The 143,024-nt window shown below is 43.6% G+C and overlaps 3 protein-coding genes across 8 annotated transcripts; 1 reads left to right on the top strand and 2 right to left on the bottom strand.

Annotated features, from left to right (window-relative positions):
- Positions 1-233: 233 nt before the first annotated feature.
- On the bottom strand, positions 234-3,292 carry SAT1 (spermidine/spermine N1-acetyltransferase 1). Its single transcript, XM_068424520.1, has 6 exons — positions 3,044-3,292; positions 2,655-2,706; positions 2,487-2,570; positions 1,182-1,283; positions 1,052-1,092; positions 234-747 (listed from the first exon to the last, which is right to left on the bottom strand). Exons 1-6 carry the CDS (start codon positions 3,107-3,109, stop codon positions 577-579), a joined length of 516 nt encoding a protein of 171 aa, XP_068280621.1. The 5' UTR covers positions 3,110-3,292; the 3' UTR covers positions 234-576.
- A 13,496-nt stretch (positions 3,293-16,788) lies between these two features.
- ACOT9 (acyl-CoA thioesterase 9) lies at positions 16,789-50,940 on the top strand. 4 transcript variants are annotated; one of them, XM_068425195.1, is made up of 16 exons: positions 16,789-17,102; positions 18,567-18,658; positions 20,273-20,299; positions 23,323-23,368; positions 33,718-33,888; positions 33,985-34,022; positions 35,151-35,234; positions 35,823-35,926; positions 37,055-37,128; positions 39,135-39,202; positions 40,166-40,277; positions 41,422-41,512; positions 42,003-42,088; positions 42,843-42,930; positions 48,257-48,334; positions 48,442-50,940. In XM_068425195.1, exons 1-16 carry the CDS (start codon positions 17,089-17,091, stop codon positions 48,538-48,540), a joined length of 1,272 nt encoding a protein of 423 aa, XP_068281296.1. In that variant the 5' UTR covers positions 16,789-17,088; the 3' UTR covers positions 48,541-50,940. The 4 variants fall into 4 exon arrangements, with proteins under 4 accessions (XP_068281296.1, XP_068281297.1, XP_068281294.1 ...); XM_068425193.1 differs by lacking the exons at positions 48,257-48,334; positions 48,442-50,940 and adding exons at positions 43,120-43,270; positions 43,522-46,155 and having other exon boundaries at positions 16,792-17,102; XM_068425196.1 differs by lacking the exons at positions 48,257-48,334; positions 48,442-50,940 and adding an exon at positions 43,522-46,155 and having other exon boundaries at positions 16,791-17,102.
- Positions 50,941-51,515: 575 nt separating this feature from the next.
- Positions 51,516-60,938, bottom strand: PRDX4 (peroxiredoxin 4). Of its 3 annotated transcripts, XM_068425076.1 has the most exons (8): positions 60,686-60,938; positions 57,962-58,079; positions 56,832-56,948; positions 56,126-56,248; positions 55,358-55,488; positions 53,238-53,272; positions 51,985-52,031; positions 51,516-51,639 (listed from the first exon to the last, which is right to left on the bottom strand). In XM_068425076.1, exons 1-8 carry the CDS (start codon positions 60,921-60,923, stop codon positions 51,636-51,638), a joined length of 813 nt encoding a protein of 270 aa, XP_068281177.1. In that variant the 5' UTR covers positions 60,924-60,938; the 3' UTR covers positions 51,516-51,635. The 3 variants fall into 3 exon arrangements, with proteins under 3 accessions (XP_068281177.1, XP_068281176.1, XP_068281178.1); XM_068425075.1 differs by lacking the exon at positions 51,985-52,031; XM_068425077.1 differs by lacking the exons at positions 51,985-52,031; positions 60,686-60,938 and adding an exon at positions 60,543-60,657.
- Between the last annotated feature and the right edge of the window lie 82,086 nt (positions 60,939-143,024).

A 143,024-nucleotide genomic window follows, 5' to 3' on the forward strand; every position in this document is an offset into this window, starting at 1 on the left:
CCACACAGCAAGCAGAGACTGATCTCAAACCCCTCCACTCAGCTTCAGCATAGGGGCTCAGACCCTCATCCCTGGGTCCTGCAGGCACACAAGTGCACACCTTTTATCTCTCAGACTGGGATAAATTTTGGTTCACTCAGGAAAACATTTGGGTGAATTAGACAGTCTTTTATTAATTTGCATGTTACCTAACTGAAAACTGTGTGTGAGAATTAAAGTCAAAACTACTGCCATGAAGTGAAAACACTGTTTATTTTTATAAAAGGCAATAATTAAAACAAACCCTACCAGTGTGTACATTGTACACATTTGAATGACACTTACAAGAATGAAGTTTTCATATACAAAGATTACAAGCCCACACTGGTAAAGGATGCACACAAGCACATACTCAACTTCACAGATGCCTCTACTCCAGATCACAGTACCAATTACTCTATGACCACCCCTGCATAGCATTTTCATTATTAGCATCCACACTACTTTATTCCACTACAAACTGTACACAGAAAGCAAGGAGGAGTTTATTCAGAGAGCACATATATGCGCAGAAAATTTGTTTGCTGGAATAGTCTCTCACTCTTCTGTTGCCATCTTCAAGAGATATTCTTTGTCAATTTTGAAGAGCCTCCACCCCTCCTCGGTGGACAGATCAGAGGCACCCCTTCTCTTATAGAACCTGATGGACGGTTCATTCCACTCTGCAACGAGGAAGTGCATACTGCTGCAGCGGCACTTCACAGCAACCTGCAAAAGTGTGCGATACATGTTTCAAACAGCCCCAGATGATAAGCCTGCTAAGAACCAGTGAGACTACTCAGCAACTGTGTATCACCAGAAGTCATCAAGTTCATTCTGTCAGTCATTTCAGCACTTGTCACCATTTAACAGACTCTAGATAATGTTTTAAGCCATCTAGTGTCTTGTCACCTTTAATTTAATTCTCAGTAGTGCTGAAGGAGAAGCTCTCATGCAGTTAGCAGAAGAGCAAGAATACTGCCTTGCCATGTGTCCTCAGTTCTGCTTGTTTAGACTTCTCACTTAGACATACCTGACTCAAGTTCTTCAAAATTTCTGACCCAATGCCAAGTCCTAAAAAAAAAAAACCAACAACAAGAAACTAAGTTTTAATTTTGAAGAAGCCCTATAGAAAGCGACTTGTCTAATTCTGTAATACATACCTCTATACTCAGCCATCACATAAAAATCTTCAAGATACAGCAGTTTTCCGATCCATGGATCATAAGTGAAGTAATACATGGCAAAGCCCACGATGCAGTGTTCTGAAACAAAGGCTGTAACTTTAGCTAGTCTGAATTTAAAAGGCAAAAATATCAAGTCTTACATGCATGTTTAAACATACAGATTCTGTGACATGCAGACATTTGCTATCAAGTTAGAATTAAAAATTGAGTTTGCAGGTAGCACACAACTGAAAAGGAGAGTTCTGACAAACTTGTATCAACTTAACAGAATGAAGTTTGCCCTTGCCATACCCTGAAATCCTCAAGAGCACTGTTATAGTAAGTGCTGAACACAGGGCTTTTTTTCTACCAACAAACGCATACCCTACTGATTTATCAGTCTTTCCATTCTGGACTACAGGTAAACACTTTACGCAGCAGTTCACAGTCTAGATGATTGCCCCAACTCTGCTTGCTTAGCAACCAAAACAGTCTATCAAACTCTAAAAACCACTGATTGTTCAATGTATATTCCTCAGTAACTACGCTGTGTGAGAAGGCACGCTCACAGGCCACCTTTACAGCAGCATTTCCAGCACCTCAACTTATGCTTCCACGGAGAGCTTCACGCTGTTTTCTTTACCTTCAGCACCATAAAGTCAAGGTAAGTAAAGCTGCAGCTTCAGTCCGAATTCTGTGGCTCAACAGGGAAGAGAAACCAAGTCTTCCAACAGCAGCCCACTCAAACCTAAACCTTGAGTATTTTAACTACATCTGCCACAACACTCTGCACTCCGATACTGTAAGAGAATTGTGCAAACAGATTTCTGATCTACTGTGTCTTTTGTAAAGGTTTGGGAATAGCACTTGTCCCTGTAGACCTTACCTCATATTATGATCATCTACTTTATTGTGTAACGGATCTTTTAGTTACCTCCCCGCCCATCCATGTACACGGAAGGGCCATGTACATGGCGAAGCTAGAGACTGTAACCTGAAGATTGGGGACAAATTAAAGAAAAAAATGTGATTCAACAGGATTACATAAAGGTAAGTCAGGGTCAAACAAGAAAAGCCATTTAATTAATTGGAGTCAAGTACATTACGTTACACCTGATCTTCCCACGCCTCCAGGATTAGCAACTACTTCAGCAGAGTATCACTATATGTTACTGCATTTAACAGTTAACCTATTCCTCTTACCCCAGTTCATTGGCGGAACCTTATGTATAATCGATAACATTAAGTATACGATGCCTCTTGTGTATTTAGCGTTTAAAAACAAGCATCAGGAAGTCTCACCTTCAGACGACCACTGTTCTTTCGGCACTTCTGCAACCAGACAGTGGTAGAAAGGGTGCTCGCCAAAACCATCCTCAAGCAGTTCTAGAAAAGCAGAACAAATCGGCACCTGAGCTACAGACACTGTCACCAGGCTACCAACCCGGCGAGCAGATGCCGCTTGTGTACCTTTCTCAGTTAGCACCACTTGATCCTCCATGTCCTCGTACTTGGCTAGTTCCTGGAAGAGAAGGTCATGTCAGCGGGCTCTCCCCGCAGGTCCCCGCAGCCGCTCCCCCATTGGCCGCTCCCCGCCCCCCCGCAGCCTTGCGCAACAGCTTGTTTTTCCTTACGCAGAAGGGCAAAGGTGCCCCCCCCGTCCCTGAAGCCTACGGATCTGCCGCAAACCCGGCCGCCCGCCACGGGGAGACCGGCGCCTGACGAGACCCCCGGCCCCAACGCGCCCCCCACCCCAGCAGGGCGCATCGAGGGGGCCACGCCACGTCCGGCCTCACCTGCCGCCGGAGCGACTCTGCACCCCCTCCTCCCGCCCGCCCTCCCTCCCTCCCGCCCCGCACCTTGATCAGTCGCAGCAGGTCGGGGCAGTCCTCAGGACGCGCGGCGCGGATGCTGAACGAGGCCATTTTCGACGGCGCTTCCCCCTGCGGCCCCCTCGGCTGACGAGTCCCCGATGTGTGAACAGGAGGAGCAACTGTTTCTTCATTCGTGTCCCGGGCGCGGCGGCCACCTGCGGTCAGTCAGGCTGCGAGCATGTCCCGGCGGCGTCGATCAGACAGGCGACCCTTCTCCCGCTGCCTCTGCGTCCCCGACTCCAACTATGCCGGCTGCCGGCCCTGCGATCCTCATTTATAGACGACCACGCTCCGCCTCTCCCCGCACGCAAGCCAATGGGAGCGCCTGTGGTGCTCGCCCTCAGCCAATGATAGCGCCCCTCCCCGGAATCTTGTCTCAGCCTGCCAGCAACAGCTGGTGCGGGCTGTCTCGTGACTCCCCCCCCAACCCCACCCCGCGCGCGCGGTGGCGCCCCCTACCAGAGCCGGGCGGCGCTGCAGGGCGCCCGCGGGAGGCCCCGCCCCTTCTCCCTCAGCGGCGCGGGAGGAGGGTGGTGGGCCCGGCGCTGAGGGGTCCCCCCCCAGCCCCGCGGGGACCCCCCGCCCCGGCCGGGCAGCCCGCCCTGCCGCCGGCAGCGGCTTCCCCTCCAGGGGCGCCAAGGGTTGTTCCCCGAAAAGTGACCCCCTCGGTGCTCCAGCGAGTGCGACGGCGCCGGACCGGGGGCTCTGCCTGCGGGGGAGCTGGGCGCCGCGGCACCACATTGGGGGCCGTGGCGCCGCCGTGGCAGCGGGCTTTGCGCTCAGGGAGCGCGGCCGCCTTCGCCGCGGGGTTTTTTAGCCGGTGTGTGTGGAAAAAAAAAAAAAAAGCCTCTGAGCTTTCTTGAAATGCTGCGTGGTGATCCGTACCAAACCCTGCGGGGGGCAGGGGGGGTCTAGTCCCAAGGTACACCCCTGGGCCCGAGCGGCCTGATGGAAAAGCGTTCAAAACGTTGGCATTTCACTTCGGGCTTGGGGCATTTTCCAGCCTGGCACCCTCGCCGTTACTCACCCAGTTTACCAGCCTGACTGGTAGCGCTGGGAGAAGCACAAAGGACAGGAGTGTTTTCAAATCAGGAGGGGCCTGCCATAAGGGAGGCTGAGACTCCTTCCTGATGGAGGCATGGATGTCCCTGAGGAGAGAGGTGGGTGTGATGGAGAAATTCAGTCTGAATAAACTCCCCAAAATGTCTTTGGAGTATGAAAGGATGGAGGAATTATTCGCAGCCCAGCTCTTCCTCTGAACGTTACCTACAGCTGTAGATCTGTGCCACAGAACGAGAGCAGGATCTTGATCTAGATGACCCTGCATGTCTACAGACCTGCCACTTAGGCCAACCAGAGAAGTATAATTCTTTGGCATACGCATGGTTTTCTTTTCGCCCTCTTCTATAAACTTTGCAACTATCATGCCCATTCTTAAATACTGAAAATGAGCTCTTTATTTTACATTTTGTTTAATCTGACTTGTTTTAAGAGTGATTTGGGATATGGGAAAACACTAAGTCATGCTACTGCTGCAGAGTAACAATCCCAAAAACCTAGATTCCCAAACACTGTCACAACACTTGCACCCTGTTTTTCAGTGTATCCAACAACCTACAAGGTTCACCTTCATTTAGACAGAGGGGCCAGCATGGAACATGATACTGTAAAAGAACTGTATAAAGAAGTGTGTATTTTGTTGGCCAGTGTTAGCTGAGAAAAATCGTTTGGCACGCAGTGGAAAGTGCCTGGAATCCTGGAAGAGTAATTTAGGATTTATGCAAACACCCTAACTGGATCAGTTTATCCTCTATTGGAGCAAAAATGGAGATGCCCAAAGAACAGAAGCATTTCCAAAACACAAAGCAACAGCCAATGGCTAGCAGTAGAAAAGTTAAGATTTGTTTCAGGAGTTACGGATCTGGAAATCCTTCAGGACAGGGCTTTTGGTGGGGAGACTGAATCTGAATGAACTAGCAAAGACTAGACTCAGCCTAACAACATACATTTGATGAATATACATTTTTTTCAATCCCTAGAAATTATCTGACTGGGATGAGAAATGACTTAACAGTGTCTGTGTTGTGTCAAAGACTTAACAGTGTTTGTGTTGTGTCAACTCTTTTTGTTTTGCATTTCACAATGAGGAAGTCATGCTGTCAGGAAACCTACTGTTGTGTAAGTGCAGAAAGTGCCTGGTTTCTTTCATTTTCAAGTCAGAAAAGTCATATGATTTTAGAAGTTGAAGTTTCAGCAAAAAAAGAGCATTTTCCACCTTGTCTGTTTTTGAAGGTCCTGCTTCAACTTGCTCAGAAATATGCTGATATTGTGTTACCCCAGAGAATACAGTTCATTTGAGTTAGCTTTCAAATTCACAGAGCAGAAGAAAAAAACTATTAAAAAAATTCCCGAAGTATCAAAAATAGTTTCATGAAACAATAGGAAATGCAGAGAATAAAAAAAAAGAAAATGAAAAATATATAATTAAGATACCTAGATCTCAGAGACTATGGTGTGATTATTTACTTATGTATTACTAGAAGTATTTTTTCAGAATAAGTAATAAGAATGGTAAGAATATTTTAAAAAGAGATTCTAAAAGACCTGAGTTTTGGGAATGAATCAGACTGATGGGCCTTGTACTTCACAGCCTCTTCCTTTTGTCCCTCAGGTCTGTTCATCGTTGAGCAGGTTTCATGTCACCTTGACGTAGCTGAGGTCAGTGGCGAAATCTCTGATGACTTGCACAGGGCGTGGATTTTATCCTTGAATGGTCAAGTGTGTTTATTTGCACATCTCCCCAAGGGAATTAGTAGTGGTAAGTCTCCTGAAAAGTATCAAGTTCTTCTCAAATTATGCAAATATGTATGCTGGAAAGTGGTTAGCAAATGTGTTTAAGGTAAACCAATGTTGACATAACCTTTTATAACGAAACGTGCACCGAAGTCTGGATTAGCTTGCTCTTCTTCTGTTACCAGCCAGCAGCTTCTTCCATGCAGAACCTGCTGACTGTGAATCCATCTGCATTTCCACCAGGAGGGCTGGTACTTTGGTATTTGAGGGTAGAATAGTTAGAATTATCTAAAAAGTTCATGCGTATTGTTCCTCTTCTTCTCAATTTATCTCCTCCCTAAATCTTACATGTAAGTGGGGAGACAGAAAATTTTGTGCAGAATAGCTAGCAGCACTTTCTTTTTTAGCGTGCAACAGGAACTGGTATTAATAAAAGCACACATAGTGCTATGTATCAGACTGAGGCAAGCTTTCCCCACATCCTCTCTGGAGATAGAGATCTTGTCTAGTCTCAAGCTACAGGAAATAGCCATGCGAGTTCCTGTCACAGAGGCACCCACAAAATAGACAGGGCAGGCACTCAAAAAGAGATTTATTTCAACCAAAATTACTTAGCACCCCGACGAACAATAGTAAACCACAAGTTCGGATGCCAGGTGGGAATAATGCTACAGAGCCGACTTAAGAATTCCTAAGTTTTCGCGAACAATCCTTTCGAATGATGACCCAAAATGTGCAGTCACTCACCCATAAGATGAGGGCTCTCAGTCCCAGGGAAGTTACCTTGGGCGGCGTCCCGACCCAAGGGGAGAGTCCCTGACTGCAGACCCACTGCTCTGAGAAGGACCGACTCAATTTCGCCCTCCGGTGGGACCCCACTTATACCTGAGTCAGGTCTGACCTGTGGTCAGTTCTTACTGGCTGGGGGCCCATTTTCCAGCGGCTGTGGGCCTGGCAACAGTCACTGTAAAGGCATGAAAAAGCAAGGAAAGCCATGAAAAAGCAAGGAAAGTGTGTGAAAGAATCAGGTTTCAATGGTCGGAAAGCCCCCAGCTCAGGTCAGGGCGGGTGCTCCTGCCACACAGTCCACCCCGTGACCACAGTCATGGTTCGACTGGTTTCATTGGAGTGGTGGTGCAGTCACCTCTTGCCTCAAAAGTTAAAAGGGAGCACAGACTCAGTGAGCTTTAATGCTCATTGTGGGTCATCATTTCTCAATTGCTTAAGGTTGTACTGGAACATCAATTACATGAACAGCGTCTAAGGGAACATTAACTACATGAACAGACTTTGTTATTGCATGCTTAACACAGCTTATAACAATACAAATCTCAACAATAAAGAAAATCAAAACATATGGAAAATTTTCCCCAACCAATTAGTCTCCAGCGCAGCAACAATTGCCTCTGAGTCTTTTGCTTCTTTCTTCATTTTGTTGGTCTGGTCTTGAAAGGGTAGTAACATGTTCGGGATGTGGACACAGCACTCATCTATTGACAGGTTCAGGACTCCACATACACCTTTCTCCTTTAGTAATGTCAAATCCAATACAGTATCAGTGTTCCACTGAGCACCACATTCAGCAGTTCCCCATGGAACATTAGAGCATAGTGTAGTGCCATTCCAATCCCCACCCTGTCATCAGTGAGTAGGAAAGTAGAAGTTCAATATTCAGGCGAGTCCTACTATCACTTTTGCCACCACATTGTCATCCTGGGTGTCACCATTGCCAGTAAGAGCACCAAGGTGGTCCACTTCTCCATTGTCCTGTAAGAAAACACAGAGCTGGGTTCAGCTCTAAAACCAGGCTTCAGGGTTAGAAGTCAGGGATTATCCACCGAGCACTAATGCGGTGGGGTTTTCCGTTCCTGTCCAGGGCTTCCCAGGCATATAGGCCTCTGGGTTTTGCCAGGGTCATGGGTACAATACCAGCGGGGGGTAACTTCACCATTACAGGTTGGCCTACGTATGTCTGTAGTGGGGACTGATCCCTTTTATCATCTGTTATAGGGTCAACGCCAGCTAATGGTCCTGTAGGACAAAACACTCAAATCTGGGGATTTCCATAACTTCCCTAGCGGTTGTTAACAATAAAGACCGCCTGTGGTAACTGTATGTCCCAGCTGTGGTGTGAGACATCAGCATGTCTTTTAATCAGACCATTGGTTCATTCGACTATTCCATTAGCCTGAGGATAATATGGTGTATGGAACACCCATTTAATGCCTTCCTCTCCAGCCCAGTCTTGCACCAGTGTGGCTGTAAAATGTGACCCATTATCACTTTGAAGGCACTCAGGAGTGGGTAAAATACTAAACCACTTTCTCAGCACTTGAACTATCTGATCTCTGGTAGCGGTGCTAACAGCTCTAGCCATGGTCAGTCCTGACACCACCTCTGCTCCTACCAAAATATATCTCTTTCTGTGGGTTGGCTTTAAAGGACCAACATAATCAATTTACCAGGTGCTCCAAAGAGCCTTGTCTTGTTTGATGTGCTGGGCTGGGGCTTGATTTGAGTGGCTGGCCTTAAGCCTTAACTGACATTGTGGACAAGCCGTAAGAACTGCTTCACGTCTTTTCACAGACTCCGTCTGTCCCCGAGACTGACACTCGTAATAGAGGTCTGTTTTCCCTGAGACGTCTCGCTTAATGTGCAGCCACTCAGCCAATTGTTCCCAATCTTCCTCTTCACTATCAACTACCTTAATTTGGGCCAGGTGATCTACCTGTTGGTTCCATTTAGTGGCGGGGGTTCCATTTCTGGCATGGCCTTTTACCCATCCCACCTTTAGGAGTTGTGATCTGCCTATTTCTAACAATCGCTGCCAGTCTCCAGCTCTCCAGGCTTTTGTACGGCCTGTTTCCCATTGATGGGATTCCCATTGACATATCCACTCAGTGGCACCCTTATAGGTTGCATAGGAATCAGTGTAAATTATGGTGGCACCATTCACTGGTGCCAGCAGGAGGGCACGCAACTCCCCCACCTCTCCCTCCTCTGTAACTGTTTTCCCAGTACCGATTTCCAGTGCTGCCGCTTTATATTGCGACCTGGATCCCACATGGCGGGCAGCTGCATCTGTGAACAACACTCCTTGTGTATCTATGGTCAGTTTGAGTGCCTCCTTGATCGGGGAAGGTCTATAGGGTTGGCCTAACAAAACCAGATCTGGATTCACAAGTTGTTGGAACTTAGAAACCTTAACCAGGCCCTCTTTCAATTGCAGTAACTGACTAACTCCTTCTAGGCAGGCATACCACTTCTGTATTGTGGCCTTTTGGGCTACTCCCTCAGGAGAGGTGATCCCTTGAGAATTAAATTCAGCAGAGGGAAAGGACCTTGCACTATAGTATCTTGCAAAGTACGCAACCTTTCTGCTTCTTTGACTGCCCTGGTAAGTGAGAGTCCCTTCTCCCACTCTCAGTACTATTGTTCAGCTTCCTTAAATGAGGTAGACAAGAATAATAAAGGTCTAACTGGCCCCCTTGGTCCCTTTTGGAATACACCGCAATAGGAGGCGTGTTCTGCAAACCCCCATTCTACCTTCAATGGGTCCTGTGGGTGTAGCAGGCCCAGCCTCTGATAAGTCTTAAGTTCACCCTTTAAGACATAAGGGGCCTCTGTACATTGTGGAGTCCAATCCCATGCCCTACTTTTCCAGAGCAGGTCATACAAAGGGCGGGCAATCACTGAGAACCCGGGCATTTGCTTCCTCCAAGAGCCCATTTTACTTCCATTTTCGGGTGATGACATGGGATGGAATAGTAGGATTCTCTCTATTAATGCCTGGCTACGAGACTGGTGCTACAGGCAGGGCTTTGGGTTCTTTGATAATGGCTGGTTTTATAAGACACCAGGCGTGACCGTAATACATGGGAAAGGTTTATGTCGTAGGGGCAAAAGGGTTCTGGGACAGGAATTAGCAGGGATCATTCGGAGAGCTTTAAACTAGATTCGAAGGGGGATGGGGAAGTATCTGGGCTTGCACCACTGGGGCAACGCTCTAGTGTTGAGGCAGACCAGGAGGCCTCCCATCCCCCTGGGGTGAAATCGGTGTGCTCAGCTCGCTCCCTGAAATGCCTGTACACCAATGCAGGCAGCATGGGGAATAAACAGGAGGAGCTAGAAATCCGTGTTCGGTCGGGGGGCTATGATTTAGTGGCAATCACAGAGACTTGGTGGGACGCCTCGTATGACTGGAATGTGGTCATGGATGGCTATGTCCTGTTCAGGAAAGACAGGCCACTAAGGAGAGGTGGTGGAGTTGCTCTTTATGTGAGTGAGCAGCTAGAATGTATTGAGTTCTGTCCAGGGGCGGATCAGGAGCGAGTTCAGAGTTTGTGGGTGCGAATTAAGGGGCAGGCTGGCAGGGGTGATACTGTTGTGGGTGTCTATTACAGGCCACCGGATCAGGATGAGGAGGGTGATGAGGCCTTCTACAGGCAGCTGAGAGCAGTCTCTCAATTCCAGGGCCTGGTTGTCATGGGGGATTTCAACTACCCTGATATTTGCTGGGAGGCCTACTCAGCCAGCCATCCTCAGTCCAGGAGGTTCCTCCAGTGCATTGATGATAACTTTCTGATGCAAATGGTGGATGAGCCAACTAGGAGAGGAGCGCTGCTGGATCTTACCCTCACTAACAAGGAGGGTCTGGTTGAAGAGGTGAAGGTTGAGGGCAGCCTTGGTTGTAGTGACCATGAGATGGTAGAGCTCAGGATCTCATGTGGCAGGAACAGAACAGCTAGCAGAATTACAACCCTGGGCTTCAGTAGGGCCAACTTTGGCCTTTTCAAGCAATTGCTAGGGGAAATCCCATGGGACAGGGTACTAGAAGGTAAGGGGGCCCAAGATAGTTGGTTAGCATTCAAGGACTGCTTCTTCCGAGCTCAAGATCAGAGCATCCCAGCAGGTAGGAAGTCAAGGAAGGGTACCAGGAGACCTGCATGGTTGAACAGGGAACTGCTGGGCAAACTCAAGTGGAAGAAAAGGGTGTACAGATCATGGAAGGAGGGGCTGGCCACTTGGGAGGAATATAAGTCTGTTGTCAGAGGATGTAGGGAGGCAACTAGGAAAGCTAAGGCCTCCTTGGAATTAAACCTTGCAAGAGAGGTCAAGGACAACAGAAAGGGCTTCTTCAAATACATTGCAGGTAAAACCAACACTAGAGGCAATGTAGGCCCACTGATGAATGAGGTGGGGGCCCTGGAGACAGAGGATAAAAAAGAAGGCAGAGTTACTGAATGCCTTCTTTGCCTCTGTCTATACTGCTGGAGGCTGTCCTGAGAAGCCCCGGACCCCTGAGGCCCCAGAAGAAGTCAGGATAGAGGAGGAATCTGTCTTGGTAGATGAGGGCTGGGTCAGGGACCAATTAAGCAACCTGGACGTCCATAAATCCATGGGCCCTGATGGGATGCACCCGCGGGTGCTGAGGGAGCTGGCGGAAGTCATTGCTAGGCCACTCTCCATCATCTTTGCTAAGTCGTGGGCAACGGGAGAGGTGCCTGAGGACTGGAGGAAAGCGAATGTCACTCCAGTCTTCAAAAAGGGCAGGAAGGAGGACCCGGGTAACTATAGACCAGTCAGCCTCACCTCCATCCCTGGAAAGGTGATGGAACAACTTGTTCTTGGTGCTGTCTCTAGGCACATCAAGGATAGGGGGATCATTAGGGGCACTCAGCATGGCTTCACCAAGGGGAAGTCATGCTTAACCAACTTGATAGCCTTTTATGAGGACATAACCCGGTGGACAGATGATGGTAAAGCTGTGGATGTGGTCTATCTCGATTTCAGTAAAGCGTTTGACACTGTCTCCCACAGCATCCTCGCAGCTAAACTGAGGAAGTGTGGTCTGGATGATTGGGTAGTGAGGTGGATTGTGAACTGGCTGAAGGAAAGAAGCCAGAGAGTGGTGGTCAATGGGACAGAGTCCAGTTGGAGGCCTGTGTCTAGCGGAGTCCTTCAAGGGTCGGTACTGGGACCAGTTCTATTCAATATATTCATTAACGACTTGGATGAGGGATTAGAGTGCGCTGTCAGCAAGTTCGCTGATGACACAAAACTGGGAGGAGTGGCTGACACACCGGAAGGCTGCGCAGCCATTCAGAGAGACCTGGACAGGCTGGAGAGTTGGGCGGGGAGAAACTTAATGAAATATAACAAGGGCAAGTGTAGAGTCCTGCATCTGGGCAAGAATAACCCCATGTACCAGTACAAGTTGGGGACAGACCTGTTGGAGACCAGCGTAGGGGAAAGGGACCTGGGGGTCCTAGTGGACAACAGGATGACCATGAGCCAGCAGTGTGCCCTTGTGGCCAAGAAGGCCAATGGCATCCTGGGGTGTATTAGAAGGGGTGTGGTCAGCAGGTCAAGAGAGGTTCTCCTCCCCCTCTACTCTGCCCTGGTGAGGCCGCATCTGGAATATTGTGTCCAGTTCTGGGCCCCTCAGTTCAAAAAGGCCAGGGAACTGCTAGAGAGAGTCCAGCGCAGAGCCACGAAGATGATTAAGGGGGTGGAACATCTCCCTTATGAGGAGAGGCTGAGGGAGCTGGGTCTCTTTAGCTTAGAGAAGAGGAGACTGAGGGGTGACCTCATTAATGTTTATAAATATGTAAAGGGCAAGTGTCATGAGGATGGAGCCAAGCTCTTCTCAGTGACATCCCTTGACAGGACAAGGGGCAATGGGTGCAAGCTGGAACACAGGAGGTTCCACTTAAATATGAGGAAAAACTTCTTTACGGTGAGGGTGAGCGAACACTGGAACAGGCTGCCCAGAGAGGTTGTGGAGTCTCCTTCTCTGGAGACATTCAAAACCCACCTGGACGCGTTCCTGTGTGATATGGTCTAGGTAATCTTGCTCCGGCAGGGGGATTGGACTAGATGATCTTTCGAGGTCCCCTCCAATCCCTAACATTCTGTGATTCTGTGATTCTGTGTACCTAGCAGCTGCTGTAACTCTGTCTTATTGCCCGGAGCTTGCCCCTTCTCAATAGCTGACAGTGTATCATCAGGTGCTGCAACTGCTCCAGCTATCCACCAGGCTCATAGGAATTTAATGTCTTGTCCAGGACCTTGACATTTGGAAGGCGGAATCTCTAGCCCATTTTTAGTTAGCAGATTCCAGATGGCCTCAGCCACTTGACTTACCTGTTCTTTGTTATCTCCACCAACTAGAATATCATCTATATATTGATATATGTGGATGCCTGATGGCACCTCTACGGTATTACGAAGTTTAGCTAAGGCATTGTGGGCAGTGGTAGGGGAGTGTTTGTATCCCTGAGGCAGTCGGTTAAAGGTGTATTGCACTCCTTCCCAAGTGAAGGCAAACTGGGGTTTATCCTCATCTCTTAGGGGAATCATAAAAAACATGTCCTTAACATCTCAAGCGGCCATCCACGGGTGGGTGGCTGCCTGGGTTGCCATCACCACTGACGTTATGCTCAGGACAGTGGCAGTTAAGGGTGGAGTTTTGCTATTCAATATTCTATAATTGTTAAACACCATCGCCCGTTGGGCTTGCAAACCAGCCAGACTGGGGAGTTACAGGGAGAATGGGTGTGGCTTATTATCTGGACTTTTTCAAGATTGTTAATGACTTTGGTCATGCCCCGTTTTGCTGCGCTTGGCAAGGGATATTGAGAAACACAGGTTATGCTGGATGGTGGCAGTGCGGGAGCGAGCTGTCAGGTCTTGATATGAGCGACTTCTACCCTGTGGCTTCTGAAACTCCACACGCTGCCATTGGGCAGGCACCACTGCTTACTTGCTAAAATGTCAACCCCTGGTATTTTCACCTTGTAAGGGCTCAGGGCAACTTCCACTGCCACCATCTGCTTTTCCCCAGACAGCCAAAACTGGGTTCGAGCTGACGGACACCTCCCTGCTGCACCCATTACCCCTGTTATGTTGTTGACTTTTCTCGATGGTTTGATTCTGTGCTCGTCTGCCAGCTGCTTGTTTAACACACCAGTTTGGGCTCCTGTGTCAATTAAGAACTCAAAACTTACTCGGTTTGTACCCAGGGGCATATGTACGTAAGGTTCCCTGTCAGCAGACCCTTGGCGAGAATTCACCATGCAGAGTGGGCCGCCTGAACTCCAGCCTTCAACTTCTGCTTTTTAACCGTCTCTTTTCCTCTCGTGGGGGTGTAAAAGGGTTAACTGTGCTACCCTGCTGGGGGGTGATTCCCCGTGTTTCTCCCTGGCCCCTGGTCTTCCCCTCTAGCAACTCCACCAGCCTCCGGGTAGGTGGGCAGCCTGTGCAGAACCGCCTGGGGCACCCCCAACCTAGCGCCTTTCACCGAAGGTCGCTCCTTCCCAGATCACGGGATCGATCCAGTTTACTAGGCTGTGTGACGTCTCCACCTAAGTCAGCACGTGCGTGGGTGGATTCTGAGGGTTTTTCCGATTGCATCCTATGGCCGTCTGAATCCTTTCTCTCAGAGACTGGTCGTGTATTTTTAAAGCGTCTGGCAGCCCTCTAATGAGTGGTCTAAGGTGGCGGAGGTCCCCCGGCATGGCGATGGGCACCCCGTGCTGCCCCCTCTCATACGCCGCCTGAATGCACGCAGCCTTCTGTACCCCTTCTGCTAGCTCTGACAGTCCCTTCACCCGGACAGTAACAGGCCCCCCTCACTCTTTGGGGTCCACACCCCCAGCCCAATAAGCCACTCAGGATGTGATCAACTGGTTGCCTGCCGGCTCATCGCTCAGAAACACTCGGGGCACCAAAACCCCCTGCCTCCTCATCGCTCAGCAGTACCCGACCCTGCCTGCTAAAGAGACTCTCTACCGGTATTCAGTTTCGGTTTCACCCGGCCTGCGTGACAACCTGGCTTGGAGTTCACTGAGTTCAGGTCCTGCCCATGGGGTTGCTAGCATAATTCAGATTTTTCATTCTAACAGATGTGCCTGCTCTCTTTCTCTTTCCAGTTCTTCCTTTAAACAATCTAATTGCTGCTTTTAGTTATCCTTTTTTAACATTCGGGAACAGTCTTGCGCCTGAATTAAACAGGCACCTGGGATGGCACACGTAGTCCCTTTACCACTGCCATCCCCAAAACTTTCGCAGCTTTGTTCCAGCCTTTCCACAACTGCCTCCATGTTGGACCACTTCTCCTTCACCCATTGTATGTCTGGGGGGAACGGGCACAGCTGTGCTTCTGTAATAATTCCTCTATCGACATCCTGCTGACTATGAAAAGTAATGTCGCACAGGCACCCACAAAATAGACAGGGCAGGCACTCAAAGTGAGATTTATTCCAACCAAAATTACTTAGCACTCTGATGGACAATAGTAAACCAGCACCAGTCTGGTGCTCTGTCCAGAGCTGATTCTTTTCATGGCATCTTGGTTTTTGAACCTTCAGCACACACCCATACCAGGTTTCCCCATTTTTTCCCATGACCAGATGAACAAGCAGCTTTGCAATAGCGCTCTCGACTATTTTCTCTGTAGATACGCAGAGCTGGTCTATGCATGGTCACGTAGCAAGAGGCATGTGACTGTATGGGCTGGCATATACAAGGGCTGTAGCTTGGGATGGGACTTGTGAGTTAGATGTTCAGGGGTGTGGGCCAGCTGAGAGGAGCCTTTCCTCTCTGGTGCTGTGCCTGCCACTCTGCCCGTGCTCTGCCTCCTCCATGAACGAGTCTCACCTGCCAGGTCTATTGCTTGTGCCTGGTTATGCGGTCATGGAACAGGAGGGAAGTGATGTCCATGACAGAAAAACTGTGCTAATAGCAAGGTTTGGTTCTGGGCGGGTTTTGCTCGGCGTGCAAGGCACGCAACTTCAGTCTCTCTGTCTTTCAAAAGGGAAACTGCAATCTATCACAAGTCTCATATTAAAGAGACACAAATCCTATTTTTCAATTCACATGGCCTTAGCTTAGTTTGTTTGGAAGCAATTCATCAAAAAGAAGGTGGCAGAGAAAAAAGACCAATCAGATGTAACTCTCGCAAATAATGAATAATCTGGTTAACGTGCTTCCACTGTTTGCTAGAACATCTGTTTTCTCATACCCTCACACAATCTCAGTGGCGTCTTTGGTAAGTCTTTAGCAAGGTATGTTTAACATCTTCATTGCTAACTTATACCTCCGGTAAGAGCCATTTTGCTGGTAAGTTGAAATGACCAGTGAGAACCACATACATCCTGGTCGGTGTGAAAGCCACGGGCTGCACCCGACCGCCTATATACAGTCACTCGGAGGTGCTGAGACGGTTAGAGGCCAGTTCTCTGAAAATCATATCCTTAACCTGCTCTACGGTGTCTGTGCAGAGCAGGAGCTGCCTCGCTGCCCTCAGACCCCGGCGCAGGCTGATTGTCCTCCCTGCTCTAGGGTTCTTTAGTTCCCAGTAATAAAAGTAATGCTAATGAATTAAATTTGTTGATTATTCGCGTGTGGAAAACGCACAGCTTTAACTCGGCAGTGTGTTCTTAAACCTCTTCCCAGAAAATACCAAGGCTCGTCATTACGTTCCCTAACAGTGCCACCAAGTGACCGGCCAGGGAGGAGGCCGTGTCCCCCCGTGCCCCGGTTGCACACAGCCGTGTGGGGCCTGAGCGGGCCGCGGCGGACCCGCAGAGCGCCTCCCAGGCCTGCTGACCGCCCGCCTTCGCCGCCCGGGCTGCGGGGAGGTCGGCGGGATATGGGCCGTGTGCCACGGCAGGGCCCAGCTGTGCGCCCGCTCCTTCTCAAGCCACAGTGAAAAAAAGGAGTATTAAAAAAATAATAATATCACAGTATTTATTAAAGGCAAGTCCCACGCAGAGCCCGGTGGGCAGGGCCTGCCCACCCCACTGGGGCCCGCCCGACGCCTAACGGCCGCCGGCGGCCCCAACCTCCGCCACTGGGCGCGGCCGGGGAGAGCGGCACGGAGGGCCCGGCGGCCCGCTCCTGTGCGGAAGGCGCGGTGGCTGGCAGGCGGCCGGCCCGGAGCCGCCCGGGGGCGGGAGGGGCGAGGGTGGCCGGCTCCGAGCGGCCCTGCGCGGGGGGCGCACAGAGCGCCGCGGTGGAGGGGCCGCGCACGCAGCAGCACGTTCCGTGCCAGGCGAGCTGCGAGTCTATAGTGCCGGAGGACCGCATGCCTGGGGCGGGCGTGGCCCCGCAGGCGCTGGGCGAGAGGCGGCGCCGCTGACGGTCCTGGTCCCGGCCTCGGTCTCAGCCCCGGCTCCGGTCCCGGTCCCGGTCCCGGTCCCGGTCCCCGTCCCAGTGACGGCGCGGCGAGCACCATGCTGGCCACCCGGTAAGGCTGCCCGCGGCGGCGGGGCCGGGCGGAGAAGACGCCAGTCGCTGAAGGGAAGAGGTGGCGGTTCCCCGCGTCGGGCCCCGTGGCGCGGCGGTGCCGGGGAGGTGGGGCAGGGCCCCGGGCCGCCGCCCCGCCCGGGGGGTGCCGTGCCCGACCCTCGCCCCGCGGCTGCCCTGCCCTCTGCCTTGAGGGGGGCCCGGCGCGCTGGTGGGCGCGGCGCTGGCAGGCCGTGGCACCCTAAAGCTTCCAGCGCGGCTTCGATGGCGTGTGGCCCTGTCAGTGCTGGCCCGTCTTCGTGGGCAGCGTCGGTCACCTCGCCCCGCGCCTCTGAATAGCGCCAAGCTGTGAGATCCTGCGGGGTGCAGGCGTCCCGAGGGGGGGGAGCGGGAAGTCATTTGCTGACTGTGCCGTGAGACACGAGTCCAGCAGCTGCACCGGTTACAGGGAGTTTTCACCATTGCCATTCCTGTCGTCTCCAGTGCGTACCAGACTGCTGGCTTCTGAGGGCTTTTGTTTTGTGTGTTCCCTTTTAATCTCTTAAGTACTCCTGGTAGACCTGCAGACAGAGGAAGCTTGTGCATACATGATATATATGTGTAGATATGTACATGAGGTGTATATATATAGAGATGTGTACATGGCCCTACTTTTCCAGTGGTGCCCGGGGACTTGCCTCTTTATCTTTTTTGAGGTGAAACCCCAGCCTCAGCTGAAGAAAATGAAAGGCAACCCGTGTTCCTTGTCAGGATAACGCCATGAACTATCATGAGAGGTTTTACTCCTGCTGACCCTCTGTGTATCTTTGTGTTACCACAGTTTTGCTTACCTGGAGGAGTTGTACTGGCTACTACCTGGTTGAACACTTACCGAATTGCTGGGAGGATTACATTGTCTGAAGGGTTTCCTGGTTGTCCCTTCTTGCTGAACAGCTAAGAGGATTATATTGTGCACTTTGGGCTTGTTCTGAGTTGCAGCAGTACTAAGCCATGGAGGAGAAGGACCAGGCTTAGCTGAGTGGGACTGTATGGGAGGCCTTGTGGTATTCTTCTTGGGATATTCCACCTTCCACTGCTATGCACACCAGCCAAGTGCAGGAGGAGTGTATGGTTATGATCATGGATGATTTGCTAGATGCACATGGACCCCGTCTGTGTTAGGATGTCTGCAAGGTAGAAGCTGGTGTTCGGTCTAAGCTGGTTGTCCCAGGGCATCTGAATAGTCAGTGAAGGGAACAGTTACTGCCAGTGAACCATTCTTCCTTCCTGATTTCAGATAAGGACAGGTATCAGTTGGAATTTCAGCTGGCTTGAACTGTTGTACTGATTGTATTTGGTTCTAAAGATCAGGCTAAAAATAAGGAGTGGGGTTTCTGAAGTAGTCAGAACAATTCCAAAAGTAAATCCTAAATTATTTTCATGGCATTAGTTTTAATGACACTAAATTCTTCCACTCTGCCTATAGGTTGTGCACCATGAGGAAACTTCCTTCTCTTCTGGCTAGGATACTCACTTCTGGGACCAGTGGCTCCCCAGTCCTTCCTGACATGTCTGAAGGTAAAGTAACTGGCTGTACTTTGGAAGATTTAGCAATGTTTCTAAGGAGTTTATTCTTTCAGGTGGTGGTCCTTCATGTGTTAATATGGTCTGGGTAATGGACATGCCCTCGACTGTTAGCTTATAGTATAAGTGTTTAGGATGTAGCAGAAAATCACTGTGTGTGTTTGGAGATTAATGGCAACAAATATGCATAACCATTGAAGTTGCAGATTTCGGGGCTTGTCTGGTTATTTAGTGTTGGAAGAGTGTGTGATTCTTTTCTGGAGGGACAACTGCTTCTCAAGTTGGCTCTAGATAGAAAGTCAATGTAGTACAGACAGGTACTATGGCAACTGGAGAGAATAGCCAAGAAATGGAGGAACTGAGTGGAAATAATGTCTCGCAGAACTTTTAATGTGTCAATACCGTTAATTTTGTAAATTTAGAGAAATCTTTTAATCAGATCAGCAGCATTGCCTTGTGAAAATGCTCTTGTCAATAGAGCTTTGTGTTGAAAGATTGTTTTAGCGCTCTAATAGCAATAAACTGTAATGTTCCTGTTTCAGAAGCTTTTAAAAAAGTTTTCTTGCATTCTAATCCCATGTACTGAGAAAAGGGGAGGAGGAAAAGGGCTGGAGCCAGGTACAAATAATTCCTTCATGAAGTTCTGCTTGTTTCTGAGATCTTCTATGCCCCTTTGTTCTCTGAATAGAAACCACAAGTTATCCTGTAAAAGAGAAAATGAGGGTTATTCGTTGTTAGAGAACTTTTTTTCATTGTTTTTAATAAAAAGTAATTTGGGAAGTTAAAGGAGAGAAGCAAGGTTATGGAATATTGCATACTTGCAAATATTACCTTGCTCTTTTATTTGGATATTCAATAATGATACCATCTAGAAGGCCAGTAAAAATAGTGAAGCAGTGAGGCCATCCTAACCTTGCATCTGATTTGTTTCCAAGGGATACTAATATTTTATTGGATTATAATAACTGTAAATATTTGAGATTCTGCTCCAAAATTTTAACATTTAAATAATGTTATACAAACTTTTGCTGATATGTAAACTAGTTTCCTTTAATTTGGTATCCATGCTTTCACAAAACACCAAATACTCACTCTTACTAGCTTTTCATACGCTTCCTCCCAGCTTTGGGTCCCAGTTGTGAATGCCCTCACTTCTTCCACGCTTCTCCCAAAGGCTACACCAAGCAGGACTTTGGAAGTTTCCTCTGAGATAACTCTCATCCTGCTTCCTGAAAAATGCTCCAGATATTCTTTCCAAAACTAATAGTGTGTGTCAAAAACACATGGTAGCACCAAGTTTGAAAAACTGATTGGAATTACACTGCAAGCAGATACTACACAGAGCCAGTGGACAAAGGAACTGGAAAGCTGGCTTTGAAGGAGAGGACAAATTCAGTTGAAAACACAAAGATACTGACTGTAATTCAGGCAAGGACAGGTTGCAGACAGTTGCTTACTAAAATTAAGGAACATCTGCATAAATGGAACTCAAGCAGGTAGAATAATCAGGTAACTCCTTCCTAGATGTAATTTGCATTGTTTCTTTTAATTGATTATTATAATTGATTATTTTAATTAATTATCTAACGTGTGTTTTCCACTCCACAGGACACTTACCCATTCATGTGAATAATGGTGTGTTGTGGTAACCTGTACATATTTTAATATTTGCTGTAACACTAAACTTACTCAGCTACTGTTTTTCCTTACTTTAGCATTCATGAAAAGCTAAATGCTGTTATTCTTCTCTGTCAACTGGCTTAAAACCTCTTTGCCTTCAGTGAATGGCTCTGATGTTATTTGTGGCAATATTGTCCTAGATCTCTGTCAGTATCTGTGTTTCTGGTGGCGTACTGGATAACGTGTTTCTAAGAGGCTTGTGGGATACAAAATCTCTTAGGCAGCAACTCCTGCAGTGTTTAGCTTTATTTTAGACATTTGACTGTGCATCTTTCACTGAAGTCCAAACCAAGCCCTATACCGAAACTGGTGGTAAAATACATTGTAGCGGTCTACCTGAACCTGGATACAGCCTGGGGAGGCACCAGCACAAGGGGGCATGGATCTCACCGGCAGAGATGAATGCAGTGATCTTGTCCAGCTGCCCTCGTGTCCTTTGTCACAGCACAGTGCAAATAAACTCAGACCCTGCTGCTCTGGCATTAACGGTCCGCTGATCACAGTTGAGGAGATACTGTGAAATAGGCAACATGGTAATGATGTATAAACCCCAGTTGCTGTAATTCTTTTGCATATTTAAGACATTTGCCAAATAAGAAAAGAGTTTATGGATTTTTATGCTTAATTACTTACTTAAATTTCTGTTGTAAGATAACTAATATCTAGAAGAGCAATACAGTTTTCCCAGGGGGCAAAAAAGAGAAAAACTATGTACTTAAGAGCCTGTAAAATGGACTAGATTTAGCTTGGCAGCATTTTAGAAACACTTCTATGCTTTGTCCCTTTTATTGTTAAAATAAAAATTATGTGGTCTCAACCTGGCAAATGTTTACTTGTATGCCTGAAATTGAAATCAGAAGTATTAAATGGGACTAACAGCGTATACACATGTTTACAAGTTTGGACCTGAGAATTTTTTCGGAGCTTTTTGTCTCTCTAGCATTGAAAAGGAAGATGAACTTGGTTTAAACAAAGAGAAAGTGCTGTTTATTCCCCCTCCATCCCAGTGCAGTCTGCACACTGTTGGAAAATTGAGGTTTTGTGTTCTAGAAGCTGTAACAGTGTTTTTGCTGACACTGTATTGACCAAATGCATGCTATGGCAGCTTCACAGGTGGAGTATGAGTAACAGGAAAGTAGTACCTATTCTGTAACAAGCCTGCTGCTTCTTAAGAAAAAAAAGAACCAGACCTGCCCCCTTCCAAAAAAAATCAACTCTAAGATTTTCAATCAGTTTCTTTCAATGAATTTTTTTTTGTTCTTAGAATTAGTAGTGGAACTCTTCTCATTTCAAAACATGTTTTTAGCACAATTTCCTAAAGAAATGAGGCCTAAGCAATCTATTTTGTCTTTCTCTGCCTATCTTCTTGTCCCTCTCTTCTTCCAGAACCTTTTGTTGCCTGATGTCAGCCAAAACAGATGAGCACAAATCTCGAAGAGCAATGTGTTTCCACAAGCTTTGTGAAAATTGGCTTCCGAATCAGAGGTTCGTTAGGGTGCCAGAGCTAGTGTTGGGGTCAGCCACGGACCATGGTGTTTGCTGGCAGTTGGTGAGTGACTGGGATCTATGTGCTGGCTGTCTGGCAGCCAGCCCCATGCCCGCCTCTGGGCTAACCACAGCTCATACTGGTGCTTGTCTAGAGGGCAGGCAGAACAGGAGCAGGCTGGGAGTGTAGGGACAGGAGCTGCCGGTGTTGCGGGGGAAGGAAGAAGAAAGGGGAGGTTAGGGGTATTGCAGTGGTGGAGGTGTGGGGGACTTGGGCAGGAAAGCAGCAGAAACTGAAGTGACTGTATGGGAAGGAGGGGGCCAGAGCCGAGTGGATCTGGCTGAGAGAGGGGTATGTAATTTGAGTACATAGGAAATCAGGCTCTGCTTGCTCCAGGGTTCACAGGACAGCTTGCTTGTCACTGTGAATACTCTGACTGGGCATTTAGTTTGGAATATGCCAAGCCTGATGATGTCTAATAACCTAAAAGTATAAAGGATCAGCTTGTGAGTCACCAGCAGCTCTCTTGCTGTTTCACTGTAAAATCTGGGGTTTTTTTTGGTAGTCCTTCCTTGGTCTGTCCCTAGCTATTTTGTCCTAATATTTGAACCCCCTTGTATAAAAATCTTCGTAAATAAGCAAGGAATCACTACTGTCCAGTTCTCAGCTTTCTCCTGTTCTGAGCCTGGGAATTGGTGCTGCTTGTTTTCCGGTGTTTCCAAATAGCATATGTTCACCTGCCTAATAGTGATGGAGTAGTTTGATAGATTTGATGGGACCTTAGCACACTTAACAGCCTCATCTGAGGAAAGAGTAGAAAAACTGCGTATGCGATTATTCTTGAAATTAAGGAAAAACTTGTGTGGAGCTAGCATTAACTCTGATAGTACAAACAGTGTCAAGCAATTTTATAGGCCTGTCTTCAGTGTCTTAACACTGTGTTCTTTGAGGCTGCTAAAAATTTAGTCTGTGAGACCCTTCTGGCAACAGGCAATTGGCTGATGTTACCTGCCCTTCATGGGTGGGATTATTTAAAAAGTACTCTCCTCATTCCCTGTCTCCCAGCTACGCTATTCCTTTCTATGTTCTTTTATGACTTTCTGATTTTTGTTATTTCCACAGTTTGTTTGCGTTGAGGCTGAAATATTTTCAGATCAAACCTTCTCAATCTGATCTTGATCTGCTGTCTCTTTCAGTTGTTAATTAGCATTGCAGGTGTTCGATTACATTAACAAACACTTGAGATATATTCTTTTTTGGCTGTACACAGTAAGCTACGGAATCATGTTACTCAACCCATTATTGTGATATGCCTACTAACAGCATCAGTGAATTTGGCCAAACTTTTGTTTCTGAGCTGCTATGTGCATGAATTTGCTTAATTTTCCTGTTCTGGGATGAGGATTATGCCTTTTAGCACCAGGCAACCTCACGTTCATCGCCTGCAGAACTAAGCTTGATTTGCTTTGATTTCTTTTTTTTTTTTTTTTAGTGCGGAGCAGATTGAGGGATATAGTGGGAGCATCTACCAACTGGAGGTACAGTGTACATTAAATGTATTTTACTTTTTTTGGGAAACCCAGGGAAAGCTCAGGGTTGTGGTAGTGGAAGATAGCAATGTTAGCTTGCTGACTGGGGGAGAAAAAAGATACAAACTAAAAAGTAATGCAAACAAGGTTTCTGAATTATTACTTTGTGGATCAGAGACTTCTGAGATTTCTCTTACAGAAAGGAACCAAAGGAACAAAATACATGATCTTACTGCTTACAAGATTCTGCCATTAGCTTTGAGTCTGATGGAAGTTTAGGAGCTGTAGAGTCTGACTGAAAATATTATGTTGCTGTTACCTCTTAACTTACCGGTTGGTGGATTACCCGCATGGTGGATTTGTCCTGCACTGGATTCAGAGGCAACTGAGCTGGTTCAGCATGAAGCAGGCTGCATTATGAATGGCCTGGCAGCACCCATGTCACTTTGGAAAATTGTCAGCTTGAGGTCTGTGTCTCCTTAGTCAGGAGCATCTCGGGCATTTCTTTTCTCTGCTGTAACTTAATTTTAGAGTAATTTACATACAATTGAAGTCATTGATGTTTTGTCTTTATGCAGGTTACCTTCTTCCCTCTCCATTACGTTGAATAAGCCAGAGTTGACTGTAATCCTCTACTTTTAACAGTTCTGAATAAGTCAGTATAGCAGTCTGGGGAAATTACTTATTGCAGTTTGGTTGGTCCCATATTTATTGTATTGATTGTTGATTTTCTTATGGCTGTGTTTGCTGAGCTCTTGTTTCACACTTTGTGCACTGATGGGGAAATGGAGAGGCCTGCCTGGATGGAGTGTCTGATGTGTCCAGGCCTTCTGACTAGGTTTGTCTAAACAGGATTATAGGCACGCTAAAGAAAATATCTGAATCTGAGAAGCTGATTTTTGCTTAGTAATACTAGTATCTAAGCATGAGAGGGCTTGAAATTTTTGGCAGGTCAGCTGAAAAGGGCTGTAGAAGTTGATTTTTAAAAAAGCCTTTCCTGCAGCCCAGAATGGCTGGGGAGGAACCACGCCATATCGAAATACCATCCAAGGATCAATATTTGAGAGGGCTCTGGTCAAATCTGATCTTCCATCCATTTCTTTTCCCTCACTGCCCCCACCCTGGAAGGAGAGCGGATTGAAGCCAGGATCACCACAGCAGTTTTTTCTTAGATAAGTACGTCTCTTGTGCTGTGTAAAATACAGCATAAATGGTTTGCAGAGTACTATATGCTTCAGCTACCATGAATAAGTGAAAATGGGGAGTCCGTAGCTGGGAGTGCGTGAGAATGATGGATTTAATATGGGGGGGGGGGGTTTGGAGGACATGGATCATGTAGCCTTTGAGATCCCACTTTTAGAATGGAGTGACAAAGAGTTGATACCTGTGGAGACTGAACAGGCAGTGCTTTGATCGAGTTAGACCACAGAATGACTAAAGAGGGCAAACCTAAGAGAATAGCTTGATAGGAGTCACAAAATGGAAACTAGGGAAGGACTGATGTGCATACATCTGGATTGCTGGGAGAGAGGAGAGATGCATGTTGGGGGAATGCCTTTGGCCGTTAATTTTACTAAAAGGAAACTTTGGTTCATGATTTCTCTTGTAAAGGCCAGTGGAATTTTGTATTAGAAAGAAATATCTTGCTTATATAATTATTCTGGTTTTGTACTTAATTGTAATTAAATCCATTAATCTGCTGAGCCAGGATGGGACTGGTGAAAACAAAATATAGTTGAAGTTTTATTGTTTGGTTTCTGTGTGTTTGCAGATAAATTTCTGATTTACATCCTGATTAATTTCTCTTAATCCTTTCGCTGAAAGACCTCGGAAACAGATCTTTTAAAAAGCATAAAGGTGCATCATATTGGACATTGCATCTTTCCTGAGTCATCTAGTATATTCCATTTCTGTGCAGTGGCATAGCTTCAAACATTAACCCTCTGGAGGAGGTTGTAATTTTTCTTTTTTCTCTGAATTCTGCATTAGTCATGTTGCCCAGATGAGGTAAACCATATTTCATATTTAAAACAAATAAACAAAAACTAACTGAAATTTTCTGCTAGACTTTTACTCTCTTTGATCGTGGATTATTCATATTTCCCCAAAAATTATTAAACAGAGAAGAGGGAATATAAATAGTTGAAGCGTGACTGCTTTGTGCCTCTCCTGTCCCAAAAATAAAACTCAAATGAGAAAAGTCTTACTTTTAAATGGTTAATACCCGGAATTCATCCAAAGTCAAAACTTGAAACAATTTTTTTTTTTTTTGTGAAAAGGTTCTTTCTGTTATTTTATTTCAGTTATTTTTTTTTTAAATTGGTTTTGTTAAGCACAATGGCACTCAGGTCTCAGCAATGCAGCATGCACTATGGGATGAGTGGCATGTATCCCCAAGTTTAAAATTAAGTTTGGTTACTTAGTGTTTTATGCCTTCTCTTGCTCTATGAAATGGATTCATAGTTTTGCATACTCCTTGGCTTTTTACTGGAACTGTTGCATGTTTAACCCTTAGGTTTTTGATGCTTTGTTATTGATTCTAGGGATGTTATGAAATACTTGCTTTGTTCAGTCAGCTTGCACTTTTTAAGGGCAGGGATCTTTGGAGGAACAGGTAAGAGAATGTTGGGCAAGGTTGTTCTGTCTTGGAGATACTTGTGCAAGGAACCAACATGGTAGATCAGAATAAAAAAAGTGACGGTAAGTTGGCCTTTACTCCCTTGTGTGAGTTGCCACCCCTCTGACTTGATGGTGTTAGAAAAGCAGCTCTGAAGGGGTAGTGCTCCCTTTTCTGTATTCTTTCTTTCCATAACTTTCCTGTATAGTTGTAAGACAACTGGGTAGGAAGAGAGAGGGAAATAGATTAATTTTCCCTTTCTTTTAGTTTGCTGATCTAGTGTATGCTGTGTGAACTGACGCTGTAAAGGGAGGAATCACCTGTGGATGACAGCAAGTCTTAGCAGATTAGTTCTCTCTGTTGTCATTACTAACCAGCACTATACATTCTTGGGAGAGATTTTACGTTGACAGTCAGTCCTTTAAAATTGGCACTGTAAGAAGAGTTGTGATACAGTAGCTATGGAAGACACGAATATGCACAAAACCTCATACGTTAAATTATGTCTGATTTGTTCTTTTCAAGGGTAGCCATTTTGGTAGCATTCAAAATTAGATAAATTTTGTTCATCTCTTTAGTGTGAAGTATCTGCTTGCCACACGTACACAAAACTCTTTAAAACTTCTCTGCAGTAGTCTTGCTTAGTGTCACGGTTTAAAGCTGGGCTGGCGATTAAACCTGCGGCAGATGCCCTCTGTTATCCCCCCCCCTCCCCCCAGAGGGAAAGGGAAAGGGAAAAGGGAGAGAGACTTCTGGGTTGGAAAATTAAAACAGTTTTAATAAACTATAATAATGAAAAAAAAGTATAATAATAATAATAGAAATAATCAAATATATACAAATATATATACAAAACCAAGATTGAGCTCCCCTGAAGTCAGCCACGTCACCACCGGCACTGCAGGGCAGGCTCCGGGAAGGCCCAGCCTGGGCCTAGCGACGGTCGAGAGCTGGATTCAGGAACGCACGGATCGGGATCGGGGGCAGCAGGAAAACAGACGGAGTCCTCCCTGGACACCGGCCATAGCAGAAAGAGTGAGACCCTCATGATCCCCCCCCTTTATACCGAGAATGACGTGTATGGGATGGAATACCCTCGTTGGTCAATTTTGGGTCACCTGCCCTGTCCGCTCCCCTCTGCAGCTGCGACCCCCCTTCGGCTCTTCACTCGTAAGCAATGAGGAATTCAGCAGTGACCTTGGTTTCTCTCAAGAATAAGTACAGCAAGAGCCTTTCTGCACAACATCCCTACCGGTGCCTCAGTGATAACTACAAACTTCGAGCGTTATCAGTCCTGGAAGCAGACACTGTCTGCAAAAACATGCAGTTAGTTAGAGGAGACTTAGCTGAAAGTAAAAATCACTGAAAGGAAAATCGGCCTGGTTTAGGCCAAACCAGGACATTCCACCCCTTATTCCATACCATTCACGTCATACTCAGATCACCACTAACTTTTCATTTTAAAATATATACAGATAACATTAGTTTATGATTCATCTCTATACAAAAAAAAAAGTTCATCAAGTTCATTTAGTTCAGGATTGTGGGTTTCCATCTGGCTAGGAGTCTCCCAGGGTAGGAGAGATGATATGAGCTTTGTCACAGTTCGTGCCCACGGGTTGCAGGTTAAAGATGTCAGTCTCGAGGAGGTTACTGGACGCCACTTGCAGCTAGCTCCGGTCTCATCACCACTGCTTCAACCTGAAAGACACTTATGAACACTGTTAGTATTATGCAGCAATTAACATCATGCAGTTCAGAATTAAGTATTCTCACCCAAGATCAGATCACCTTCAGGGACACATCGGACTCCACCATCCTGCAGCATCACCCACCAAGTACATCCAGGTCCTTGAGCAAAAGCAATCCCATGAATGGGTTTACCTTTGCCCGTAGCAGGAAGAACCCAGACAGTTTTTCCCAACAGATTCCTTTCATGCACCACAGGGACTTTATCCCCTTCTATTGTATGTAAAAGGTCTGACTGAGCAGGGCCAGCTCGGTTGATAGATCCTCTGGTGTTAACTAGCCAGGTAGCTTGTGCCAAATGCTTATCCCAGTTTTTAAAGGTTCCACCCCCCATTGCTTTTAGGGTAGTTTTTAACAGCCCATTATACCATTCAACTTTCCCAGAGGCTGGTGCATGATAGGGGATGTGATATACCCATTCGATGCCATGCTCTTTGGCCCAGTTATCTATGAGACTGTTTTTGAAATGAGTACCGTTATCCGACTCAATTCTCTCTGGTGTGCCATGTCGCCACAAGATTTGCTTTTCGAGGCCCAGGATAGTGTTCCGGGCAGTGGCATGGGGCACAGAGTATGTTTCCAGCCATCCGGTGGTCGCCTCCACCATGGTAAGTACATAACGTTTACCCTGGCGGGTCTGAGGGAGTGTGATGTAGTCAATTTGCCAGGCCTCCCCATATTTATATTTCAACCACCGCCCCCCATACCACAAAGGTTTTAACCGTTTGGCTTGCTTAATTGCGGCGCATGTTTCACAATCATGGATAACCTGTGCAATAGAGTCCATAGTTAAGTCCACCCCTCGGTCACGAGCCCATCTGTATGTTGCATCTCTTCCTTGATGACCTGAAGTGTCATGAGCCCACCGAGCTAAAAATAGTTCACCTTTATGTTCCCAGTCCAAATCTATTTGGAACACTTTAGCAGCCTGATCTGCTTGTTGGTTGTTTCGATGTTCCTCAGTTGCCCGACTTTTAGGTACGTGAGCATCTACATGACGTACCTTCACGACTAGTTTCTCTAGCCGAGCAGCAATATCTTGCCACAGTTCAACAGCCCAAATAGGTTTACCTTTACGCTGCCAGTTGCTTCGCTTCCACTGCTTTAACCACCCCCACAAGGCATTTGCCACCATCCATGAGTCAGTATAAACATACAGCCTTGGCCACTTTTCTCGTTCAGCAATGTCTAAAGCCAGCTGGATGGCTTTTACCTCTGCAAATTGACTTGATTCACCTTGTCCTTCTGTGGCTTCTGTGACTCGTCGTATAGGACTCCATACAGCAGCTTTCCACTTCCGATGCTTTCCTACAAGACGGCAGGATCCATCGGTGAACAGGGCATACTGCTTCTCATCCTCTGGTAGTTCATTATACGGTGGGGCTTCTTCAGCACGTGTCACCTCCTTTTCTGGTGGCATTCCGAAGTCTTTGCCTTCTGGCCAGTCCATGATCACTTCTAAGATTCCTGGGCGATTAGGGTTTCCTATTCGAGCCCTCTGTGTAATTAATGCAATCCATTTACTCCATGTAGCATCAGTTGCATGATGAGTAGTAGGAACCTTACCCTTGAACATCCAGCCTAGTACTGGTAATCGGGGTGCCAGGAGAAGCTGTGCTTCAGTACCGATTACCTCTGAGGCAGCTCTAACTCCTTCATATGCTGCCAGTATCTCTTTTTCAGTTGGGGTGTAATTGGCCTCAGAGCCCTTGTATCCTCGACTCCAAAATCCTAGGGGTCGACCTCGAGTCTCCCCTGGCACTTTCTGCCAGAGGCTCCAGGTAGGACCATTGTCCCCAGCTGCGGTGTAGAGCACATTTTTAACATCTTGTCCCATACGGACTGGTCCAAGGGCTACTGCATGCACAATTTCTTGTTTAATCTGTTCAAAAGCCTGTTGTTGTTCAGGGCCCCACTGAAAATCATTTTTCTTTCTGGTCACCTGATAAAGAGGGCGTACAATCTGGCTGTAATCTGGAATATGCATTCTCCAGAAACCCACAACGCCTAAGAAGGCTTGTGTTTCCTTTTTGTTAGTTGGTGGGGACATAGCTGTTATTTTGTTGATCACCTCTATCGGGATCTGGCGACGCCCATCTTGCCATTTAATCCCTAAAAACTGGATCTCCCGGGCAGGCCCCTTGACCTTGCCTCTTTTTATGGCAAAACCAGCTTGCAGAAGAATTTGAATTATTTTCTCCCCTTTGTCAAAAACTTCTGCTGCTGTATCACCCCATACAATGATGTCATCAATATATTGCAAATGTTCTGGAGCTCCACCCTCTTCTAGTGCAGTCTGGATCAGTCCGTGGCAAATAGTAGGACTGTGTTTCCACCCCTGGGGCAGTCGATTCCAGGTGTACTGGATACCTCTCCAGGTAAAAGCAAACTGTGGCCTGCACTTTGGTGCCAAGGGAATAGAGAAAAATGCATTAGCAATGTCTATAGTGGCGTATCACTTGGCTGCCTTTGATTCCAGTTCGTATTGAAGTTCTAGCTTGTCTGGCACAGCAGCACTCAGAGGTGGTGTAACTTCATTTAGGCCACGATAGTCCACAGTTAATCTCCATTCTCCATCAGACTTTCGCACTGGCCATATAGGACTATTAAAGGGTGAGCGAGTCTTGCTAATCACTCCTTGATTTTCTAATTGTCTAATCAGTTTATGAATGGGGATCAGGGAGTCTCGATTGGTGCGATATTGTCGTCGGTGCACCGTGGCAGTAGCAATTGGCACCTGTTGTTCTTCAACTTTCAGCAACCCCACAACAGAAGGATCCTCTGAGAGGCCAGGCAAGGTAGACAGCTGTTTAATGTCCTCAGTCTCTACAGCTGCTACACCAAAGGCCCATCTATACCCTTTTGGGTCCTTAAAATACCCTTTCTTAAGGTAGTCTATGCCAAGGATGCACGGAGCATCTGGACCAGTCACAATGGGGTGCTTTTTCCATTCATTTTCAGTTAGGCTCACTTCGGCCTCCAATACAGATAACTCTTGAGATCCCCCTGTTATTCCCGAGATACTGACAGATTCTGTCCCTTTATGATTCGATGGCATGAGGGTGCACTGTGCACCAGTGTCTACCAGGGCTCGATACTTTTGTGGTACTAATGTGCCAGGCCATCGAATCCACACAGTCCAATAAATCCGGTTATCCCTCTCCTCCTCCTGGCTAGAGGCAGGGCCCCTCTAATTAAAGATTGGATTCATGCTGCTCACCGGGATTGGACCTTCATTTCCCCTATTCACTCTTGGAAAAAAAGGATTTGAGGCCCATCTACCCTGACTGGGGTCCTGCTCATTGGTAACTGGAGCAGCCATCCTCCTAGAAAAATTCTCTCTGGTATTTCTGTTAGCTTGCAACTCACGTACTCGTGCCTGTAGGGTACTGGTAGGTTGTCCATGCCATCTGTTCATGTCCTCCCCATAATCACGCAGGGTAAACCACAGGATACCTCGTGACGTGTTCCGTTTCCTTTGAGCCGGTCCAGTAGGAGGGCGTTGCCTCCTAAAGGCTGCAACGTGGGCCTGTGTAGGTAGAGAGTCAAGTTTATTCTCGATCCTGGACAGTTTGTCTGACAGTTGTTTCAATGAGTCCTTGTTCTCCTTAGTCAGTTTTTCCACAGCCGAGACACGGGCCTGCAGTGGGGAAGAAATACTATCTTCATACTGTCGCATATAGTTAGCCATTTCGCCCACACTAGGTCGTGCCATAGCATCTTCTCCCCAGACTAATATTGACAATGTATGGGCATGTGCTGGTGGAGCACTCTTCACAACCTTCCGGAACATGGATCGGTTGCATTCCACTTCATCAGGATTTACAGGATCTACAATGTCCTGAGGGTGTTTATAAATGATCTCTTGCACAGCTAGTTCTCTAAGATAGTTAATACCTTTTTCTATAGTGGTCCATTTGCTTAGGTGGCTCATAACATCATCTTTATAGGGATACCTGCTCTTTACAGCTGACAAGAGTCGCCTCCAGAGACTGATACTGTTCGACCTTCTTGGAAGCATCTTATCAATACCACCATCTCTGGACAGGGATCCCAACTGTCTGGCTTCTCTGCCATCTAATTGCATGCTATCTGCCCCATTATCCCAGCATCGGAGCAACCAGGTAATTATTGGCTCACCGTCATAACGACTAAAATCTTTTCTTATATTTCGCAGTTCTTTCAGGGATAAGGAGTGGTAGGTTATCTCTACTTCCGAGTCCGAGTCCTCCTGTGATTGTTCTGCTTTAGAAGGACCTTTCTTGTCCTTCTTGTGTAATGGGCCTTCTTTAAAAAGACGATCAAGGAAACCCCCCTCTGTGTCAGGCCCTGACTCTGACTGAGAAGGGCCCTCACCTGGGTCCCGTGCTGTCTCTGCCTTAGAAGCCTCTGAGTCATCATCCTTCACTTTACTAGTTGATTTCTTTCGGTGTTTTCTCCTGGTTACAGGGGCAGCATGATACCTCCCGCTGTTGCTGCACTGACATCTAATCACATAGCACACCAGTAACACATACAGGACACCCAAAAATAACAACATGCCCTGTTCGAATTTTGCAGGAATCAGCTTGGCAAAAAAGGAGCAGATACTATCAAAATCAGTTAAAAGACGCCCGGTGTGCGCAGCTACGGATTCGCGATTAAAGCTGCCCATCATTGTATCATAGAGATAAGAGATCGGAATAATAACTGCCCGGTTTATCATGACATAAATCAGTATCAAAACCCATACCAAAAAGACACATTTCGACCAGCACGCCCTGTTAAACCACATGAAAGCACTAACACACAGCGCATACGGCAAGTAAGGTATCATTACACATAACTCTAAAACAAGCTTTATAAAGAAAAGAGGTAACACAAGGCTCACAAATAACATTATCATCTTAGCTATCTGTTTTAATTTCCAACCCCTCGTAAATCTCAAAGGAAGAAATCTGATACTCTCTTGGCTGAGCTCTCCGGGTCTCCTCCCACTGGAGCTGGGATTCGACTTATCAGAGCAACCTGTCGGAGCTTCTCTCGAGCCCCACGTTGGGCGCCAATAAATCTGTCACGGTTTAAAGCTGGGCTGGCGATTAAACCTGCGGCAGATGCCCTCTGTTATCCCCCCCCCTCCCCCCAGAGGGAAAGGGAAAGGGAAAAGGGAGAGAGACTTCTGGGTTGGAAAATTAAAACAGTTTTAATAAACTATAATAATGAAAAAAAAGTATAATAATAATAATAGAAATAATCAAATATATACAAATATATATACAAAACCAAGATTGAGCTCCCCTGAAGTCAGCCACGTCACCACCGGCACTGCAGGGCAGGCTCCGGGAAGGCCCAGCCTGGGCCTAGCGACGGTCGAGAGCTGGATTCAGGAGCGCACGGATCGGGATCGGGGGCAGCAGGAAAACAGACGGAGTCCTCCCTGGACACCGGCCATAGCAGAAAGAGAGCGAGACCCTCGTGATCCCCCCCCTTTATACCGAGAATGACATGTGTGGGATGGAATACCCTCGTTGGTCAATTTTGGGTCACCTGCCCTGTCCGCTCCCCTCTGCAGCTGCGACCCCCCTTCGGCTCTTCACTCGTAAGCAATGAGGAATTCAGCAGTGACCTTGGTTTCTCTCAAGAATAAGTACAGCAAGAGCCTTTCTGCACAACATCCCTACCGGTGCCTCAGTGATAACTACAAACTTCGAGCGTTATCAGTCCTGGAAGCAGACACTGTCTGCAAAAACATGCAGTTAGTTAGAGGAGACTTAGCTGAAAGTAAAAATCGCTGAAAGTAAAAATCTCTGAAAGGAAAATCGGCCTGGTTTAGGCCAAACCAGGACACTTAGCATATCTGATCATGTGCATTTCACTTTCTTTTCAAGGCACGCTTACTGTGTCCTGCTATTTTTACGATTATTTTGTTTACATTTTGATAATCTTCAGTGTGACATCTTTTAGCTAGGGTTGCAGTTCATGCTCCAGACGGAGTGGTTTTTTTTCTTACCAGGGATCATGTGCAAGCAATGCAAGAAAGAAAAGCTCTTCATACTTTACTGGCAAAACGGCAGGAAGATCTCCCTCCTAGGAGAATGAAAGATAGCTACTTGGAAGTTATTCTGCCTCTAGGAAGTCAACCAGAAATCAGAGAGAAGTATCTGAATGTACACAACAGCGTAAGGTAACAAAGCAGCCACGTTACACATACAGGAAAGTGTTAACTTTCATTTACTATGTATGTAGGTAGTTAATTGTCAAAACCCCCCATATCTTGCAGGTTTGGAAGGATACTTGAAGATCTTGACAGTTTGGGAGGTATGTATCTACGCTCTTGTAAAGAATGCACAGGTAATGCAGACAAAGTGAGTTTGAGTGCTGTTGAGTGCTGTTTGCTTTGATACAGTATGACCTCAGAGAGGGAATCACATTAATGCACTATCTCGAACGGGAAGGAAAAAAAGAAAATATGCTGATGCTGAAAGAGAAAGAAGGATGATAAAGAACAGATAGAAGCAAAATTGCTCAGCTTCAGCTTCTTGCCTCTGCTAGTTTTGTAAAGGACCAGCTACAAGAATAATTTACTGAGAAATGATCCTAGGTTATGAATCTGCATTGAGTGTTAAATCAGAGAAAATTGCAGAGTGCTGTTTCAAATTAAAACCTACAATTTTTCTCTTAAAAAAACCCACAAAACAACACACAAACCAAACAGATAGTGAGGGGCAAATGTTTTAATCTTCCCTTTGGGGAGAAGAGAGTATGAGCTGGAAAGAACAGAATATATCCATTGAGAACAAATGAAAAACACTCAATATAGATTTTTGGGTTCTATCTCCGAATTGATGTTAAGGGTAGGAACAACTCAGTTGTTTCATGATCTAGCTTTCTTAATTTTTTTCTCCTTTATATTTATTCACAGTCTTTAAAAGTTCAAGATCTTTGACTTTTGTTTTGCAGCTAAAATAATTGCTAGGTTGTTAATATAACTTGGAGATACTTGTCTCTTAAAATGTCACCAGGTGACTTCCTCCTTCATCAAAGCAGTATTTCAAACTAAGTCCCCAGATAGCATGTACCTGCATGAAATCAAATTAGGAGGTAGGAAGGATCTGAGACAGTGGGCTACAGGGGTAAAGGGAACAGATTAAGTGGGATTGGAAGTAGAGGAGTGATGGGTTGATTTAAAGTGCTCAGCTAAATTTCTATTTGTAATAAGTAAATATGCATATAGCTGAGAGCTGCTGAATCACTGGTTTTATTTATAGCAATCCTGTGAGTTACATATATGAAAATGTGGAAGATATGTGCACTCCTGTAATATGATACTGTAGTTTTGCAGGTACTTCTCATGCTTCACAAAGACAGCTTTGAGCTGCCTCACTAGAATTTTTGTTGAAGTATAGGAGAACTGAGAGCTGACTCCCATTTTTGTTCTCTCCGCAGTTCTTATTTGCTACACTCACACCAAGCAGGAAATGCAGCCAAGGTCTCCCTTATCAATAGTTACAGCTCTGGTGGATAAAATCAGTAAGTGGCATGGTTTCATCAGTAGAAATGGTTTCATCTGTTTGTCTTTCAGCAGGTAATGCCTTCCCATGGTTGTTCCTGAGGATACCTTCTTCCCTCTCCTGTTCAGTTTGCTTCATCTTATTTTGGCTTTGAACTCTGATTACTGTGGCTTTTGTTGAAGGGAGAAGGGAAGAGAGTTTTGTAGATGTTTTTCAGCATTTCATATTTCCCTTCCTTTCAAAATAGGACTTCCAGGCTTTCTGTGCTTCTGTGTTTGGTTTTATTTTTGCACGTGAGTTCCCTAGCTTTGTTATTGAATAGTGTTTGCTCTGGTGGAGCTGGACCTTGCTGGTGTCGCACGTTCTGCTGAACACCTCTGTGGGTCTGCCATCCGTCTGCCACTTGTGTGTCTACTTCCTTCTCCTGTTCTGGCTTTAGAACTCTGATAAAGCAGAAACTGCAGGCTGGCAGCGTAGTGCCTTGCAACAGCTGTCTTTTCTGGGTTGTCTTTGTGTGTGTTGCCACTTACAGAACTGAAAAAGGTCTTAGAGAATCCAGTCTTTCTAATATTAGATGTCTCCAGTAACCTCAATTTTTGTCTTGTAGATTTGTGCAAGAAGATTATACATCCAGACTGTGACATCAAATTCACAGGCAATGTTTCTTGGGTTGGAAGGACCTCAATGGAAGTGAAGATGCACATGCTGCAGGTTAGTTCCTGTGACTTCTCTCCATCCCACAACAGTCGTGAGGTGCTTCAGGGTGAATTCTGGATGATGACGTTAGCAGTCTAGATTATATTTTCTAGAATAACTGTTTTTGAAGGGCTTCAAACAGCCCTAGTGTTTCGAGACCAAGCTGACTTCCAGTAGTCTAGGTGCAGCAAGATACTCTGTTGCTAGTGTTTTTGTCAAGACATGCATTTTTCTTAACCAGCATGTTGTAATTAAACTGGAACACTACTCCTACAGAAAAAATAGGGGGCTGTGCTCTGCATTTTCTTAAAGAAGTTTCTACTTGCTTTTGAAAAACTTTATTTTCCTTATATTGATGCATTTTATAGATTTAAAAATTGTACTGTTGGTAGGCAGATTCAGTATTAAATCATATGTCTTGTGTTCATCTTATCTACTGTGTAGCACAATTATTGTAATAAGTTATTAAATAGTAAATAATAGAAAATAAATCAAATGAAGGGTGTAACCAGGTTACACTGTGCAGGAAGCAGAAGGAATGTTAATAATTCAATTAAAAAATTATTAATGTTTCTATTGAATATTTACTGTCAGTTGATTTGTTAACTGAAACATTAATTCAGTAATTTAATTATTTAGAGTAACAAAGATATACTATAAACACCTAAGTGGTATTAGTGGCTATAATTTAGATAGGTAAATATTTTTTAATTCACTTTGTCTCCTTAAGTAAAATCTGATGTAGAAGGTAATTTTACACCTTTATTGTCTGAACTCCTCCTGGTGCTGGTATTAGCAGCAATTTGATTTTGACAACTAATTGTTGTTTTGGCATTTCTCAGAATAAACGGTAAGTGGGTCCTTTCACAATGCCTGTGTTGATTTCCTCCTACCCCCAGCTGAAACCAGTAGTTAATAAGCATTCCCTGCTTATTGTTTACATTGCAGAATTCCTGAAACTAGAGTTTTAATCTGTGTTATCTTCTTCTTTGACCAGTTGTGAGAGATCTTGGAAGGGGTGACAGAAAGTGAAAGTAAACAACAGTAACAGTGTGATCACATAGTGGATGTCAATTGAATAGCTTGCTGAGCACATTTACAGTTTTAGAATTTAAAAATGTAATTGTTTCCCGTTTCTCTTAGCTACATGACGGTGATTACAGCCCTGTGTTGGATGCAACCTTTGTCATGGTGGCCCGGGATCCAGAAAATAAACGGTAATTTGTAGGACAGGAAAGTGGTCTTCAAACTCCTGCTATGGTAAAAATAGCGAATATGGCAGCTTGCTATGAATGTGTAGAAGCCATATAGTGTAGGTGATAAATAAATCGCATAGTCAATGTTGTCTGCTGGCAAGTGTTACTTTCCTGGGGCAAGCTTCAGAGCATTGATTTCAGCAGTCATATGATACCGAGAATTGCTCTTATTCTTGGGATCTGACCCTTTAACAGATTTTCCCTGTGTTTGAATGACTGGCCTGATGAACGTAGAAGTGAATGAGTTGGCTAGAAACCCACCTGCATTCTACAGTAGAATTAATTGCTTTCATGCCCTAAAAAAAATGAAAATGTTGAGTCTCAATGGTTAAATAGCCTTTGAGTGAATAATGTCATTAGTTCCCTAATAGACACGATAGGTATCATCAGAATAACTCAGCCTAAAACTTGGTTAAGTAAGTAACATGGGACTGATAAATATTCTCACAGAACTAAAACAAAATTTTCTTATTTTTCTGATTTCACTGTCTCTTAATCATGAAACTAACAGGTTGCTCAGTTTCAGTTTTGGTTGATATGACTCCAGCACTAGAAAAAAAAACAGTTGTATTTCTTACCTCTTTCTTGTAGAGCCTGATAAAGTAATAAACAATTTTCTGTTTCTAACTAGGTTAAATAATTGCCTGTATTTAATGAAGAGGGATATGTTTAATGAAGGGGTTTTGCTTGACATAATTATTTAGTCCTGATAATATTATAAGTAGTTATTAGGTTTCCTTCAGATTTATGAGATATTTTTAAACCTATTAACATACTATACATTTAAATATATATACACTTATATTTATGGTTCCCATTTTAAGGACTTATTTTGCAGAAGAATTACATCAAATCTGATGTAATTATATACTAGCAGATTGACTAAGGACAAGCCTACATGGACTTGTGCAGACAGATAAAAACTTCAGTGGCTGTTCTTCAAGCCAGCTGTGTTTTGGAAGCACTCTGTCCATATAAGCAGGGTATTTATTCTGTGTGAGGTAAAAGGCTTTCAGACAGGTAGAGGGTATGTTAGGTTGGTTATAGTGCCACAGAAACATGGTTGTGTGGCTTTTGGACCATAGGCTTTTGGACCATAGCAAACTTTCATCTCAGCAGCTTGGGGCTTGGGCAGGAGAGCTGATGTAGATGTGTCCTGAGTTGAGAAAAGAGAGAATGAAATCTGCGATGGAGCTGGTGTGTCTCCAAAATCCAGAGCTTTAGCAAACCAGGAAAGAGCAGTTTGTTTCAAGTGAAAAGGTCCTCTCTGCATGCCTCTTGTCACCAGCCCAAGTGAAGGCTTGGGGTAGAGGTGAACTGTTCAGCAAAGTTAATAATTGGAAAAATAATAATTGGAAATTATGGGGAAGAATGGCTTTTGTAAATAAGCATTTGCCTTGCCTTGCGAAAAGAAATAATTAAATGTTATACAATTAGGTTAGAGTAAACTTATTTGTGCAGTAAAATAAACATACAAATTTGTACTCAAGGCAGCCTCATATCATCTTTTCAGATAAGTAGTACACGTGGTAAACAACTTTTGGCTGTTGATAAGAACACTTGCTAGCTACAGCACTGTGCTCTTTCTGTTCCAGGAGGAATGATACAGTTCGAGTTTTATGTATCTCTTTTAGACTGTCCTATCACATCTTCATTTGCTGAGTTTCTAAGCAGCTTTCTGCTTGAATAATCTTAATTATAATATATGGGTACAGTTTTAGCTCTTTAAGAAGCATAGAGACATGGCTTACTCTTTCTCAATTATACTAGATAGTGGTTGGATCACTTAATTGCCTCTTCAGAGTTAAAGCTTATACGATATTCTTTTGGCAGCTGCCACATAACCTGAAGTGTATGTCTTTTCATCTTGTAACATGTATGTAAGCAAACATGGAAGGCTGTTATAGTGTATTCACAGGACCAATTCTTATAATGTTTGTAACTTAAAAAAAAATCCCTGTCTGTAGGCCAGCATTTGTTAATCCACTTGTTCCTGAGACTCCTGAGGAAGAAGAAATCTTCAAGCAAGGGGAATGTACGTCATACTTACTGGTAGTATGCACATCTGTCTCAGGTTCAACTTAGTAGCTGGAAAGAAGTAGACTTCCGAAGTTTTCCTGCTTAGAAATGCTCCTAATTTGTTTAAAATCAGATTTTCGTTCTGCCTCGTGTGTGTCAGTAGTGTAAGAGAGTTTAAAAGCCTGCAACCACATTCTTTGGCTAAACTGACAGACAAGGGCACTCCTGATGTGCTCTGCACCACCCCCCAGACTTCTCTGTTTCCAGCATGCTCGCTCCACTTAAGATGTGAGTGCAGCACAGGCTTTCCTCGTGCTCTGGATGATTGATTGCCCCCATGGTGGATCTGCTGGGTGCATTGCAGCTCCTTACCTGTCTGGGTGCCTGTGTTCGTTTTGGAAAGAAACTCAGAAAAAGAAAAGGGGAGAGCAGGGGAAGGAGTGTGTAGCTCCAACTTCTTTTTTTTTCAAGCTGGAATTTTAAAGCAGAGAATTAGAGAAACATTAAAGACTGAATAAACTGAAAAGAAGATCCTGTAAGCTAAAATTTCAATCATTGTGGCTTATGGTAGTGAGTTCTATCATGAATTTGCATTCTTGCACCATTGGCAAAATCTGAAGAAGATTGATTGTTCTGTAGGGTTTCTTTTTTGATATGTTTTTCTGTACTTTGAGGGGCGTACTTAATTTTTCTGTAGGAGGAGTGGGTAGGTGGGCATCATAGTATATATATAAAAGGTCTTCATCACATTGGTGAGGTAACAGTGAACTTCTGTCTTGTTTTTTCTTCGATGCAGTCAATTCTAAAAGCCAAATTTCTGTTTAAATCTGTGGGTCTATGAAGTTACAGCTTTTAACTTACAGAGGGAAAAAGAAAAAAGGAAAGAGACAGCCGATTCAAGATTAAAATCTCCAGAGGCAAGCCAAATGTATTTTTTTTTCTTTGAGCTCTAATATGATTTTTTTTTTTTAATGTTTAGTGAACAAGTTGAAGAGGATTGATTTCAGCACTGCCTCCTTACTGAAAATGGCTCCCACTGCGGAAGAAAGAAACATCGTTCATGACATATTCCTTAATACATTGGACACGAGGCAAGAAGGGGAGGGGTGGAGGAGAACTGAAATCTTATGAGAGGGAAAAGTAATGTGCCTTTTGAGTGGTTGCTCATAAGAGGGCAGTCTAGAATAAATGCACACATTCTCTTTTCCCATTGTGTGATTTAAACTCTGTGGCATTTTATTTGAAACATGGGTACAAAATTTAATATGACATCTATGCGTCTTAGAAGAGTCTTCTGTCATTCAAGAGTGTTAGCTGTGGTGAAAGTGACAGTGTTAGTACAAAGAGCTTCTGAGCAAGCTGTTTATGAATAATCTTGAGGAAAAAGGTTGATGTTGTTTAACCAAATAAGGGAATGGAATGGTTTTGCAGCCATGTGACTTGCACAATCTAAGAGTTTTCTGCCATGATATCTAGAAAAAAAACCTGTGAGGGCAGGAATTGGCCATATTTTGACCGTGTAACCTTGCAATGTGTGTTAAATATAATATCTGACAACATTATTTGAGGGAGACTAGTGTTGGCATACTTCTCAGACTTTAGATTTGTGTGAAATTGTCCAGTGCCAATGGTGATAGAACAATGCCTAATGACACTAGTGCAGTGTTGTATGTGTGGATAATTTATAATTTCTTTAACTTACTAACATTATACAGTTGTTACTTTCAAAGCTGTTTACCTAAGTGAGACACGCCTTCCCTTAAAATTAGCGGATGTATTTTGTACACCTTCTGTCTGGATTTGAAAACCTCAAACCGTCTGCATGTTTGATGTTGAATTACTCTGTTAGCTCATCGTGTGCTTTTAATTTGTATTAAGACTTAAAAAACAGAGTAACGCTTTTCTGGCAAAGTGTGTGCTTTGTGGCTGAGATTTATCTTTTCTTTCATGTACCTTTCTCAAGTTTGCTCATTCACATAAGCTTGAACAGTAGCAGAAGTTTTTGAAAGATCAGGAGTGTAGGCTTATTGCAGTAACAAATCAAATGTATCACTTTAGATAAGGCTTCAAGGTCAGTTGCAACAGCTTTTAGTGATAGCATTTCTGGTTTTGTTTTTTTTTTTCTGTTTTTTGTTTGTTTGTTTGTTTAGTGAGTGTCTGCATTTGCTATTTATGCATTTCTGACTTGCTGAATCCTGCTAATGTGGGCTATAAAGTTTATTGTCTCTTCCAAAGGACAGTAAGTTTCCGGAGTCGTAAATTACCACCCAATTCAGTGTGGATGGAAGATGCAAAGCTAAAAGGCCTACAAATTTGCCATCCTCAGGTATTTTGAAAAATATTAGTGAATTACAGAAACAGTTACTTAGGAATTGTCTTGTAAGACTAGTCAATCCATTATTTTGTTTTGATTCTGCAGTCCTTGCAATGTATTTAGATCTTAGTTTCTTTTGCCGTTTTTCTATTATCTGTATGGATTGCCACTGCACAATAGAAGATTTTTAATCGCCTTGTTTTCTTACCAGACTAATCATTTTGTGTAAAGAAATCCCTTTGTAAAGCGTCTAAGTTGGGCTTCTGGTTGCTGACACAATTTTGAGTTTTTGTCTTATGTTGTCAATGAGTCAGATGAGCTCCTATTAAGTAAAGTTGCCTCAACCATTTGGACTTTAGCATATCTATTTCGGTAGTGCTTTTTATACATTCATATGTTGGGAGTTCTATTAAATACTGTGAACTGAAGTGCAGACTTCAACACAATGCTTTGAAAAGAATATACGTAATATAGCAGTTTGATTTTTTGTTTCTACATACAGGAACGGAACATCTTCAATAGGATTTTTGGGGGTTTTCTCATGAGAAAGGCATTTGAATTGGGATGGGCAACTGCTTGCAGCTATGGGTGAGTTGTAGACCTGCAATATTTGTATAATCCAGAGCACTGTGCACATATACATAGGTCGGGAAGCCAAGCTAACCAACCTAATGACAATCTGAGTAGAAAAGATTTAGGTCGTATTTACGAAGAGATTTGCATCTTGCTCCTTGGAGCTTGATTTTTAAGCATTACATGTCAAGATAGAAAATACATCCTTTTTCTGTTTTCTTTTATCTTACCAAGCTATTGAGATTGACTTTTGAAGATACGTTTTCTTTCTAACCATATAAAACAGACATTCTATCAAATAAATGCTACATCTTTTCATTCCGTATACAAGAGGAATGGTTTCTGAACTCTTCTCATAACTGCTTGTGCTTAGAAAGTGTGACTGAAGTCACCACCCAGCAAAGGTCTGTGCGTAAGTTTAATGGAGCGTGCACAGCCTGATAGAAAGTGAAGTGTTTCATGTCAGTACTTTGAAAACTGAGGCCTAAGCAATGATGGCATGATGATTGCCTAGCCAGTGTAAGTCATAAGATACAATAATGATCCAATAATGTATCTTTAGAGAGTGCGTATTTTTATACGTGTGAGAGGTTTCCTCCAGTTATTTTTGTCTTGGGTGATGACATAATTCTTTAGCACTTCCTGTCCCCTATGTTTAAGAGAGATCTATTTTCTAGTAACTCTTCACTAAAATGCTGACAATGAAATATTTCAAATTTTTCCAAGCACCCTTGTTATTCTTGAGAAGAAATTTCTTTTTCTTGCTCAGGGGTTCCAGACCTTTTATTGTATCTGTTGACGATATCATGTTTCAGAGGCCGGTTGAGGTTGGATCCTTATTACTGCTTTCTGCACAGGTAGGAGTTGATTGCTTTTTTAAAAAGGAGAAAAACTTCTCTTTGCTGTAGTCACTGTTAATCACTGATGATGCACAGTGCATTATGAGAGTGTGTGACTTCTTTTGTTAAACAGTACCGTGAAGTCTGTAACAGTTTTTCAGCGCCAGTGAGAAATTACGAACTATAACTTTTACCTTAACTGTGTAGGTCTGTTACACAGAAAAAAACTACATCCAAGTTCGAGTACACAGTGAGGTTTATGATGCAGATACCAGGGAGCACCACACAACCAATATCTTCCATTTTACATTTATATCAGAAAATGACGTCCCACGGGTTGTCCCCAAAACTTATGGAGGCAAGTATCCAATTACTGCATTGTCATCATAACTGTAGACAAGACGGCTTGCTTTCTGCTGGAACATTGGTCATTTTAATAGGTGAACTATTGGCATTTGAATAATTTAGCAGGATTTCATGGCAGACCACATTTATTTTATGCTTTGATGACAGTGTGGATTGCTTCTTAATCTTACCATTCTGTGTAGTTGCCCAGTCTTGATACTAAGTTACTAATGTAGGTTCTCTCTTTTCTCCACCTTATTTCAGAGTCCATGTTGTATTTAGATGGGAAGCGACACTTTGCTGCAATCATGAAAGAAATCTGACACACTCTGAGTGCTGCATCAGCAGTGTAGTAGCATGCTGTCTTGGAAAGAGTTGTCACCAGAGATGGCTGACAGATGGGTGCTTGCAATACTAAAAAAAACCCCACCCCAAAGCAAAACCCCAAACCAAACCCAAACCCCGCAACAAAAAATACCTTTTTAATGCTATTTATGTATTTGCATATATTTGGATTTTTTATTCTCTGCTACTAGGATTTGTTGAAATCTACTTTTACATGCTGATGCTAGGAAGAAAGGCTGGAAAAATACAATCTTAGGCTTTAGAGAGCTTCTCTTTCTCTGCTTTGAGAGATCTGATTACGACCTTTGCTGTCTTGTCACCATATGCCTTCTTTCTCTTAGTAGTTCTCCTCTGTGTTTCCCTGATAAGGGGTAGAAATTTTATCAGAAAAACGTGTGCAATAAGTAGATACAAACCGACGAAGCCATTTGACCTACATTCTTGTGTAAATTAGGTTTAGGGTCTTATTTTTTTTTTTATCAAGGACACATGCATCTGGGCAGCAGCATAAGCTCAGAAGTTACTAGCGTGTGTACAGTGTAAAACAGGTGTTTCCCATCTGCTGGGATTTTACAAGGTTGTTATAGCTTCTCTTTTGGATGGTTTCATGTTCCCTTGGGAAGAAAATGATTTTTGCAATGAAATGAGATGGCCAGGTGGTCTTTTCTGGCATTTGGTTTGCATATAGCCAGTCCTTGCCAGCCTCTTCTAACTTTTTGGATTGTTTGGATGTAACTGTAAGTGAGTTACTTAATGAATTATTTCTCATGGCCTGTAGAGTAGGGATCTGATTGGTGAGATTGGATGGGACTGGGAAATGGCATTGTAGAACAGAACATTTTGTTTTGTTAGGGATTGGGAGCAGAAAAGGTAAAATGCTGCTCAAATGGTAATGGTTATGTTTGATGCTGGAGTTAGGGGTTCAGAGGATCTGTGTTGAGCAGCTCCTAAGTCAGCTGCTGAATGGTGGGAGGATTTTTATCTCACTGAGGCGTGGTACAGCTAGAGGACAACTTCCTCAGCTGGATTATTTGTCTGATTCCTTGGTAGACTGTAATGAAATCTGAGTATTGCACAGCTTTAAAGGTTGTCAAGTTTACCTGTGAAGGACAGCGTAATTCCCCACCCCAGAGGAGACACCATGGTGGACATAACTGTGGTGTCTAAGTAACAGGAAGAAAGTACTTGATACTGAAGTGCTTCTGCTGTAGTGGAGAAAGTTTTGATAATCTCTAGTATCTGGCAGATAAAGCCCAACATCCTGAGATTAGGAAGGTGAATGGGTGGGAGGTATCAGCTTTTAGCAGTGAGGATGATTAGTCACGAGCACAAAATTGGACCTCTGGTACCTTCAAATCAAGACTGATATCCTGTCTGATCAAGACACCCAAAGAGGAGTAGCTGGGCTCAGTGGTAGGTTAAATAGATGAAGTATGATATCTTATAATACACAAGAATAGACTCTGGCTTCCTTGCTAGGTTTGAAATCTTTTGAAATCAGGAAGCAGCAAGTAGAAATAATGTGAATTGACACAGATGCATGAGACAGGTTGATAAAATAAAGCAACGTGTTGAAATTTTATTTCTGAGTAAGAAATTTTGAGAAATTCGCAATTGGGACCAGCTTCTTTTGGTGCTAGGATAGCGTGAAGGTCATGGCTGGTTGCTCTTCATGTGAGGAGAGTGAGCATTGTAATAGCCAGTGTGTTATAGATCAGCCTTTTCTTTCTAAGATTTGGCTGCCTGTATTTCTAAGTTAGGTGGCTTTCCAGTGGAGGCACAGGGGTGTTGCCTGATCCGAATCAGATTAATGCATTGCAGTGATAGTAAGCTCTTGGTTCCTTACATAGAGTTTCTCTCTTCAGCCATGCTCCAGTGCAGATTCAGCTGGATGATGTTACAATCTTTTCCTTTAATGGTTATGACATTGTGGATATGTATTGTGTTTTCTGTTTTTCTCTTTTTTAAACCTCTGTGGAAGCTGAGTATACTTGACTGACCACACAAAGAACTGAAATTCTATCCCAGCTTCTTCCCCCCTAGCTGCATGGATCACTGTTGGCTATTACAAACTAAGTAGGAAGGCAGGAAGTGGAGGGATCTATTTCAGAACTACGTATTACTCCTGACTGTCTGCAGGTTTTTATCATTGACCCAGTGGTCCTACCTGGGTCACTTTTTTGTATAACATTTGTCAGTTAAGGGGGCTACCAAGTTCTTCCTCTGCTGCCTTTTCAGCTGTATTTAAATACGAATTTATCATAATTTCTGAATTCAGCCTTCGGGAAGGGATTGGAGAGAAGAAAAAGAGGTAATAGAGCAGGAGCAAGGAAGGTGTGACATCAAAACCTCTGGACACAGTGAAGAAAATGAATCCCACAAATGAAGATGCTTAGAAGAATTAGTGTGTTTTCAAAGTTCATAATAACTTAATCGTGTACCGCAGTCACAGTAGTTATAGAAATGTATGTACAGTCATACAGAATGTGTGTATATATATACATATGTAAAAGATATAAAATATATATAGTAATAAACAGAAAGACGTAACAATATGTGCTCACGTTTTTTATTCGGAGAAGGTAACTCCAAGTTGTCACCCTCTCTGATAACAGGCTAAATGTATCTTTGTTCAAGGGTGTTATTTATGCACGTCACTGTATACCTTCGTGTGTGAGATAAAATTGTTCTCACATCTCACATTCAGAATGAAAATATTTTAACATAGTAATTAATGTTGAGTTTATATTGCAACTTAATGAGCAACCTGTCATTGCTGTAAGTGACTAACCATTACCACACAAGCCTAAAGGTATTGGTAGAAAATCTTTTTGTTTATGGTGAACCTATCTGTGTAATTAGCTGTGGCTCTGTAGTGTGAAGGAAATGTTTCTGTGCTCATCGCGTCTTGCAATATAGCGAGGAGGAGGAAGTCTGTGGTAGCTGGATTGCCTCCCCTAACCCTGTCGGTAGTTAATGGTGATATAAAAGGAGATTTCTGTGTGACTGGCTGAGCTCAGTGCCTGAAAAAGCACTTTGTTTTAAATGTTTTAATTTTTCTGTGTTAAAAAAAAAAATATTACTCACTCAAACTTACTGTAACATCTTCTGGTAGCCCTTGTTCAAATACACACGATTCCTCTGCAGCCACGTTGTGGTGTACAGCATTCTGTGAGGAAGCTTGCTGGAGCTGGTGCAGCATGGGCCATGGAGTGAAGGTTTAGTTCAGAAACCTGCTCTAACCTTACTGCATGCTTAATTGGTTTTACTGCACGTTCAGTCCAGCCTTTGTCTGGTGGCAGACTTGTTTGATTCCTGGTCCTCCTGTGAAATGCATTTTTAACAAGGTGTGGGACACATTATTTCTTCACGGGCTGGGCACTAGCTAACAGGAAAATAAAAGGGTAAATATTCATGAAAGAGAAACTGGGGACTGCTTTTCTGGACGGTGTAGTTGGATGATGATACTGCATAGAAAATACACTGGTGCACTTGCCCTGACAGCAGAGGATCTTTGTCCCTGCAGGGCTCCTGTCCACGAGGCTGGAGGCACTTCTGGGCACTGGCTGCTCCTTACTCTTTTATCTGCTGTTACATAGCAGAGATGGGAGGTTTCTGGAGGAGGGGAGCATGGCTCTGGGGAATGGTGCTTGGAGCACTCAGAAAGGATAGTGGTATGGGTTCTGGTCCCTGCTCACAGCTTCGCTTCTTTGCTTTATCTGGTAACTAGAAAATTCAGGTGTGGTTCTGCAGCAGGGACCAGTCTTCTGGGCCTTCTGTGTCTGCCAGGCTGGTGGGGAGCCTATGAGGGGGTCATCTCCAGAATTAAATGCTGCTAAAAGTGAGTTTTCTTATAAGCATTGCAAGTAGGCTGGTGCCAGGGCGCTGCACCACAGGAGAGGCAGGGCTGGCTGCCCAGGGAGGCAGAACTTTCTCAGTGCATGCAGAGGTGGTGGGGCAGCACCTGCGGGTGTTGTTCAGGGAGGTAGGCTTGCTGGAGTACCTGTCCCAAAGGCGGCGGTGGTGGTGGGATTGTCACAAAAGTTCCTACGCCAGCTAGATCCTTTCTGCTTGGAGAGGTGGCTTTCACCTGCAGACCTCACCACTGTATAAAGTATCTCTAACTGCTGAGAGCGCAGTCGAGGCTTGTGAGAGGCTTGCCTGAAACAGCAGTGGAAGCTGAAGGCAGTGTCTCAGTAGTAAGATGAGTCTTACTACTCATCTAGTAATTACTTGCTTTGCAGGAGCTCTTTGCTTTTTGTTTTGAAAAGACGAGTTCACAACGGCAGCTGCATTTCATGCATTTCCAAGAGAGGTCCGTGACTACATCCCAGGGTTTGGGAAGTAGAGTTGTGTGAGATTTAATTCTTCCACTATTTCAAACCTCAGGTGAAGCGTATTGGAAGAACAAACCACTGCGTTGTTTGTTCAGTTACTGGTTTGTGAGAGACCATTGGAGATGGCCTCTCTATTTGAATTCATTTGAGGTTGGTGTGATGTGGATCACCACTTTCAAACTGGTGGCTGGAAATCAGGTTCTTAGACTCAACTCTCTGCACCAGCACTCGAAAGGGTCGTATTTCAAGCAGTGCTAAGGATGTCCAGCACAATGTGGACTTCAGTAAAGTTTGCTGGTGGATCTTCTTTCTTTCAGAAGTGTCACGGATCAGGATCGGGGGCAGCAGGAAAACAAACAGAGTCCTCTTCGGACACCGGCCATAGAAGAAAAGGGGTGAGACCCTCGTGATCCCCCCACTTTATACCGAGAATGACGTGTATGGGATGGAATACCTCGCTGGTCAATTTTGGGTCACCTGCCCTGTCCGCTCCTCCCTGCAGGTGCGACCCCCCTGCGGCTCTTCACTCGTAAGCAGTGAGGAATTCACCACTGACCTTGGTTTCTCTAAGAACAAGTACAGCAAGAGCCTTTCTGCATAACATCCCTACCGGTGCCTCAGTGATAACTACAAACTTCGAGCGTTATCAGTCCTGGAAGCAGACACTGTCTGCAAAATATGCAGTTACTTTCAGAAAGTGCAGTTACTTAGAAGAGACTTAGCTGAAATGAAAAATCACAGAAAGGAAAATTGGTCTGTTTTAGTCCAAACCAGGACAAGAAGATGATGTCACTTTTATTTGTTGCCTAAAAAATAATTAGGATTTGAATTTTCTTCCCACTTGTGCTTATCTGAATATTTTGCTCCTACACCTGTGCATAAGACATTTAGAGGTATGCCAAGGCCATGGCAACCTCTAATCCAAGCACTAGGCAAGAATTAGTGATGTGCACGTGGCAGAGGAGTGGGTTTCTGTACTGCCTCAGCATTTCATTATCACTAAGGAGTCAGAATCAAATTCAGCTGTTTAATTGAAAAAATACCTATATTTTATCTTTGTCAGCTCTAGACCATATGCTATACTAAAAAGTACTCAAGTGTTGCTTATTCTCCCAGTAACTGGCCTTCAGCTCAGACATTATTTTATATGTGCTTAATATAAGAGGCAGACTTTGAGACTAGAACTAGAAGGATGATTGCAGCAGTCTGTTAATTGAAACACAAAAAGGCAAAGCAAACCTTTAAACTCCTTTGCTTGCTGGGTAATCCTATCTATCTGAGATACTGGTACTACTAGACTCTGATTTTGAAAATAATTTTTTTCTTGATGATTTTTCTGGAAGGGTTTTGCTTAGGACTATTTCCCTAAGAGCTCTAACTCACTACTCGCCAGGGGCTGGATGGAGTGTGTTCAATGTGTGGGTGACGATCACTCATCTCTGTCTTTACAATGTCTCATTTGCTGGCCTAGTTCCACAGAGGTTTTTGCTCCTGGGAGAGCGTTAGGTGTGAACGGAGGCTCTAGTGAGGTGGGTGTCAGTCTCTTCTCCCAAGTAACAAGTTACAGGATGAGAGGAAACAGCCTGAAGTTGCAGCAGAGGAGGTTTAGATTGGATATCAGGAAAAATTTCTCACCAAAAGGGTTGTCAAACATTGGAACAGGCTGCTCAGGGAAGTGGTGGAGTCACCATCCCTGGAGGTATTTAAAAGACATGTAGATGTGGTGCTTAGGGACATGGTTTAGTGGTGGACTTGGCAGTGCTAGGTTAACGGTTGGACTTGATGATCTTAAAGGTCTTTTCCAACCTAAATGATTCTATGATTCTATAAATGAGCTGGAGAGGCAGGCAAAGATGCTGAAGAAAGGAGCACAAATGCCATTTCTAAGGCAGGCATGAGTGTTGGGTTTGTTTTGTGCCTTGGGCTGCTTATGAATATCCATGTAACAGCTGGACCTGCATTTGTCATGCTGCAGTTGCTTCGAGTTATTTGAATGTTCTCTTTGTGCATGTTTTTTGTGTTTCATGGTTGATAAAGGCTGTAAACAAAATCCTGAGTAAAATTCCAGTAGCTGATTTACAGCCTAGTAATGTGAGAAACCGCCTCTCTACATGCTGCCCTCTGGCCTTTGAGATCACACGGGCTGGAGCAGCACAGAACCAGCCTCTGGTGTTTGGCGTTGGTCCCGCTGTGCCTCCCTCCCTCTGCATGGGATCAGGAGCTCTTCCTTTCCCCAGGCCTCACAGGGACAGGGAGGGAGGGGGTTGGGGCTTGGTGAAGTTCTGCTTGCTCTGGACGTGGTTCCCTCTGCCCTAGGCATACGCTTAGGTGTTGTATCACAGCTGAAGCAAAAGTCAAGCAGTTGCTCCTGCTCTGTCTGTAATGACTAATCCAGAGAGCTGCTCAATACTCACTGAAGTCTACAAAATCAGGTAACGTTACAGTGAGAATGCAACTGCTGGTCTAGTTCTGCAGAACTGTTCTGAAGTGTCTGTGTATAGAGAAGGAAGGGAATTGGATGATCTGGCGCGGGAAGGGGAAGCAAATTCTCATGCATGTGGGATTCAACCAAGAGTAATAATATAGCGGTGCTGGACTGGAGCAGGGAGGAAGCCTTCTCTGTGGCCTTTCCAAGGATGACCCTGGTGACGAGCTGACACTGACTTCAGGTGCTGTTTTTCCAGTTGCAGAGACTCTAGAACACCATGTTAAAAAGGAGAGGGGGGAAGGAGCAAGAGAAGACATTCTGATGAAAGGGTTCTCCAGTGCATACAAGTATGAAGTATGTCTTACACGGAGATGTGCTTTTTTTCCCTTGAAAGAAGAAATTCATGTACACAAGCTACAGGAGTTTCTGATGATTACTGGACACATCAATACTAATCTTGGCAAAGACTACAATTACTCCCTTAAAACTGGCAGCCACGGTTAACAGGTGCATCAGCACAGTACACTAACCACTATGTACATCTGTTAACAGTGCAGGGCCAGGGAAAAAATTCAGACCATGTGAAATGGAATCGATCTTATCACCATATACACTACAAATAAAAGCATGGAAAAAATTACTGGTTCAGTTCTTGAATCGTATGAACTGGCATAGCTGTATTTTTTTCAGTGCAGTTGTACTGATTTATGTAGCGTGGGATACGTTCTTAGTAGTTTAAAAATGTTTTCCAGCTTTGGACAGACTGCAAATTTAATTCAGCAACTGTAACTTATTTCTGGCTTTCGGGTTAGCTGCTACTGCCTCTGGACTACAGACTAACGTATCATAACCAAGTGGCTCTTTTCTAGCTGTAGCTCCTAGAATGTGACCAAGCAGACAAGATTTTTGCAGAAATTAAGTAATCTATCAATAGCAAAAGTCATGAATTTAAGCCCAAGATGCTAAGAGAAGTAAATTTTGGGAAAACCAAGCACCTAAACAAGACTTACAGGGAAAACATGTATTTCACAAGAATATTCTCTCATAACTCACAAGGTACCTGTGCTTCACACAGGTTAAGACTCCTGTTTAAGCAACTAGACCTTTAATGGTCTACTGCAGTTACATATTAGTCAAACTCATGAAAGTAACAAAATTAATGAAATTTTATTGGCAAAAGTCAAGTTGAATGTGACCTATGTAATTCAACAGAAGCGAGCCTCAGTTTAGTTTATCAAAATACTTCAGTTTTCCAGCTGGATCTGGAATTATCTGTGCAAGAAAGAAAATGAAAATGTGAGTCTAAAAACAAAACCACGTGAACACAACAAAGTATAAAACCAGAACTGCATACTATTTCATTATATGATGCTAAGGCCAACCCACAAGCAACACCAGAGAGTAATTTATCAGTTGACTTGACACTAGATTATTGTTTATCTCTAAAGGTACCTAACAGCAGTAGCAGAAAGATTTAACTAATTGGGGGAAGAGAGTGCAGCCTACCAAAGGAAGAATTTTGACAGTTGGGAGCACATACATCTATGTTGCTTGCCCCAAAAGCAATACATTTTAACAGATTAACGTCTGTAGTCAAGAGTCTTAGAATTTACTTACAGTTCTTCCCTTGGCCACCACACTCTCATGGCTTCCTCTGGTTTGATCTAATTAAATCAAACACATTTAGAAGGCATGGCTATATCTTTGAGAAAATATTTTTGAACTACTTTGCCATTTAAATTATCTGCACCTTTTGCACAGAGGAGAAAGATAATGCTTAGGTATTGTTTTAGATCTTCAAATTGGTAGTATTGGAGCTGTTAATTTCAGCATTGTAAGACTGTTTTTTAGAAAATAAATGTTTTATTATTTAGGTAATCCATGGTTATGGAGGGCAGAACTTCTCGGTGCCAAAATACATCTGTTAGGCCAGCCAGCCCTCTTTCATTTTACAATCTTAATATCCAGTTTCCCCCACTAAGACACTCTTCTGCTAGCTTGAAAGAGGTGACTCCTAGCCTCAGGTCATCCTGGGAAGTTTTCACATCCAGCAAAGAAACATGGTTTAACATTCCACTGTTTTTACTATCAATTACAATGCTCACTACTCTGCTTAGAGGCTGCTGGGACCTGCTCTTTGTTGAGACAGCTCTTAAACAACAATGCTGTGTCATCACCAGATGGTTCAGAAGAAAGCCACATGCTCAAATAAATGACAGTGATCTCATCTGACCTAGGCAGCTCAGACCTCTAGTGAAAGTTTCATTATTCTGCTGAGGCTTGATCCAAGCCCAGAGAACACAAACAAGTTCAATGGGTATTTATCTGAACCCTAGCTCTTCTGCTTGTAGTCACATGTAGGCTAGTAACAAAGGAGGAAGAGCTATGGCACAGCAAAGCAGTGCTCTCTGCTGGAGTTCTGATAGTGGCACACTGGCTCTGTCAGATACTACATCAGCCTGGGAACCTGTATCTTTCTTTTTTTGGGTAGTGCCCAGGACCCACAGCAAGACTCGACAGAGCCAAGAATTTATATGGACAAATAAATGAGAAGATAGGACAGACTCAGGAGTTTCCAACTTCCTCTCATTAGGTGTTGACCAGACAAAAAGTTCTTGATCACGAACTCATTGCTGCTCAAGAGAGTTTGGTTCATACACAGGGAATCTGACACAATTGGAATACGTCTAGCGAGAGGGAAACAAGCTCCTAATGAAATCAGTAGTAATCCAAAAGCTGTAACTAGAATAATGTGAGTTTACTCATATCACCTCATTGGAAGTTGCCAAGATTTTGGATTTGGCTTTAGTGGAAATGATAACTGAGTGTTTTCTAGTAGTACATTCATGTAAACATAAACAGTGACTTACTGTTTCACTGCCAGGTTTCCAACCAGCAGGGCAAACTGGAAAAAAAATGGGACAAAGTTAGTAAAAGTATTTTTGCACAACTTATTTTTGTGCATTTAATATTCTCTTTCTGAACTTGAAGTAAAACAGCACCCAAGTGTCACATGTAAATACATGCAACTATTAAATACGCAGTTCTCTTTATACATGAGATGGTGTTGTTACGTTTTATAACTGATCACCTACCACTTCTGTTAACTGGAAACTGCGTATCTCTGGATGGATGTCTACACCTTGGTTTAATTCTCCTGCCCTTCTAGACAAAGTACTGGCAAAGCAGTGTCTGAAAATGAACACCCATTCTAGCAGAAACAAAAGTTTCATGATAAAATTCAGGTGACTACACAGAGACTTACCTTTCTTTCTCTAAAACCAATGCTACGGGAAATTTTTTAGCAAATAGATCAGTTCAAAGATTCCACAAGAGACTGAGTGATTTTATTTGAAGCGTTGCTCAGGAGCAAAGGGTGTATAGCAAGCGGTTAACCTGCAGTGTGGCTGAGAGCCCTGTGACCACCAGTACAGTTGCACATTCTGGAGTGAAGCTCTTATATGTTCAGAGCTGTCCGTCTGAGGCTTTGGAACTCCCCATGAGTTATGCCATATTACACTGCTTTAAGGCATACTGTCAGACAAAATTCCAGAAATGCAATTAGGAATTGTGGAGAACTTTTTTTCCTATTCTGTGCAAAGAATCCAGTAAGGTGTCTAAGGAGGCTCTCCTCAGCATTCATACAAAAGCCGGTGAGATTCCACGTACAGCTGGAAAAAAACGTGGTACTCAGGAAACACACTGCAGATCAATATTCTGTAAGACAGCCTTGTAACTGGGTAAGAGAGGCTACATTTCCTTAGTCAAATATGCGTAGCCTAAGTATCAGCATTTATCTTTCTAAATCTGTACAGCAAAGCATAATGTTGATTTGTACCTTCACATAAAGGTACTTTCAAATGCCATGTGAAATTGAGGTAACATAGAAGTTAAGCTGCTGAACATGTGTATTAATATTTAAACAAATCTTCAAATAAATGTATGTGTTTATTCAAACACATTATTTAAAGAAATGTGAGAAGTTCACCCTATGCTTAAACTGGGGAGATAAGAATTCTTGAGACAAAGTAATGATCTGAAGCCAGTGAAAGCTTCTGGAGGGTCTGACCTACGAGGAACGGCTGAGGGAGCTGGGGTTGTTTAGCCTGGAGAAGAGGAGGATCCGAGGTGACCTTATTGCAGTCTACAACTACCTGAAGGGAGGTTGTAGTGAAGTGGGAGTTGGCCTCTTCTCCCAGGGAACTAGCAATAGGACAAGAGGGCACAGCCTCAAGCTTCGCCAGGGGAGGTTCAGGTTGGACATCAGGAAGAATTTCTTTACAGAAAGGGTTATTAGACATTGGAACGGGCTGCCCAGGGAGGTGGTGGAGTCACCATCTCTGGATGTGTTTAAGAAAAGACTGGACATGGCACTTAGTGCCATGGTCTAGTTGACAGGGTGGTGTCAGGGCAACGGTTGGACTCAATGATCTCTGAGGTCTCTTCCAGCCTGGTTGATTCTGTGATTCTGTGATTCTTTGTCAGGGGAAGATGATCACATAGTGCTTGTAAAGAAAACATAAGTAATGGTGGTCTAACTTTCACAGTATCACCATGTATCTTGACATGAAGCACTCTCAATTACTTGTCACAGCTCCTTAATGAATGACACAGGACAAGGATGGCTTGCATCTCAATTATTTTAGTATGCCAAAATGTACTGAAATATTGGGCCTGATTTTTCATGGCCCCATATTTTGTACGGATTTATGCTTGTGACAGGTGGTACATAACGCCAAATCCTTCAGACTAAGGAAAGCTTTATGCTCTGCATTCTCATGGGTGTGAAGCAAAATGTGAACTACTACACTAGAAACAACCTATGGAGGTACCAGGACCACAGAATCTCGTAGCAGGGCAATCAAACCGCCTCATTCACTGAATGAGGCTCGTCTCTAACGCTACCGAGTACCTTTCTTCCAAAAAGCTACAAACAGAGATTCCAGTCTAAGTAAAACAATCTTCAACATGAAAGTATTTAAAAGAGCACCTTCTCCATGTTTGTCTGTGTATTGGAATGCTTGTACTAAACGAAGCGTTTCATCCACTGATCTCCCAACAGGAAGGTCATTCATCGTGATCTGTCGAAGGATTCTCTTATCATCAATAATGAAAAGGCCTCTGTGAAAACATTTTTTTTTGTGTTAGGAAACAGAACTAATTAGAGTGTTGTGTTTACGTGCTATTTTATGTATGCTAGATGGGAGGAATTTGATCTCTGCAAACACCATACAATACCCACCACCTTAGAATACTACTAACCTACTATTCTTCACCTGGGGTATCAGATGACATGAGCCAAGAGCAAGTTAAAAACAAAAAAGGATGCTTCTCTGCAGAACATAAAACTAAGCTTTGACAGGCCCTGCCAGGGGATGTTGCAGATGCTATGATGTTACAGGGATCCCAAAAGCAACTAATCAAGTTTATGAAAGATGTATCTCTTGAGGCCATTAGTTACCCTTAGGGTCTTGACTCCACTTGGACTTGGGAGGTCCCTGAGTAACTGCAATTCTTGGGAACTCTGCATGTCTGTCCTGCCCTAGGTATCTACTGATGACTGCTGTTAAACAGGATATTAACCCTGACCCCTGTTCTGACTCATTATGACCATTTTTTTGTGTTCTTCAATATTTATTTTGTCTCTTGGCACGAATCCCCAAGTGAAAACTGCTCCCAAAGGAAAATTTCAAATGCTTCTTTAAAGTAGTAAGTACTACCCCAGCAAAAAAAAATGAACTGTAACCAAGCAAAATACCTAAGTGTGTGCCCTTGATCCTCCAGATATACTCCATAATCCTTTGAAATTTGGTGCGTCAAATCTGAAAGAAGTGGAATCTTCATAGGTCCGAGTCCTCCTTGTTTTCGAGGAGTATTAATCCTTTGAAAGAAATGAGATACAGATGTATTTCTCATAAAGGTTTATATTCCCTACAGAAAGTTAAAAATCAGAAACCAGAACAGTACAGACAGAAGGATTTAGTGCAAGTGACATTTATCTTGTTCTGCACACAAGGGAGACGAATACTATTCATTGTTCGAGCAAAATGTTCAGTGGATCTTTTGCAGTTTTTGGCCACGTCTATTAATAGTGACCTCTTTCTTATCAGTCATATTCGCTTTATACCAATGTGCTCATGAACTGGGACAGTGTAACGCGTTTACAGATACTTACATCCTTATCTTTTTTTTTCTTTTTTATTTGAAAATTTTTTTTTTGACTGAGACATGATGTATTTCAAGAAGTACATATTAAACAAGCTTCAAAGATAAAGGTACTTTCACACACTAGGGTTAAAAATTTTTACCACTGAAAAATATTTTAAACATTTGTATCAATAGTATCATGCTTTTACACATTATGATATACCTACATAGGCTACAAATCTGGGGATACATACAGTTCTTCAGCTAAGATGGACCCATGAATAATTTTTAGTAAAAGAGAAGGGTAAGATACATACCATGCTAAGTGAGTGAACTTTGAGTCCACAGAACACGCCACTACTTCGGTATTTATTGCTCTGAATTCTTCAATTCTGTCACTGAAGGCGATTATCTCAGTTGGACATACAAATGTACTAGATAATTTAAAACAAGACGAAGTCAAAATTTCATGAGACATCCAGTAAACTGTTTAACTTAAAATGGTGGATTTATCATAAATGATTTCAGCTTTAACTTATTTTTTATTGCTTCTTCAAGTATTTAACCAAAATGCTGCCTGACAAATCTTGCAGCCTCAGACTCTAGCTTAGTTACAAACAGTTTATTACTGAAGATTACAAACCTACAGTTAGTTTACAATCTGGATACAAGTGTTTTCACAGTTACTGTCTTTTAGACTTTATGAATATTAAGTGGCTGAATTTAGGCACAATATGCCAAGTTTTTTCAGAGGAACATACTGTAATTTCTCATTACCACACGTCTGCAAATTTTAATTATTTTGACTTGGAACTTTTTCCACTACAGAAGAAATAAAGTGGTAAAGATCACAATTTCTAGGGCCTTGAAGCTAACGGCCAAGAGCCGTATTATTTCCTTTGTAATGTTAAGGTAGTTATGCATCTCTGTCCCCTTTTCTTCATTTTGTGGAAAAGAATGGGATTATCTGGTAGAAAGCAGGGATCTTTTCACTCAACCAGTGAAGTTACTGCATTCCAAATAAAGGAGGGTGATGTTAAGTGTTATTAGGTTGTTATGGGATGGGCTTAAAGGGAAAACGCCATCTCTTAATGTCCTATATTCACTCTGGGAAAAATAGATGGGATGTTGTCTTCTGTTTGCAGCAGTGATTTACAGCATCATACAGAACATAAAGGCTGCTACAGACTGAAAGTTATTTTTTTGTGGGGAGACACAAATCAGCGGACAAGCTTATTAGGACAAAGATTTTGTTACCATTTTAGCAATGCATGATGAAAACACAAATGCAAAGAATATATTTTCTTCTGTTGCTCCTTTCTTCTCCCCCAAAACCCTTACCAAACAAAAAAAACAAGACCTCAAACAAAGCGAAAAATTAATGAATTACGAGTCTAGTGTAGCTGAACTCAGTCTTGGTATGTCTACAGTGGTCTTTCTTACTTACAAGTCAAGAGGATAGAAGAAGAAGACAAGATATTTTCCTTCATAATCTGTTAATTTCAGCTCTTTAAACTCTCCATTAATGACTGCTGTTCCTTCCCAGTAAGGTGCTGGCTTGGAGACTGAAACACGAAGAAAGTTCAATTAAAAGTCAGCACACAAAGCACGTGTTTGAACAAAGCTGTTCATTAGCCAGCTGGTGCGCAGGGACAACTCCTCTTCAGATTGCTTGAAAAACAACCTACTGCACACAGTTACAAACTGAAACTTTCTTACCACTTCAAAAAGTTCACAGCTGGCAGAGGTTACTAGATGATGAAGAAACATAGGTTTCAGTGCACATGAAAGTAAATAATTTGACCAATTTGTGCTTATACACGAGCCCTTTGAGTCACTGATAATCAAGGCCACACAAACCTTATCTGGGCCTGTTGAACAAACCATGTGTGCGCTACCCACTCACGGCAGAACAGCTGTTAGACTGGAGGAGAAGCTCTTTAAGGTTTCAGGACCCCTCACTCTTTTGTTATGAATAGCTGTTGTGAATTGGAAGCAAAGATGGTTCAAATGCGTATTGTTACTTTTTAGCCATGAAAGACTCCTTGGAATTCAAGTCCACAAAAAAATACATGCAACAACACGTCTAGGGACAAATGCATAAAACCACAGTGTATATTTATTAAATTAGAACTCCTAAGCAAACTGGAACTTGAAGATAGTTGTGTTTAAAAAAGAAAATCCAATTAAACACATGAAATGTATTTACTATTCCTATCAAAAGGGATTAACCTTGAATTTAAAATACTAAAAACTATTCTGCCAGATACTATTTTCATAGTAATGTGAATTCTAAGACAAAGGATAGCGTATGCTGGAGATACAAGGTGATCTGAATACACCTGTGATGTCAAGGACATTGACATACAGCCCCAGGAAACCGGGGAAATGCTGCTGAGAAGAACATAGAGAATCTTAATTATTATCTGGATGAGGACTGTGTCTCTCTCCTTTTCTTAGGGCAACCCCCAGCTGTAGAATATAGTTAGTGACAATCTACAACAAGAGACTGCAAAAAACACCCCAAGTCATCAGACAGATCGTGTCCCTGAGTGGGAAGGCAGCCCGCTTTGGTTTCACTTGATATAACCAACAAGGGACGCAGCAATACAGGTACAGAGAGTCAGTAGGTACGACTGATAATTTCAGTTTACATATTTTTGAAGAAATGCCCTTCTTCCTCTCAGGTCTTCTGCAGAATTCTTTCTGACCATATTTCAAGCTCCAGACTTCTAACTTTTTTTATTGACTCTTTGTAGGTACAGGACTGTTTTCAAGTGAGAGAAAGTATTAATTTTCAAGTTATTTTGAGCTGTCTACAATGTTTCAAATGTTGCTCTTTACAAAATAGCGGCACCCCTAATCTAATCTCTGTGCAGCAAAACATTCTCTTCAACTAACCTTGAGATTACTAGGAAGAAGGAAAAGAAATAAAGTATGTTGCATCTTGACCTATTTTTAAATGAAGGTGATATTTTTGTTTAAAAATACTTGTCTGAAATGCTGTAACAACTTACATTACAAAGGGAGGAAAAACCAAAATTGGTTACACATATCTTTACTGGTTTTCCATTTTTCTCGTAGCATCTGTTTGCAAACATTTATAACAGAAGTTATGCCCTGGCTTGGTAGAGGAAAAGGATGTGAAGCTATAAATTCTCACAATGAAGATAATTTTTATGTGACTTTTCTCCTTTCTCCATTCTACAAGGACGGGACTTTCGGCAGCTGACCACTTGAACGGGTGCCCTTGAACTGTGGCGCAGTTAAAGACGTTTGCACCTAGGTCTGCCATAAAGTAAATAAATCACAAGAGGCCGTAGGCACATCAGCAGGTGACAAACCAAGCCCAGTAATACCGGTAAGCGTGACGGGAGGTGACCATTCAGTATTTCTCATCACAGTGTGAGCACACGGCATTTCAGTATTATTGTTCAAAGCCTTTCCCGTAACTCACTCGCTATTTCTGGAACCACAGACCTTGCTAAATGTCTGTGACACCTTAAACTCGCTGCCAATTTACCGCGATAAAAGCGCAGGGCTGGAAGGGGCGGCGGGCCTCCCCCCGTCCGTCCCAGGCCTCCCCGGAGGCAGCATGCCCGCCGCCGCGGCCGGCAGCCGCTGTGCCCGAGGGGGGCCGCGGGGCGTGCGGCAGCCGGGGGGGCACCGCCGCCACCAAACGGCGACGCGCACCCGGCGCGGGGGCCGCGCAGGGCCGGGGGCTGCTCTCGGCGCTGCCGGGGAACAGCCGCGCCACCAGGGGGTCCCAGGAAGGAGGGAGGGAGGGCCGCAAGCCCGCCCGGCCGCGCCGCCCCCGCTGCGGCGGGCACAGGGCGGCCCGCCGCCGCCCGGCGCGGAGGGCCCACGCTTTCCGCCTGACGTGGCACTGCCCGCCGCTCTGCCGCGGAGGCCGCCGCCCCCCGCCCGATAACGGCCCCGCGCGCCGCCGCCCCCCGCCCGATAACGGCCCCGCGCGCCGCCGCCCCCCGCCCGATAACGGCCCCGCGCGCCGCCGCACGCTCCCTCACCCTCGGCGCAGCCAGAGTGCAGGCGCATTACGGGCAGCTCCCCCCGCCCGGGCCCGGGCCGCGCCTCAGCTCCTACGGCTTCCCCCGCCCCGGGGCCTCTCCTCCCCGCTCCCTCGGCAGCCTCAGCCCCGCCCGGCACCTACTCTTGGCCTGGCTGAGGTGCAGCGAGTGGTCGGAGACGGGCAGACGAGCCGCCTCCCCGGGGTAGACCTGCCCCCCCGCGTAGTAATGGCACTGCTCGTCCCCCCGCTGCCGCGACGAGCGCGGCTCCTCCGCCTCCGCCGCCTCGCCTCCCAGCGCCGCCGCCAGCAGCAGCAGCAGCGCGGAGCGCCAGGCCCGCGCCCCGCCGCCTGCCCGCAGCCGCCGCCGCGCTGCCTCCATGGCCCGCCGAGCGACTGCACGTCCCGGCGGAGGGGCGGCGGCGGGGAGGAGCTTGGCCGGTCCTCTCGCACACGCTGACGGCCGCAGGGCCAGGCCCCCCGGGGCCGCTGCGTGAGGAGAGGCGGAGGCCCGGGGCCCGACGCGCTACCCCCCGCCCGGCACCGCCACCCCCACACCCGGCCTTTCGGTGGGGCCGGGCCCTGCCTGCTGCCTGGGGCCCGGGCCGTGCCGGCGGGGCTGTGGCTTCACGTGGCAGCCGGCACGGCCCGGGCCCCTTTTTAAGTCCCGGAGGAAATGGTGAATTATGGACGTGTCTAGAGGAAAAAGAAAAGTGCATATGTACGTGGGGAGAGAGCGGGTGTGTCGTCCAGCGCGTGTGATTGCAGAAGGAAACTCTCTGCCAGTATGTGAGATTTCCCGCCTGGTATCTCTCCTATCTGTGGCGGAGTGGGTTCTGTGGGCATTTCATCACCCGCAGTCACACCAATCTGTGCCAAGTGCAGCTTGTACATTCTGGCCTAATGAATACACAATATGTGAAAAAGTGTACTGCCTTAGGTCCGAAATCCTGAATTGCTGCCAGCTGGGCAGCAACTCATGAATGAGCTCCATGTAGGACACGTGGTGGCTGCATTAAGAGTGTGGTTAAACAGAAATGAGACTACTAAGTGCCTTTTAATTCATAGAATCATAGAATGGTTTGGGTTGGAAGAGACCTTTAAAGGTCATCTAGTCCAACCCCCCCGCAGTGAGCAGGGACATCTTCAACTAGATCAGGTTGCTCAGAGCCCTGTCCAGCCTGACATTGAATGTTTCCAGGGATGGGGCATCTACCACTTCTCTGGGCAACCTGTTCCAGGGTTTCACCACCCTCATTGTAAAAAATTTATTCCTTATATCTAGTCTGAATCTACCCTCCTTTAGTTTAAAGCCATCACCCCTTGTCCTATCGCCACAGGCCCTGCTAAAAAGTTTGTCCCCATCTTTCTTATAGGTCCCCTTTAAGTATTGAAAGGCTGCAATAAGGTCTCCCTGGAGCCTTCTCATCTCCAGGCTGAAAAACCCCAACTCCCTCCGCCTTTTCTCCTAGGAGAGGTGTTCCAGCCCTCTGATTATCTTTGTGGCTCAGATGTCTTGGTTCAAGTTTGCCTCCTGAAACGTCATTTTGCTCTGTGCTGAGTAGATTGTGGTTCATATCACAAAATAGTTACATATTTTTCACACGTAAGCATGGCTAGAAGGTAATTCAGCAGTGCATTTAATAACAAGCAAGATTTCAAAGACAGCAAGTAGGCTGTGACAAGCAGTAGGTTAAGGTTTTGCAGCACAATGTCTGGTCAAGCTAAGTTATGCTAGGCGTACCTATTTGACGGCGACAGTTCAGGTCATCTGCCAAGTATATGTTAAATTGTAATGAGGATCCTTAAAAATTAAGATGAGAGAACTGGAGCTATCCCTTATTAAAAGTGGGGACACTACTGACCTTTTGTGCTTGGGGCACTGTGGATGCCATCCCCTGGGAAAACTGACAGTTCAGCAAAAAGGTTCCTCCAGACTGATGATGTCAGGCTCTTAACAGAGGAACATCTGCATTGCATCCTGTCTCTGCAGATGATTTGTGACAGATGTACCTTCAGGCTGGTAAAGTTGAAAAAAGTGAGCAGTTGAGAGGTATGCACTTTGCATAATGTTAACATCCCTCAGCTGAAAGCTATTCCCACATACCTATAAAAGAGAGAAAACCAGTAAAATCGATGCAGTAAAAATGGAAAAGAATCAGGCCTCTTGTGAGCGGAGAAAATGCTGAAGGACAAAAATGGGTTTTATCTGCAGAATATAATGTTAGTTAAATAGCACTAATTTGAGGTTCATATGTGATTAAGTATATATAGACATGGTACAGAGTTCAAAAGAGCAACAAGAAAGACTTTCTGGCTGCTGTACTATCAAGACTTCTGCAAGTGATTAAAAAATGAAAAATTTCATAAACGAAATCCAAATAGATATCACCCTTCAGTGTCCAAACGGAGAACATGGGCAGACTTCCTTCTTTGCCCAGTGATGAAATACTTGAACTGAAAGCTGATTTTTGTGTTTAAATTGATGAAATTAAGTGGTGCTGTTAATACGTAATAAGAGAAACACCGTGCTACATTCATCCAGTTATGCAGCTCTTTTGAAGTTGGTAGGGTTTACCACATGCAAAGGGAAAGCTCTTAAATCCTTCCTTTCTTCCACTGGATTACAGGCTGTGTTACTGCATGTCATGCTGTATTCAGACTCGCACGGATGGTTCAGTTTTGGCAAAGGGCTTGCTCGTGACAGGATGTCATTGCCATGGTGGCACTAAAGTTACAGAAGCAGGGAGTGATTTAGGTTACAAAAGCAGTTTAGAAATGGTTATGGAGGTTCTGTCTGTTCTTGCTTGTATTAATAAAATACCTCAGTATCATTTAAATGACCTAATATAAAAATACCTTGGAAAAAATAGCATAGTATAGTGTAGCAAGGTGCCTGTCGCCATTTCCTGGAACAGATGGAACAGATGTTCCATATTGCACTGGTGAAACTACCAGTTGGTTTTATCCTCCTCATAGTTTACAGGGACGTTTTAACAAATGTATTGCATTGCTTGTCATGCATGACAGAAAATCTATAACGTAGAAAACTTTGCTGGAGAAAGGAGGGTAGAAAACATCTGTTTTGTAAGTGGCATTGGATCAGAATGACCCTAATTAAAATTACCAATTACAGAAGTCATCTTCTTTTTGGCTTTTGATAAGGCTGGACTGGTGGGATCAGCTGTGTGTGCGCTGACTGCAAAGGGTCCTTAAGGAAAAAGTGTTTCAGGCTGAGAAGTGCTGGCTGGTGCTCTTTGCTTTGACGGGAACTTCATCCTGACTTCTAACTGCTGCTAATATTGCCAGCTAGCTGAAGTGATATGGCTGAGTAAATATAAATGTGCACTTCTTAAAATCTGCCACTCGATAGTGTAGAGGGTATCATAGATCTATTTATCCCCGTAACCTACCTTTGGGGAATACACTGGTGTTTGGAGATGAATGTATGTTTTTCTTCTGCAAACACACCTGCCATAGAAAAGTTCTGCTTCATGTCTTTCCCTTTCTCCTCCAGCTGGCCCTGCTTCTTGTGGCATCAGTGTCAGAAACCCTGCGGGACCTGTGTGACAGGAACAGGACTGAGCACGTTATTAATGTGTTTGAGTGAGCATGGCAAAAAAGGGCGATCAATGCTGCCAGTCACCGGGCGATGGGGAGTACGGTTCCTAAAGCACCACCTGTTCCGAGCTTTCTTCTGCCTCTGTAAGTGCTGACAGGATCTAACAGTTTGTGAACATAAACAAATATTGTGAAACCACTTTCTTGACCTAATAAACAACGTAGTCCTTGCAGGGTCCTGTCAGTTTTCCTTTGTCTGTCACCTGGGGGGTGAGTTACAAGTGTGTTTGCACTCTATCCCATTTTTTCTTCCTTTAACAAGCATGTATTCAAAGAAAGTGCTCACAATGTCTCTGAGCATTAGCACAATTTTTGGACGGTCGCACTGAGAAGTGAGGACAGAGAATGTCAACACTGAACAACACCTGTTAGACATACGCTGTCCTCTACAAGTCAGTGGACTATGAAGGATAGTTGAGGTATTGCACCAAAAAAACAGCATTGGAGGTCTGGACCTGCCCTTGGCAACATGCTGCTGATGTGCCTTGAGGCCACCACAGTTAGGAGCTTGCTAGACAAAATAACCTAGCTAGCTTTGTCTGGTGTTGCTCACCAAGACAGACCCTCACCCACAGAGCAGTAAGCCCACTGTGTCAAGTGTAGTGATCTCCGTCAGTGTCATTCCAGGGGTTCACAGGCTCCTGCCCGCAGGGTCCCACCCTTGGTTCTGCCTTCTTGGGTCTGAACTGAGACTAGGGCGCTCCGGTCTAAGTCTCGAGCTCAGTCAGCCTTTGGAAAAAGGTAGAAAATTTGTCACCTCAGACAAAAAGCCAAGCTGCATCCTGCCCTCACAGGTGCCTGCACCACAGCCTCATGGATGGAAAGAAACCCTCTGGCAACCCAAATGCATATCCTCTCAGATGAGCACAGGGACAGATGTTGTTGGTGGTTGTTGATGTTGCCTGGGTATGCCTCTTCTGTGGGTAGTCACTAAAGCCTTGCCCAAGCTTATGGGTGTGCTAGCTGCCTTGCATTCAAGCTGATTGGAGGAAAATGAAATGTTTAGCTGTTGTCGAAAAAGTAGACCCTACTGTGTGAAGCATGGGTGTCATGGTTTAACCTCAGTTGGCAGCTCAGCCTCACACAGCCACTCGCTGACTCCCCACCAGTGGGATGAGGGAGTGAACCAGGAGGGTAAAAGTGAGAAAACTCATGGGTAAAAGTGTGAGAACTCATGGGTTGAGATAAAGACAGTTTAATAGGTAAAGCAAAAGCTGCACATGCCAGCAAAGCAAAATAAGGAATTCATTCACTACTTGCCATGGGCAGGCTGGTGTTCAGCCATCCTCAGGAAAGCAGGGCTTCATCATGTGTAACGGTGACTTAGGAAGACAAACATCACTCTGAATGCCCCCCCTTCCTTTTTCTTCCCCAGCTTTATATGCTGAGCATGATGTCATATGGTGTGGGATATCCCTTTGGTCAGTTGGGGTCACCTGTTCCAGTTGTGTCACCTCCCAGCTTCTTGTGCACCCCCAGCCTACTCACTGGTGGGGTGGTGTGAGAAGCAGAAAAGGCCTTGACGCTGTGTAAGCACTGCTCAGCAGTAACTAAAACATCCCTGTGTTACCAACACTGTTTCCAGCACAAATCCAAAACACAGCCCCATATTAGCTACTATGAAGAAAATTAACTCTACCCCAGCCAGAACTATCACAATGAGTGATCACATCAAGACCTGTGGAGGACAGGAGGCTGTATTCCCATGATACTGGGATAATGTGGTCTTAAAAAATTCCCAGCTCCTCTCCTTATGCCTGCCTGCCTGCCCCTCTTCAGTCCTCTCATGAAAAGCTTTCTGTATTATCTATTTTCTAGCACTGTGCCATATCTAAATTTGCCTTTCTCATCTATTTGGACTTGTGAAAGAGAAAAATGGCTTTTGACCAGAAATATTCGGGCACCTTGATGTGTTAGTCGCTTTTACATTGCTCACTAGGTGGCAGTAAGATGCTGTTATACTGATTAAAAAAATTGAAGTAATGTATTCTCCAAGCGCTTGAAATTTCCTAAAATCTGAGGCTCTGGTATCAGAAGCACTTTTTCTTTTCTGTTTTTCTTTCTAAAATACAAGGTCCACAAGTGTAGGAAACGCAAGATGAAATCTATATTCAATACTCATAAACAAGCCCAGTTCCTGTGAACTTGTTACAACAATAAAGGTAATCAACCTTGTGTAATTTTTCAGTAAGAAGTTTTCTGTATTATGCCTCTGAGAGTGAAGATGCTGAGGATGCTAAAGTACTCTCTTAAAAAGGAGGACAAAAGAAGAAAAAAACAACCATAAAACTTGGGGTGAAAGAGGTGGAAATTTGTAAAAAAGCTAAGTTTTAAGCTGGTCACTGTGGAGTACTGAAATCAATATTGGATTTTTGTTTCTGCTTCCTTTTTTTGCTAACTACACACAGTTTTCTGGGAGTTTAAATAGCAATCCAGAAAGCTATCATCTCTAACTAAGCTGAGGGGAGTGCACAGGCCCTCATTCTTTGCTGCTTCAGAAATCTCTGTGCTCCATTTAGAATTGCTGTAAATAAATGAAGACTTTATAATTTTTTATGGTAACATCCTCATCTGTTCCAATGCATACATTGCCAAGATTCAACTATTTCAGCTTGTCTGCTTGGTCTAGTGCAAGGCCCTAGAGGTTTCCTTGCAAAGCAAAATTTCTTATTCATTGGAAGTGAAATAGATCTAATATTTGTGTTCCCCAGACCATAGGTATATGTCTTGAATCTCTTTCAGTTAGCTCCTGTAGTCTAATTTAGCATATAAGTTGTGTTGGTAGTAAACTGTACATTAATTTAGGTCAATGCTAACATAACCCCTCTTTGAGTCAAAGCTGCTTCTTGCTTTGGATTGTCACCTTTCCAAGGAGCCTTGGCAAGCCATGCCTCTGTGCAAGAGCCAATATTTGATCTACCACATCTAAACTTGAAATAGAGGGCTATTGTTTTCCCATAATTAAAGGAAAAAAAAGCCCATAGTTTATAGCTAGGAGTTTTATTTATTATTAGGTGCTTACTTTTTCTTGAGAAAGGCATCATTCTTAGAAGTTTAGAAAAGCTTGGAAGTTTACAAACTCTTGTGTGAAAGCATAGGGATTTCAAGATACTGTCGGTATTCAAGATAGTACACTTAAAGTATACTACCTATGTGCAAAGCATTTATATGTTTATACCCTACAATCTCATTCACCATTATAGAATCAAAATATGGAAGAAAACGTTTAGAAGATAATAATACTTGCTGCAGTTGAGTGCAGCTGATTTTCTTGTATCTGCTGCTCTTGAAGCCTAAAATAAAGCATGGTATGCGACTTATGCACTTAAATCACGCTACAAGAGCGAGAACCGAAATACTATGGCTGTTTTCTTCAGTATAGAGTCTAAAGTGATAGAAAAGGGAATGAGGGAATGGGTTGGTTCATGCATTGGGTAATCTGAAAGTAAAATAGCAGTTCTGCACATGCACAGTGCCTGTTAATGCTGAGGGCTGCTCCCTGTGTAGTTCAAGGCCTATACCCTGGACTTGGGGACGTGTACGTCCGAACTGTTCTGGAGCTGCAGCTGTCTTGTCAAAATTTGTGTTATCACTGCCGTTCACTGGGTGGGAGGTGCTGCTAAATAATTGCCTCTATTTTTAAAAAGATTTTAAAACTTTCCAAGATTTTGAAGATGGTAAGTATTGCTGAGCTAAATAAAATAATGTGTTGACCTGCTGCACAGCTAGCTGTTACATGGAATTATTCCTCAGGCCTACGCTTTGAAATAGTCGTTACGAAAAGTTGGCTGGGTGAGCTGAAGTTCCCAGTTAAGTAAGCTGATAACACAGAATAGTTTGTGGGGCAGAGTTCCTCTCTTAGACCTGGGTGTTGATTTCTGAGATAAGATTTCTGCCAGATGGTATTTTTAATGGAAATGAAACAAGCAGCACTTTTAAAAAACGGAAAAGTCAGATTCCATATCTCCTGATCATCCTGTAGGAAAGCAGACTTCAAGGTCGTTTGCAACATTTGTTGCCATTTCGCAGAGGGCTGACATGTTGCTTTTCGTCGTGGTGAGTCTGCAGCGACGTTACCAACAGACTGGAGCCTCTTACTGTCTAGCAAGGAATAATTCATTTTAAAAACGCCTCATTAAAAATGCCTGACATCATCTCTTCAGTGATTTCATTTTTATTATCCATAAGGTCAGTTTACTTACTGGAAAACCATGGATTCAGCCAAAAACAGCTGTGGCAAGTTGGCATCGATACTGAACAGGCTTGGCTGCACCACGGGCTTTGTGCTCGGTTCCTCCCCAGGCAGTGGCAGCGCGCCTGGCAAATCACCCACTCTCTGCTCCTGGTGCCTGGGCGTGTTTGAAGAGGTCACCATAGGCAGCCACTGTTTGTATTTACCAAATTATTTGTTAAGGGTCAGTACCTTATTATAATCCCACGTTGCTTCATGCCTCAGCGCATCCACGTTCCCATCTCGGTTCTCCTGGGCGCTTCTGATAACGGCAGGAGAGCTGCTGCGGGGTTGCTATTGCGGGAGGGAGGGAAAAGACTGTCACTAACAACCCAGGGTCTGTCCTTCCTCACCAAGGGTTTGTTTTTTTTTTTAAATTACAATAAAGAGCAAGCAGAAGGCTCCAGATGACAGAACGTATCACCTGGTCAGTAAATGTGCTAAATCCTGCTGCACCCACTCAAAGAAAATGCGAGTCTGCCCTTTCTGTATCTACAGGGGCTGGCTGTTTTTCGGAAGCTGTAAAGATTTTGCTTTTAGCCTGAACGTCTCTGGTGTGAAGCCTGCTGTCAGTGACGACAGTATTCCTACAAGTGAAGAGCATGAGCTTCGCTGGGCAGCAGTGATCTGCTTCTTGGCAGACCAGGGTAGAGGTCACTGGACTGAAACTCGCCCCCTTTCCTCACACCCAGTGGCACATAACCACCCCAAGCCTGGAAGAAAGGAAATGATGAGCCCCACGCCTTGAGCTTTTGTACAGTGTTGCCAAATCGAGATGCTAAAAGGTCAGGAGATGGGAAGCAGTAATGGTAATAGACTTGGAGATTTTTGGACCTGTCTGGTTCCTCATGTGCATGTAGGATTCACGTCTGGGCTTCCACAGAGGCCCAAAACTGTTGTTTGTTTTAAATGAAAGATGAATTTTCATGTAATTGTGAGGCTTTTGAAGGAGGGACTTTGGGAAAATAAGCAAATATTGTGATGCTTCTGAAGAACAGTGCCCAGCCTTTGGGCAGCTGAAGGCAGAAGAGCACGGAGGACTCTCCTCCTTTTGCCATGGGTCAGACTGGTCTTGACTCTTACGAAAAGCAGCTGTAAGGGCAGAGTGCATGCGGGTCTGTGCAGCCGCTTAGCCTCTGCTGTGACTGCAGGCTTGTCCTGCTGTGGGCTGGCTGAGGAAGAGGCCAGCAGCTCCTTCCACCCTCCCTTCCCCAGCAGGCAACCGCTGCTGGGAGATGGAGCAGGGTCAAGCCTGTTTTCAGAGGCTGGTTGGAGAAAAGAGGATTACAGGCATCACCGGGAGGAGGATGGTGTTACTTTGCTTCCACTCTGCCCAATGGACTCCGCTGCCCTGGTTAAATACCTCAAAACAGCTGGGCCAGGCCTCGGTTTGAAGGAACGTCATCTCTGAAAGGTTGACTCAGGCACCCAAGGGAATTAGCATGGAATAAAGACTTGAGGAAGCTGAACTGAGTCTAGGCATCAGCAATGTATCAAGAGACACAACTATTGCTAAACTATTATATGAAATGAACTTTAATGGAAAAAAATGAAACATTAGTGAAGCATGCAGAGCTGGAAACATTGCTATGGTTGTTAGATTCTAATTAGTTGGAAGCTGTTCATTCAAACTCTGCTTCTGTGCAGTGATTGTCCTAATGTGGTTGGGTTTGGGATCTAATGCTGCTGGATTTTCCTCTTCATGAGTGCGAAGTACTGAAATATTCATTATGCATGTGTCCTCCTGGCTTCTGGAGTGCTGCGGAGGGAGATGTTTTTGTAGACTAAATTTTGCAGTAAATGATACCAGTTACTGCCTAGTGGTACTTGCTGTAGCCCCAGTCACATAAATGGTCCTGTCCAAAAGATGTTTCATCTGAACTGAAATGTTTGAGGGTGTTTCACGACAGGAAAGTAGTGCCACCTTGCCTGTTTCACCTTCCAATTTTAAAAATACTGCGAAGCTCAAAGCATGTGTTTTCGCAATGCTCCATGAGCTCATGTGCCATCTATATGTACATGTACACCCGCAGACACATACGTGTGTCAGTGAGAAAACTCAAATTAGTTATTTTTTTTCCACTGGAAGGTTTTACCCCTTCAGTGGAGAATACTCCATTAATATTAACATACTTCATAATATCTGTTTTCAGAGACAGGAACATTTTTAATCCCCAGTCTTGCTTCACATGAGTGGATACAGATCTACCTGTTAACTAGAGCATCGGTGTCTGGAATTATAATGGCATAATTTTGGGCATCACTCTGTGGTCTGTTTTCTGATTTCTTGTCTGGAAGCCTTTATCTTTGCTATCTTATCTGTCTGATGCCTTCTGGAAACAATTTTCCCTTTACACCACTTTATAAACTTCTGCGTACACTAGACTGGAGGTTCTGGGCCATTTCTCACATTTTGTAATGAATTTTCTGATTGAATTCTTTTACAGATAGCACCTCATACATGCAAAGCAGTGCTGGAGATCCTGGTGGATTTTTTACTGATTCTATGTATAAAGCTCTAAGAACTTGTGATGTATTCTGAAAAGCTAAGTTGCCACTGAAACTTGTACATTTATATTTTTCAAGGCATTAAATGAAAATTCTGAAAAGGGATAAGAATAAAACAAGAATAAGCCTGTATACGTAAAAATAAGTAAAATTAGAAAGAACCAAGTATGTTTGCATAGTTAATTTTATTTGGAATAAACACAACAATTCGGAATGGCTACCAGATCTGTTGACAAATAGCTGGATGATATTAGAGGAACTCTGTCACTGGCATTAATTTAATTAATGGCTCAGGCTTTAGATGAGTAGGCATGACACTGAGATAATTAACCTAGAATTGTAAAGGGAAGGGCCAGTATGGTTGTGTGGGTTCAAAATTTTCATCACTGGGCAACCCATATGAATTGTAAGTTGGGCTTTTGTTAACCTGTCTTAAAAGCCAGCTCTATCATGTAATGTTCATCAAGGGCGGCTGAACGTGGGGGAGAAAGGGACTCCCCCCTAAGAAAGCAGATCCCTGGCCCCCCAGATGAGCTCCAGAAGGGCCTGAGTTTGCAAGGAGAGTGCAGCCTGGCTGCAGGAGAGGCCTGGCTGCTGAGGGGAAGGTTATTCTGCAGGGCGTCTTTTGGGCATTAAAGGAATGGAAGCAATCCACAGAACTGAGCGGCTGAAGAAAAAAAATAAGAGTGTTAGTGGGGAAAGCGTCATGATGGGGAGGGAGGCTGCTGTTGTAAGCAGCATGAAATCATAGAATGGTTTGGGTTGGACAAGCTTCTGACAAAACTGAAATGGAAGAAGGAAGTCTATGGAATGTGGAAAAAGGGACAGGCTACTTGGGAGGAATATAGGAACATTGTCAGAGTTTGCAGGAATGCAACAAGGAAGGCTAAGGCACACTTGGAATTAAATCTGGCAAGGACGTCAAGGACAACAAGAAGGGCTTCTTCAAGTACATCAGCAGCAAAAGGAAGATCAGGGAAAACGTGGGCCCGCTGCTGGATGAGGAGGGTGCCCTGGTGACGGAGGATGCAGAGAAGGCAGAGTTACTGAATGCCTTCTTTGCCACAGTCTTTACTACTAAGGCCAGCCCTCAAGAATCCCAGACCCTGGAGGTACAAGAGAAAGTCTGGAGAAAGGAAGACTTTCCCTTGGTTGAGGAGGATCAAGTTAGAGATCATTTAGACAAACTGGACACCCACAAACCTATGGGCCCCAACAGGATGCACCCATGAGTGTTGAGGGAGCTGGCAGATATTATTGCCCAGCCACTCTCTATCATCTTTGAAAGGTCATGGAGAACAGGAGAGGTGCCTGAGGACTGGAAGAAGGCCAATGTAACTCCAGTCTTTAAAAAGGGTAAGAAGGAGGACCCAGGCAACTACAGCCCGGTCAGCCTCACCTCCATCCCTGGAAAGGTGATGGAGCAGCTCATTCTGGATGCCATCTCTAAGCATGTGGAGAAGGTCATCAGAAGTAGTCAACATGGGTTCACCAAGGGGAAATCATGCTTGACCAATCTGATAGCTTTCTATGATGACATGACTGGCTGGCTTGATGAGGGGAGAGCAGTGGATGTTGTCTACCTTGACTTCAGCAAGGCTTTTGACACTGTCTCCCACAACATCCTCATAGGAAAGCTCAAGAAGTGTGGGTTAGATGAGTGGTCAGTGAGGTGGATCGAGAACTGGCTGAATGGCAGAGCTCAGAGGGTTGTGGTCAGCGGTGCTGAGTCTAGTTGGAGGCCTGTAGCTAGTGGTGTTCCCCAGGGGTCAGTACTGGGTCCAGTCCTGTTTAACTTATTCATCAATGATCTGGATGAAGGGACTGAGTGTACACTCAGCAAATTTGCTGATGACGCAAAACTGGGAGGAGTGGCCGATACACCAGAAGGCTGTGCTGCCATTCAGCAAGACCTGGACAGGCTGGAGGGCTGGGTGGAGAGGAACCTCATGAAGCTCAACAAAGACAAGTGTAGGATCCTGCACCTAGGGAGGAATAACCCCATGCACCGGTACAGGCGGGGGTTGATCTACTGGAGAGCAGCTCTGCAGAGAAGGACCTGGGTGTTCTGGTGGACAACAAGTTCACCATGAGCCAGCAGTGTGCCCTTGTGGCCAAGAAGGCCAATGGTATCCTGGGGTGCATTAGGAAGAGTGTGGCCAGCAGGTCGAGGGAGGTTATCCTGCCCCTCTACACGGCCCTGGTGAGGCCACATCTGGAGTACTGTGTCCAGTTCTGGGCCCCCCAGTTCAAGAAAGATAAGGAATTACTGGAGAGAGTCCAGCGAAGGGCTACAAAGATGATCAGAGGACTGGAGCATCTCTCTTATGAGGAGAGGCTGAGAGAGCTGGGTCTGTTTATCCTGGAGAAGAGAAGACTGAGGGGGATCTTATCAATACTTACAAATACCTTAGGGGTGGGTGTCAAGAGGAGAGGACCAGACTCTTCTCAGTGGTGCCCAGTGACAGGACAAGGAGCAATGGGCCTAAGCTGAAACATGGGAAATTCCATCTGAATACGAGGAGGAACTTCTTTACTTTGAGGGTGGCAGAGCACTGGAACAGGCTGCTCAGGGAGATTGTGGAGTCTCCTTCTCTGGAGATTTTCAAAACCCACCTGGACGCAACCTGTGAACATGCTCTAGGTGAACCTACTTTGGCAGGGGGTTGGACTAGATGATCTCCAGAGGTCCCTTCCAACCCTTAACCATTCTGTGATTCTGTGATTCTGTGGAAGGGACCTTAAAGATCATCTCGTTCCAACCCCCTTGCCAAGGGCAGGGACACCTTCCACTTGTTGAAGTCATTAAACAGGGAATCCCCAGGAGAAGAAACGGTGCTTGGCGTCATTCAGGAGAGCGAGCGCGGCCTTGTTTACACGGTTAGGGCTGGAGGGACTTTGGTCATTGCACCCACAGCGTGCTCTGATTCAGCCAACTTTCATAGTGGGGCAGGAACACCCCCACACCCACACCCCCTCCCCCCAGACCCACTGTACTAAAGGACCACAGAAAGGGAAAATGGCAACTTGACACCAATCTTTAAAAAGGACTTTGGAAAGATGTCAATCTGGCTTTTGTCGAGTGAAATCATGTCTGAGAGAAATGCACTGCTGTTCGTCTGAAGCACTGACATGAGCGTGGATTAGGGTGATTTGGTTGGTACGGTGTGCTCAGATTTTCCAAAAGCTTTTGATAAGCTCCTCAGTCAGAAGATCTTAAAGAAGCAAAACTGTAGCAGGATGAAAGGAAAGATCCCCTCTGGAACTGATGTGAGGAGCAGGAATAGACGGTCAGGTATTTCAGTGGGAGATAACAAGTGGAATCCCACAGGGATCTGCACTAAGATCTGTGATGTCTGGCATATTCATAAGTGGTCTGGAAAATGTGCTAAGTAGCGATGTGATGGATGTTTCTTTGACTGAGTTATTCAGGATGGGAAAAATAAAAATCTACTTTTAAAAACATGGAAGAATCTCATGATACCGAGTGTCATTGCAGTAAAATGGCAGCCTGCATTCAGTGCCAATAAGCACAAAATAATGCACATGGGAAAAAACAAACTCGACTGTGTGACGCTGAAGATGGGCTTTAAACTACCTCTTACCACTCAGGGAAAAGAGCTCAGAGTGGTTGTCAGTAATTCTAAGAAATGTTGGCTGAGGGCAGAGCAATGCTCAAAAAAGCAAATAGATTGTCAGAAATTGCTAGGGAAGACACAGAAAACAAAATAATAATTTTGCTGTGTATTCACCTCTTGATTACTGCATGCCGGTGTGCTCTCCCTGTCTAAGAAAAGGTATAGCAGAGCCCGCAAGGGACAGGGAAACCTGACAAGTGTCTCTCTTTCAGAAAGAGAGAACGGCTTCTGAATTGAGATTGACTAAATAGACTCTTTAGACGGCAAAAGAGAAGGTAGAAAGGCATGCGATAGCGGTGTTTAAAATCATGAGTGGCATGGAGAAAATAAGTAGCAAATGATTATTTGCGTTTCTCCCAGAGCAAGAACAAGGGATGTCAGGTGGAATTACCGGGTAGTGGCTTAAGTAAACAACAGCAAACAACTTGATCCTTGCGGTGTGTGATTAAACTGGAACCAGTCTCACAGTATCTGCAGGGTGTCAAGAGGTTAGAACAGGCTCAAAACTGATCAAACTAATTAATTGGAAAAAAAAATCCATCAGGGGCTATTAGGCAGCAAGATGACATTCCTGCCTGAGGAACTGCCTGCGTGGCAGGCTCCTGGATGTGGGGAGGAGAGAGTGGAGAAAATGCCTGCGTGGTTACCCCTTTTTAAAATTGTTTCCCTTGATAGCTGCTGCTGGTTCCTGTCAGCAGTGGGATACTGGACTAAATGGACCTTTGATCTGATCTGATATAATTCTTCTGCATAATGTTTTTATGAGGAATCAGTCTGGAAGAAATGCACATAAAATACCCCAGAGACCCACAGGGTCCCGAGGCTTGATCTCTACTTAAAGAATTTAGACCTAGCCTGGATGTCCACTTGGAGTCTTGGAAGAGAAAGTATCCAGAAGGTCACATTGATCCAGCCACCTGAGGAGGGGAGAGCCCCAAGGACTACTGTAATGAACCAAAAAGACGCCCATGCTTTTGGATATTGAATTCCGTTCCTTGTAGGATGAGGAAGTAAAATGAATACCAGTGCTGCACCTTGCACGTTGTCCTGTGGTGCGTCTTGGTGGGATGAAAAGAGTCACTTGGGAAAGGTAAAGTGTGTTGAGTAATGCATGATATATGGCTTTCCTCATCCTGTACTTCAATGTTTTGTAGTTCTCTGAAGAGTTACTGCTCCACCTTTTGCATTGTACAGTTTATTGTTCTGCTTTCTGAGCTTGTGTATAACACGAATGTGCAGGAGCAAACCAATATATTGTCATTGGTTAGAGAATGCCACTTTAAAACAGTGACAAAATTACTCTAGAGCTGAAAGTGCAACCATGAGAACTGTGTTTTGGTACGAGGATGATGTCGAGCTGGAGTTAAATTGAATGTCTGTTTCTTCAGGGAGGGTAAATTTAATCAGGTGCTCAAAATCAAATTAAGGGGGAAATCAGTTTGGAAAAACACAAGAATTACAATCCAGCTCATGACCTGGGGAAATACTGGCAAGAAATTTCCTTTCACATTGTAACATGAAAAATCCTTTCTCTGAGAGGGAGCTGCTTGTAGCTCGTGATTGCCCGGGGTAGTTCAGAGCCTGGTGTTTCCTTGAGAGAACAATTACAATGTGCCACCCTTGCACCATTTACTTCCCCTTCATTACAGTGATACCAACAGTTATTATACTGTGATCAAGCCTGTCAGTGTTTCTATCATAGTGTTATTTTCTAAGTTGGCTGTTAAGCTGGAAATGTTTTCCCAGCCCAGCCTGAAACAGCCTCTGCAGCTGGTGGCCCATGAGCGATCCAGAAGTGTCATATGTTCTGCAGAAACACAGGCTGCCCTGTGGCATGAGTCTTTGTAAGAAACATCTCTACATCTGGGAACAGAAAATGGATCCTGCATTTGGCTGTAACCTTGCTGCAGAGAGGGATTTGGATTTTAATGTACACATTATTCTGACTAACATAGGCGAGTAGAGGGGCTTTATTCAGCGTGATTGGAAGGGGCCAGGTCTTCCTTTGCTGATTCCTTCCTGTACAAAGGGAAGACTTTGAAGGAGCTGTGGCTCAAAGGTGTTGCTGCTGTTCTCATCCCTGAAGGTGTTCTCTTCTGGCATCAATTTGTTTCTCTTATTGAAGGAGAATTTGGAGATGGTGGTCAGAAGCTGCAGCCATGATTCAGTAGGAAGGGGAAAAGTGCTGCTCTGATATTACCTGGAATTGCATTTAACTTAAACCAGCATGGTGCCCTGATCTTCTGTGACCTTTACCCATCAGGAGTTATTAGCTAATTGAATTCAGAAGGTAACTCCCTAACTGTTTTCAAACTAAATTAACTTGCTTCAAGGGACCAACTTATGTTTGTATTTCCACAGAGATAATGAGTTTAGGCTTCAACAGAAACCTTGCCAGATAATGAGGAAAAAATAAATCAATGACCTCACTCTTATCTGGTCTTAACAGGCAGGCTTTCCTTTGCTAAAAGTGACCCTGAAATGGTCTGGATTGATTCACACAAACACTGAGCCCCACGTCCTGCTAAGCAGAGTCATCCTGAGGAACACTTTACTCTGTGAGATCTAATCCAAACATCAGCAGAGGTGCAAGTATTTGAAATACAGCTTTTCTTAGAGTCAAAACAAATGCTTCTGAGAAATTCAAATGAGCAGAAAGATCAAGAGTTAAGGAAGAAATTAGCTTCAATACTAATTAGAGGAAAAAATTCCCCCTTCTCACGCTTGTGCCTGAGACTGAACAATCTCCATACGCATATACTTCTCTGATTCTCCATAGACATGCTTCTCTGATTATTTAATTATCTGGCATTGTTAAATAAGAAATACTTTTCAAATGTTAGAGGGAGATCGTTGCCTGGTGAGAACTGGTGTAGCTGTGTTGGCGAAGATCTTTCCTTTGGTGCCTTGATTAATGGAAGAAGTAGACAGCTCAACAATGTGCCCCTCCAACAGTGTGTACCTCCTTGCTCTCTATATGGATCTCTCAAATGAAGGCTTAAATCTTCAGGTAATAAATGTGATTAATAATAATTTAACAGAATATATGAGGCAATCTATTCAAGTACGCAGCGGTAAGAGGCAGGGATTTTTAACTACTGGTAAAGAATCTGTAAAACCTACTCTTAAAGCCCAAATAAGAAGATTGAAATTTTGTAGTAGCAATAGCAGTAGTACTCGCAGCAACCATTTTGGTCTAATAAGAGTTGGGACATTTTAGGGAGAGATGGCATCTTTTATTAAATCAGTTGATACAGGTTTTATAGTAGTACTGCTTCTTTTAATGTTGAACTTTACAGGAAAAAGTGCCCCTAGGCGAAACTCATGCCTTTGTGCTAAAAGACGGGTAAATACTGATACTCTACCCAGAGAGAGACTTTTTCAGTGCTTTCAGGTGATTGACTAATAAAATTGTAACTGCTTCAAGATCGGGGCATATGTATCCAAGTGTAGCCAGTTTGCAGACACTACGAAATTGGGAGCAGTAGTTGATACACTAGAGGGTTGTGGTGCTGTTTAGAGAGACCTCAACAGGTTGGAGAAACAAGCTGCCAGGAACCTTATGAAATTCAGCAAAGGGAAAGGCCAAGTCCTGCCCCTGGGAAGGAATAACCTCAGGCACCAGTACATGCTGGCTGGAAAGAAGGTTTGCAGTAAAAGACCTAGGGGTCCTGGTGGATACCGACTTGAACGTGAGCCAGCAATGTGCCCGTGTGGCAAAGAAGGCCAGTGATGTCCTGGGCTGCATTAGACAAAGCATTGCCAGCAAGTTGAGGGAGGTGATACTTCCACTCTACTCAGCACTGGTGAGACACACCTGGAGTGCTGGGTCCAGCTCTGGGCTCCCCAGAGAGACATGGACGTACTGGAGAGAGTCCAGTGAAGGGCTGTGAAGATGATTAAGGGGCTGGAGCATCTGACATATGAGGAGAGGCTGAGTGAGCTGGGTATGCTCAGCCTAGAGAAGAGAAGGCTCAGGGTGGACCTCATCAATGTGTCTAAAGATCTGATGGAGGGCGTAAAAAAGATGAAGGCAAACTCTTGTCATTGGTGCCCAGTGACAGGATGAGAGGCACAAACTGAAATACAGGAAATTCCATTTAAACATAAGACTAATTTTTATTTTATTTTTTTTTACTGTGGGGGTGATCCAACACTGACACAAGTTTCCCAGAGAGGTTGTGGAGTCTCTGTCTTTGGAGATATTCAAAACCTGACTGGACACAGCCCTGAGCAACTGTCTCTTGCTGACCCTGCTCTGAGCACAGGGTTGGACTGGATGATCTGCTCTCCAACGTCAACCAATCTATGATTTTGTGAACCCAGGATACATTTTTACTCAGTGGTTAGGACCTTCTCATGGGAACAGAAGCAGAAAACAGAGCTCAGGTGTCCTGCAGAGACAGTTGAAGACGACTCCAAAAAGAGTTTCTCTCTATTGAATCAAACTGGGCTCCTCAAGCCCCTTAGCTTTTTGCCCTTTTCCTGAAAAACCAAAGTCCCATGCAGCTTTCAGACAACTTTCCTCCTGGGGACTGGCTGTGATTACAGATTTATCAACCTGCCACCCATGCAAACCGTGAAAGACTGGCCTTTGGCCGTAAGTGACTTGCAATCAGAGCAATCTTCATTTGTGACAGTTTTGTGAATACGAATGCCAGCTTTCCATATCTTTTAAGATCATAGAAACATAGAATCATTTAGGTTGGAAAAGACCTTTAAGATCATCAAGTCCAACCATAAATCTAAGATTGCCAAGTCCACCACTAAGCCATGTCCCTAAGCACCACATCTACATGTCTTTTAAATACCTTCAGGGATGGTGACACCACTACTTCCCTGGGCAGCCTGTTCCAATGCTTGATAACCCTTTCAGTGAGAAATTTTTCCTGATACCCAATCTAAACCTCCTCTGCTGCAACTTGAGGCTGTTTCCTCTCATCCTATCATTTGTTACTTGGGAGAAGAGACAATCACCCACCTCATTACAACCTCCTTTCAGGTAGTTGTAGAGAGCAATAAGGTCTCCCCTGAGCCTCATTTTCTCCAGACTAAACAGCCCCAGTTCCCTCAGGTGCTCCTCATAAAACTTGCTTTCTAGATGTCACAGGGAGGGCAGCAAAACCTTTTCAGCCTCTCTTAATCAGTGCTCATTGGGAAAATTCCTTCTTGGCCAACATGAAATCTGGTGACTGTTTCTCGGTGGTGCATCACCTGACTGTCACTGTCCGCTTGGTGCAGAGGGAAGAAGTTTGGGCTAATCTGTCCTGTCCTGGAGCTAAAGCAGGGTGGTGGCTTCCCACTGGAGTGCTTGTGTGACCATCCTTTGCCCTTAGCATACTCATCTTCTGTTGTGTCCCTAATCCTTGTGGGCTGATTTGTCCTCGAGTGGCCCTGATAGCACCGCCTGCAAATGGCAGAAGCAGTGAGGCACGTGAATGAACAAATGCCGAGGTTGGTAAATCCTGGTGGGACCCCAGGTTTGAGGTAGTCCCTGCCTGCTCAGCACTGTGTGGGCATGCTCAAGGACTGAACTTTAGGCACCAGAGGAGCTTTAAGGCTGAAGATGCAGGTTCCTATAAACAGGCATGTAGCACTAGATAGTGAGTGTGCGAGTGAGACCCTCACTCTTTAGTTTTTGAGGGTCTCCGTATTGAACTGAAGTGCCTACAGGGGTCAGTAGATAGATAATTTCCATCTAATCCCATCACAGATAGTTTTGCTTTTTTTTTCCCCCAAGGGAAATAGCTGCCTGTTCTGTTCTGCAAGTGCAGAAATGCCCAAGCCAGTGATTGTCACACTTGCTGCAGACAGGGAGCTGTTACAGTAGTGTGAGCACCATGTTTCACCTCACCTGGGTCAGGTGCAGTGCTGCACTGTTGTAGCTGCATTGTTTTTTGGGAGCTGATAGTTGTTTTGCTGGCTTGGATGCACTGACTCAGCAGTTTCAGCATGGTGCCTTGGAGCACCAGCAGAGTGGTCAAAAGGATACACGAACCTAATAGGGAGGTAGTTTGATCTAGGCATGAAATTAATTCATTGTAACAACATCATGGGATAAAGTAAAATTGACAGAACATTCCCATAAAATAAATCAGATATGGAAATTAAATATCATGAGTCTAAGACAGAAGCTGAAAACATTCTATGTAATGGATTTTATTTTCCAAGAATTTGCAGTGGGAATTTTTCTTTTGAAAGGGATACATTTTTGAAAATCCTGTAATTAAAGAAATTAAATTAAATTATCATCTGTCCTAGTTAAAATCTTTTTATCTTTTTATATTTTGTTTCTGTAGATATTAAGATTAAAAGAAATGTAAGATTAAAAAAGTAGATGTTTGAAAAGCTGCTTTGGGTCATTGTCTTCAAGCAGTTGCCATAGCTCCTAAGTGACAACTTGAAGACCTTTACATTGTCAGAGTGCCGTAGGAGCGTGAGAATTGAGGCTTGAACTTTAGGGGAATTGTAGGAGATTTTCTGCCAAGAAAAACGAAGGCCCGAGTGCCTGCATCTGGTGGAAATCCACTCAGAGACCACACAGAATGCAACGTGCGAACATATTTAAAAAAAAAAATCAAAACCACATTCACAGTGAAGAAGTTTGTAAGAAGTTGTCTGATATTTGATTCTAAATTTGATTAAATAGATAATTTTATCAGAGTCAAAGCTGATCTATTCAGCTGGATAATATCTCCACATAGAAGCAGAATATTTATCTAATACGTGAACCACAACCACAACTCTGATTATAAATCTTTCACCTTAGTTTTAAGTTGTTTTGTGGTAATAAAACGCTTCCTTTCCTTTCCTGTAAGCTGTTGCTCTGCCTGTATAATACAGTCCACTCAACAACCAGGGCTCCATCAATTTTATCAATGGTCGTCAATTATCAGCAATTACAGATGACAATTCCCCAATCTCAGGACAGTTAAAAATACATGAGTAATTTTGTGTGTTATTTGAGGCGTGTTTCCTTCCCGTATGAAGCTGATGTGAGCTCACAGCTGTGCACACTTAGACCCCAAGCACAAACACGTCTGGTCCCCTTCTAATTTCAGGTCCTGAAACTAGAAAACATTGAGTTATCCCAAATGGTAAGACTGAATGTCAAAACATATGAAAAAGGAAAGTTTGGATTCCTGTGGCTCTGGGCTTTGTGTCTGGGTCCTCTGCAGCCTACTAAGATGTGAGCACTCAGTGAAGCCTTCCCCATGCTTCAGATATTCGTAACTGCTTGCTTTCTCTCTCTCACATGCAATCTGGTTTCTAAGGAGGTGAGAGTTTGTTCAACAGCCTTTCCCTCACAGGCAGCATTAATGAGGTCCTTCTCTTCCACTGACACCCTATTTTCCGGCAACATGTAGGAACTTAATATCTTTAAGACTACTTCTTGCTTGTCTTATTAGATCAAAATTGGCCAACAGGCTCACAAAAGGTTACAGAAGAGACAAACAGGCAAAAGACAAACAGGCACAGATGCAGACAGCAAGATCCTTGTTTCCTTAAGAAATGTTAACATTTTAGCTTTCACTCTTAAAATGAGAACCAAAGATGACTGAAGGAACGTCTGGAAAGAAACAGTGCTTTTCTGCTCATGCAGTTCGTCAGACCTGGAGACCTTCAGGTCAGGTCAGTGGCTGAAAGAGTCTGGCTGTAGGTGTCAAGGTCTCCTCTCCCATGCTTGATCAGTCCGGGCAAGTGTGAATATCACCCTGTCCCTGCTGACCTGCTGACCCACGGCAGAGCTTCACGGGTTTCCTCTCACATTTTCAGTCTTTGCTGACTCTCCCTTGCTCTGCATTTTCTGGTGGTCTTGGTTTTAATGTCTACCAGGGTATCCACTCTGAGCTGAAGGAGGACATCATTAACGTGTGTCAATGTGGAAAAATATTCTACTAATTTAGTCCTTTAACAAATTAGTTAGAGTTTTGCTTTCCTCAGCAGCTTGCTTGCAACGATCCTTCTTTCTCCCTCTTCCTACTCCCAAATATCACAAGCCTGAATAGATGAAACCACTTGTGAAAGAGCTGGTATCCAAATAGGTGAAAAAGACTTCCATAACTGCTGCGGGTATCAAGCTGCTTCCCTTGGAGGCTTTAAACTGGGCCACCCTTTATTCTTCCTATTCCAGCTACTGAGCTTCCAAGTGTAGGTGTTCTGTGCTGGCAATAACTCACTGCTTACAATCACACACCAGAGCTATAGTCACTTACCACTTGTCTAGATGGGTTCTGAATACTCTTTTAGCCACAGCAGTGTCTTTTCTCTGGTGCCAGATGAGTCTTTTCCAGGTACCTTCAACACCGCCCCCTAAAATACTTGCCAGCAAACCTTGGCTCCCTCTTGTCCTTGTCCTGGACCCCTGCCCAGGTGCTGGGGCTGGCAGGAGGAAAAAGTCCAGTATGGACCCCAGCAAACCACCACCAAAAGTGGCAGCCCAGTCCTGTGTCCCAACAGAGGTTCTCCTTTCATATAACCACGTGCTTAAAATGACAGCAACTTGAAATTTTATCAGAGAGTATAGAGGGATTTATGTTCTGGAAACAGCTGTGCTCATGCAGGTTGTTACTGTGGTGTGGGAAGTCTCAGACCTTGGGCTCCAAGGTTTCATTTTTCTTAAAAATTATTGAAATGAAAGGAAATAATAGTGCTTAAAATATTTTCTCTAGACTTTTTCCTTTTTGTGGGGGAAATTAAAAAGTAAATTTTAAATTCTAAAACAGAAAGGATGTTTCTTTTCAGAAATACCTGAAGATGTGATTTTGGACCAGTTTGGTCCCAAAGTCAAGATTTCTTGTCTGGTAATTCCTACCAGCTCCTTGTGCTATGTAAAGCAAGGACTGTTAGCTTGAAGGCAGCAGGTGATTACAGATGCTGTAATATTTAACTTTCAGCGATACTGTTGAAAGAAAAGCAGAGATAGTCTTACAGGTTGCTAGACTTTAGGTGGTTTAGTGTGCCATCAAAAGGACATCACAGCAGCTACCTACAGCTTATTGAAGATGGAAAACACCAATTTAATGTGGAGTCATTACTCATAATTATGTTCAAATTCTGCTTTAATAATGTCCATATTTGCAATACTGTAAACATGAAAATGAATTTGGCTGAAAGAGTGCCAGTGTGAAGCGGCATATAATTTTGTTTTTGTTTGTGCTGTACTCTGCATAATTACTGTAATTATGCATATTAGACTGTTCTGTGGAATGGCACCAGAAGGTAGATAATTTTGTCAATAACTGGCTGTAGCAGCTTATATATATTTTGCACCATCCACAGAAGTGCTTTGAAGATCATTTAATACTGCTGATTTGCCCATAATAGGTCAGAAATTATTGCTGCTGTTTCCAGAATGTCTATCTGGAAGAGATGTCTTTCAGAAAAAAATCAGGTGCTACCAAAAAAATCAGAACTTTGTGTCTGAGAAAACAGAGCAAAAAAGAAAAAAGGGCACATATTTTCAAAGAGGATAAAATCTTTAACTAGCTGATAGGGCTACTATCGGTATAAGATGACAAGGAGCTGCTTTGAAATCCTTAGAGGTGTGTTTCAGTTCAGATTATACTTTGCACAAGAAATTGCAAATATGCTCAATGCCATTTACTTCATTTTCAACAGAAGAAGTTTAGATCAAGATATTTTAATGAACTGACATGGAAACTTAATTTTAAAATGAGACTAAGCAGAAGCACATTGATACTAGAGAAAACAAATTGGGGAGGGAATGCATGTGGGAAAACCAGGGTCAGGCAGGGTGAGGTAGGCATGGGGTGAGATGCTACTGGGGTAAATGCAGAGGTTCAAAGCGAAGGTGGTATTTAGGAGATGATTCCTTCAAATGTTCAAGAAAAATACTTAAAAGTTGCCTTTTCTGATGTATGAGATAATTGTTAGTAGTGGTATTATGTTAAATGGAGCCCTCAGCCATTTTCTGAGAGTGTTTTGTGCACAGCAACGGGGGCCACGGCGCCGAGGCCAGTTCTCCTGCAGCTCTGGCTCCATATGGCCACCCAGTTGCAATGGGTGAGCCTTTCTCAGCACTGAAAAACCTGACACAGTGGGTCCTGAGGACCCAGCCCTGTCCCTCTATTTGAGGCAGGTGTTTCTGGGTGGTGGACTGCAGACACTGTGATCTAGGAGAGCCTGGTGCATGGATCCGTGTGCTGGTCCCATGCTGTCTATGAGCAGCGACCTGCTGGCAATAGCCATTTTCACAGCTGCGTTGCTATCCCTCAGCATGATGGAAATGGCACAAGGCTTTTTTTCTGCTGAAAGAAACACGAGTGGATGGGTAGTGACTCATTTGTCACAGAATCACAGAATCACAGAATGTTAGGGATTGGAAGGGACCTCGAAAGATCATCTAGTCCAATCCCCCTGCCGGGGCAGGATTGCCTAGACCATATCACACAGGAACGCGTCCAGGTGGGTTTTGAATGTCTCCAGAGAAGGAGACTCCACAACCTCTCTGGGCAGCCTGTTCCAGTGTTTGGTCACCCTCACCGTAAAGAAGTTTTTCCTCATATTTAAGTGGAACCTCCTGTGTTCCAGCTTGCACCCATTGCCCCTTGTCCTTGTCCTTGTTTGTCAGAAAAGTTTGGAAACTAGTCACTGAAAGCAAATGTGGAGTTGTCTGGGGAGATGAGCAGGGCACAGGGTGTAAAGCTGTCGTGATTCTCTTCTGTATGTTGTGCTGCACGGACTCGTCAAATTAGGACTCAGTTCTGTGGGAGGGATGCCTGAGTGACACTGCTGGTTAGATGCATTAAAAATGCCCTCAGCTCTGGCGAAGCAGGAATGCTGCTGCTAGATAAGAGCAGTTTCTCTGAGAGGGTCCGCTCCTGCTTTATGTCTCCTTGGGTTGAATGGATTCACTCTGAAGAGGAAGCTGCATGAAAAATTTCAGTGTAATTTTTAGCTCTGCTTCAATGGGTGTAGTTTGGCAGGACTGGTTTAAGATACACAGTCTGTGTGGGACACACTGTTATTTATCATGTATTGATCTGGCAATAATAACCCATGCTTTCCTGAGATGTAATGCTTGTGACTCCCTTTTTGTTTGGTAAAACTGACCTGCTGCTTGTGATTCATTCAAAATGCAGCAGCACACCTTATTGTGGATTTGAGCTAGCACATTCAGCCTGCTCTGCTTTCTTTTTGTGCCCAAATCACAGTAGTTGTAAAAATATATAACTCCAAAAGGAATTAACATTGGTTGTATACAAGATCCTCTCCTTGATCTCTGATGGGACTCTGCACTCTCATGCCATGTGGGATTCTGGGTTTTGCCATCATGCTGGAAGTCAGAAAGTAATTGTGATTTTGCTATGGCAGCTCTGGCAAAAGGTCATTTAATCCCCTCTGAAATTTGACTAAATTAATTTCCACTCTTAAAAGCAGCCGCAGATAAACATATTTTTCCCTGAGTGATTTGAAAAGATGACTGTTTCTTTATTGACTGATGTGTTTTTCAGTCAGACCACTCTTACTGTGTTGACTTTGTCGACTATTTAAGTTAATAAAATGTTATTTTGTCTTTGTTGGTTACCTCAAACATATTTGTGTTCTTCAGATAAAATTGTTATTTCTTTGGTTAGTATATAAAAAAAAAGGTTATGGAAGTTGCACAGCATTGTTTATCAGCACATAGTCCTAGGGAAGAACGCTGTCATAATTTAAAACTCAAGTCAAAATCTCATCTTAATAAGCAGGGTTAGAAAGTCCAGTCAAATGACAGAACATTGAAAGAAAAGATAAAATTAATCTGAAAATTCAGAATTAAATCAGATGGTGAGATTTAACTGTAGACTAATCAGCTAAGGAAAGCAGCTGGACTGTCACTGTGATAGTGCTAAAGAGCAGAATTTGAGCTCTACAAGTTAATAAGTTGTCTATCAATTTCCAGTCTAATTAGAACTTGCAATAATAAGTCAATTTTCTTTTTGATTTTTTTGCTTTTAAATCACATTAACATCTAACAGAATGATAGTTCAAGTTTCAAAGCTACTCTCCCACAAACAATGAAGACATCCCCTGAGTAGGTCTGTCCCTTCCCAATGGATTACCTGCGCTTGCCTTCACAGGGATTTAAGTATGTGTTTACTATGAGCTGGGGTCCAATCCAGTTTCTTCTTTATAGTTTGCAAATGTAGGGTTTAGATTTAGCATTCAGTAGGCAGAAATCTCTCAGGCACTCCTTCTCCAGGATGAGTGGTACCTGTGGTTGGGTACTGGTATGGAAGATGTAGTTCTCCATGGCTTTCTGGAGTCACTGGCACGGCTGGGGCCAGTGTTGTTCAGATCTGTTTGTGGTCTGAACACCTTATTTCCCCAATAAATTTTCGAGCTGAAGAGTCTCTGCACTGCTTTTTTTCTGATGGCACAGTTTGTGAACTTTGCTGCTCTGCTATTAACGCTCTTGTTCTGAGGACATCTTGGCCCCAGTTTTTAATCTGTACTTTCATTCCTGAGATAATTTTTCTATCTTTCATATAGAAGTGTATAGCAAAGAGGAGGCCACACAGATAGAAGCATCTGTGCTTCCTCACTCTGTGCTGCACTTCCCTGGGCGATATTAGTAGCTCTCAGAGTGCTTCCTACAAGGTCAAGCAATCCAAGCATACTTGAAGAATTTAGACATACAGTTTCACCCTGTTTTTCAGGAGATCTCAAATGAAAGTCTGTCTTGTTTTGATGCATGAGTCTTTAGTGCTACTGCTTGCCCAAACTAAATTCTCCAGCATAAAATCAATCAGGTATTCAAACTTGTATAGTGGAAAGTCTAAATGTCATTCATTTACTTGCAGGGATGTGACAGTCTTTATTGACTTCTTAAAAATAGTGAGTTATTTGCACTCCTTGGAATATCAAAAAAAGAAGGAAAAAAGGTATCTATAAATTGATGTTGCCACATTCTTTTTCTAAATTCTGGATATCAAATTATAGCCTACTCCTACCTAACATAAACAAAGACATGCTATGTCAGACCAGGCACCACCTAAACAGGTATCCTGCCTTTTGTCCAGGAGCAGATACTTGAGTGAGAGAGGTAGATCGCAGAAAGTACACAGTGATACTTCCCTGAATACTCTCCCAAATGCTAGGGATTTGTGGCTTGAGGTCTTCCGTATTGCAAGCCTGCTTAAGTCTGTGGGCAGGTTTGGTACCCTCAAGCCAAAAGTCTCTCCAGACCTGCTGCAGAAAGAGTCCTAAGCTGAGAGAGGAGCACTTGAGCCTCTTGTGTGTCCCGGGCCATCCTGGATACGTCTCCTGCCCATGGGAGGGAAGGTCACCTCCAGCTATGTGAGAAATGCTGATGTTGACCTGGTTGGAGGAGCAGTTGGAGCTGTGAGGCAGAGAAGGCCAGAGGTTAAACATTATTAGCCGCACCGCAGAAGAGCGATTGGTCTGGTCACCATCCCCACAGTCAAGTGCATGGTCCGCACTGGCACTCACCTGACCCAACTCAACAGTGTCACTGCAGGTGGAAATCCTTACAGCGCCTATTCCAGCATGCAGTGGGCCTTCTCTCCTCGCTTCATGCACAGTTGTTTGTTATGGAAACTACAACAATTGTTGTAGAATCACCTGTATGAATAAATCAGTGCCAATTTTTAAACTTGAATAGTTCCTTCATGTTAATAATGCTAAACGATTATAACAAAGTTGTCCTTTTTATAAGAAGTACAGGACAGGCTTGCACAAGTTTTTAAAAAGACTTGTGACTCTAGTTGGAGAGTCACAACTAAACTAGGATTAACGAAATAAGAATTTTTTGAGTACAAGCCCAATAGAGCTCAACAAGAAAAGACTTGATTATTGGCAATGCTTAAATTGATTTACTTCAACTAAATAATAATATATGAAATAAGTCATATGCCGAGTAGATCATGGACAAATAAGTTCTTTTTTAAATTTGCCAGCGTGTTCCCAAAGAAGGATGTTTTAATTTTTGATAGAAAAGCAATTTGGTCTGTTTTGAATGAGACAGTTAATTTTTTGCTTACTGCAGCTTTGCTTGGAGTGGATGATAATCAGCAGAAAATTGGACAAAGTACCATGAATTCTTTTGTTGTCAGTCTTATGGATTACAGCTCTGACTTAATGAAGAAAATCAATGTCCCCACGTTATCAATATGTGAGAAACATTGGCCTTAAAACCCAATGTGCTCCCAAATAAGATTTACAGGGAGAAGTTTAGACAACTTTTCAGGAAAAGCACTAGGTCTCCTCCATGTGTTCTTTTTGCTAATGTGACTTCTTTTTCTTGCGTTTTGTGTATATGTATAGCTGTAATGTATTATGACTTGCTTAATTATTTTCTCCACCTTACTTCTTTTGTCTTCAGCTCTTACATCAGCATGTCCTGGGTGACATCTAAGTGATTTAGAATGTAAGATCAGTGACTGAATTCATCTACTTGTTTGTTGTCATAGTGGTAGAACCTAAAAGCTAAGAAGTTACTACTTTTTTTCCTTTGCCTTTAATTAGTTGTTTTAATTTTGAAATGTTTATTAAAATGCAAGTTAATTTTGAACTGACAGAGATCTCCAGACAGATGCAGTAGAACGCTGCCATGCATACGTGACTACATCAAGCACCTTCTGAAACAGTTCAGTTACCACACAGCTATACCTCATTAAAATATTCAATACTTTCATAAAATATTTTCAGATGCTTTAGTGCTGTTAGTCTTCACATGATTTGAAGGCTTTACTTATGTTTTCATGTAAAGAGCTGGTGCAGCTATACGTAGAGATCTGCCATGGAAACTTACTAAGGGCTATATTAATGCATCCCCACATGAAGAGCATGTTGTCTATAGCAATTGTCCACTCGTCCAATTCCACTGCAATGACACAATCCCTTGGAAGGTTTCTTGAATCATTTACTACCAGAATAGGTAGCAGTATTCTAGCTGAGAGTCATTAATAATATTGTATTATTATGTTTATACATAAAATTAAGCACACATATATGCACAAGGAGTAGTTTTCTATGTCTATGCACACAGGATATCCTCTCTTCTATTTCATGACTGTCCAAGTTATAGACTGGATGTTCTTTCAGAAAGGGCACTCAGGGAACAGTTTGATGTCCAAAGGAGAAGGCATGTGACTAATACTGAGATACACAGGGCATTTTGAGTGAATAGGCCTTTGGAGGCATAAATCTTGTTCCATGATTTGTTAAGCTTTTGTCATTTTTAAGAGAAATCATTGCTGTCCCTTCCTAGCTTCTGCCAGATAAAAATGGAAATTATATTTAGGAACAATATACAAGAGCACATATAGTACAGGAATATTTGACTTTCTTGAACTCTTTTTTCTTTAGATGGTTACACTCAAGGTTGAAAATGGCAACATGTACTGATGTAAATGATTTACCAGTTCCCTAACAGATTATGTTGAGAAGAAAACAACAAATCCAACAAGGAGAAAAAGCAAGAAGGAAACAGATGCAGATGTTTTGGGCTCACGAGTGAATACAGACACAGATAATTCATGTTGCACTCTGTCTTGCAAGAATTCATATTAGAAATGTTCAGGCAATATGGAAATAAAAGTACTTTTGAATACTGTAAATAAGCTCCCTCTTTTGAGGCCCTGTTGAAAGAAAATTAAGGCTAATGTAAGAATATCATATTATCATTAAAATAACTCCATAAAATAACATCACTTATATAGCAGAGGGCAAAAGTTGTGGGGAGGGGTCTGCAGAATTACTGAGGTCCGTTCAATCACATATGGTGGAGATAACAGCAACTTGAGTTCCTGTTTTTAAAGCAACACAGATGGTCAGATAAAGGAACAGAGAAAGAAGTAAAAAGTCTAGACATTTTTAACGTATGTTAGCAGCACTTACTTGATTTTTCATTCTTATTTAGTTTTTAAACATCTAGAATAGATGTGTGGAATGGCCTGACACTAACAGGGCAAGGCCAGTAAGTCCAAATGCCAATGCTGTCCACGCTGGTGATGATGCTGATCTTTCTGACCGCTTCTCGAGGCACATGATCCTTTATGGGTTTTGGTTCTCTTTACTGTGCACCTGGAGTTCACTGTATCTTGCCAGAGTGCTTTGTCGCTTGTGGTGACTAGAAGGAAGCAGTGGTCCTCCATGATACCTGTGATTGCTGGGGACTGGACTTGAAGTGATCCATAGCTAGATTATGTCTCTCCTTGAAGTTACCATCTCCATTTTCTTGTCCCATGTTATCTAAATTCCTCACTGGCTTTTCTGTCTACTAGCTAGAAAAGGATCTTAAAGTTCAGGAACGTTGCCAGAACCAGTTTTAAGGATGAGATCCAGACCCAGGAGGGAGCAAGGCAGAGGTAGGTGAGGGCTTGTCTCAACTGTTGTGTGTGTCAACTGCAGCTTTGTCTCTGCTAAGAAGTTGAATACTTTTGTGGTCCTGTCCTGTTGTGGCTCTGGATGGAGGAAGAACAGCTATCCCTGAAAACCTGCTCCTTCGGTCCGTCACTGCAGTCTCTAGCAAGACTCAAACGTGACATAGAGTGCTTGTACATCTCTTCCTTGCGTGTTTTATGTGACCTATTGTCAGGTGAAGAGAAGCCTGAAGTCTTGGCCTGATCAGAGGCATGAGATACAAGTGTCCCACATGGAGTCAAACCTCCTCCTCCAAGGTGTGCATGAGATGCACGGAAATCAAAGCAAAATTTTAGCTCTCAGACTGTGTCGTCTTCAGGCTTAAAAAGCAGGGCAACATTCTTGACTTTGATTAATTTTTTCTGTGAAGAAGATCGGATGAAATACACTGAAATTATGGATGAGCTGGGGCTAGAGAGAGTCCTTGCTGTAGCATGAGGCCGTGACAATGCAGTCATCACTGGTGCCAGTGCAGGCTCTGAGCTGACAAATGCTGACTTCTAAGAGAAACTCTGAAGACTGCAGAGAGAATTGAAGTTATACACAACCATAAATATTTAATTCCTATTATTGCATGCTGAGAACTGCGGCACTATCTGCAAAACACTATAAAACATAGCAGCGTAAAACATATCAGCAATGCAAATATGCTGTAAATATTGTAGGGAAAACAGAAGCGTAACATTAACTCTTAAACTTATTTATAACTCTAGACCTCAGGATTCTCTTGTGCATTGTGGTAATATTTTGTAATTATACCAGCAGTTCAAAATGACCAATTTTCCGCTGGCATAAAATATGTTGTGATTCAATTAAAGCAGAAAGTTAATTTAAGTGGAATTGCGAAAGACTAAATCAATTATGAAGATTGCTATTATTAGATTTGAAAGTCTAGCAAAATTAGTCAAGTTGTGTAGCACCACATTTTCTCATTTTTAATGTAAGAAGAAAGATTAGTCCATCGTTGTTTCCTATGGTTTAAGGAGGGTAATTCACTAAATTTGAGAAGGTAACATTTTCAGTCATTAAGATGTAATAAAATAATCACTCAGACTTCAATGGTATTTTGGCAGAAATAGGTGCTTCTTTCCATTGAAAACAGAGGTAGTCCAGCCAAAACCTGTGCCTTTGGCTTTGAAAGTGCTGTGCCAAATCCTTAGGAAAGCTGTTATTTGTTTTCCTCATGCTCCCATTCTGCCCTGTAAGCCAGGTTTCCCAGAAGCAATGATTTTCACGAGTGAGGGGGAGTGATGTCTTTAGGCATGATGGGACATGCAGTTGGACCACAGAACTTGGCCTATAGCAGGAGCAACGTGAGTCACTCAGATGACAGTTACTAGTTCTGCTTTGCCAGTTTTTTATTTGAGATTTTGTTTTTCTGTAGCAAAATTCAGAAATAGAAACCTGCTTTTCAACTCTTTCCGTTTTCAATCAAATTTCTTATCAAGCAGTTTTAAAGAGTTCTCCTCCCTTGCCCTTATCCTGACCTACACAAGCTGTGTATCTGGATTGGTGGTTACTTTTCAAATACATCGGTATGTTCAACCTATTGATCAAGTAGCTAGTGAAAGCGCTAGAGGTGTATTTATTATTCCTGAGTGTTATGATATGCCAGTCTTTCCACATTGCCAGAGAAGAACATTGTGTCTCCCCAATACTCATCCTTTCTTCTGCTCTTCCCTGCCCAGTCAGTGGCTTGCTTATAGAAAGCTAATGAATGTTTAACTGAAATAGGGACATTATCAGCTTTTCTAGGTGAGGAAAACTCCCCAGGGGATAGTTCAAGAGGCTGGAGCTACTAACAGAAGTCATACCAGTGTGGCTTCAAAGAAGTCCTATGGCCAGGGAGCTGAGGTCTGGTAGGGACAGTGGGGCAGGTTGGAATCTTGGCTGATCTGTGGTTTGGGGGCTGATATTTCTGCCTGTTCATGAGAGGGATGGAGAACTTACCATAAATCCTGACAAAGCGATGCAAGTGGAGCCCTAGGATGTATCTTCTCAGGTCATGGCCATAGGCTACTCTAAAAGACACATAGTGTAGTGGAATAGCTTTTCTGCCCAGCCCTCTTATGGTATCATCAGACAAATGCAAAATCCTGAGTTGAAGTGGTTCAAAAGGTTTTCAGCGCAGAAGCTATGACTGCTTAGCTTACTCTCAGGCTGAAAGTTGTTTGTTGAAGTTTTTCGGGGTGTAGGGGTGGTGATTTCTACCTCAATATCAGCGCTATCTTGAACTGAGTTGGAATAATTCAACCCACTGCACTTTGTGCTAAACTGTACTGAGGATATGTGCAAAATCATTCACTACATCTCAGATAACCTCTAGCTGAGCAGTAGTAATTTCATTGCTTACAGTTGTGTTATATAGCTGGAGTCTTTATAAGCTTCCAACAGCAAAAAGTTACATTTGGCATTGTTATTTATACCAGGTATATGAATTAAAAAAATGAGGTTAGCTGAAGTAATTTTCCAACAGAAATACATCTATGCTATCAAGTCTAAAAATGTCGTATGATCTCATTTCTCCTCTCCCTTGTTTCCTCCCTTTCTCCCCTCCTCACTCCCTCCTTCCCCATATATACATAGGAGATGATTATACTGATAAGTATTCCAAGAGTGGTCCTTGCCTTAGATGAGTTGACAATAAAACCCCACTACCAGGAAAGAAAACTCTGACAGGTGTTCCCACTAGGCAATTTAACACAAATGTCTCTATGCTTTCACTTTTTGCAGTAAATCTGTGTCAGTCTGACTGAACACTTTAACACTAATTCTTAATGTTCTTACTTCTGATGGTTGGTCTCACCTACAAACACCATTGTCTGGCTTCACCCTTCAAGAGTTTCTTTCTCCTAATAACAACAAAAAAAATCCCCTAAAAGTTTTTAAAATGCTATCTAATGATTGGTCATACAAATTCATGAGTTAATTTAAAATAACTGTGCTTGGCAGCTGGTAGATCACAGAATCACAGATTCTTAAATTCTTAAATTACCATTTAATAGTCCAAGCTTAAAAGGGTGCAGATTCTCAGTATCTTTTATCAGCAAAAAACTTTTCAGTATTCAGACAAACTGCTTTGCAGCACTCAAGCAAAAAGCCAGCCATGGTAAAGTGAAGTCTTACAATGCTTTAGAGTGGTAAAAATAAATCTCACAAGAAACAAAACCCTTGCTCATAACTTTATGTATCTTGCTGGGAAGCTGCTTTTTCAAGGCTTGCATGAAATCAGCTAATGGCGTGCTGTCAAGGCTCAGATTTCACTTCAGCAATGGTTTATATTAGTTTTTTAAAAATTTACTATGAACTGGCTTAACCTAAACTGAGAGAAAATGCTCTTAATTTGAGTAACACTGTCTATAGATGGTTGTGCAATAGTGTGATATTTGCTATGAAGTTGATTTAATTTAATTGGTACAGCCAGTCCTTTGGGGCCCTCATTTTAGGAGACAGCGATATGCATTTCTTTAGTGCAGCATCCTTGACTTCCATTCCCCAGGACTCATTTGCTACATGTATTTGGCAGGAGGAGCAAATTTCTCACTTAAACTCCTGCTCTCCAGCCGCTAATCCTTCTGGATTTGTTCTGCAATTTCCACTGCAAAACACCATCACGGTACCCAAGCCAAACGAGCTGGTTCAATGCAGGAGACAGCTTTGCCCGAGCAGTGTGCAGCTTCAGGTAGGCTTGCTCACCCAGCTGAGAAGCAGCTCTAGCGTGATGGAGAGCAGCACACCTGTGTTGTGGACCTTGCTCATACCTGGCATAAACTGCTATGGTACTTTGGTATGTGGGTGCATTGCAAAATTGTCCCATTACAAGTAGATGTATGAACGCATAATTAAAACTTAGCTGGTATTTAGACTCTTTTATTCACTATAAAAAAGCCTGTAGTGTGCAGCATACTTCTAATGTGCTGAGGTTCCTGCTAAATATTAATCTACCAGCAGGTTCTGAATCTACACTCCAGGTAAAATCTGATACTTTTGACATTACAGTTTAAACTGGTGCTTGTTGCAAATCACTCAGAGATGGTGGATTTTTTTCTTTCTTCTGTTTACTTTCCCACAGGAAAAATGGTGAAGTTCTGGTCAGTGGTACAGACAGGGGATATTTTTATGTGGTTCTAAAAGTCCCCCCTCTAGGCTCTCCAAGGTTGCCTGTTGGGAGAGTTCTTGTTGCTGGTGATGACAAAATGGTATTACTCAGTTAGTCTTAAGAATAGGGGAATAAATCTACCCTCTGCTCAGAGCTGGACCTGCTTCAGGCTCTGCCAGGCTAAGAGTTATGGAATGCCCTTTCGAACTGTTGTGAAATCATTAGTAACAAAATCTATGAGAATGAAAATGACCTATGGTGATTTTTTGTGGTTGGTCCGTTTGTTAATGCCAAGAGCTGTTCAAGCTGTGGCTGGTTCATGGTCTACCTGCCAGGATGCTGCCCTTTGCTGGTGCCACTCAGCCAAACTGGTGTTAGCCCAGCTGCTGGTTTGTGCATTCAGCTTAGGACAGAGTATATGCTCTTGCTTTTCCTTCACCCTGCAGTAGATGGGGAGGCACCTTTTTCTGCTTGTGTTCTTCTGGATCCTTCTTCTCCCTGGGAATGTGGGCCTGGGTTTCAGGTCCTTATGAACTGGGATGTACCTGAGGTGCACAGATGGAGCTGAGGAAGAGGGCTGTGTTCCTGGTTTGCAGAAGCTATGTCACTGCTCAGATCTTCTAGTCTTCATTCCTTTTACCTTTTTAGCCTTTTGCTTTCTTGGACCCTCTTCCTGCTGGTAGCCACTCTCCTGCCAGCCTTAGATGGTCCTGTTTTTCCACACACACTAGGGGCTGTCATCCTTTAGCTCCTGTGCCGACATCCTGCCAGCCCATTATTACTTGCAAAACTTAGAGGTGAAAGTCCACAGTAAAATATCAAAGTTGCTAATGTTGTTTCTGCCCTGAAAAGTGTTTCCTTCTCTTTTGTTTTGAAATATAATGGCCATGCAGCTCCTAAGTGTTTCCAGGACTAACTGAATGGCTTCAGGATTGCTCTTGTTCCAGGCGAGAATCCAGTACCCAAATCTTTATTTGAGGGTTGAGAACTACATTAGGAGTGCTGGTGTCTCTCAGTTCATTGACATTAATGAGATGTTTTCAGAGAGTGCCCCAGCAGCACCCGATCTTTTCCCAGCAACAAGACTTGTGGATGTTTATTCAAGACACTCCCTTTTGGGGCTTATTCTGCCACTGCCTTTTATTGCTGCTGTTTCTCAATATTTTTCCTATTTCTTTTCCCTGCCGGTTTCTCTTCTGTTTTCCATTCACTTCTTTTTAAATTTCCCCTTCTCAGAGGCTTTTACTGACCACTCACACGCCCACAGTGTTCAACCCCCAGATTGCTGGTGCTGACACTACGGTGTTAGAACTAAACCTGGTTTTGCTAAAACTGAATGAGCAAAATTAAATGCACGTTAGCTCACCATTTCAGGCTGCCTGTGGACTGCAGCTAACAGCTCCACATCCATTAGTGCTCAGCCAACAGTAAAACACTTTTCATCATATCTGTGAGAGTTAGAAACGCATATTAAAAACCATGTGGTTAAGGCTCCTGATGATCCGAATGCCTCCTCCAAGCCTCGTAAATACATAAAGTTGTCACATATTTCATGCTCATAATTTGCCATGGACATGAACTACCAGTTTTTGCTTATAGAAGTTGAAGCATAAATGAGAACTTTCATTTTTGTTTTTAATTTCAAAGTGTTTGTCAGAAAAGAGGATGGAAATAATGGGAAGAACACTAAGTGAAGGATGATTTGTGCTTTTTCCTTTTTTTTTTCTTTTTAACCTAACTTTCCTTCCCAGCTAACCCAGGTGGCATTTATCTGCTAATAGGCTGACTACTCACTCTTATCAGCTGCACTGTCATAGCTAAATACCTCCTCAAGTCAGAGTGGTGACAGTTGTTGTGTGATGTTTGTTGTGTTTTGGGGTGCCCTGGGGACTCAGCCAAAAAATTTCAGCACTTACAAGCACTGCCATTGCTTGAGGTGGAACATGAAGAGTGCATATAGAAACTGGGAGGTAAACTGTAATATAAGCTCACTTGGGGTTACACTTGACCTAACGTTTCATCCAGTTCTGCATAATGGAACTGAGAGAGAGGTGCTTGATAACACTAATTAGGAACTGAGTACTAAAACTGATATCGCTAAGCAGCAAATATAGTTGCAATAGAGAGGATTAGAAGAACAGGCACAGTTCAGAATTGAAATATTTGTCTAGTTATTTCCAATTCCAGTTATGGCCAATGCACACTCTGAACTGAGTGTTTAGCAGCACTTAGTGTGTCTGTCATCCACTGAGCTCCCCCAGTAGCAATAGTTTTCACTCACCTGAGAGATTTTTTTTTAGGAGATCCTAAACTCTATGGTGAAGCTGCTTGTGCTGTAAACCTAGGGACAGAAGACACAGAATCACAGAATCAACCAGGCTGGAAGAGACCTCAGGGATCATCGAGTCCAACCGCTGCCCCTACACCACCCTGTCAACTAGACCATGGCACTAAGTGCCATGTCCAGTCTTTTCTTAAACACATCCAGAGATGGTGACTCCACCACCTCCCTGGGCAGCCCATTCCAATGTCTAATAACCCTTTCTGTAAAGAAATTCTTCCTGATGTCCAACCTGAACCTCCCCTGGCGAAGCTTGAGGCTGGGCCCTCTTGTCCTATCGCTAGTTGCCCGGGAGAAGAGGCCAACTCCCACTTCACTACAACCTCCCTTCGGGTAGGTGTAGACTGCAATAAGGTCACCTCGGAGCTTCCTCTTCTCCGGGCTAAACAACCCCAGCTCCCTCAGCCGTTCCTCGTAGGTCAGACCCTCCAGACCCTTCACCAGCTTGGTTGCCCTCCTCTGGACTCGCTCCAACACCTCAACATCTTTCTTGAAGTGCGGGGCCCAGAACCAGACACGGTACTCGAGGTGCGGCCTCACCAGTGCCGAGTAGAGAGGGACCATCACTTCCCTAGACCAGCTGGCTACACTATTCCTAATAGAGGCCAGGATGCCATTGGCCTTCTTGGCCACCTGGGCACACTGCTGGCTCATGTTTAGCTGGCTGTCGATCAGCACCCCCAGGTCTCTTTCCACCGGGCTGCTTTCTAACCACTCTTCCCTCAGCCTGTAGAGCTGCATGGGGTTATTGTGGCCGAAGTGTAAGACCCGGCACTTGTTCTTGTTGAACCTCATGCCGTTGGTCTCGGCCCATATATCTAACCTGTCCAAATCCCTCTGTAGGGCCTTCCTACCCTCCAGCAGATCGACACTGCCACCCAGCTTGGTGTCGTCTGCAAATTTACTGAGGGTGCACTCAATCCCTATGTCTAGATCATCTATAAAGATATTGAACAGCACCGGCCCCAGAACTGAGCCCGGGGGAACACCGCTAGTGACCGGCCGCCAGCTGGACTTTGCCCCATTCACCACCACTCTCTGGGCTCGGCCATCCAGCCAGTTTTTAACCCATTGAAGAGTCCACCCATCCAAGCCCCGGGCAGCCAGTTCGTCCAGGAGGATGCTGTGGGAGACAGTGTCGAATGCCTTACTGAAGTCTAGATAGACTACATCCACAGCCCTGCCCTCATCTACTAAGCGGGTCACTTGGTCATAGAAGGAGACCAGGTTGGTCAAGCAGGACCTGCCTTTCCTGAATCCATGTTGGCTGGCCCCGATGCCCCGATTGTCCTGCATGTGCCGTGTAATGGCACTCAGGATGATCTGTTCCATCACCTTGCCTGGCACTGAGGTCAGGCTGACAGGCCTATAGTTCCCTGGATCGTCCTTCCGACCCTTCTTGTAGATGGGCGTTACGTTTGCTAATTTCCAGTCAGCTGGAACTTCTCCAGTTAACCAGGACTGCCGGTAGATAATCGAGAGTGGTTTGGCAAGTTCATTTGCCAGTTCCTTCATTACTCTGAGGTGAATCCCATCTGGGCCCATAGACTTGTGGGTGTCCAACTGGCACAGCAGGTCACTAACCATCTCCTCCTGGATCATGGGAGGTTCACACAGGCCCCCGTCCCTGACTTCAGGCTCTGGGGGCCGAGTCTCCTGAGGACAACCGATCTTGACATTAAAGACTGAGGCAAAGAAGGCATTGAGCACCTCTGCCTTTTCCTCATCCCCTGACACTACACTACCCTCCTCATTCAGCAAGTGGTGGAGGCTCTCCTTGACCCTCCTTTTGCTGTTGATGTATTTGTAAAAGCTTTTTTTGTTATCTTTGACTGTAGCAGCCAAATCGAGCTCTAATTGAGCTTTGGCCCTTCTAATCTTCTCCCTACACGACCTGGCCATGTCCCTATAGACCTCCCAAGTTACCCGACCCTTCTTCCAGAACAAGTAGGCTCTCTTTGGTCTACTCTCAAGTAGACCAACCCCAAAGTGTCAAATAATTTCCATTATGTCTGTGGCAGGTGGAACCCTACAATGTCCAGCTTTAACATTAAAAATCACAAACCCTAAACTGAAACTTTTGTGGACAGATGATAACCAATAAACAGTGGCAGCACAATAATAATGTTGTCAATAAAGATTCAACTGAAAAATGCTAACAGAAAATATTGCATCTTCCTGGAAGTCGTACTAACGCCAAAATGCTAATCAAGTCTTCAGTGTTTTTCATTTCTACTAGGGTTTTATGAAGTTCAACTTTGAAAACCATATGTACATGAACAAGTTTTAAGAGCTTTATGTTTTGCATACAGGTTTTATGTAAATATGTTTTGAATATACATACATCCATACTTTGTGGAATACTCTCCAAAGGTGATGCAGAGGACCCAGTATAGAAAGAATAACTTCTTTTATTGTGTGAATAATTCAAAAAGTCATGAGCTAAGTATTATATAAATGTTAATTTTAGAGATTTGCATGTGATTAGGCAAGGTCCTGCATAAGAGCAGTGGTTTTTTTAATCATGATTTTTAAAATGAATTTGTGTTTTTTTCTATCTGGACAGATTCAGAGTTAACTAATGAAAACACAATTGCTATAGGCATGATTCATGCTCACAAAAAGGATGTGGAGAAGGGAATGGATGTTTTGGTCCCTGGAGAACTGCGTAGATGCATGTGCTTCATGTTACCCATCTAGTGTGTGATTCTGCCTTTCATGTAAAGTGTGCTGTATGCTTTGCTGGAGCACCGCCTTGTTCCCAGGAAATGAGGATGAACTGGAAGCTTCAGTTTCTAGAGCTCTGAATTCTCTACAGCTTTTGTGATTGCAGAAGCGAAAGTGTGTGTTTGTTACAGACATTTTTCCTTTCTGTTTTTGTTATCTTTTTGCTTTGGTATCCCTGAGGCACCTAGTGTGCTGGATATAACATGGATACAAACTCCTTGCTACTCAAGACAACGTTAGGTTGAAAGACCGGGCTTGCAAAGCCAGTGTCGTATTGCGGTGTCAGTGATGTGTTTGCCCTCCATATTCAATGCGGCTGAAGTGGCACTTGGTCAGTCGTGCCCTCCCGGGGGCCCTGGAGCTGCATGGCAGCCTCGTGGCATGCTTGCCGCGCTCAGGAAGGCGTCTTCCAGCGGTCCTGGTCGGCAGAGATTGCTTAGCCTGACTCATGTTGTTAAAGATTCTGGGAGATCAGATTATGAACAGCCCAAATGGAGCTGGATTTGGCCAAGAAAGTGGAATATGCCTGAGGGGATTTGCTTTGTTTTGTTGTACTTATTTAGGTACAAATGAAAGTATGACAAATGTCATAGAAGCCCATGGGTGCAACCTTCATCTCGCCTGGGTTTGCTGTTTGAGACCTGATTAACCATGAAGACTTATTGCAAGAGTATCCTCTTCCTCATGGAACCATGATCTCTTTGGCACACTTCACCGTGCCAGTTAGTACATTAGAAATCTGAATGGCGGTGGGGAATATCTAGAGGCAGTGCCTGCCTAGTGTTTTTTTTTTAATTCAGTCATGCCCCTGGTCCCCGCAGTGTGCTGTGACAGTGGGTGGCACAACTCATTTATCCATTCTTGATGGTGAAATTCAGCTTAAAAGGAGAATAGGTTGAAATCCTGTGCCTCCCTATGTCAATGAAAACACTCTCATTAAGTTCAAATAACCTAGTATTTATTTTCCCCCTCAGGCACCAAAATTTAAAAAGAAATGATCACTTTTTTTTTCAATGTATCTTGCAGAATTATTTCCATATCCTGTTGCTGAGATGTAAATGTGATGGATGTACTGAGTTGACCAACAAGAGCACATTAAGTAGCCATAATGAAACTTGGATTAGTTGCTTGGGTATACTTGCTTTGTCTAATTTTTTTACTTATGATCCTGCCTTACCATAATTCCTGTGCACCACTGTTGTTATTCTCCCATACCTCTATGGAGAACTTCTGTCCCTATCCCCTTAAAATGGGCGCTCAGTCATACAGGCAACTGGATATGTCCTGCGAAGGCTGTTGCTCATACAATGAGCAAAGAGAATAGGAGAAAACAGCCTGCAAACCAGAATCATGTTGAAGACAGAACCAAGAATTCATATAAATTAAGCTTATTTGAGGAAAATATCTGTTCTCAGAAATAAAGGTAATCAAGTTGAAGACGAACCTGTGCTGCGTTCTTTCAGTCCATATTCAGAAGATGAACCAACAGCTCATTTTGAGGGCTTGATTCCAGGTTTAACACATTTCTCTAAATGCTGGGCAAACTGCAAGCTGTATGGAAACAGTGGGATGCAGCTGATACCTGAGGCTGGACCCAGAAATAGATAAGAGTGGATGTGAATATACAGAAATAAAGATTTGCTATGTGTAATACTTCTGCAATCGTCCAAAACAATGTGATACAGAAATCAATGGATTTAATAATTCTAATGAGAAAAGTGATAAAGATTACTGATTTTAATGAGTTCTTACAGGAGAGGCTGAAGGCTTTGATTCTACTATTTGTTCACATATTTTAGAGAACAGGCTGCTGCTTTGCACACACATGTAGCATACTAATAAGGTATTATTTTCCGCCTCTCAGATCTCTTTTGAATTCAAATATATCTATTAGCACCTTTACAGCACAGCTTATGCATATCCCAAGCCTATATGATTAACTATTTCTACTGTACCATTTGGTGGGTGGCACTGCAAATTAGAGAAAAATGCAGGGAGACTGAGTTTTCTTCTGTGAGTCTTAACATCCAGGATGGAAAATGCAGGGAGAAAAAAAAGAGAGATTTAAAGTCATTTGGATCTGCATTATTTGAGCTGGTAGGGATCCAGACTTTGTCATTTTAAGGCTGTATGAATATGGGTCAGGATGGTCACTAGTGGAGGGAAGCCTTGATAAGGGTTTTGAAGACTGTTTCAAGAGTAGAGGTCAGTACCAGCAAGAGTGGTGCTTGGTCTGGTGGAGGAAATGTGTAAGCATGGATGAGAATTGTTACCCAAAGGAAGATGCAAAGAGAGAGCTGGCTCAGGACAGTCAGCCCAGTAAGCATGATATTTTGCTGACTCTGAGCTAAGGTATTTGGCTGTTCCTGCTATGGCAAGATGATGGTAGAAGATGGGGACAGACCTTGCATAGGGAACCGAGGGAGGAAGAACAGGGAAAAGCCAGGAAAAAGAGCTTGTTTTTCTGCCTCTGTGAAACTCGTCGGAGTGGTGAGGCACTCACCCCATACTAGCCATCAGCCTGCATGCTCCAATGCCACCTTCAGGAGCATCCACCTGCCTGGCTTTTGAATGCTCTTGATGTGGGTAAAAAAGGCAGTGAGCTCACTCTGGTGCTCCTGGTAACCTCTCTTTCTCCATGTGCTTTGTGGAGGCTGTCCTCTCCTGGCCTCTGAGAGCAGCTTCAATATCTGAACAGTCCCGTTGGGTTTTATGTTTCCAGGAGACTCTGAAGGCTGCACTCCAGTCCTGGGAGGGCATTTGGGCTCCTTCTGTTGAAGACAATGAGAGCTGAATCAGGCCTGCAGGCTGCATTGATCTAGGGTTTTTTTCCTATTATATGCAATTTTTTCTAGCAGCTAAAATTGAAGTGTTGGGTTTTCTGAAAAATACAGTTAATGTGATGATCCAGCTCTGACAGGAGACCTGAGGTATGTCAATATTGATTGTCAGCCGCTGCATTTGTTCTCAGGACGTTTTGTGGTCTGAGGGAGCACTGCATGGATTGCTTCCTCTCAGAGGCATCTCTGGATTGAACATCTTTTTCTCCTTGATAAAAACAGGTTAACCGGTTGCAGCTCAGTCATGGGATGTGTCCACACCAGAGCTGGTTGTAAGTCTCTCCTTCAGCAAGCTCAGGTACAGCTGGCAAGGTATGTGGTAAGAAGGAACTCAGCACAGACTGCAAAAGCAGGGTAGGTATTTATGCAAGCTCTCAGCATCCCAGCAACTCTCCTGCTAGTGTTATCTAGGCTAGCAGTCTTAAAACTGAGCTGCCTTGACATTTTACTGCTCTGAAATTTTGGCATTGGGGTCAAAGAGGGGAAGATCAGTCTGCTGGATGGTGGTGCCTGTTAAGAGATGGGATATGGGTCTGCACCATTTACTGCAAGGGTATAAAAATGGACCATTTCCTTACCTCTCTTTGAATTTAGTACTGGGGCTACACTGTCTTCTGGAGTGGTGACCTGCTATGCCTCTCATTTCTGAGGGCTGGCTTGGGCAAACTTCTTTCTGACCCTGATCTCTAAGTGTTGCTGTTCATCATAGTCCAGATGGGACAAGGACAATGTGCTTTTCTATGCTTTCTTCCAAAGGACTATCCAGAAACTTCAAGGAGGTGTTGACTGTGGTTTCTAGCTATCTGGATGGGACAGATGTTGCAGAACACTTGGATCCTGTCCCCAAATTATGGTGTCTTTTTTGAAGATTTTTTTTTTGTCCTAAAACTCCTGGTTGCTGATGAAGCTGCTTGCCTGAGACCTTTTCTAGAGTAGTGTTGTCTTTTCTGTTGTAACGTGCTGACTAGCTGTCATCATGAGCCATTGCCTTAGAAAAATGTCTGCCTTAGCATTTACAATAGTGATGCTTAATGGATTTGATAATTAACTGGAGTTGCAACATGAACAACTCTTGCAAGTTAGATAAGCCTGAGAGACTAATTGTTATCCTAAACTCCATTAGCTGAGTTTAGCTTGGATGCTCTTTAGTCACCTTCTGGTATAAGACTCTGAAGCCAGTGTCAACATTTTAAATTATATCCAGTTCACGACTTGTCAGATTATAAGAATAGCCCCATTATGCCAGACCAAAGGCCCATCAAGCTCAGTATCCTGTTTCTGACAGTAGCTGATAATTAAGGAAAGGGTGTTAACGGCAGGGAAAGTATTGAGTGATATTTCCCCAATATGCTCTCCCACCCCTCAGCAGTTTATGGCTTAAAGATTTTCTGATCTTTGTGTTTAATAACTCTTTGTGGACTTTTCGTCTGTTCATTTGTCAAATCCTACTTATGCTTTCAGCATTTGCAGCATTTTGTGGCAATGTTTGGCAATTTAATGTTTCACTCTGCAGAAAGTTCTTGTTTTCGTTTGTTTTAGAGCCCCAACTGAAGATTTCTTGTGATGTCCCCCTAGTTTTTGTATTTTAAGAAACAAAATTCCTTATTCATCTCCTTCATGCCACTCATGGTTTTATAGAACTCTAATGAGGATCTAAACTGGATGAGTTTCAGTGTATGATTTAAGGCTCTGTATTACGGCTTATGCTTTCTGGCTGTTTATATTCCATTTGCTTTTGCTTTATGTTTATTTCATCTTTATTTTGCTGATTTAATCAGTTTGAGAATATTATTTGGTCTAATTAAGGTAGAATTAATCCAGGGACAGTGATAATTTGAGAGCCAGGATTTGAAGGTAGTTTATTTAATCTATGTGTCTTCAAATCCTTTGGATTCAATTTGCCCAGCTTTCATACTGATGGATGCTCTATTAAATTATTTAAATAGATGGATTAAATTTGGAGCAAACAGAGGCTAATGCATTTCACCCTCAAATAACATGTTACTGTAGCCAGAGAGCTTTTCTAGAAGAACTGAGGAGACAGTAGTGAGCTGGCAGCACTGTATGCAAAACAGGGGGCAACGGCCACACGAAAACCCCTTTGATTTATCCTCTGGAACTAATTTGCCAATTCCTTGTGGTCAGATTAGCAGAGCAGAGCCAAGAAAGAAACCTCACAGAGATCGACCATGCGAGGTAGAATAATAAGCAGCTGTTGCTCAAGAGAAACCTCAGCTGTTGCTCAAGAGAAACCTCAGACTAGGCTTGCAGAAATGTAATTAGCATCGTGCTGGCCGAGCTGTTCGCATCCCCAGAGCTTGCACAACGCCCGTCTGGTGGGCAGTGGTAATTTTTAGTCTCTCATTTATTGAGAAGGAAAATCCACCAAATTCCTTCTCACTAAGAATCAGGATGGCTGGAAAGGGATAAAAGAGATGGAGAAGAGCAGGATCTGCTCTTTAGTACTCAGGGACGCTAGATGGAGATATTTGCTCACTTTGCAACTCTTTGTACTCCCCCATACGGCTTCGGCGTCGTGGTGACGTTACTGAGACATATAGGCAAGGAGCATACTGTGAGGTGGTGGTAACTCCAGGTTAAAGTTGTCCCAAGGAGGGACAGTGACATCCCAAGGGAGGGATTGATCAGAGGGGGTCGCATGGGACTTCCAGGGCCACCTACACCTTTTGTTGCTGTTTCTCACTGTTTGGTCTCCGTCTCAAACAGAGCTGGCCTGTACAGCTCAGGACATGCTGAGGTCTCTCTTCTGGCTGTGAAACACAGCTCAGCATCATATGGGAGGGCATGACCATTGCTATTCCTCTGCAGCTGGAGGAAAAAGGGACAAATCTTGCCTGTGGAAGAGGGAGAGCCAAGACCATGGCGTGTTCCCTTTGTGGACCTGAAGCATTGCTGCTGTGGGTGTCACTGATGTATTTTTGGGGGTGGGGAAGGAACCTGAAGCTGCTCTTCATACTCCTTTCCTTTCCACGTGTTTGGCTTGCCAAGGGGATGTCATTCAAAGCAGGAGACTCCTTCCCTGACTCTGAGGTCTTGGCTGCGCATGATGCATGAACCTGGGTGAAGCGGGGCTGCCAAGAAGGCTGGCTCACAAGGACAGCACTGCTGCCTTTGCAGACCCTTGCGGAGCTGCTGGGTTAGGGTAAGCTTTAGGAAGTCCCAGAGAAGAGCACAGGCACAAGCAGAGGATCCACATGTCAGTGGTACCCAGGACAGATTTCAAAGGTGACCATGGGATGCAAGATAGATCTGACACGTTCTGGCTCTGTGGGATGCTGCTGGCAGTGTTGGTTAATGCTGCTGTGCAAGTTTTGTGCATGGTCAGGCTGCAAAAAGGGCTCTAAAGAAAATAAAAAAGCCTTGAATTCCCTTGTTAGGCTGATGAGTAGAAAAAGAGAAAAAAAGGTGTATTGTTGCTACCCTTCAAAATCCATAAAGGATAGACCATGGCTTTTAGTAACATCTGTGGGACAGATGTAATAGAAATAACTCGGTTGGATGAAATGTCTACATTTATTGAATTAGGAAGCTCTGTTGACTTTCCTTGGTTTGCTTGCTTGTTCAAATGCCTGTAGTATGCAATATAGCGGAAAACCTAGAGGAATAGTACCATATATTTAACTTAATACCTTATGACTTTCCACAGACTTTAGGAGGGTTGTATGAGAAATTAAGTTAGCACAAAAGTTTTCTGCTAATATAAAAACTGAGATCTTCTCCAAGTTCCTTTTTGTATTCTAGAAATTTTAGAAAGTTTAGGCTTCGGTGTAGTAACAGGTATAGTTGGTTTTCAAAACCAACATATATCCTTTTTTTTTCTGTGTAGGTGTACTAGCTTCATTCTACCTCTCTTAAAGTTTGTCTATTGTAGGTTTTGTATACTGCCTAGCAGGTCAGCATTTGAATCCCTTTTCTGTAAAATTAACAGCTGATGTGAAGCCTTTGGCTGAGCTAGTGGAGATTTTGGCATTTCTCTTTTCTCAGGATTGGAAGGCTGCCTGAGCTAGATTATTTTTTTGATTTAGTTTCTGACTCTCTTATTTTTTGCTCTTGCTGCTTTTGCTTTGACAGTAGGTGTTTAGATGAAAAAAAAGGTGGTGGTGGTGGAGGTTTGTGAGTGGCTCCTTTGATGAGGATTTGTGATGTGAAACATTAATTGATACCAACATATGCAGAGTTAAGCAACTGCTATTAGTGAAATAGGATCTCTACCCTTTTTGTATAAGGGCTTGCATTTCTGAAATGGATGGATTTCTTAAGCTTATTTGGTTTGGATTTTTTTTAAAGTGGAAACAGGGTTTTCTCTTCAACAAACTCCAGTCTCCAATCCCTGACTTTAGGCTTGCCTACATTTGGAAATGTACCAAAATAGCTATTCCAGAATAAGCTCCCAGAAGGATATTTTAGAACTAGATTAAATTAAATTGGAAATAGGAACTCTTATTTTGGAATAAGAGTGCCCGCTTTGGGATTTATATCGAAATAAACCACCTCGGAATAATTGTAGCTATTTTGGTATATTTCCAAGAGCAGAGGAGAGTTTAGCAATGTTCTGAACTAATTATATTAAAATCTCACGAATGTGATGGATAATGGAGAAAAATGCCAATGCTGAGTTAGAACCAGTTGGAGTTAGTGTGCCTGATGGTGTCATACACTTGTTCAGTGGGGTTTTTTCAGTTTAAGCAAAAGATCCCTTTGGGCTATGTGTATAATTTGTTAATAATATTGCAGTAGCAACCCCACTGTGCTAGGAACAGTCCTACAGACACAGGTCCCACCTCTGCATAACTTGCAGTCTAGAAATAATCCAATTACTTTGTAATGCTATAGGAATCAGCAAGTCTGTTTTGCAGATAAAATATAGGTTCTTGACTCTTTATGACACTCTTTGTTTATAACACTTGTTTATAACACTCCTTATTCAGGCAAAACTGCTACTGACGTTTTTTTGCTTGAAGGAGAGCAGATGAGGATAGTTCCAAGAAAACAAATTATAAAAAACACACATTTGTTCTGTATTTGCAGTTATTGTGCCACCCCTGTCTGCTTATTTTACTATAGGTAGCATATGAGTCATTATTTACAATGGCAAATGCAATGTGCTTCATTACAACCTGTGGCAAGGAATGAGTATAGAAGTGAAATGAATGTCACCTGTATTTACCTAAACATAATATGTATATAGGGAGAGTTTAAAGTAACACTTTCTCATTCAATAAGGAATGCCATGGCTGAGAAAGTTTTGCTATCTTTCTGGGCATGTTTTCTTTCTCCTCCCTTTAGGTACTTTCATTTGTGCCTTGACTCCCAAGGAGTGGAGATCACAGGGGCTTTCTCTGCGCAAAGAAAAGGCCACACTCTGCATTTACCTGCATTCTTCCTCACTTTAATCTTCCACATACTTTGGTCTCATCCTGGAGATCTAAAAAAAAGATGTAGAAATTCAGTGGCACAATTTCAAGGTTATTCCACAGGCCAGCAAATCCATAATGTGATTTTTTTTCCCTTTATGGTACATCATAATAAAATAAGTTGATATAATATGAAAGGGAAAGGCAGTTTCCACTTATCAAATTATCATATCTAGCATCAAGCTCATGCTTGAAGGTAATTTCAGCTAATCCTTTGTAGCAATAAATATCTATTACATTTATCACATTGAATTTGTTTCCCCTTCACTTCATCCAATTACCCTTTCTATGACTGGAAAATATATCAGAGCTGTCTCCACACTTTTTAAATGGATGTTACCTCGCTATTCTCTTCTTGATCTTTTGTCAAGATGAGCTTTAATTAAAATGTTCATGTAACTTGTCCAGGTTTTTCCTTCAGTATCCAAATAATTGTTACATTTGCTTTGAAAAGTGGAATACAGCAGTCCCAAGAGCTGGGCTAGGACTGAAATTCTGTGGGCGTAGAAACTTCTACGCAGGTTGCTATAATGCCACAGTTTAAGATGTTACAGTCAGAGGTCTGTCAGCATTTCTATTATAAATTGCTTTATCTAGTGATTTGCTGTTTGGCTATTAAAATTTGTGTAGGAAATGTGGATATAAATAGCCTCAAGCAGGCAACCTTTTTCTAATTAAAAAGACATATGGTTTCATAGTGTAAAAATGCCATTGGTGCTGCTCAGCACATAGGTAGCTGCCACTCAATAGCTCCATAAGGGAGTGACACTGTATCAGCTTCTTGGAGAAAACAGATTTTCCCACTGTTTTCTTACAGAGCCTGAGCTGTAGGTTCTTCATGTGGTGGCATCTCAGGGATTCCTGTTTCTGAAGGGACTGTGTTCATGTGCACAGTGCGGGGATGGTGCTGCTTTCTTACCAATTGTATGTTGTGTTTCTTGCAGCTCCTTATCCCCAAACACATGCAAACTATGGTGTTATAATAAGATGTGTTGGTTGCTTATATGCATTGTTCATGCCCTATATGGGCTTTTTTAGCTGGGGTGGTAGGGAGCCAGAAGATGGATTAAAACAGAATGAACTGAGTGATTCAGAAATCTGTGATCGGTAAAGAGTTGTCATTAAATGGGGGAGTTTTTATTGGACTCTGCAGCCCTGGCTGCTTTCCTCCAAACTACTCACCAATCCTGACAGTAACAAATAAGGTAAAAATCTTTGTGGCAGACACCTTGTAGCTATCATGGAGACTTCCTCATGCTAAGTAGTGGTGCTGGGCAGAGTTATCCAGACTGCTTGGCTGTACACGTTACTTTGCGAGGTGTACACAACGAAAGCACATTGGAATAAGGAAAGAAAACATTGGGTGCTATTTCATCCAAGAAATCTTGAATTAAACATCTACAACATCTTACACAGGTGCAAAAAAAATAGCTCCTCCTTAAGAGAGTGAAAGGAGTAGATGACCAAAGGCTCAACCATTGGATGGTTGTCAGCCATCAATGCAAAATTTCTCTCTTCCATAGTAGCAGCCTGACGAAACAAGAAAAGGTATAGGAAAAACGGCCAATTTGTTTGAACCTCTTTATTGCTTCCTTTTCAGTGTATCTCCTTTAAAGGAGGTGATACAGGAGACTAATTATTGAGGTTAATGTCCTGAAATGCTTCCTTACTGAAGGTTATTATGCATGGTCGAGGAGACATCAATATCTGTAATCAGTCACAGATTCACAGGGGAAGATGCTGACCTTTTGGAGACTGTGGGGCTCAGACCTCTGATTTCAACAGAATTAGGTGTTGCTCACAATCCTCTCTTTTTATTTCAACCATCATGGAAATCTGTGAGTCCTTTTCAAAGGGATTGATCACAACAAAACTTCTGCAGCATGAATGCAAGAGAATGTAAATCCTGAATAAAAAGGGATACATCTCCCTATCCATTCTGATGTTTATTTAGAAATGTTCAGGTTTTAGGCAGATATTGACAGGTTCTTTCAGCAGGGAGGACTCCAGGTGGTTACCGCTCTGCCCTGGGTTCATTCAGGGTATCGCATCTTGGAGGAGCTCTGCTGCTCTGGGATCATCTGCTGCTGGGAAAGAAGAAAAACCGCCCTAGGCAGGCTCACAATGCAACAGCCTAAAGGAAGATCTGGTACATACCCAAAATGTCTATTCCCTTCTGCTCTCCTGATGCTTCATCAATCACGTCACCTGTGTATCGTGACTCTCAGCACGGAGAAAAAAATATCTGGAGTATTCCAGTTTCTTCTTACACTGGCAGAGTGGTTTGTTACCGGAAAGAAAAGCCCTTCCAGGGATACTAGTTCTTTAACTCAGGAGCATCCACCTGGGAAGAGAGACCACAGAAACAGACCTACTATGGTAAAAGTCTGTGAAGCTCTGCAATTTATACTGTTTCTTTTTACAGGAAGACAAATATGGATATGTTAATCCACATTATTGTGGTTGCATCAGTTAGATAAAAAGGCAAAACATATTCAGGATAATCTAATTTTCATATATGCAGACACCCAGACCTGCTCTGGGTGCTGGGTGACAGTGTGCTCTGCAGCTGTGAAAGCCAGGCTCCACGAGAGCCGGTGGGACTCTTACGGCCCTGGTTACAAATGACTGCCATTCATATAAGAAACAAAACTTGTATTCTTGATTAAAAAAGCCATCAGAAAACAAAAAAGCCAGACTCCCAACTCTTGAAGCTGTCTTTAATACACCAAGAAGCAGCAAGGAAAGGGCATAAGCACCCTTTTTTTTTTCTCCTGACAGGTCATCTTTAAACTTCTAGACGCACCAGTAGAGGAAAAGTGCTTAAGGCAGTCAAGAGCAAGCTAGGGTAATTCAGTCCGCACCTCGTCTTCTTAAACTGCCGTACCTCTAGAGCATCATGCCGATGCAGCCTGAAGTGTCTGAGTCAAATGTGCGGCTGCTTCAGCTTCAGCATCCTTCACCTTAAAACTACTGAACTGAGTACCTTCACATGGGAATCTATTTTTCTTCCTCTGGGAGGCCTATGCCACACACTTACTTTGATGTTAGGACACTCGACCATTTTCTCTGTTACATAAATGGACAGATTTTAGCTGGAATATATGGGAAATGGTATTTTCATCTTTTCAGATTTTTCATAAACAAAATATTAGATAAACCACTGCTTGGACTGAGGCCAAATGCAGAGCATTAGTAATTTTGAAAGATTTCAAATATCAGAAATGTGTGAAATGAAAATTTTATTCAAAGATTTTTTCCACCCTTTTACCCCCCCCCCATCCCCGCCCCAAGCCTGGAGCAAGGGAATAAGTGTAGCTTCAAATAGGAATTTTAGCAGAATTCAATTTTAAATTCAGCAGTCACTAATGTTATTATATCATTTCTGTGGTAAAGCTCAAATGCCTGGTGCTCTCTCCATGATTCCCTGGCTGTAGCAGCATTCACCATGTACTTTTCCAGAGATTAGAGACAGAGGCACTTCCATTAATACTGACTTAGTGCATCTTCCTTTTTTTCTTTCTTCCCTGAGGGCAAAAACCAGATTATTTTATTCTGAGGATATCTGACAGTGACTATTCCGTGTCTGGCAGTCACTACAATCTAATTCTGCTGGACTTAATTACCATAATTTATTCCCTGTAGGTGGTTTCCAAAAATAGAAGTAGGTATGATCCTTGCCCTACAAGGCTCACACAAAAGACAGAGAATTAAAAAGACTGGCAGATAGGGGAGAAAAAGTAAAAGGAGTAACAGCTATGGAAAGCACACAGAGGGAGATAAATTAAATCCAAATTACTCCTTTGGTGTGATAGTGAGACTTAATAAGCAAGTTTATTAAAGGGAAAAAATATAATTCAACTAAAAGATAGAGATGCATGAATAGCCCTCAGAATAACACACAGAATGGCAGCATCCTAATAGTATAAACCCTACCTCACAATTGAAAAGGCCTTTTCTGCAGTTCAAATCACTTATCTCTGGTGTTGTCCTGTCTGTGTGATCCAGCAAGTAACTCTGTCCTTCTTTAGTCACCCTGTTTCTTTTCTACGGGTGACTTTCAAATGCGCCATTGTCTCATTTCCTTGTCACATCCCAAATTATCTTTAGAGACTGTCCTGCTCTCTGCAAGCGATGAAGGAGCCCTGAGCACACCCCACAGTGTCCGAATCCCTCAGCAGGGTTTGGGTCACACATCGCCCTCCAGGCTTGATGCTCTTCTTGCTTGAGGTTTTCCAGATAGTCAAGTAGCACTTTTGTAAGGCAGGGATGGTGTCACGGTTTAAAGCTGGGCTGGCTATTAACCAGGTGGCAGATGCTCTCTGTTAACCCTCTTCCCCCCCCCTAAGGGAAAGGGAAAAGGGAGAGAGACTTATGGGTTGGAAAGTTAAAACAGTTTTAATAAACTATAATAATGAAAAAGAGTATAATAACAATAATAATAGAAATAATCAAATATATACAAATATACAAAACCAAGACTGAGAGCTTGGAAATCCTCCTCAGGCAGAGTTGCTCCCCCCAGCACAAGCAGAGGGGAAAATGCAGTATCTCCCCCCAGCACAGGCAGAGGGGAAAATGCAGTAGCTCTCCTGCCATCACACCTGCAGGCTTTTAACTGGAGAATTGGCAAAGCTGGTACCAATCAGTGGGAGACAGGAGGGCCCCTCCCTCCTGGGCCCCACCTCCAGGAGGCAGTGGGTTAGTGATAAATAGGAAAGTGAGAATGACGTGTATGGGATGGAATACCTTGTTGGTCAATCTTGGGTCACCTGCCCTGTCTGCTCCTCCCTGCAGGTGCGACCCCCCTTCGGCTCTTCACTCGTAAGCAGTGAGGAATTTAGCAGTGACCTTGGTTTCTCTAAGACTAATTGGCCTGGTTTGGGCCAAACCAGGACAGATGGGGACACCGCAAATCCCAAAGCCGCTGCTTCTCTCAAGGTTTTCATATCATTTAGTACCTGCTGCTTCAGCCTCATGTGTGCTCTCATGTATTTGTGCTCACCCCGTCCCTGTGATGTGTAGCCCTGCTGTTTTTCCTATCTGACAGATAACCAAAAACCTTGCTCGAGGTTTGCAAAGAAACCTGCAGTGGAGCAGGCTTGAGCCTGGCTTTTTTGTGGTCTCACATGAGTGCCCTAAATACTGCAACCTAATTCTTCTCCTTTTAGTCTTCTCACAAAGTGTTGATGTCCTGGTTTCATTGGGATTTTGTTTCAGTTTGTGGCCAGCCATGGTGATCAAGGTCCTTATCAGTTAAATCCAGGGCAGCTGACCCAGGCTGGCCCACAGGTGTATTCTATATCATTGACATGAAGTTCAGTAGAAAAGGGAAGGCTTGCTGGGGAAGTATGGGGCTTTTTTCTTCTTCTTCTTCTTCTTCTTCTTCTTCTTCTTCTTCTTCTTCTTCTTCTTTTTCTTCTTCTTCTTCTTCTTCTTTTTCTTCTTCTTCTTCTTTTTCTTTTTCTTCTTCTCTTTCTTCTTTTTCTTTCTTCTTTTTCTTTCTTCTTTTTCTTTCTTCTTTTTCTTTCTTCTTTTTCTTTCTTCTTTTTCTTTCTTCTTTTTCTTTCTTCTTTTTCTTCTTCTTCTTTTTCTTCTTCTTCTTTCTTCTTTTTCTTCTTCTTCTTCTTCTTCTTCTTCTTCTTCTTTTTCTTCTTCTTCTTTCTTTTTCTTCTTTTTCTTCTTCTTCTTCTTCTTCTTCTTCTTCTTCTTCTTCTTCTTCTTCTTCTTCTTCTTTTTCTTCTTTTTCTTCTTTTTCTTCTTCTTCTTTTTCTTCTTTTTCTTCTTTTTCTTCTTTTTCTTCTTTTTCTTCTTTTTCTTCTTTTTCTTCTTTTTCTTCTTTTTCTTCTTTTTCTTCTTTTTCTTCTTCTTCTTTTTCTTCTTATTTTTCTTCTTCTTATTCTTCTTTTTCTTCTTCTTTTTCTTCTTCTTTTTCTTCTTCTTTTTCTTCTTCTTTTTCTTCTTCTTTTTCTTCTTCTTTTTCTTCTTCTTTTTCTTCTTCTTTTTCTTCTTCTTTTTCTTCTTCTTTTTCTTCTTCTTTTTCTTCTTCTTTTTCTTCTTCTTTTTCTTCTTCTTTTTCTTCTTTTTCTTCTTTTTCTTCTTTTTCTTCTTTTTCTTCTTTTTCTTCTTTTTCTTCTTTTTCTTCTTTTTCTTCTTTTTCTTCTTTTTCTTCTTTTTCTTCTTTTTCTTCTTTTTCTTCTTTTTCTTCTTTTTCTTCTTTTTCTTCTTTTTCTTTTTCTTCCTTCTTCTTTTTCTTCTTCTTCTTTTTCTTCTTCTTCTTTTTCTTCTTCTTCTTTTTCTTCTTCTTCTTTTTCTTCTTCTTTCTTTTTTCTTCTTCTTTTTTTTCTTCTTCTTTCTTCTTTCTTCTTTCTTCTTTCTTCTTACTTCTTCTTTTTCTTCTTTCTTCTTCTTTTTCTTCTTTCTTCTTCTTTTTCTTCTTTCTTCTTCTTTTTCTTCTTTCTTCTTCTTTTTCTTCTTTCTTCTTCTTTTTCTTCTTTCTTCTTCTCTATTCTAGTCTCCCTCTTTCTCATTCTCAACCATTGCTATTCCTGGAGCAACTTGCTGCAACTTTGTAGCTAAGTATAGTTTTGTGTGTTTTGTATTAGCATTTATATTGGTTTCTTTATTTTATTAAATCTGTTTAATTTTAACCCACAAGTCTCCCTCCTTTTCCCAGTTCTCTTCCTTGTTTGGGGAAGGGACATTGGGTGAGAGAAAAACTGTTATTGTTTAGCCCTGGGTGTGGGCTAAGTGTAGACAGTTAACTAAATAATCCAGCAGTTGTCAATATATATAGGGTAGTAATGCCCAGAAATACTTGTGATTGTGTCCCAAAGCTGGCCAGGTTTAGAAACTGATGTTTACTGGGTCAGTGGCTCCACCAGCCTTTAGCTTGGCAAGAATTGCCTGGAGAGGATAACTGTGCTGATGAAGACTCACCACATTGTACATAACCGACCGTCTTCCACAACAATCTCTGGGGACCCTTATGTGGGTCACAGCCCCTTGTGTGAGGGGATGGTGAGCTGGGGCTGATGGTCCAGTGCTGCCATCCCAAGACCATTGCTACCCTGGTGAGCTTTTTTGTTTGTTTGGTTTTTTTGAAGGGTTGAAGGGACCCCACTTGGACAGGGAAGCAGGTGATGTGTTAGGAAAGAGGTTAGCAAATTAGAGATGCCCCTTGGTGACGAGTGCCAGGCTCACCAGGGCACTGCTGGGACTGGAGTACATTGTCTGCTGTTGTCACCTATTGGTGACTGGGCTGGAGGGGAGGTCATGTCTGGCTGCAGCAGCGATGTGGAAGAAGCAAGTAGCGCAGACGTGAAGGTATTCCGATGGTCACCTAGCAGTCTTGTTCCATTCAGCTCTGGGTGCCATCCCCTAGGCTTTGCTGGTGGCTCTTGTGATTTGCATTTCTACATCCTGAGCATTTTCTGCTATTTAGGGGATTTCAGGCTTTAGTCATCTTGTTGCTTCCTGTGAGGCTCTGTGGCTGTGCCCTCAGTAGTGGTGCAGTCACCTGCCCATGCCATGCGCAGCACTTTTTACCTGGTGGGATGCCCAGTGTTGTCAATGCAGGGAGCCTTGCTGTCTTCCTTGGCCTCAGAACAGGCTGATTTGAGGGGAAAAGCCTATATCATAAGGCAGCCCCCATGGACAGGGAAAAGATATCAATAAAATTATTTATTGCTCTAATTCTGAAATCTCCCTGCATCCTGTACCCTAATATATCACTCTGCTTGCAAGTATGTCAGCGGTTGTCTCGTCCCATAAAGCCATGGAGTTTGCTCCTTTCCTTCGCGCACAGGAATTTCTGGATGTTAGGTTTATGGTTGGACTTGATGTCCTTAAATGTCTTTTCCAACCTGAATGATTCTGTGATGATCTGGAGACAAGAAAAGGGACAGTGCTGATTTTGCTCTTACATTGAGTCGCTTGATTTATTTAGTGCTGTCTTTTGTGTGCCGATTTTGGGAGCAGTCTCTGGGCCTCCATATTAAAATGCTGCTCCCAACATTTTTGTTCTTTGTTGCTTCATGTCTTCCAGGACAGTGAAACGCCTGGCCCAAAGGTACAAGCTGCTACTCCATAGCAAGCATACGAGTGAAGACCTGAGGGAAATGTTCCACCTTGTCATTTTCCCTGCATCCCCTCCTGCCTACTTAGGAACGTCAGGTGAATTGCAGCTACAGCGTAATTCATATCCCATAGCAGTGAGACTTGAGCCACTGTATTTGAGAAGCGAGCTGAGGGCACTGCATCCCACGGGTGGCTACCTTGCAGGTGCCGAGCAATGGGAAACAATGGGTTCAGCAAATGCATGCTTTCCCTCACTGTTGACTTAGCATGTGCGTGGGTGTATATGCCGTAGGTGTCTCGGGCTTGTTAAGGAAGCTAAGGATATGAATAATACTGTCCTGGTTTGGCCTAAACCAGGCCAATTTTCCTTTCTGTGATTTTTACTTTCAGCTAAGTCTCTTCTAAGTAACTGCACTTTCTGAAAGTAACTGCATGTTTTGCAGACAGTGTCTGCTTCCAGGACTGATAATGCTCAAAGTTTGTAGTTATCACTGAGGCACCGGTAGGGATGTTGTGTAGAAAGGCTCTTGCTGTACTTGTTCTTAGAGAAACCAAGGTCACTGCTCAATTCCTCACTGCTTACGAGTGAAGAGCTGAAGGGGGGGTCGCACCTGCAGGGAGGAGCGGACAGGGCAGGTGACCCAAAATTGACCAGCGAGGTATTCCATCCCATACACGTCATTCTCGGTATAAAGTGGGGGGATCACGAGGGTCTCGCTCTCTTTCTGCTATGGCCGGTGTCCAAGGAGGACTCCATCTGTTTTCCTGCTGCCCCCGATCCCGATCCGTGCATCCCTGAATCCAGCTCTCGACCGTCGCTAGGCCCAGCCTGGGCCTTCCCGGAGCCTGCCCTGCAGTGCCGGTGGTGACGTGGCTGACTTCAGGGGAGCTCAATCTTGGTTTTGTATATATATATTTGTATATATTTGATTATTTCTATTATTGTTATTATACTCTTTTTCATTATTATAGTTTATTAAAACTGTTTTAACTTTCCAACCTGGAAGTCTCTCTCCCTTTTCCCTTTCCCTTTGGGGGGAGGGGTGGGGATAACAGAGAGCATCTGCCACAGGTTTAATAGCCGGCCCAGCTTTAAACCGTGACAAATACTTAACTGCTACTGCATGATGTTTCTGCCATTGCAGTTCATTTGTAGCAGTAGTTGGATGAGAGAGGGGATGGTATGGATGCACAAAACCTTCATTCTCCTGCCATCTTTACTTTCTACTTCCTTTCCACTAGGAATCAAACAATCAGTGTTTCACAGAATCACAGAATGGTTGGGGTTGGAAGGGACCTCTGGAGATCATCTAGTCCAACACCCTGCCAAAGCAGGTTGTCCTAGAGCACGTTGCACAGGGTTACATCCAGGCAGGTTTTGAATATCTCCAGAGAAGGAGACTCCGCAGCCTCCCTGGGCAGCCTGTTCCAGTGCTCTGTCACCCTTGAAGTAAAGAAGTTTTGCCTCATTTTCAGATGGGACTTCTGAGGAATTGGAGGACATTTTGACTAACATCTTTCTAAAGTCTGTCTTTAAGAAACAAAGCAAATCTGTGTGATTAAGTAGACACAAGGAATTAAAAAATAAAATGGCTTTTTTTGGTATGTACCATTGATGGTAGTGCTGTTCATTATGCAGTTCAAGGTTATGTCTTTCTTAATGTGGCATGTATTTTCTTGAAGCTTTTACAGGCAACAATAGTGTTCTTTTATTTTTTAGATAAATAGAGAAATATTTCAGTAAATAAGAGAATATTTACATTTGTAGTTCCTTGCTGTATGTTTGCCATAATAGAAGACTATAAAACAGCTTTCTAGAGAAAAGCGAGTGACCAAAAAAAAGGTTTTGAGGAAAAGTAAACAGCAAGGAGAAAGGATGACATGAGCTAAGACCTCACCAAAAGAAAAAAGCACCAGGGAGATGGATCTGGCTACAAGTACAAAGCACAAACACAAAGCAGTCTGATTAATCAACTAGTCTGCTACTTAGATTTATTAAACATGACAAGAAATTTAATAGAGAACAAAATCAAGGTATTTGTAAAACAGTAAAGGTGAAACTCCTTGCTGGTTATAACCAGTAATTTTTATGTTGTGTTTCATAAGGATTGCCTGTCTCTGTCCAAAGCAGAATCAAAAAAGAACAAAATAAATGTAAAATGGTGCGTTGTGATCACAGTCCTAGGCTGTTTATATGTATGCTTCAAATTAAGGGTTTGGTGTCATGGAAACAGCTTCTTCATTTGGAAAGCTCTGCAGCAGAGTGAGAAGGAAAAGACTGGTGAGAGCAAGAGGAAGAGGGAGCATGTGAGTGTGGCCATGTCATCTTCCCAATATCATCATCTCCCTCCTTTCCCCAGAGAAAATGGAGACAAGAGGAGGGCAGCTCTTCCAGGCTGCTTGCCTTACCTTGCTCTGGAATAATGCAATTCATTCCCTCTTCGTTGTTAGTCATTTGCAAGAGTGGATGTGGCTTATTTTGTAGTTAATGCAAAGTGCAGTTCTAAATAATTCTTAGGGGATTTTCTCTACTGAAGGAATATGTATATACATATATGGACATGTCCTCATATTCAGATGGAACTTCCTGTGTTTCAGTTTGTACCCGTTGCCCCTTGTCCTGTTGCTGGGCACCACTGAGAAGAGTCTGGCCCCATTCTCTTGACATCCACCCTTAAGGTATTTGTAAATGTTAATAAGATCCCCCCTTCAGTCTTCTCTTCTCCAGGCTAAACAGACCCAGCTCCTCAGCCTCTCCTCATAAGAGAGATGTTCCAGTGCTCTGATCATCTTTGTAGTCCTCTGCTGGACTCTCTCCAGTAGTTCTTTGTCTTTCATAGAATCATAGAATTGTTTTGGTTGGAAAGGACCTTTAAGATCATCAAGTCCAACCGTTAACCTAACACTGCAAAGTCCACCACTCAAGCAGTTCCACTGCTTGATAACCCTTTCCGTGAAGAAATTTTTCCTAATACCCAATCTAAACCTTCCCTGGCACAACTTGAGGCCATTTCCTCTTGTCCTATCGCCTGCTACCTGGGAGAAGAGACTGACACCCTCTTTGATACAACCTGCTTTCAGGTACTTGTAGACAGCAATAAGGTCTCCCCTGAGCCTCCTTTTCTCCAGGCTAAACAACCCCAGTTCCCTCAGACCAGGGCCGAGTACACGGGGACGATCACTTCCCTAGTGCTGCTGGTTGCACTACTTCTGATACAAGCCAGGATGCTGTTGGCCTTCTTGGCCACCTGGGCACACTCCTGGCTCATATTCATCCGGCCATTGATCAATACTCCCAGGTTCTTTTCCACCAGGCATCTTTCCAGCCACTCTTCCCCAAGCCTGTAGCGTTGCATGGGGTTGTTGTGACCCAAGTGCAGGATCGAACACTTAGACTTGTTGAACCTCATACAGTTGGCCTCGGCCCATCAGTCCAGCCTGTTGAGATCCCCCTGCAGAGCCTTCCTACCCTCAACCGGATCAAGACTCCTGCCCAACTTGGTGTTGTCCGTTAACTTACTGACGGTACGCTCGATCCCGTTGTCCAGATCATTGATAAAGATATTGAACAGAACTGGCCCCAGTACTGAGCCCTGAGAAACACTGCTTGTGACCAGCCACCAGCTGGATTTAACTCCATTCATGACAACTCTTTGGACCCGGCCATCCAGCCAGTTTTTTACCCAGCAAAGCATATGCCCATCCAAGCCATGAGCAGTCAGTTTCTCCAGGAGAATGCTGTGGGAGATGGTGTCAAAGGCTTTACTAAAGTCCAGGTAGATAACATCCAAAGCCTTTCTCTCATCCAGTAAGTGGGTCATCTTGTCATAGAAGGAGATCAGGGTAGTCAAGCAGGACCTGCCTTTCATAAACCCGTGCTGACTGGGCCTGATTGCCTGGTTGTCCTGTATGTGCCCCATGGTAGCACTCAAGATGATCTGCTCCATAAAATTCCCTGGCACCGAGTCAGACTGACAGGCCTGTAGTTCCCCAGATCCTCCTTCCAGCCATTCTTGTAGATGAGCATCACATTTGCTAATTTCCCGTCACCTGGGACCTCTCCGGTTACCCAGGGCTGCTGATAAATGATGGAAAGTGGCTTGGTGAGCACTTCTGCCGCTGTGTCCAGAACTGGACACAGTACTCCAGGTGTGGCCTCACTAGGGCCGTGTAGAGGGGCAGGATAACCTCCCTCGACCTGCTGGCCACACTCTTCCTAATACACCCCAGGATACCATTGGCCTTCCTGGCCACAAGGGCACATTGCTGGCTCACGGTGAACTTCTTGTCCACCAGAACACCCAGGTCCTTCTCTGCAGAGCTGCTCTCCAGTAGATCAGCCCCCGGTCTGTACCGGTGCATGGGGTTATTCCTCACAAGGTGCAGGACTCTACACTTGCCTTTGTTGAACTTCATTAAGTTCCTCTCTGCCCAGCTCTCCAGCCTGTCCAGGTCACGCTGAATGGCAGCACAGCCTTCTGGTGTATCGGCCACTCCTCCCAGTTTTGTGTCATCAGCAAACTTGCTGAGTGTACACTCAGTCCCTTCATCCAGGTCACGGATGAAGTTGAACAAGACTGGACCCAGTACTGACCCCTGGGGAGCACCACTAGCTACAGGCCTCCAACCAGACTCAGCACTGCTGATCACAACCCTCTGAGCTCTGCCATTCAGCCAGTTCTCGATCCACCTCACTGTGCACTCATCTAACCCACACTTCTTGAGCTTTCCTATGAGGATGTTGTGGGAGACAGTGTCAAAAGCCTTGCTGAAGTCAAGGTAGACAACATCCACTGCTCTCCCCTCATCAAACCAGCCAGTCATGTCATCATAGAAGGCCATCAGATTAGTCAAGCATGATTTCCCCTTGGTGAATCCATGTTGACTGCTCCTGATAACTGTCTTTTCCTCCACATGCTTAGAGATAACATTCAGAATGAGCTGTTCCATCATCTTTCCAGGGATGGAGGTGAGACTGACCAGCCTGTAGTTGCCTGGGTCCTCCTTCTTGCCCTTTTTAAAGACTGGAGTGACATTGGCTTTCCTCCAGTCCTCAGGCACCTCTTCTGTTCTCCATGATCTTTCAAAGATGATGGAGAGTGGCTTAGCAATAACATCTGCCAGCTCCCTCAGCACTCGTAGATGCATCCCATTGGGGCCCATGGATTTGTGGGTGTCCAAGTTGCCTAAATGATCTCTAACATGATCTTCCTTGACCAAGGGAAAGTCTTCCTTTCTCCAGACTTTCTGTCTTACCTCCAGGGCCCGGGATTCCTGAGGGCTGGCTTTAGCAGTAAAGACTGAGGCAAAGGTGGCATTCAGTAACTCTGCCTTCTCTGTATCCTCCATCACCAGGGCACCTACCTCATTCAGCAGCGGGCCCACATTTTCCCTAGTCTTCCTTTTGCTGCTGATGTACTTGAAGAAGCCCTTCTTGTTGTCCTTGATGTCCCTTGCCAGATTTAATTCCAAGTGTGCCTTAGCCTTCCTTGTTGCATCCCTGCATACTCTGACAATGTTCCTATATTCCTCCCAAGTGGTCTGTCCCTATTTCCACTTTCTGTAAACTTCCTTCTTCCATTTGAGTTTTGCCAGAAGCTCCTTGCTCATCCATGCAGGTCTCCTGCCCCCTTTGCTTGGTTTCTTACTCATAGGGATGCACCAATCTTGAGCTTGGAGGAAGTGATGTTTGAATATTGACCAGTTTTCTTGGCCCCCCCTGCCTTCTACCCACGGGATTCCCCCAGGCAGGTCCTTGAAGGGGACGAAGTTAGCTCTCCTGAAGCCTAGGGCTGTAATCCTACTTATTGCCCTGCTTCCTCCACGCAGGATCCTGAAGTCCAGCTTCTCATAGTCACTGCAGCTGGGGCTGCCCCCAGGCTGTTCTGCTTGTGTACATACATGCACAGTATGTTTTGTATAATTTTAGTGCTAAAAAGATGTTTCCTGTTGCTCCACATCAAAGGAAAGCAGTCATTTGTGTAAAGAGCTTTTAAATTTTACCAGGAGAGAAATCTCTCAAATGAATACAGGATTACAATAGATGGTTGGGAATTAACACCACCACTTGCATTGTCCTAGCTTTGATACCAATTTATGCTAATTTTGTGGGCACAGTTCAGATTACTCAGTAATTGATTACATTAAGCAGTAACACAAGAGCTTTACAGAGACTAAATTAAGGGCATGTACGATATTTCTGCTGTGTTGCTGTCATGCATGTCACAAAGGAGCAGAAACAGACCAATCCTATACAATGGATTTTTTTTTTTTAAAGCATAGTAAAGCTGGATCTAAGATCCTGAGGTGGGATCATCTGAAGCCAGTGGAGATGTTCCCCACTCCTTCGCAAAGCTCAGGTTGGCATCCGGAAAGACCTGGTCACAGGGCAGTGTGAATGCTTTGCTTCTTTCACAGCGGAGTCAAACGTGTCCCTTCCTTTGACTCCTAGATGAAAATGCTGCTCTGCTCTCCACCTAACTTTCTAATTTAGCTAGGTGTAAAAATTTTGGTGATGTAGCCAGGGCATTTTGTGATGGTGCCCAGACCCCGGGAGACTTGTTAGACAAATGGTTTAATGTTAAAACCAGAATTGAGCTATTTCTTCAGCCCAGGAGGAAAGAGCCGCCCACACCAAAGGGGGGTTGAGGTTGGGGCCACAGCATCTTTGGAAGAAAACTGCAGTTCCCAAGGGAAGAGACATTGGGGAGCCACTTGCTGCCTATGCAAGTGGGCAGCCCCAGGGGGAGTGGAGGTGGCTGCAGGGTGCCTGCAGCATGGGCATGATTTGTAACCAGCTTTCGCTCTGCCTGTTGCCCTCCTGGGAAAAGAGAAGTAGTCAGTTTTTTCTTTTTTTTTTTTTTTTTAAAATAAATAATTCCCAGTTTAAGAAAGGTGCAAAATGAAGAATTTGAAGTACCCAGGAGAGAGAGGCTGCAATTCTGCCCACCCTTGTTATGGTTCCTGCCCGAGAACAGGGTTCTCCCTGTTAATGTTGCAGGGAGGATGGTTTGGGAGCATTAAACCTGGCGCAGCAAAATCAACGTGCAACTTTGACACTGAAGGTCCATGAGGAAGAGTTCGGTGTTGCTGTGAGAGGTGCTCAGCACTGCAGTGGCAGCATCTACTGGAAAGACACTGCCTAACAAAAAGCAGCTCATTCTTGTCTGCTGTGCAGAAATAGGTGTGTTAATGAAACCGGAGGTGGAATGGTTATCTTGAGAAAGCTGATGAATTTTCAGAGAGAAATAAAATGAAAAGTGTCTCTTTAATGCAGAGGAAAATTAAAAGAAAACTTTAAAATTATAGAAAAATTTCTGTCTTAGAATACTCAATAGGTAAGGTAGAAAAGCTTGAAATTTCTTTCTTCAGAACCAGGCAATGGAGTGTAGCTTAGTTGAATAGCTCTGCCTCAGACTTTCCTTCTCTTTATTATCAAAGCACATGAAAGGTGTAAGAGCTTGGACAAAAGAGAAATGACTGTGCAACCTTTCTTCTCCTTGAGTTGTGCCTTTGTGCGTGACTTTTTTTGACATTTTCAAAGATATCGAGGAACAAGATGAAGTGTGCATTTGCATTAGTGGTTTTGTTCAGATCAGGAATGCATTTTGAAACAGTTCTTCCAGTTGCCTGCACTAGCATCATCGGGTTTGCATAACAGGGTGGTCTCAGAGCTCATGAACTCAGCTCCTCCTGGATGAAACTGAGTCAAGCGCTCCCACTGCTAATGGCCATTCAGTCCGTCAGATTAGACTAGTGCTTGTCTGAAGTAAATCCCCGCTGTCTGGCCTCCCTGTTTTTTTTAATAATGTGGCATTAGGTCCTCAGCACCAACTGTTTATCTCCACATGTATCTTCTAATGGCAATGTAGACGCTGCCTTAGGGTACAGAAATGGCTTCAGTTGCTACCCGCTGCTCCCTATCTGCATCTTCAGAAGATCTGCAGCTTTCCCTCATTCTGAGGATTGATAGTGGGTGCCTGTTAAGCTTTTTGCAGAAGAAAACAGCTGTTTAAATAGCAATTATTATCGGTAAGTGTGCATGGTACAACCTATTGCCATCTTTTTCCTGAATAACCAATGCACAAAATTCCGCTGAGAGGCAGAGTCGTTAAGGAGCTATCTAGATATGCTTTTGCAAGTCTTTCAGCTAACTCAGAGGTGGGAATGCAAATTCTGAATCTTGGGGACATCCTGTGGCTTTGCAACACTCTCCAGGAGAGATATGCTCATTGAATAGATCTCACTCATTCATATTCCTCATTTACTCATGTAACATTTATAATATGGATAATGTTCCCTCTTTAATAAGTAATTAATAATAGCTTAGTGTGAGTTACAGATAGAACTTAAAATTATACTTCATTGTACTTAACTGTTTCAGATGAGGCTTTGCAGGCCTGTGCAAGGGGCAGGGCAAAGCTGCTCTGCTGCAGTGGGAGCCCAGGGGATACTGTGCCACAGGCAGACGTGAACACTGGATTTCCTTCAGCGTGCACTCAGGGATAACAGAGCAGGTGGGGACTCGGACCTGCCTGGTCTCCTGTCCCTGATGTCCCCAGGTGCTTTGGTTTTCTCTGGGAGCAGTTTTCTTGAGGTCCTCCCTCCCATCTCTTCATTCCCATTCTGGGGTCCTGTCTTTTGTGTTGGGAGTGAGAAGAAGCTGCTCTGGCAATGCAGGGAGACCATGGCTGAGGAACGCTTCTGCCATGGGCTTCTTGCTCCTACTTCACAGGAGTCTGACTTCATATTATTCTTGGCATGTATGGATACATGGTTTGCAAACTCATAACATGTGACATGTTGCTAAAGAACTCAACATTTTTCATGCAAGAGGACACAATCAGCTTTCCTGCTGTCGTATCTCTAAGGACACCTCTCCTGTGCCATGGAAAGAAGCCCCTACTGCAGAGTGGTGAAAAAGGTCTCCTGATCAAGAGCTGGGCTGCCCTGGTGGCTTGGGGCCTCGTTCAGGGCAATCCTTAAGTCTACGCTTAAAATAAAGGACTCAGGTGCTGCCCTGTTTCTCTCTCAAGAGTCTGCACTACCATCCTTCATTTCACCGAAGACGTGTATTTTTGCATCAATACCAACAACAAACATCCTAGTAAATTTTATGCAGTTCTTGAGTTTCTTCTTTGTTGGGATGTGAACTCTGCTTCAGGGCAGTTTTTTCCGTATTATGTCTTTTTCCTCTTTTTTTTTTCTTTTTATTTGTCTCAAAGTATTTTTTTGTCTGTCTGATCAGCATATTTTGGAGGAAGATCATGGCTGCTTCATGGAATCAAAGCCTGTGAAAAGATTTCTTAGCAAGTCTTTTTTACATATAACAATTTTAATAAGCGCTCTTCACAGACGTTTTGAGACTCCTGCTTGCTTCAATAGCTATAGCACAAAGACTTGAAGAAGATATATCTGAACAGATGAGGTCATAAAAATAGGTTTTTAAACTATAGAACAAGAGCTCTCTTAAATTACAGTGTTATGTCAGGAGTAAAAATGGTTGGTGCTGGTGTCAGAGACAGTGAGAGAGGAGAGAGAAAGGAAAAAGAAAGCACCAGGAATAAACCCTAGCAAGTTCGTTTAGGAACTGCTGCTCAGTCCTTACAGTAGATTGTATCAGAAATAGTGTGGCCAGAAGGACAAGGGAAGTGATCATCCCTCTGTACTCTGCACTGGTGAGGCCGCACCTCTAATAATGTGTTCAGTTTTGGGCCCCTCACTACAAGAAAGACATTGAGGTGCTGGAGCGAGTCGACAGAAGGGCAACGAAGCTGGTGAAGGGTCTAGAGTGTAAGTCTTATGAGGAGCGGCTGAGGGAACTGGGGTTGTTTAGTCTAGAGAAAAGGAGTCTTAGGGGAGACCTTATCGCTGTCTACAAGTACCTGAAAGGAGGTTGTAGTGAGGAGGGTGCTAGTCTCTTCTCTCAGGTAACAAGCGATAGGATGAGAGGAAACAGCCTCAAGTTGTGCCAGGGGAGGTTTAGACAGGATATCAGGAAAAATTTCTTCACGGAAAGGGTTATCAAGCAGTGGAACAGGCTGCCCAGGGAAGTGGTGGAGTCATCATCCCTGGAGGTGTTTAAAAGATGAGTAGATGTGGTGCTTAGGGATATGGTTTAGTGGTGGACTTAGTAGTGTTGGATTAATGGTTGGACTCAATGATCTTAAAGGTCCTTTCCAACCAAAACGATTCTATGATTCTATGATTTTTCAGTTCATCTCTAGGACTGTCAATATTGTGCACGTAAAAATGATTTACAAAAAAAAATCCCACCTTGTTCTTCTCAAGACAAAAGTGAATGACTTGGTGGGCTTCATTGCAAGGCCACTATGAACTGGAAAGTATATATAAGGAAAGTAAATAGAAAAAAATATGGACAAGACTGAGCAATTGACTCGCATTAGGAAGGAGTGAGGAGGAGATTGGGACAGGACTGGTGTGGAGCTGTTGCTTGGGAAAAGGGCTTCTGGGTTCATCAGTATGCCGTGTTATTAAGACATGCATGGGGAATGCTTCTGACATGACTGAATGAGGCGGTTTGACATATTGCTCTGGCCTTTGTCTTAGCAGAAATACAGGAACATTTTCTATTCTGAACCCAGCTCTTAGAGAAATTAAATCAATCTTTCTTTCCATCTATTTGAATAGGAGTTAGATTGAACCCTAAATATTTTAAATAGCTTTGTGTTGAATTTCAGCACAAGCTTGGTCAAAATTAAAACATTTGACTTGGAAACAGAAAAGAAAGCATGGGTGCGGGCATAAATGACAGCTGGGGAAAAAAATACCAGTCAACAAGTTATTATCCTCAGCTTCCCTTTCAGTTTTTATTACACATCACCTGATACCTAGGAGGGATCAGTTTGCTGTTGGGAACTGTAGGCACCACCTCAAAACAAAGAACAATAATTATGGAATGCAGAAGCCCTCTAGCACATGAGTTCAAGATCTTGCTATAGCTGCAGTGTTTATTTTGTCTGTAAGTGGCTTGGATAATAGCACTGCTGTCAAATGCAGAATCTCAAGGTCTGTAGCCTACAGTAAATTGAGAAGGATGATGTAGACAACTGTAGACACTTAGATAATCTACATTTTACCAGCTTAGGTCAAAAAGCATTCAAGGAAGACATTTCAGCAAAAAAAACCTCAGCGTGATGCGACAAAATACATCATTCAAAGAACATAACTCAATATTTTAAAAGATGAGCTGTTTTCTAGACTAAAGAGGCACTGATTAGCCTGCTGTACATGGAAATTACCAGACTCAGTCTAAGTTAGTAAGGATAGCTCACATTGTTCCCCCAAAATAATAGAAGCGTATTTGGAAAGTGTAAAGAATCTGTTGATTTAAGAAAATTAAATGTTTTGCTCAATTCCAATTTCAGTCGCTCCAATTCAAATGCAAAAAGCAACTTAAGTCAATATATGCATATGAAAAAGGAAGGAAGTAGTTCAGAATAATTATGTTGGAAAAACGCAGATTTGGCTTGATTATAGATCTTAAAATGTCTAAAAAAGACTAGTTCCTACTGTACGTTGAATGTATAGAAAGCTTATTGAGAGAAGGGCTTAATGTGAGGTGCATTTTTCAGATTAAATTGAAAAGATGAGAAAATAATGAAAGAATTTTACTGTACTATGGCGTATTTTTCTGAAAATTGGCATTTTTTTTTTTTTTAACTTTATGGTTTAATTTTGGGGGTGTTTTGTCAGACTGTGTGTATGCATACAAATGACAGAGAAGGAACTTCCCATGCCTAGAATTGTCAAGCTTAATTTAGGTTTCTTAAAACTATCAGTGCTGGTGGTGATGCCAGTAGTTCCCTTTCTGTGTACTCTTTCTAACGTGATTCATTTGTTTGTGATTAAAAATTTAAAAAGCCACTTCAGGCATCCTGCGAGGATTTTCTGCAAATCCCTGTATTTGTGTCACTGGGCCCATATACAATTTTAGCTCAAAAATTACCTTTGTAAATCTGGCTTCTGGCACCTAAGGTGTTAATAAAAGATGAGGTCATGGCCAAAATTTGCCTCTTCTATCATTGCTGCTGTGAATGGGAGACTAGCTTGTACTTCCAAAGCAGGATTTGGCCTTTAATTGGTGTTGGCTCATCCTGTGTGATCATGAAGCATTATAGTAACACATGGGGTTTTTATTGTAACTTCTTTGCAAGGGACATGCTTGCGTTTTTTGCTTTCCTGTAGACTGCTGTTTACCAACTCTGCCCAAAGGAGAGTACCATTTGTTCTATAACGATAACTCTTTCTCTAGCCTGATCAGTGAACACATAAAGATTTGCTAGTTCATGTTTATCTCAGCTAAACATTATTTGGTGAAACAGTGGAAACATTTTTGCTAAACCCAGCCTCTCTATCCATATTTTTCTTTGGCTTTCTCTCCATAGGGTGATCTGAGATTTTTTCTATGTATTAAAAAGGTTTTAATTAAAAATTTTCCTTATAGCACTTCTAATCCAAATCTGTTACTTCTCAGCCAAACCAACTGTTCATGTTCATGACCTTGCTCTTAACTTTTGAAGGATGTGGATATCTGAAGAGGTGACTTCAGTCAGCCGCTTTTTTGCCTACAGGTTCTTTGTGGGACTCCACAGAGGAGTTTTTTGATATGTATTTCAGACTACTGAGAGAGTTTAAAAGGGGTTGGTGTATTTGCAGTATGAAGGAGGAGTAATTGATCTTTCAGGGAGGCTGGAGGCAAGGCTGGGAAGTCAAGGGGGATAAGCAGATAGTTTGATAGGAACTTCTCCTTCTCATCTGTGGTTATGGGGGCTATCTTGTACCTAGTTTCGCATCTGGTTCTGTTTTTGGAGTCTGAGGTAAAAAGGCTGTTCTAGAGTGGAAACGTTTAAGAATTAATTCCTCCCATTTTTTAAATTTTATTTTATCCATTGTACAATGTTTGTGTGTGTTAATTTAGAATAAAGATTGCACTGGCATGACTATGCTGAATTTTCTCAACAGTAAACTGCTGCATATACCTGAAGCCACACTGAAAATCAACGTGGAAATCAAAGTCAGGACAAGGCAATTTGCTTTATGAACAAGGTGATTCACCAGGAGCAAATGAAAGATCCAGGGGAATCAGTCTGATGTCAGCAGAAGATTAGTAACACATGAGGATTTCTCATAAAAATCCAGTTCTGACTAAATGTTTTTGTTGTAAACAACTGCTGCTGAAATGATGCATGAGAAGAAACACCCTACTTCATTACAATGTTTGGAGTCTTTCTCTTTTCACAATATAAATGCACCAGTTTTCTTTGGCTTTTATAGCTCTGGCAGCTAAAGTGTAGAGGGTAGCTTGAAGGGTCATCTAGTTTAACCTTTATTAGCACATGAATGCACGAAACAGTATTAAATAGAAACACCTCAACATCGTATCAAGTGCCCAGCTTGTATTTACAGGTTGGACTGTAATTTGTGAAGATACTGGATGACAGGTGTTTGTTTCCCTGGCTGTTAAATAGAAGAGGTTGGAATTCTAAACGTAATAAACCAACCAAACAAAAAGCTCTATTTAATTGTTTTGGTTTCTTTACTTTTTTCTTAACTGTATTTAAAAGTTTCTCTCCCTCTTGGAATAAAAATGTGTAAATTTTAAATGTGTCATTTGGCTTTCATGACATTTTATTCAGTGACAGAATGGGACAATTACCCATCGACATGATAAATATGAAGCTATGAAGTGAAATCTTCTTCCCGAGATGCTGTTGAATTAAAACCATATTCTAATTTTCCTTAAAATAGAAAGTTTAATTGGAAGCAAGTGGAACACTGTGACAACATGCAGCAAATAGGCATGTTTTTTCCATTCAGTTTTTGTATACTGGGCTTTTGAAATCAACCTGTTGGGTTGCATATGTATTCTTTCTGTTGAGATTTGACTGGCATGAGTAGGTTCACTGGTGAGGACATTCACATACACGAGTTCCAGTTATTTTGTAAAATGCACGGGTAAGCTTTTTCCTTCCTCTAATAAGCCTAAAAGGCGGACGTATAACAGGAGAAAGGGTTCCCCTATCAGCCAAAGCACATCGGTCTGCAACTCATGCATAATCCAGAGGCTCTGAACAGAAGATTCCTGCTGTAGACACCAGGAACTCATTTTCCATGGGATATTCGGAGGCATTTTCCCCTTCAACTCAAATTCCATTCACTGCAAATAATTCAGCTCTCAGCACTTCATAATTGTGCATTAACAAAAATGGTATGCTGGCATATAAATAAACTTTACCAGAACCTACAAGCAGATTGGCCAAATATAACTTTGCAGAAGCAATAGACGTGGATGAGTTTCTGTGCTAAACCAGGTTCAACCGCTTTTAATCTGTTTTCTGCTGCAATTTAATATCCACATTCGCCTGCTCCATCAAAGCTGCTACGTTCTTCGCCCCTGCTTTTCTGCCTTGTTTTCTAGGCTGCAGGGCTCAGGTTGGTGAGCTGTGAAGCTTCCTGCTGTTGCTGTTTCCAGTGCAAGGTGCAGGAGTGCTCTGCGTCAGAGCAGAGAGGTGGACAGGGCAGTCCCAATGTGGGGAGGGGTAAAAGGGGCACAGCAGAAGTGGGAGGATGAGGGCATCAGCTGGGGCTTCTGAGGGGTCCCTGCTGGGACCACCATTATTTTTGAAAGGATTATGGTACCATGTCCTCGCCAGGTACTGTAATTTCCCAAGTGGGTGCATCTAATCGTACTGATTGCACATCACTTACTGAGAGAGATGGAAAAGATTTGGGATTTTTTTTGCCCAACGTCCAATTTTCCTCATAGAGCCCCATAGCTCATAGCAGACCTTTCTGTTTTGTGTAAAAAGGGTCTTTTGCTCTGTTAGAGCCTCTCCTGCTTACTGAGTTTCTGGCAGGGTGACATGGGCGAGGTTGCGTTTTGGTGGGTTTGCTTTGTGTTATGGCACCAGGGGAGACAGCCTGGGGGCAGTGGCGGTGGGCACCGGAGCTGGAGGGAGGGGGCTGGATTGGTGGTGGCAGACAGCACTCGGGTTGACGTGGTCACCTCTGGGACTTCACCTTCAGCAAGATGAGCTCTCTGTCCTCTTGAGACTTCTCAGATCACAGAATCACAGAATCAATCAGGTTGGAAGAGACCTCAGGGATCATCGAGTCCAACCATTGCCCTGACATCACCATGTCACCTAGACCATGGCACTAAGTGCCATGTCCAGTCTTTTCTTAAACACATCCAGAGATGGTGACTCCACCACCTCCCTGGGCAGCCCGTTCCAATATCTAATGACCCTTTCTGTGAAGAAATGCTTCCTAATGTCCAACCTGAACCTCCCCTGGGGAAGCTCGAGGCTATGTCCTTTTGTCCTATCACTAGTTGCCTGGGAGAAGAGGCCAACTCCCACTCCACTACAACCTCCCTTCAGGTAGTTGTAGACTGCAATAAGGTCACCTCTGAGCCTCCTCTTCTCCAGGCTAAACAACCCCAGCTCCCTCAGCCGTTCCTCGTAGGTCAGACCCTCCAGACCCTTCACCAGCTTGGTCGCCCTCCTCTGGATTCGCTCCAACACCTCAACATCTTTCTTGAAGTGCGGGGCCCAGAACCAGACACGGTACTCGAGGTGCAGCCTCACCAGTGCCGAGTAGAGAGGGACCATCACTTCCCTAGACCAGCTGGCTACACTATTCCTAATAGAGGCCAGGATGCCATTGGCCTTCTTGGCCACCTGGGCACACTGCTGGCTCACGTTTAGCTGACTGTCTATCAGCACCCCCAGGTCTCTTTCCGCTGGGACGCTTTCTAACCACTCTTCCCCCAGCCTGTAGCGTTGCATGGCGTTGTTGTGGCCGAAGTGTAAGACCCGGCACTTGTTCTTGTTGAATCTCATGCCGTTGGTCTCGGCCCACCTATCTAACCTGTCCAGATCCCTCTGTAGGGCCTTCCTACCCTCCAGCTGATCGACACTCCCACCCAGCTTGGTGTCTTCTGCAAATTTACTGAGGGTGCACTCAATCCCTACGTCTAGATCATCTATAAAGATATTGAACAGCACCGGCCCCAGAACTGAGCCTGGGGGAACACTGCTAGTGACTGGCTGCCAGTTGGACTTTGCCCCATTCACCACCACTCTCTGGGCTCGGCCATCCAGCCAGTTTTTAACCCATTGAAGAGTCCACCCATCCAAGCCCCGGGCAGCCAGTTTGTCCAGGAGGATGCTGTGGGAGACAGTGTCGAATGCCTTACTGAAGTCTAGATAGACTACATCCACAGCCCTGCCCTCATCTACTAAGCGGGTCACTTGGTCATAGAAGGAGACCAGGTTGGTCGAGCAGGACCTGCCTTTCATGAATCCATGTTGGCTGGCCCCGATGCCCCGATTGTCCTGCATGTGCCGTGTAATGGCACTCAGGATGATCTGTTCCATCACCTTGCCTGGCACTGAGGTCAGGCTGACAGGCCTATAGTTCCCTGGATCATCCTTCCGACCCTTCTTGTAGATGGGCGTTACGTTTGCTAATTTCCAGTCAGCTGGAACTTCTCCAGTTAACCAGGACTGCCGGTAGATAATCGAGAGTGGTTTGGCAAGTTCATCTGCCAGTTCCTTCATTACTGTGGGGTGAATCCCATCTGGGCCCATAGACTTGTGGGTGTCCAATTGGCACAGCAGGTCACTAACGGTCTCCTCCTGGATTACGGCGAGTTCACACAGCCCCCCGTCCCTAACTTCAGGCTCTGGGGGCCGAGTCTCCTGAGGACAACCGGTCTTGACATTAAAGACCGAGGCAAAGAAGGCATTGAGCACCTCTGCCTTTTCCTCATCCCCTGACACTACACTACCCTCCTCATTCAGCAAGTGGTGGAGTCTCTCCTTGACCCTCCTTTTGCTGTTAATGTATTTGTAGAAACTTTTTTTGTTATCTTTGACCGTAGCAGTCAAATCAAGCTCTAATTGAGCTTTGGCCCTTCTAATCTTCTCCCTACATGACCTGGCAACATCCCTATAGACCTCCTACGTTACCCGACCCTTCTTCCAGAGCAAATAGACTAGAAATTAGGGAAAAAAAAGAGAGCCTAAGTTCTCTGTTTAACCAGGCCGATCTTTTTCCCCGACGGCTTTTCTTCCTACACACCGGGACATCCTGCTTCTGAATATTTAGCAATTCCTTTTTAAAGCATGTCCAGACTTCCTGGACTCCTTTGCCCTCCAGGACCGACTCCCAAGGGACTCTATCCACCAACCTCTTAAACAGGCTAAAGTCTGCCCTCCAAAAATGTAAGGCAGAAGTTCTGCTCTTGCTCTTCCTTACTTCCCCCACTATCGAAAATTCTAACATTTCATGGTCACTATTCCCAAGATGGCCACCGACCCTCACATCTCCCACTAGTCCTTCTCTGTTCACAAACAACAAGTCAGGCAGGGCCCCTCCTCTAAAGGGCTCATTTACCACTTGCATGATGAAAAAAACTTTAGGGGGAACTTGACCTTTACTTCTCTGGTCACCAGGAGTCTGGGAAAAACAACAAACTTTTATCAAAACTGTTATTTTCTTGAGAAAAGGTTAACTATTGTTTAAAAAATGGGATTTTTTTTGTTTGCTTTTATTGGCTGGTTTTATTGTTCAGTTATTTCAAGAGGGGAGTGCAAAGAACCCAACTGTTTCAAGGCATGAGTGGATGTGCTATAAATCAGAGGGATATGGGGGTGGGCTGGGCACTCCACGAAAGTCACAAGCTTTGATTAATGAACAGATTTCTTCATTTCCATTAAACCAGTTGTTAGCAAGTTCAGGTCTTCCACCATGTCTTCAACAAACCATCAGCGAATGCCCCCCAAAATATTTTTTGATACTGAAGAAAAAAGCCCAGCAGATTTTATTTCCATCTCCTTGGCTTTGGAGGCAGGGAGCCTTAGCGTGGGTCCTGTGTGAGTGGGTCCCATCATACTTTACTCTTGACCTGGTTAAGATGGCTTCTCATATTGTGTTGAAGAATGGGAGAAACTGTTAGAAATTTTGTTTTCTATTGGTTGACTGCTGAAAGTCTGAATTTTGAAGGCTGCTGCTAGTGAGTAAAGTAAGCCCAGAGCCACTGAGAAGCCACCAAATGTTCAGTATTTGCATGTTTTCTCTTTCTCATGTTTTGACCTTGTCAATGTAGAAGAGCTTAAAAAAAATCACAAAACTCAAAACATGGGCTTTTTGGGGCTAATTTTCATAGCACTTAGAGCCAAAATTACTGCTTTTCTTGAAACACTTCATAAACGTCAAGTTTTAAAAAGAGAGTATATGGTAAACATTTGAGGGTGATACTGTGTTTCGCATGTTAAACAACACAGTAAAACATAATGTAGCTTAACTATGGCATGGCAGCAGGTCTTCCAAAATTAACTGTGCTAGTTGCAAATGAATCTCACTGATTTATTTCAAACTAGACTGGAGCATGAACATTTCTTAACCAAAGCCCATAGACGAGAAATAAGAGAAGAGACGAGAAGAGAAGAGAAGAGAAGAGAAGAGAGAAGAGAGAAGAGAAGAGAATGACCCTTATATCAATTATAAATATGCAAGAAAAATATAGGATGATAGGAGGGTTTTAAAATTTTTTTCACTTTTTCAGAATTTTTCTTCTCTCAAGTTGTCTATTAACAATTGTGTGGCTGCTTAGATGAGCATTTAGTCTCATCAGAGGGATCTTCACCAACATGAACGCCATTTCAGAACAGCTGCAGAGCACTGTCATTATTCAAACGTTTGTAAAAACGTTCTGGTTTTATGAGTGAATATAGTGAATCCCATAGATGAAAAATGAATTGGAGAGTGACTAAGCAAATTCAAGGTCGGATAGATCTTTTTGGTGCAGAATCATCTTATGTTGCTCATGGCTTAGATAAACACTTCTATGCTTATAGACTAATGCTGTGTGGTAGTAGGGCTGCAATTATAGCAGTGCTTCCATGGGGATAAGCAGCACAGGCAGCTCAAAGCATTTAATGGCACCAGTGTTTCCTATAAATTAAGTGTGCAGCATTACATTTTATTGACAGGAAATAGCTAATTTGTCTCAAGGCATCTGCCTCTTGATTTTATTAACCTGCAGGATGCCTAAACAAAGAAGCATATATATAACATTATGTCAAAAAGATAATTATATCCAGAAAGGCATCACTTACATATGAGACACTCTAATGTTTCGTATAACAAGCAGTGGAATAATTGTCAATGCTGTATCTAATCAGAAAGTAACTATCTCAGAAGAGGACAGAAGCCAATAATTTTTCATTGGCTTCTGAGAAAAAACATTATATATACATATATATATATATATATATATAAAAATACATAATATATATAATCTTTTATATATATCTCTCTATATATATGCATTCAACTTCTCTTTAGTTATTTTGGTGTATTTAATAATAGCATTTCATATTCTGTCAACTTCCATCCAAGCAGTTAACAGACATTAATTGACATCCACAGTCTCACACCTGTCACTTTGATGAGAGATGGTGGAGTGGAAATGGAAGAAAAGTGAAGGGCCTGATGGCCAGAGAGGCGGGTGTCCCTTGGTGAACAGCGTGCTCAGAGTCTGTCTGTGATGCCTTCCTGGTGCTGCCAGCTCTGGGACCTTTACTGTGGGAGTAGAAGCTTTTGGTGTTTTCCTCAAAGCTCCCCTGTCCGAAGTCACATTACTATATTGCGTTATTAGGAGGCTTTCATAGTCAAAGAGATAAGCTTGGGCGGGGGACTCCAAAAACTCAGAAATCAGAGCGTAAAAGAAGACGTATACTTTCTAGTTAAAAAATCCTGTAATTCTGAAGGACAATCTTGTGTGGTCCAATGCGTGACTTCTGCGAGTGCAGGGCTGTTGGGATGGTTTCCCTGAGCCAAATGGGTAGCCACAAATCTCGTGAGAGCACCGGCAGCTCCAGATGCCTGCTCTCAACCTTCCACCACCGTCGGGGCTGGGAGAGGCTGCCGGCACCAAAACATCATGCGCCCAGCCAGGGTACATGGGAGACCCTCCCATGGCCATGGCTTGTCTTGGGCTTTGCTACTGTGCTTGTGACAAAGTCCTCCTCCTCCCTGCCATCCTCAGAAACGTGGCAGAGACAGGGCTGGCCAGTCTTAAGGGATGTATATTCTTTGCATATAGTAAGCGCAGTAAGCACTAATAATATTTCTATTATTAGTTAGCCCTGTGGCCGCTACATTAATCATTCAGGGGAATATACTCTGCAAGTTTGCCCTGAATTTGGGAGCAGGCTTCAGACCCCACATCTGTTTTCCCGTTGAGACTGCCAGCCCAAGCCTGCGGGTCTTTGCTGGATGAGTGAAGCCTTCAAGCTCCTGATGGACCAGCCCCACTGGTGACACACAGGGAGTTTGAAATCTTTCCTTAAATACTGTGCCTGCAGTGCAGGGGCACTAAACACCAGCCGTGAGTGAACCTGGGGCACAGGCTCTGGTGTTTGGAAGAGCTTGAAGCTGTTTAAGAAGGTTTACCCATTTTAGCGATGGTCACGGCGTCTCAGCTGAGTGAGAGGGAGCTCCCTGTTGAGACAGTAGCTCCTTTAACTTATTACACGTTATTTTGTGAATGAACATTTGCCTAGCTTGCACCATTTTCCAAAGCTTTCCTTGTGCTGTTGAAAGCAACCTGAAGCTGCCAGGTGCATGAGGTCCAGCTGGAGCACCGGCTCTTCTGAAGCCGGGTGGGTGCTGATGCAGTGGTCACCACCCATTAGTTTGGCCGTCGCAGCAGCAGGGCAGGTCAGGAGCCTTGTCAGGCTGGCTTCTGTTCCCAGACCTCAGGCTTAGGCCTAAACGGCAATCTAGATTTGGTGCAGAAAGTCAGGTCTGTCTGCTTTAAAAAATGATGGTGCAACCCAGTTGGCCTAAGACTGTGAGCTGTGACCAGGCAGTGTGGCTACCTGCCACTTTGTATCCAGCTGCAGTAATGGAGTCACTTGGAATCGGTGTAACATCCTTTCTTCATCTGATGGATTTGACAGATTTGACAAAACTCTTTTTAAAAGCACATGGAGCATGCCCACATGAACCCCATCCCCTCCCCAAGGCTATCCGTGACCTCTGTAGCAGCGGTGGTTTCAGCAACTATGACAGACACTACCAGGTAGCCTATAGTTGACCCATACTTCTATGTAGACCTAAATCTGTAGTTGGGGTAACAGATTATAAATGGATTATATAAATAAATAAATCATAATAACATATAATTTATTATTTTATAATAATATTATTTCTTAATTATAAAAACCATATAAATGCATAAATATAAAACAGATTATATAAATAAATAGTATACAGTTGGGCTAACATTATAAAAATAATATTTGTCAGCTGGCCATAACTGCTTTTAGGTGTGGATAGCAGGTATGATGTTTGCAGAACTCATGCTGCTTATGTTGAGTGAAGGTGTCTGTAAGTCCCTCTGCAGTACAGATGGGCACAATCATCTAATTCAGCTGGGATTAGGTCCGTGTAATTTAGTATTGCAGAGAGAGAGGAAAAGATTTTGGAGAGGGTGCTGCCTGTTAGTGAAAAGTATAAATTGGAAGTGCTGCTAAAAAGCTTTGGGTTTTACTTTCAAATACAGAGAAAGGACACTACAGAGAGAATTTACCCCACAATCTCCAGCTAACAGAGGACTGGCCACCTGATGGAGGAAATGACACTAAATAGTGCGGTCATTTAGTTACTGTTTTGTCAGCTGAGGTTATCTGGTTATCCAGAGCCCACATACATATTATTTCTGTTTGTAAAAGCTTTCCTTAAATAATGTAGCCAGGTAATCAAACCTCACTCTAAGACAGAGCAATATTCATATAATTGTTTTTCTAATGTTTTATAACTTTGCCCAAATTTAAGAGTTTATATTTAAAACTTTCGCTGTCAAAATGCGTGCACAATTTCTATCCTCTGAAACAATTTAGCTGTTAGCTAGAAAGAGATGACTGCTTTGCTGGAGTGAAAAATCTCCAAACAATTTAGCACAGGCAGAGCTCTAGAGCAGGGCTGGAAAGCTGGGTGAGGAGTTGGGCTGGTGTCAGGGTTTGTCCCTTACTCTCCCTGTGAAACCATCCCTCAAAGACTGAGGTTTCTGCTGTCTTATTTCATTCTGTGTGCACGGGTCTGTGCATGCTCACTGTGCGTCCCTGTGGTGAAGAGAGACATGGGAGCAGGTAAAGGATGGGTGGGAATGAGGAGGCAGGAGCAGGAGGCAGGACTGAGCCCCATGGGCTGGGGAGGGGGCTCAGGTGGGACCAAGCTGGAGGCACCAGGAGTCACAAGCAGCCAGAAAGGTTGAACCTGGCCAGAGGAATAGAAGAGATCAGGGTAAGGGGTGCAAAGGTAAAAACACACTTACTGCCACTGCAGAGTGTAGCTCTTTTTGCTGAGAAACCAGAGCGGCCATTTCCCATTGGCATTTTTGTGACACCTGAGCAGATGATTATTCCTGCCTCACCAAGCAGTTTGGGGCTGCAAGCATGCAACCTGGGAACTTCCTAGCCCCTTCCTCACTTGTTGTAAGGGGTTGCTTACAGCACCAGAGAGAGACACGGGACAAGAGAAAAAAAAATCAGTTTTCAAATTGCCTGTGCAAACCTGACTTTATTCTCCTGAATGGTAACAAGTGCAGTCTTGGGTTAGCTGCTCACACACAGCATTTCCCACAGCCTGCAAATGGTTCAGCGTACATGGGCTGGGGAATGTATCACGGCTATGGGAAGAAAGAGGCTGACGCCTCCAGGACCTCTGCATTATATGCTGCAGGAACTGGGAAAGCGTGCAGTGAATAAGATGGAGCAAGGGGAAGTCTCCTGGGATGGGCTGTTAAATACTGCCCTGGAGAACTTGGTTTTCTTCCTGACGCTGCCTGAATTCCACAGGGATTTAAATCACATCACTTCACTGACATTTCTCCCAGGTGATGCCTGTGTGTTCTTCAGTTTCTCAATTTCTTATCTGAGCCCTTCAGTCTGACTTGTTGAAATGAAATGAAGAACATTTGGAGTTTCCAATGGACACCAGGAGAGCTCTGCTTTGCTCTGGAGAGAAATATAGTGCAATAAAATGCCAAGTTCCCTAAAAAAGTCAAACTGTAAACATTTCAAATGAGTTAGCCCTGTTGACGTTAGTATCTCTGTGCCTCAAGTGCCTGTTTGTAAAATGGATGTAAGGAAGTCTCCTCATCTCACAGGACATTTGGGAGAACAAAGTCATCGTTTTTGGGAAAATGCTTGTATACTGAGGAGCGCGTAGGGAGATGGATAATTCTGTCTCTACAACAGCATTTGAGTAACTTGCAATAAGGGAGGCATTGGTGGAGCACTGAACAAAGATGGAAAAAATTCAGGGAATTAACTCTAACAGCGTTGGATGCTCTTTTGCCATCCCTCCCCAGTGAGGAGTATCAGCTGAGCAGCTATGCCCCATCTATTCTGTGTGCAGAGAGGAAGGACAGAAGCATTGCAGAGAGGACAGTGTATGGCCAGGTGGTTAGAGGGTACCGCAACAAACGTGATGGAGCTAAGCTAGGTTTGCGAAGGCAGCCTTACCTCAGGAGCCCTGTGCTTGGCACTACCAGCTGCTCCTTGGGTCATGGCTGTGATGCGCAGTACAGCAACGAGTTAAAGGCACCAAAAGAAACTGCAAGGAAGGCAACCGACAAGACGCCGAGCAACAGTGCTGACTTGCTTCTGCCAAGCACTGCCAAGTGTCCTCACCCTTGGGTGCTCTCTGCACTGAAATGCACTTGCCCAAAGGTGCTCGGGCACCTTAGAAAGAGCAGCCAGAGAGAGCTCAGAGTACCGGTAGGTAGGCACATATGCGGCAGGGCTGAGTTGGAGAATTAATTTGCAATTCAAATGTAGGTACTGAGGTAGATAAATTTAATTATTTAGAGACATTCAAGCCAGATTTCTGAGTGCCACGCTCATGTGTATTTGTCAAAAATGATCATTTGCTTCATTTACTCTGCAATGATTTTCATATTTTGAATTGTCACCTCAGCTCTTAAAGTTGTGATGTATGGCTGGCACCGAAATATCTGAGGAACTCCAGACAAAGAGTAAATACTTGGGAGAGTGGCCGAGGCTGTTCCTGCTCCAGTATGACAACAAGCAGGGTCTATTGCTTCGAGCTCGCCTTCAGAGCTAACACACACCACCACCTGGCAGGTGTATGCGAAGAGAAAGCAGTGCATCAAAAAGTCAGATTATCATGGTGCCTGTGTACATAACCGCACCGCGTGGAGGCAGCCAGGAGCAGAAGCCGTATGTTTCAGAGAATGAAGCCTCAGCAGATGAATTCCCCATGAGGTAATGGGAAAAATCTTGCTCGCCTTATTCACCTTGGTAATTTCACCGAGGTTAACTTACATGAGAAAGGCAGGTGGGATCCATGTCAGTCTGGTGAAAGATATGGGAGGATCACGCTTAAGACAGAGATAGAAATGACAATGCTTTTGTAGGGCAGAAATGGAAAGAAATTGGGAGTAGACATGCAGCAAATTTTCCGAGAGCATACGACTAATTTTACTCTTTTCAGATGCAACATTATGAGCAGCACATAATTTTCAGCCCAAGCAGATCTGGCACTGGCATATTATAGAGGTTTTTCATGTGGAGTGGCACACTGCAGCTCCAGGCTCTCCATTCCTCATGATTAATGTATCCTGCTTTCTGTGTACAGAAACCTCAAGCTGTGCAGGTACCTAACGGGCACATAAACGGGAAGAATTCAGAAAGGGTTTTTCTCACAGCCCCGGTGACTGAAAAATCCAGAGAATTTTGCTTATTCATTTCACCTGACCTTGTAGCTTTGGTGAACTCTATCCCTTTCTGAATAAGAAACCCTCTTGTTCTAATTTTGATGGATGATTCTGCTTTACTGCCCGGCATTTTACAAGTAATGCTGTATTTCTGGAAAGGCTCATATAGTGCAAATAAAAAATGTGCTTTTGCGTTATAACAAAAAATATTATGGGAAAATGTCCTTACAAATAATCTTTATTCAGTGTTTTTATTCTATCAAATTTTTTTCTTGCCCTACCTGCTGTACATCATTGTGACACATTCTTTTGATAAAACACTTCTAGAGGGAAATATTATGTCTTCTTTCCTTCAATATTATGTGCTTAGAGACCTTGATTTTTAACAGGGAGACAAATCCTCCTCTTGTTTTAGGCCCTAGATATAGATATGTTTGATTGTATAGGCCACTCAGGAACATATCTGAATTTGCTCCCTTGCTTAGCTGTGGTCAGAATTCAAAGCACACAGTACACAAGACTGTAAGTCACTCTTTCTGACTAATTAACATGATTGTATATTATCTGTCTTCTCATCCCAAGTGAGACATATAGAGAAGCCTACAAGCCTGATGGCTCCCTATGGATTGTCATGGCTCTGGTATCTAGACTAACATTGAAATGAAGAATCATTAGGCTTTTGCACTGGCAAGATAGTCTTGAAGACCCAAGCCCATTACGTTTTAGGGTGTGCTTTCAAACGTTAGTGTTTCTCACTCATGCCAATGCATGTGGTGTAATGTGCTGATGTCCATTGTGCCAGGGCAATCGGGTGGCCTGCCGGTAGCGGTGCCCACAGTGCCCCTGCTTATCCCTTTCTCAGCATGGAGCACCTGAGCTGATTTGGTGGAAACCACATATCTGGGAGAAAGCAGGCTGTCCTCTGTCCCCATGGCAGCCATGCCATTGGGATGGGGCAGTGCAAAGGCAGCCTGGCAACCCGGTCCCCTCCACTGGAGGGTATGGATTGGGGTCCTTGAGAGAGAAGGGCTGGGGGGCTGGTGCCGTGCTGTGCCCCTGTTACAGACCTGAGTCCCATCAGAGAGATAAAATAAGCTGGGAGACTGTGCACCTGTGTCTGCGAGGTCAATGGGAAGGTGGGAAATGGGCATCCCCACAAACTCCAGAAACCCTCTGGCCACCTGTCAGCCTCTCCAGATCGGTACGGACCTCATCGGCTCCCTGCCCATAGCCCTGTGACCCTGTGCCTTGCCATCCACCACCACCACCTGAGTGTCGCCAGTGTCTGAAAGGAGACTTGCTGGCTCATTTGCTCTTAGGATAGTGACATTCAGCTTTTGTCTAAACTGCCAAGAAATCTTTGAATGGGTGCCACCAGTGAAGCATTTCTCTAGCTCTTATGTGACACTATTGCTACCTCGTCTGGCCCCTGTTTGCATGTCGTCTTATCAGACCCATCAGGTGGATGGATGGAAACGTCAAGAGTCCATGAAACATGGTCCTTGTGTGATGATTCAAGGGTTTGAATACCCACTTTACGCAGTATGCTCTAGGTCTGAAGAGGATGAAATGATTAAGTTTTGGCTACTCATAAATTTTTCAGTGTCCTTTGCAAAGGAGTCTGGGGAGGCTAGGCAGGCCTGGGAAGCAGTTAAAAGAAACAGCAAAAGAAGAAGTATTGATGGGTAGTGGAGAGGTGTCGGTTTACTCATTTATTTGATTTTCCTGTACCACTTCCTGGCTAGTTTGCATTAGGCCCAGTGTGGATTCATAAAATTTGAATGAGTGTACAAT

The sequence above is a fragment of the Nyctibius grandis genome, chromosome 2, assembly GCF_013368605.1.
Source record: "Nyctibius grandis isolate bNycGra1 chromosome 2, bNycGra1.pri, whole genome shotgun sequence".
Lineage (NCBI taxonomy): Eukaryota > Metazoa > Chordata > Aves > Nyctibiiformes > Nyctibiidae > Nyctibius > Nyctibius grandis.

What these genes read in the sequence shown, in the direction of transcription:
- PRDX4 (XM_068425075.1), bottom strand. Translation starts at nt 60,923, where the DNA reads ATGGAGGCAGCGCGGCGGCGGCTGCGGGCAGGCGGCGGGGCGCGGGCC. An exon ending in GCACCTCAGCCAGGCCAAGA is followed by an intron (nt 58,080 to 60,685) that starts GTAGGTGCCGGG and finishes TTCGTGTTTCAG; the next exon opens with TCTCCAAGCCAGCACCTTAC. An exon ending in GATCAAGGGCACACACTTAG is followed by an intron (nt 55,489 to 56,125) that starts GTATTTTGCTTG and finishes ATGTTTTCACAG; the next exon opens with AGGCCTTTTCATTATTGATG.
- ACOT9 (XM_068425193.1), top strand. An exon ending in CCTTCCTGACATGTCTGAAG is followed by an intron (nt 18,659 to 20,272) that starts GTAAAGTAACTG and finishes TCCACTCCACAG; the next exon opens with GACACTTACCCATTCATGTG. An exon ending in ACCCATTCATGTGAATAATG is followed by an intron (nt 20,300 to 23,322) that starts GTGTGTTGTGGT and finishes TTTTTTTTTTAG; the next exon opens with TGCGGAGCAGATTGAGGGAT.
- SAT1 (XM_068424520.1), bottom strand. Translation starts at nt 3,109, where the DNA reads ATGGCCTCGTTCAGCATCCGCGCCGCGCGTCCTGAGGACTGCCCCGAC. An exon ending in AGAACAGTGGTCGTCTGAAG is followed by an intron (nt 1,284 to 2,486) that starts GTGAGACTTCCT and finishes CCTTTGTTTCAG; the next exon opens with AACACTGCATCGTGGGCTTT. An exon ending in TTTTGAAGAACTTGAGTCAG is followed by an intron (nt 748 to 1,051) that starts GTATGTCTAAGT and finishes ACACTTTTGCAG; the next exon opens with GTTGCTGTGAAGTGCCGCTG.